We start from the raw sequence: 144,179 nt of genomic DNA, 5'->3' as shown, positions 1-144,179 counted from the left end.
TTTGAACCCCCAAGTGATTCACAGAAGTTTATAACATCCGGGCGTGAAAATAAAAAAATCATTTTTTTCCACAAAATGATATTTTTGCCCCCAATTTTTTATTTTCCTAAGGGTAACAAGAAAAATTGGACCCCAAAAGTTGTTTTGCAATTTGTCCTGAGTAGGCTGATACCCTATATGTGGGGGTAAAACACTGCTTGGGCGAATGGCAGAGCTTGGAAGGGAAGGAGCACCATTTGACTTTTTCAACGCAGAATTGGCCGGAATTGAGATCCGACGCCATGTTGCATTTGAAGAGCACCTGATGTGCCCAAACAGTGGAAACCCCCAATTCTAACTCCAACCCTAACCCCAACACACCCCTAAGGCTGGAGTCACACTGGCGAATAAAACGGACGAATGCAATGCGATACAATCGCAGCATGCTGCAATTGTCACCGATTTTCGGATCGGATTCGACAATGCATGTCTATGGGGGCGAGAAAAAATGGGAGTAAAAACGGACCCGATGTGTGAGTTGCGATAAAAATCGCACCAAAAGCCGGCAATTTTTTTTCCTAAAGACAGTAAAATCACAGTGTCCAGTTAAATAAAGCAACGAATTAATAGATATAATTATTAATTATATGAGGGCTTGTAGGTTAAATTTTGGGCTTGTAGGGGTTCATTTAAGGGGTTAATTTGTTGTATTAAATTACGGGGACTCCCTGCAGCCTCAGTGACGTAAAACCACAGTGTCCAGTTAAATAAAGCAACGAATTAATAGATATAGACACATTAAATAAATATATATATATATATTTTTATATATATATATTTTATACATGTTATAGAGACACATTAATATATATATTTCTAGTTCATACAGTTCTTAATTGCAGAATAGCCGCTGACACATTAGCTGGCTTTTGTATAACATTTTCCTGCCCGACATGAAATGACACATGGTTTACATATAGTTAACCATTTCATTTCATGTTTTTTATTTTATGTCTATCACTATTAATTATATGAGGGCTTGTAGGTTAAATTTTGGGCTTGTAGGGGTTCATTTAAGGGGTTAATTTGTTGTATTAAATTACGGGGACTCCCTGCAGCCTCAGTGACGTCAGCAGGAGTCCCTGCAATTTAATACAACGAATTAACCCCTTAAATGAACCCCTACAAGCCCAAAATTTAACCTACAAGCCCTCATATAATTAATAGTGATAGACATAAAATAAAAAACATGAAATGAAATGGTTAACTATATGTAAACCATGTGTCATTTCATGTCGGGAAGGAGAATGTCATACAAAAGCCGGCTAATGTGTCAGCGGCTATTCTGCAATTAAGAACTGTATGAACTAGAAATATATATACTAATGTGTCTCTATAACACGTATAAAATATATATATATATATTTATTTAATGTGTCTATATCTATTAATTAGTTTGTGTGGGGAAACCTGTCATTAGGCTCCATTATATGTCCATTTTGCTTTCCTGCGAGAAAATCTCACCAGACGGATGTCAAAAGGATGCTTACGTGCGATTAAAATCACATCAATGAAGATAAATCGCATCAAAAATGCATCACTGGTTAAGATACCTTTGTGCGATTTTGGACCGTTAAAAAGGGACCGATTTTTTATTAGTTGCGTGTGACTCCAGCCTAACCCTAATCTCAGCCCTAACCCTAGCCCTAGCCCTAACCCTAGCCCTAGCCCTAACCCTAATGGCAAAATGGAAATAAATAAATTCTTTTAATTTTATTATTTTTCCCTAACTAAGGGGGTGATAACGGGGGGTTTGATTTACTATTTATGGCGGGTTTTATATTTGGCAGCTGTCATAGGCTAAAAGACGCTTTTTATTGTAAAAATAGTTTTTGCATCACCACATATTGAGAGCTATAATTTTTCCGTATTTTGACCCACTGAGTCATGTGAGGTCTTATTTTTTGCGGGATGAGTTGACGTTTTTATTGGTATCATTTTCGGGCACGTGACATTTTTTGATCGCTTTTTATTCCGATTTTTGGGACGCAGAATGAACAAAAACCAGCGTTTCATGAATTTCTTTTGGGGGGTGCTTTTACACCGTTCCACGTGCGGTAAAATTGAAAAAGCGGTTTTATTCTTCGGGTCAGTTTGGTTACAGTGATACCTCATTTATGTCAAGTTTTTATGTTTTGGCGGTTTTATGCAATGAAAACTATTTTAAATAAAAAATAATTATTTTTGCATCACTTTATTCTGCGAGCTATAACTTTTTTACTTTTTCGCTGATGATGCTGTATGGTGGCTCGTTTCTTGCGGGTCAAGATGATGTTTTCAGCGGTACCATGGATATTTATACACTCACTGGCCACTTTATTAGGTACACCATGCTAGTAACGGGTTGGACCCCCTTTTGCCTTCAGAACTGCCTCAATTCTTCGTGGCAGAGATTCAACAAGGTGCTGGAAGCATTCCTCAGAGATTTTGGACCATATTGACATGATGGCATCACACAGTTGGCGCAGATTTGTCGGCTGCACATCCCTGATGCGAATCTCCCGTTCCACCACATCCCAAAGATGCTCTATTGGATTGAGATCTGGTGACTGAGGAGGCCATTTGAGTACAGTGAACTCATTGTCATGGTCAAGAAACCAATCTGAGATGATTCGAGCTTTATGACATGGCGCATTATCCTGCTGAAAGTAGCCATCAGATGTTGGGTACATTGTGGTCATAAAGGGATGGACATGGTCAGCAACAATACTCAGGTAGGCTGTGGCGTTGCAACGATGCTCAATTGGTACCAAGGGGCCCAAAGAGTGCCAAGAAAAAATTCCCCACACCATGACACCACCACCACCAGCCTGAACCGTTGATACAAGGCTGGATGGATCCATGCTTTCATGTTGTTTACGCCAAATTCTGACCCTACCATCCGAATGTCGCAGCAGAAATCGAGACTCATCAGACCAGGCAACGTTTTTCCAATCTTCTACTGTCCAATTTCGATGAGCTTGTGCAAATTGTAGCCTCAGTTTCCTGTTCTTAGCTGAGAGGAGTGGTACCCAGTGTGGTCTTCTGCTGCTGTAGCCCATCTGCCTCAAAGTTCGACGCACTGTGCGTTCAGAGATGCTCTTCTGCCTACCTTGGTTGTAACGGGTGGCAATTTGAGTCACTGTTGCCTTTCTATCAGCTCGAACCAGTATGCCCATTCTCCTCTGACCTCTGGCATCAACAAGGCATTTCCGCCCACAGAACTGCCGCTCACTGGATTTTTTTTCTTTTTCGGACCATTCTCTGTAAACCCTAGAGATGGTTGTGCGTGAAAATCCCAGTAGATCAGCAGTTTCTGAAATACTCAGACCAGCCCTTCTGGCACCAACAATCATGCCACGTTCAAAGGCACTCAAATCACCTTTCTTCCCCATACTGATGCTCGGTTTGAACTGCAGGAGATTGTCTTGACCATGTCTACATGCCTAAATGCACTGAGTTGCCGCCATGTGATTGGCTGATTAGAAATTAAGTCTAAACACACAGTTGGACAGGTGTACCTAATAAAGTGGCCAGTGAGTGTATGTGTCTTTTTGATCGCGCGTTATTGCACTTTTTGTTCGGCGGTATGATAATAAATCATTATTTTTTGCTTCATTTTTTATTTTTATTTTTTAAGGAGTTCGCTAAAGGGGTTAACTAATGGGACAGTTTTACAGGGCAGGTCGTTATGGACGCGCCGATATCAAATATGTGCACTTTTATTGTTTTGTTTTGTTTTTTTATTTCCAAAAAATGAATTTATTTGGGAATATTTTTTTTTCTAATTTATTTAGCGATTTTTTAAAAAATATTTTTACACTTTTTTTTAACTTTATTAGGTTGTCCCAGGGGGGACATCACTGTCCTGTGACAGATCGCTGATCTGTCACATCACAGATCACTGTGACAGATCAGCAATCTATCACAGGCACTGAGGAAGTCAGCTCCCTACAGGCCCCCGAAGGTCCCCGTCGCCATCTTGGATCCGGGGACCTGTAGGGAAAGAGACCCCTGCAGCAGCGCTGCACATTGAGCTGCTGTGGGGGGCTCAGGGAAGCACGGAGGGAGCCCCCTCCCTGCCGATGCTTCCCTTTAACCCTGGTACACCGCGATCGTGTTTGATCGCGGTGTGCAAGGGGTTAATGTGTCCGCCCCTGACACATTGTGCCGGGTGTCAGCTGTGATAATCAGCTGACACCCGGCTGCAATCAGCGGCGCTCACCGCTGATCTCACTAGATGTACTATTCCATCCTTGAGACTTAGGTCCCAGGTCACATGGATGGAATAGTATGTCCATTGTAGGTAAGGGGTTAAGCCTATGTCCCATCCCCTGGTGATGCTGCTAACATGGTGAAACATGTTGGGAGGACGCTGGTGCTAAAATTTGTTGTCTTATTCTGCCAATATGTATTAGTATATCAGGTGCTATACACTTTCTAAATATAAATTAGCAGGGACACTGCATAAAATAACTGCAGACTTCTGAAACAGATTAGGGACAAAACCTTTTATAACCTTTGTATGTTCTTTATTTCAATTAATAGAAATAAAAGTTAAATTTTGCGGTCTTCTAGTGAAGGTTCATTTGGGGTTCTGCCAATTTGTAAATTATATATATGTATATATCCCTCCAAAGACCATCTTAGTTCCTCCATTATTTTTGTTATATTAGCGGTAATAACCTCCTATTAAGATCAGCTGCACAAGTTGCAGGTATGAAAGAAACCTACAGAAATATGAAACTGCTGTTGAAAAAAATCTAGTATGAAAAATATAACTGGTAAATCTGTGGCGATTTGAAGGTTTGAAGGAGATTGCTTTATTGCTTGGATTGCACCTTCGGGACACTACATTCTGCTGTTTCTTTTGTTAATGGGATTACAGGGATTGGAAGTCTCACTATATTCCAAACAATGGCCTAAACTTGAATCTCTTGTTCCTGGACAAAGCAATGTGTCAAATGTACCTTTAGTGAATCCTGAAAAAGTATATTTACCTCCACTGCATATTTAACTAGGATTGATGAAACAATTCGTACTAGCACTTGAAAAAAAAACTTTTCCTGCATTTATACATTTGAAATCTAAATTTCCATGATATCAGTGACCGCTATGAGGAGCATTTTCATCAGCAGATTTCTATAATGGAATTGAAGTACCAAGGCAACTGGAGCCCCAGTATACTGGCGGAATATCGCTGAATGATAAAGAGACATTCCGAAAGCAAAATAGTCCTGTGAATTAACATAAAAGTTCTCTAGATAAGCTGAATTTCATATAATGTTGTCTATATAACCATTATTTTTTAATATTTTCATAAAACTTGAAATAAACTAAAAAAAATCTGAAAGCCTGTTCAAATTCACCACAAAAGATATTAATAGTTAATTTTGCTTTTCTGAAATACATTTCTTTTTGTCGACCAGTGTTACCTGATAATTACTGTATTTCTTCTTTATTAATGTTTCGGTTTATTATAATTATTTCCAGTTTATAGCCTTCGTGTTCAACCATATTACACCTAAAACACAAATGTGCGGAGAGGAGACACATTAGGGTATCAGTGAAATAGTTCAAAAGGAGAGCAAGTTTACATGGCCCCAGAGAATACTGGACACTGTTTTACAAATGCCAAAAACTTAGCTTTGAAAACAGAGATTCCCTGCTGAACAAGATGTGCCTGCATTATTCATGAACACTAAAAGAAGCATTTGGAGTGCAGTCAAAAGTAGAATAATTATTGCAACTCCAAAAGATTTCTAAAGCAAAACAAATTTTTCCTCATTTAAAAATCTGGAATCTAAAAACCTTGATTATTATCACAAATGGGCTTTACTCCAGCCTGTACATTTATTTGCTACATTTCCCCGTTTTCTTACTTTATAAAAATAACCATAAATGAAAGCAATTATTTTATTTTCTTTCAATCTAGAAGAATAGACTCTGATGACACCACTGGTTCCTTCAATGTCAGACTGACGTGGCCAGGGGCCACAAAGAGAATTGACTAGAGACAATGATATTTTTCCTAATTCGAATTTGCCAGGTTTGGTGAATTATTTTTCCCCAAAATTTTATTTGCAATGGATCTATTAGCAGAGAATCGCAAATGTCCAATTGCCATGAAACAATGTGCATAGCATTCAGCAGTCCCTCAGTGTCTTATCATAACCACCATCTTGTTACTGAAGAAAATCCATTATCCAACAACAAATAGTACCAATAATGCCACACACAAAGGAAAAATACCTACCAACAAGAGCAGAACACATATTATCAACACATAGTGACCAATTAATACTACCATACTGATCATTAACAAAAAAAAATACAGTACTAACACTAATATTATTATCAGTAGTTGTACCAACAGAAACTCTATTGTAATAAATGTAAAGGTAAATCCAGTGACTTACCTGTGATATGTGAAATATGTCTAATTGAAGTAATTCATTTTTAGATTTTCTTTTTCATCTAGTCTAAAAGGCTATGACTAGTGATGAGCGAGTATACTCGTTACTCGGGTTTTCCTGAGCATGCTCGGGTGGTCTCCGAGTATTTTGGTGTGCTCGGAGATTTAGTTTTCGTCGTCTCAGCTGCATGATTTGCGACTGCTAGACAGCTTGAATACATGTGAGAAATGCATGATTGTTAGGGAATTCCCACATATATTCAGCCTGTCTACAAGTCGCATATCATGCAGCTGAGACGATGAAATCTAAATCGCCAAGCACGCCGAAATACTCGGAGATCACCCGAGCAAGCTCGGAAAAACCAGAGCAACGAGTATACTCGCTCATCACTAGTTATGACTTCTTTAAGCCAGGAGTCATCTCTGCAGTCTGAAACATACATATTTTTCACTCCGATTGCTTCTAAAGTATCATTCTTACTTTTTCCTTCAATTTTACACTGCACTAGATAATGAACAAAAATGTCATTGTGCTGCCTTGGTGCCCAACACAGTAACAGTGCCTCTTTTGTACCCCCAGATTAACAGTATCCCTAAAAATAAAATACATTACAGTATTATTGTTCTTCTTTGTAACACCCTTATGGTAGAAATATCAACCTATGTGATAGTTATACGTACGTCCCCTTTTGTTGCCCCATACAGTAATAAAATTTTTCTTTGTGCAATAATCCAATGGTAATGTCCATAGTGTATTTGTGCTTAAATACAGAAGTAATGCTCCTTCCTCAGTGGCACACACAGTAATAACAAGATACAACTTCTCTGCTCCCATACAGTAACAGAGTCCACCTTTTATGTCTTGATTCAGTTGAAACAAGACATTCTTTAATTTAAGGGACCACAATGGGTACAGTACAAATTTATAGTAAAAAGGAAGTAACCAGCTCCCCACATTAGCCCTTTCCTTAAATCAGATCAACACCACTACTCAGGGCGAAAAGACAAATGGAGTAGAAATGGATCCATTGAAGTTTTATTCAATCATGTTTAAAATTTCATAAGGGATTCCATACAGTCCAGAAGTGAAAGACCGACATGTTTCTGATGCCATATAGCACTCTTACTGATGGTGACACTATTGAATAAAACTTTAGGAATTTTACCTGTGCAACTATTGTATATCCATGTCTGCTCCATACATTACTAATGTCCCGTATTCTGGCTCCATACATTGATTACCCATCCTGATGCCATACAAAAATAATGTCAGTGAATCTGGCCAAAATAAAGCAATAATAAAAACATTTGGTCTCATACAGTAATATTATCCTCCAGTGTGGTAAAATACAGTAATACTATTTCCAACCTCTGGTTCCTCATATAGTAATATTGTACTCCATTTTGGTCAATATAGTAATATTATACATCATTCTGACGCAAATTTAATAATAATGCCATCCCATTCTGACTACAATACAGTAAAATTGTCCCTCATTATGGCAATAAAACAGTAATAATGTTGTTATGACTGAACCCTAACAATAACACAGGGATTAACAATCCATGGGAGATGTGAAACACCACAGGTTCGCATTAAGAGTAGGCAAATCCCTAACCTGACCCTGATGTGTCCCTGACTGACCACGGAGGTTGGCACCCTAAAATTATGCAATGGCACCCCCACTCAATGTCAGCAGAGCCTGAGATTCCTTACCTGCACCCTCTACTATACACAGAGTGTAACCCAAAACCACAACAGCAGAACGGAGTGCACACAGACAGAGGGTGAGGCACAAGGCTATAGATGTGCCCACACAGTAATACATGAAAGACAGAAGGAAATGAAAGGAACCCAAAAAGACCTTCGGTATACATGAAAACCCCCAGAATATGAATTTAGCAAAATGGAAACAGTACTGAGAAGTGAAACACCCAAACAAACCACAGGAGAAGCAATAGAAAATCCCCAACAAGATAATCTTTCACTGGGGAACTGGGACTCAAAACATCCATCTAATTTGAAATATAGCCGGAAAAGACTACATGTGCCAGGAGAGTATGCAATAGTGAGCAAAAGGCTAACAATGTTTTGAACTTTTGACTTTCAGGCCCATATCTCACCATCCACTACTGCTTTGAATGTGACACTACCATCATTTTGTAGACAAGGTTAAAGATGTGCTCACACAGTCATACATGAAAAACAGAAGGAAAAGAAAGGAACCCAAAAGGACCTTTGGTGTACATGAAAACCCCCAGAATCTGAATATAACAAAATGGAAACAGCTGCTGAGAAGTGAAACACGGAAACAAACCACAGGAGAAGCAATAGAGAAACCTCAGCAAAGTAATCCTTCACTGGGAAGCTGGGACTCCAAACATCCCTCTAGCTTGTAATATAGCCATAAAAGACTGCATGGGCCTGGAGAGTATACATTCATGAGCAAAAGGGTAGCAATGTTTTGAACTTTTAACTTTCAGGTCCCATATTTCACTATCCACTACTGCTTTGAATGTGACATAAAAGGAGGTAGGAGAAAAGACAATCATACAGCCCAAAATATGTATAAAAATCGGAAACACTTTATTAAGCAAACACTATATCATTACAGATGAAAGACAGAGGAAGTGCATATGTGCAGTTAAAAAAGTGCAGGACACACGGTACGAGCTAATGCCAAGAGTACCAGATATAATAAAAAGCAATTTCTAATATGGGACCCACAACCCACAAGCAATACCAGTGTTTACTATTTTTATACATATTTTGGGCTGCATGATTGTCTTTTCTCCTCCCTCCTTTCATGTTTGTATTGTGACGATTAACCCAGTGTATTCCTATACATTGATAACACTAGAAATAGGCCCGATGCTATTGCATCGGGAATGCGGTGAAATGAACATCTGTGTATCGCTAACAGCTGATAGATCGGCAACCCGATGGTGGGTGACCAATCACATCAGCTGCTAGCGGTATTCAAATCTGGTGCTAATACCGATAGCAGCTGATTGGTTGCCAGCCTTGGTGGGGGATTCAAATCCCGCGTGGCACGCTCATTGGCTCGGCCGGCGGGTGGCTCAGCCAATGAGCGGTGCCGCCCTGGACTGAGGCTGTGTGCACACGTTGCGGATTCTGCCACGGATTTTTCCGCACAAAAACTGCAGCTCTTGGCAAAAAACGCAGGTGCGTTTTTGATGCGTTTTTGCCACGGATTTGATGCAGTTTTTCAGTGCAGTTTTGCCTGCGGATTTGTCTGCGTTTCTGTATGCTAAATAAAGATATGTTATTTAATAAAAAAAAAGATTTGTGATGTCATTTCTGTCCAAGCTCCTCTTTTACATTTGTCCAACCCACACTCCATTACACACACACATAGATAGATAGACAGATCTATAGATAGATGGATAGTGTAAGGTAGCGCTGTCATTCAAGGTTAGGGACACTCGCTTGGCAGCCAAATAATCACGTCCGGCACGGGTTTTCCATAAAACAATAACAATCCATGCGGTTTATTCCGGCATCATAAACCAACAGCAGCAACATAAAGTTCATATAATCAGCATAGCGTTCCTGACAGAGCTTCCCTCTGTTAAGCCTGTTGTCACACAGGTTACGCAATGTCCAGTACTCAGGCTCTTCAGCCTCACAGATATCTCACCCCGTCATGGTTACCTCATGGCTGCTTCAGCTCACTGCAGACATTCATTCCCTCTCCCTGGGAACTGTCAGGCAGGAAGCCCTATCTCCCAGCGGGACCTTCCACAATGGACTAACCGGGTCCAGCATTCATCCATGTGATCTACCCTGGCCTCCTTATATCGTCCGTAACCACGCCCACTAGGTCACATGGCTATGACCTCATCACAGGTCCTACAAGCATTCATATATTCTTTAGTATGGCGTTCTAGACACACCCCTGGGTGGATTTGTAGGTAGCTGGTTCCGCCCGTCTCTCCAGCTACCTGAAGACTTCTCCCTGACACATTGGAACGAAAGATCAGCTCTGCTGATCAGCACATAAGCAAGTCTTCATCTCAAGGCCACCCACCTTGAGATACATTACGATCATTCAGCATCCTACTCCTATCAGGACACTGGAAATGCTTATACGCCTGTCCTGAGACACCCACACAGCACCTCCTAGCGGAAACAGTGGTCACTACACCACAATAGATAGATAGAAAATTGATAGATATGGGATAGATAGATAGATGATGGATAGATAAATATGGGATAGATAGATAAATAATTTCCATATATATATACAGTTGTGGCCAAAAGTATTGACACCCCTGCAATTTTGTCAGATAATACTAAGTTTCTTCCTGAAAATGATTGCAAACACAAATTCTTTGGTATTATTATCTTCATTTAATTTGTCTTAAATGAAAAAACACAAAAGAGAATGAAGCAAAAAGCAAAACATTGATCATTTCACACAAAACTCCAAAAATGGGCCAGACAAAAGTATTGGCACCCTCAGCCTAATACTTGGTTGCACAACCTTTAGCCAAAATAACTGCGTCCAACCGCTTCCGGTAACCATCAATTAGTTTCTTACAATGGAATTTTAGACCATTCTTCTTTCGCACACTGCTCCAAGTCCCAGATATTAGAAGGGTGCCTTCTCCCAACTGCCATTTTTAGATCTCTCCACAGGTGTTCTATGGGAATCAGGTCTGGACTCATTGCTGGCCACCTTAGAAGTCTCCAGTGCTTTCTCTCAAACCATTTTCTAGTGCTTTTTGAAGTGTGTTTTGGGTCATTGTCCTGCTGGAAGACCCATGACTTCTGAGGGAGACCCAGCTTTCTCACACTGGGCCCTACATTATGCTGCAAAATTTGTTGATAGTCTTCAGACTTCATAATGCCATGCACATGGTCAAGCAGTCCAGTGCCAGAGGCAGCAAAGCAACCCCAAAACATCAGGGAACCTCCGCCATGTTTGACTGTAGGGACCGTGTTTTTTTCTTTGAATGCCTCTTTTTTTCTCCTGTAAACTCTATGTTGATGCCTTTGCCAAAAAAGCTCTACTTTTGTCTCATCTGACCAGAGAACATACTTCCAAAACGTTTTAGGCTTTTTCAGGTAACTCCAGCCTGGCTTTTTATGTCTCGGGGTAAGAAGTGGGGTCTTCCTCGGTCTCCTACCATACAGTCCCTTTTCATTCAGACGAAAATGGATAGTACGGGTTGACACTGTTGTACCCTCGGACTGCAGGGCAGCTTGAACTTGTTTGGATTTTAGTCGAGGTTCTTTATCCAACATCCGCACAATCTCGCGTTGAAATCTCTTGTCAATTTTTCTTTTCCATCCACATCTAGGGAGGTTAGCCACAGTGCCATGGGCTTTAAACTACTTGATGACGCTGCGCACGGTAGACACAGGAACATTCAGGTCTTTGGAGATGGACTTGTAGCCTTGAGATTGCTCATGCTTCCTCACAATTGGGTTTCTCAAGTCCTCAGACAGTTCTTTGGTATTCTTTCTTTTCTTCATGCTTAATGTGGTACACACAAGGACACAGGACAGAGGTTGAGTCAACTTTAATCCATGTCAACTGGCTGCAAGTGTGATTTAGTTATTGCCAACACCTGTTAGGTGCCACAGGTAAGTTACAGGTGCTGTTAATTACACAAATTAGAGAAGCATCACATGATTTTTTTTGAACAGTGCCAATACTTTTGTCCACCCTCTTTTGTATGTTTGGTGTGGAATTATATCCAATTTGGCTTTAGGACAATTCTTTTTGTTTTTTCATTTAAGACAAATTGAATGAAGATAATAATACCAAAGAATTTGTGTTTACAATCATTTTCAGGAAGAAACTGAGTATTATCTGACAAAATTGCAGGGGTGTCAATACTTTTGGCCACAACTGTAGATAGATAGATAGATATTTCATAGATATTTCCATAGATATATCTATAGATATTTCCATAGATACAGTGCTGTGCAAATTAATTGGGACAAAGCATTTTTTTAAGTAAAATCGTAAGTTGGTTACCAGTCAGTGATTCAAACCAGTTTTAACTTCTTTGAACAGGTGTGAGTGACTATTCAAAGCAGTTAAAACTGGTTTGAATCACTGACTGGTAACCAACTTATGATTTTACTTAAAAAAATGCTTTGTCCCAATTAATTTGCGCAGCACTGTATATCTATAGATATTTCCATAGATATATCTATAGATATTTCCATATATATATCCATAGATATTTACATATATATATATATATATATATATATATATAGATAGATATTTCCACAGATATATCTATAGATATTTCCATAGATAGCTCCATAGATATATCTATAGATATATAGCCATATATATTTAAAAAAACAGAAAAAAAAATGGCGTGGTCTCCCACGCTATTTTCTGTGCCAGAGGGGGAAAGTCGATGGCCGGGGGCCAAAATTTGTAGCCTGGGAAGGGGGTAATACCCATGGAGCTTCCCACGCTATGAATATCAACCCGCAGCTGTCTGCATAGCCTTTATTGGCTTTTAAAATAGGGGGACCCCCCAAAAAAATTACGTGGGGTCCCTCTATATTTTATTGCCAGAAAGGCTACGCAGACAACTGTGGGCTGATATTCAAAGCCTAGGAATGGGCCATGGATATTTCCCCCTCCCCCCGGCTACAAATACCAGCCCGAAGCCACCCCAGAAATGGCGCATCTATAAGATGCACCCATTCTGGCACTTAGCCCCTCTCTTCCCACTCCTGTGTAGCTGTGGGATATGGGGTAATAAGGGGTTAATGTCATCTTGCTATTGTAAGGTGACATTAAGCCTGGTTAATAATGGAGAGGCATCAATAATTGCACATACAGGGGATGGGGGGCTGGATGGATGCACATACAGCGGATGGGGGACTGGATGGATGCCCATACAGGGGATGGGGGGCCTGGGTGGATGCCCATATAGGAGATGGGGAGGCTGGATGGATGCCCATACAGGGGGGGCCTGGAAGGATGCCCATACAGGGGATGGGGGGCCTGGATGGATGCCCATACAGGGGATGGTGGGCCCTGGAAGGATGCACAAACAGGGGATGGGGGGCCCTGGAAGGATGCACATACAGGGGATAGGGGGCCCTGGAAGGATGCACATACAGGGGATGGGGGGGCCTGGAAGGATGCACATACAGGGGATGGGGGGGAGCTAGATGGATGCACATACTGGGGATGGGGGGCCCTGGAAGGATGCACATACAGGGGATGGGGGGCCCTGGAAGGATGCACATACAGGGGTTGGGGAGGTAGCTGGATGGATGCACATACAGGTGATGGGGGGCCTGGATGGATGCACATACAGGGGATGGGGGGCCCTGGATGGATGCACATACAGGGGATGGGGGACCCTGGAAAGATGCACATACAGGGGATGGGGGGCCCTGGAAGGATGCACATACAGGGGATGGGGGCCCTGGAAGGATGCACATACAGGGATTGGAGGGGGGCTGGAAGGATGCAGATACCGGGGATGGGGGCCTGGAAGGAAGCACATGAAGGGGATGGAGGGGGGCTGGAAGGATGCACATACAGGGGATGGGGGGCTGGATGGATGCACATACAGCGGATGGGGGGCTGGATGGATGCCCATACAGGGGATGGGGGGCTGGATGGATGCCCATATAGGAGATGGGGGGGATGGATGCCCATACAGGGGGGGCCTGGAATGATCCCCATACAGGGGATGGGGGGCCTGGATGGATGCCCATACAGGGGATGGTGGGCCCTGGAAGGATGCACAAACAGGGGGGGGCCCTGGAAGGATGCACATACAGGGGATGGGGGGCCCTGGAAGGATGCACATACAGGGGATGGGGGGGCCTGGAAAGATGCACATACAGGGGATGGGGGGGAGCTGGATGGATGCACATGCAGGGGATGGGGGGCCTGGATGGATGCACATACAGGGGATGGGGAGCTGGATGGATGCACATACAGGGGGTGGGGGGAGCTGGATGGATGCACCTACAGGGAATGGGGGGCCTGGATGGATGCACATACTGGGGATGGGGGGCCCTGGAAGGATGCACATACATGGGATGGGGGGCCCTGGAAGGATGCACATACAGGGGTTGGGGAGGTAGCTGGATGGATGCACATACAGGTGACGGGGGGCCTGGATGGATGCACATACAGGGGATGGGGGGCCCTGGATGGATGCACATAGAGGGGATGGGGGCCCTGGAAGGATGCACATACAGGGGATGGGGGGCCCTGGAAGGATGCACATACAGGGGATGGGGGCCCTGGAAGGATGCACATACAGGGGTTGGAGGGGGGCTGGAAGGATGCACATACCGGGGATGGGGGGGGCTGGAAGGATGCACATACAGGGGATGGGGGGGACCTGGAAGGATGCACATACAGGGGAGGGGTCTGGATGGATGCACATAGAGGGGAGGGGGCCTGGATGCAGGCACATATGGGGGAGGGGGAGCCCTGGATGGATGCACATACAGGGGGGCCCAGAATGGATGATCGTACGGGGGCAGGATGGATACACGTACGGGAGGGAGCTAGGATGGATACACATAGGGGCCAGGAGTAGGACAAGGGGCCAGAATGGATACACATATGGAGGGGAGGGGCAGGACAAGGGGCCTGGATGGATACCCATTCGGGGGGGCAGGATGAATACATGTGGGGGGCCCAGATGGATACATATGGGAGGCCAGGATAGGTACAGTATATGGGGGGAAGGATAAGAGACGATCATGGATATATGAGGGAGCCACGATGCATATATGTGGGGGGTCAGGATGGATTTATGGGGGACAGGACAAGGGACCAGGATGCATATATATGGTGGGTCAGAATGCATATATGGAGCGGCTAGGATGGATATATGGGGGAGGGGGCCAGGATGGATATATGGGTGAGGGGCAGGACAAGGGACCAGGATGCATATATATGGGGGGCCTGGATGCATATATATGAGGGGCCAGGATGTATATATGGGGGAGGGGGCCAGGATGGATATATGGGGGGAGGGCCAGAACAAGGGACCAGTATGCATATATATAGGGGGGCCTGGATGCATATAAATGGCAGGCCAGGATGCATTTATGGGGGAGCCAGGATGGATATATGGGGGGAGGTGGTGGTCAGGATGAATATATGGAGGGGGGGCAGGATGCATAAACAGTATATGAGTGGGCAAGAATTCATATATGGGGGGCCAGGATGGCTATATGGGGGGAAGGGATCAGGATGCAGATATATAGGGGTCCAAGATAGATTTATGGGTTAAGGGGGTAGGGCAAGGGAGCTGGATGGATGCACATACAGGGGGTGTGGGGAGCTGGATGGATGCACATACAGGGAATGGGGGGCCTGGATGGATGCACATACTGGGGATGGGGGGCCCTGGAAGGATGCACATACAGGGGTTGGGGAGGTAGCTGGATGGATGCACATACAGGTGATGGGGGGCCTGGATGGATGCACATACAGGGGATGGGGGGCCCTGGATGGATGCACATACAGGGGATGGGGGACCCTGGAAGGATGCACATACAGGGGATGGGGGCCCTGGAAGGATGTACATACAGGGGATGGGGGCCCTGGAAGGATGCACATACAGGGGTTGGAGGGGGGCTGGAAGGCTGCACATACCGGGGATGGGGGCCCTGGATGGATGCACATGAAGGGGATGGAGGGGGGCTGGAAGGATGCACATACAGGGGATGGGGGGCCCTGGAAGGATGCACATACAGGGGTTGGGGAGGTAGCTGGATGGATGCACATGCAGGTGATGGGGGGCCTGGAAGGATGCACATACAGTGGTTGTAGGGGGGCTGGAAGGATGCACATACAGGGGATGGGGGGGACCTGGAAGGATGCACATACAGGGGAGGGGGTCTGGATGGATGCACATACAGGGGAGGGGGCCTGGATGCAGGCACATATGGGGGAGGGGGAGCCCTGGATGGATGCACATACAGGGGGGCCCAGAATGGTTGATCGTACGGGGGCAGGATGGATACAAGTACGGGAGGGAGCTAGGATGGATACACATAGGGGCCAGGGGTAGGACAAGGGGCCAGAATGGATACACATATGGAGGGGAGGGTCAGGACAAGGGGCCTGGATGGATACCCATTCTGGGGGCAGGATGAATACATGTGGGGGGCCCAGATGGATACATATGGGAGGCCAGGATAGGTACAGTATATGGGGGGCAGGATAAGAGACGATCATGGATATATGAGGGAGCCACGATGCATATATGTGGGGGGTCAGGATGGATTTATGGGGGACAGGACAAGGGACCAGGATGCATATATATGGTGGGTCAGAATGCATATATGGAGCGGCTAGGATGGATATATGGGTGAGGGGCAGGACAAGGGACAAGGATGCATATATATATTGGGGGCCTGGATGCATATATATGAGGGGCCAGGATGTATATATGGGGGAGGGGGCCAGGATGGATATATGGGGGGAGGGCCAGAACAAGGGACCAGTATGCATATATATAGGGGGGCTTGGATGCATATAAATGGCAGGCCAGGATGCATTTATGGGGGAGCCAGGATGAATATATGGGGGGAGGTGGTGGTCAGGATGAATATATGGAGGGGGGGCAGGATGGATATACAGTATATGAGTGGGCAAGAATTCATATATGGGGGGCCAGGATGGCTCTATGGGGGGAAGGGATCAGGATGCAGATATATAGGGGTCCAAGATAGATTTATGGGTTAAGGGGGTAGGGCAAGGGAGCTGGATGGATGCACATACAGGGGGTGGGGGGAGCTGGATGGATGCACATACAGGGGGTGGGGGGCCTGGATGGATGCACATACTGGGGATGGGGGGCCCTGGAAGGATGCACATACAGGGGATGGGGGGCCCTGGAAGGATGCACATACAGGGGTAGGGGAGGTAGCTGGATGGATGCACATACAGGTGATGGGGGGCCCTGGAAGGATGCACATACAGGGGATGGGGGCCCTGGAAGGATGCACATACAGGGGTTGGAGGGGGGCTGGAAGGATGCACATACCGGGGATGGGGGGCCTGGATGGATGCACATGAAGGGGATGGAGGGGGGCTGGAAGGATGCACATACAGGGGATGGAGGGCTGGATGGATGCCCATACAAGGGATGGGGGGCCTGGATGGATGCACATGAAGGGGATGGAGGGGGGCTGGAAGGATGCACATACAGGGGATGGGGGGCTGGATGGATGCCCATACAGGGGATGGGGGGGCTGGATGGATGCCCATATAGGAGATGGGGGGGCTGGATGGATGCCCATACAGGGGGGGCCTGGAAGGATGCCCATACAGGGGATGGGGGGCCTGGATGGATGCCCATACAGGGGAGGGTGGGCCCTGGAAGGATGCACAAACAGGGGATGGGGGGCCCTGGAAGGATGCACATACAGGGGATGGGGGGCCCTGGAAGGATGCACATACAGGGGATGGGGGGGCCTGGAAGGATGCACATACAGGGGATGGGGGGGAGCTGGATGGATGCACATACAGGGGATGGGGGGCCTGGATGGATGCACATACAGGGGATGGGGGAGCTGGATGGATGCACATACAGGGGGTGGGGGGAGCTGGATGGATGTACCTACAGGGAATGGGGGGCCTGGATGGATGCACATACTGGGGATGGGGGGCCCTGGAAGGATGCACATACAGGGGATGAGGGGGCCCTGGAAGGATGCACATACAGGGGTTGGGGAGGTAGCTGGATGGATGCACATACAGGTGATGGGGGGCCTGGATGGATGCACATACAGGGGATGGGGGGCCCTGGATGGATGCACATAGAGGGGATGGGGGCCCTGGAAGGATGCACATACAGGGGATGGGGGGCCCTGGAAGGATGCACATACAGGGGATGGGGGCCCTGGAAGGATGCACATACAGGGGTTGGAGGGGGGCTGGAAGGATGCACATACCGGGGATGGGGGGCCTGGAAGGATGCACATAAAGGGGATGGAGGGGGGCTGGAAGGATGCACATACAGGGGATGGGGGGACCTGGAAGGATGCACATACAGGGGAGGGGGTCTGGATGGATGCACATAGAGGGGAGGGGGCCTGGATGCAGGCACATATGGGGGAGGGGGAGCCCTGGATGGATGCACATACAGGGGGGCCCAGAATGGATGATCGTACGGGGGCAGGATGGATACACGTACGGGAGGGAGCTAGGATGGATACACATAGGGGCCAGGGGTAGGACAAGGGGCCAGAATGGATACACATATGGAGGGGAGGGTCAGGACAAGGGGCCTGGATGGATACCCATTCTGGGGGCAGGATGAATACATGTGGGGGGCCCAGATGGATACATATGGGAGGCCAGGATAGGTACAGTATATGGGGGGTAGGATAAGAGACGATCATGGATATATGAGGGAGCCACGATGCATATATGTGGGGGGTCAGGATGGATTTATGGGGGACAGGACAAGGGACCAGGATGCATATATATGGTGGGTCAGAATGCATATATGGAGCGGCTAGGATGGATATATGGGGGAGGGGGCCAGGATGGATATATGGGTGAGGGGCAGGACAAGGGACCAGGATGCATATATATGGGGGGCCTGGATGCATATATATGAGGGGCCAGGATGTATATATGGGGGAGGGGGCCAGGATGGATATATGGGGGGAGGGCCAGAACAAGGGACCAGTATGCATATATATAGGGGGGCCTGGATGCATATAAATGGCAGGCCAGGATGTATTTATGGGGGAGCCAGGATGGATATATGGGGGGAGGTGGTGGTCAGGATGAATATATGGAGGGGGGGCAGGATGGATATACAGTATATGAGTGGGCAAGAATTCATATATGGGGGGCCAGGATGGCTATATGGGGGAAGGGATCAGGAAGCAGATATATGGGGGTCCAAGATAGATTTATGGGTTAAGGGGGTAGGGCAAGGGACCAAGATGCAGATATATGGGGAAGGGCCAGGGTGGATATATATGGGGGGCAGGTTGCTTATATGTAGGGCCAGGATGGCTATATGGGGGGGAAGGAGAAGGGACCAGGAAGGATATATGCGGTCCAGGAGAGATATATGGTGAGGCAGGACAAGGAGGACAAGGGACATATGAGGGCCAGTATGTATACCTGGGGAAGTGGGATGGATATCTGGGGGCCAAGTTATGAATGAGTCACCATAGGAGGCAAAAACAGAAATGCTAGCTAAGTCCAGAAATCCAGAGAAGTTGGCAGCTATCGGATTGCAGACCCCTGAACCTATCAGCAACAACTAGCAGTAGCCGTGGGGGGTTCCTACGATGCCCTAGACCCCTCGATCACAGCCGGAGAACTGCCTAGCCTAAAGACAGAAAGGGAAATCTAAACTGCCCCAGAGCAGACCCCAAAGCAATAGGCAGCCCCCAACATATAATGACAGTGAAGCAAGAAGAAAAAACACTAACACAGATAGAAAGATAGACTGAGCAAATGATGGGGCCCAAGCTAACTAGATAGGACAGGATAGGAAAGCTGCTGTCTGCAATCCGCGAAAAACCCTATGAAAATAAGAGCCAACAGACTGACAGGGAAAAAGGCCCTGAAGACGCTAGGCTTCAAAAAGACTATGTCAGTACTCAGGTATTTTCTGAAGACAGAGCAACCGACAAAAAAGGAATTCAGCTCACCCCAGCAGGGAATGGCAGAATCCAGAAAAGCAAGGCAAACTAAAGCCAAAGCACAAATGCAAAAAGGCAAAGCAGAAAACTTAGCTTTTGAGGAGCAGGAATCAGACTGGTCTCCTAGAATTCCACAGCGAAATCACCAGCGAGGAGGAAGGGCGTCCTTCCTTATATCCAGTCAGAGATCCCCATAGCCCAGTCATCCTCTCCCAGCTCAGGTGCTTGGTAATCAGCCTCACTACCTTCCTTCACCAGAAGAGGGAGTTCATCAGACCTCAATGGTGAAGGGGAAAATGAACTCAAAACAGGGCCAGTCTGGACAAGGGACATAGGGGGTCAGGCTGGGCGAGATTATTAAATAAAGGGGGCCAGGATGACGAACTTTAGTACTCTTTGGGGGCCAGAATGAGGAACATGCTATATTAGTTTATGGTGACAAGTGGGGAACATAATTTCGTTAGGGTCCAATTAGAGACATTATTACTACTGTAATATAATTTACTTTTTAGGTAACGGTTTTCAATGGAGGGAACAAAAGAGGATCCAGTTACTGTGCAGGATGGTACTACGTTGCTTTTCTTCTTCATCTGACATAGTGTAGAAGTCAGGGAAAAGTAAGGAAAATGCTCTGGAATCGATCAGCTATTGATGACTGTGTGTTATTTTTTGCAGAGACGAGTCCTGGCTGGAAGAAGTGATGGCGGTTTGTGCTGGTTGAAGAAAAGCAAAGATGAAGGCCTTCAACTACAGACGTCACTGGTGAGTCAGTGTATTACATGCACACACACTATACACTATATACTGTGTACAGAGCTCCTTTGTATAATGTCACTGGTGATCACTGTATTACCTGTACACTGACACTATATATAGAGTTCCTGTGTATAATGTCACCAGTGAGTACTGTATTACCTGTACACTGACACTATATACAGAGCTCCTGTGTATAATGTGACTGGTATTACCTGTACACTGATACTATATATAGAGTTCCTGTGTATAATGTCAGCAGTGATTACTGCATTACCTGTATACTGACACTATATACAGAGTTCCTGTGTATAATGTCACTGGCGATCCCTGTATTACCTGTACACTGATACTATATATAGAGTTCCTGTGTATAATGTCAGCAGTGATTACTGCATTACCTGTACACTGACACTATATACAGAGCTCCTGTGTATAATGTCACTGGTGATCACTGTATTACCTGTACGCTGACACTTTATACAGAGGTTCTGTGTATAATGTCACTGGTGGTAATAAGTGTTGTTAGTAGAGTTGAGCGACTTTTGTTTTTTTACGGTCGCGTTTCGTTTCGTGAAACCCGACTTTTCCAAAAGTCGGGTCGAGCAAGATCGTCCGATTATAGGGAAAAGTCGGGGTCGTACCGAAACACGAAACCCAATGTAAGTCAATGGGGAATAAAAGTCGGCAGTGAGAGGAGGACAGGAAACACACCAACAGTGCCCATTTGAATGCCAAAAGCATCAATTCTTCTTACTTAAGCTTGTCAACCTTAATTAACTTCATAATACAAGTTACGCACTGAAAAATGGGGGTTATTTGGCTACAGTTGTGGGGGGAGGGCTGGCTCCAGGTTTTCATGTGCCCTGGGCGAAAGAGCGCCCCTTTAAGACATACCACAACTCATCATGCTCCGATACGGCAGAGAAATAGCGGTATAGTACAATGAAAAATACTTCACTTTTTACATCTCATGACGAGGCCCATCTATTTCTCCATACAGAATCATTGGTCCCATATAATGTTTGAAACAGTATATGATGAGCTCCACATAATGCTACAGTATATGTTGGTCCCCATGCATGAAGTTCCACTGTCTTATGGGCCCAAATAATGCTCCAAACATAATGGGCCCCATTTCTAATGCTCTAGTGTATAATGGGCCCTGTAAATGCTGCTCCAGTGTCTGATGTCCACCTGGCCAGTGTATGGTGGGCCCTATCTATCATTCTCCAGAGTATAGTGCTCCCCAAAAATTGCTGTCCCAACATTGAAAACAATCAAATAAGTCTCCTCGCTAGGGAATCCCTGTACTTGTATGGACTCCTCGTCGTCCCCAACTTCCATCTCACTGCACAGTATTTCAACTTTGCAAGTGCTGTGATCCTGAGCAAGCAGGGGGGGCCCACTCGTTGGCGACGGCACTGGCACAGGGCCCCTGATAGTATGGTGGTGTGTCTGATGGCGGGTGGGCCGAACCTGCACTTTCATCTGCAGCTTCCTCTTTGTCACCGTGTAAGATGGAACTGTATATGGGAAGGGTAACCTGAGTTTCATCAGGGTCAGATTCAGGCCGTGTAGCGTGCGAGGGGAATGTAGTGGTCTGGGTCAATGTACCAGCAGATTCATCGAGCAGTGGCTGGGCATCAGTGCACTTGTGTCGCCCCCAGGAGTACGGTCGCCACAGTGGCATTACCTTCTTCCTAGGGAGTGTGATGTCATGCTTGGGAGCAATGAACGATCTATCTAGCAGGTTAACTGATTGGGCGGCGTTATTCCCACGAGTCATGACCCTCCAAACAGCGTTCACGAAGGCAAAGTGTTTGTTTTACGTGGGCAGTATGGTTGCAAAGCTGAACCTTAAAGGAATGTCCAGAAGGGCACCACCAGGATTGGAGCCTACGGTTAAATTCGACTCCACCTGGGAAACCTCAACCATGCCAGCTACAGAACAGATGCACACATTGCAAGCTTAATTCCGTTAACGAACGAGACTCCGTCATGCCCCGCGGTCCGAGTCCGGCTTACTAGAGGGACACGTGAGGCTCTGGCACATGAGATTGGCCAATAACTGGTGTATCATGCCCTTACATGTCCGTGGCTGCATGTGCGCTACACTGAAAAGGCCAGCGTTTGTCGCTTACAGGTGCAGATAACCCGCTGAACAACGTTAGTGATGGGATCACTGATTACAATTATTACCCGCGAACAATGATTTCCCAGTAAGTGCAGGTCAACCGCAGTTCCGGAATTAGGCCTAACCGTCATTCCTGAAAAAATGAAAAACTTACGTATGCAAACCACAGGTGCTGTGGCTTGCTTAACAGCTCGCCAGCCGTTCTCACGCCCAGTATGGATTACACGTGATTGCACAAAGGTGAGAAAGGGTACCGTATCCCCAGATAACATGTATGGATAGCGTACACATTCAAAATATATGTCTATACATCAGGAGGCAGGCTCAGACAGTGTTAGGCCCAGTATGGATTGCACGTGATTGCACAAAGGTTAGAAAGGGTACCGTATCCCCAGATAACATGTATGGATAGCGTACACATTCAAAATATATGTCTATACATCAGGAGGCAGGCTCAGACAGTATTAGGCCCAGTATGGATTGCACGTGATTGCACAAAGGTTAGAAAGGGTACCGTATCCCCAGATAACATGTATGGATAGCGTACACATTCAAAATATATGTCTATACATCAGGAGGCAGGCTCAGATGGTGTTAGGCCCAGTATGGATTGCACGTGATTGCACAAAGGTTAGAAAGGGTACCGTATCCCCAGATAACATGTATGGATAGCGTACACATTCAAAATATATGTCTATACATCAGGAGGCAGGCTCAGACGGTGTTAGGCCCAGTATGGATTGCACGTGATTGCACAAAGGTTAGAAAGGGTACCGTATCACCAGATAACATGTATGGATAGCGTACATATTCAAAATATATGTCTATACATCAGGAGGCAGGCTCAGACGGTGTTAGGCCCAGTATGGATTGCACGTGATTGCACAAAGGTTAGAAAGGGTACCGTATCCCCAGATAACATGTATGGATAGCGTACACATTCAAAATATATGTCTAGACATCAGGAGGCAGGCTCAGATGGTGTTAGGCCCAGTATGGATTGCAGGTGATTGCACAAAGGTGAGAAAGGGTACCGTATCCCCAGATAACATGTATGGATAGCGTACACATTCAAAATATATGTCTATACATCAGGAGGCAGGCTCAAATGGTGTCAGGCACAGTATGGATTTGACGGCCCAGACTACACAGCGAAGGAGCAGGGAGAGGTAAAGATTGCAAATGCTGGGGCCCTGCCCAAGCAAGGGGGGCCCACTCGTGGGCGTCGGTACTGGCACTGGGCCCCTCATAGTACGGCGGTGTGTCTGACGGCGGGTGTGCACCACCACCGTCAGAGACACTTGATTGCACTATGAGGGACCCTGTGCCAGTTCCCGCGCCCAAGAGTCGGCCTACCCACCTGTCCAGGGCAACGGCACTAGCACGGTGTCGTGCGCTAGGTGGTGACCCCGGCCATGGGGGGGAGGCAGCACAGTTAGGGAGTTTTAGAAAGTGGCATATGTTGATGTTGGACATTCAGCTGATGCAAAAGGTGAAATAGGTCAAGTCCCAGGAAGAGGTGGACCAAAGCAAGCCATTTTTCTGTCACCCTATGTGTCATCAGGGGAAGGTGGGACAAAATCCTTGGAAACCCATGCGTGGTTCATTTTAATGAAGGTTAGATCATCCACATTTTGGGTTGACAGACGGGTCCTTTTTTCTGTCAGGATTGATCCAGCTGCACTGAAGACTCTTTCCGATAACACACTTGCAGCTGGGCAAGCGAGCTCCTGTAAGGCATATTGTGCCAATTCAGGCCAGGTGTCCAGTTTAGCGGCCAAATAGTCAAAGGGGAATGACCTGTGTGGGAGAACATCGATATGGGAGGAAAAGTAGTTTTTAACCATAGTTGACAACTGCTGTCTCCTGTCACTTTCCATCGATGCAGTATTACCAGTTGTGTGAGCGGTACTTGAAAAATCAGTCCACAACATTGTCATGAAACCCCTGTCTCCAACGCCACTTCTGCTGTGTGCACCACGAACACCTCTGCCAAGCTGACCCCGGCCCGTACGGCTCGTGTGAGAACCATCACCGCTGCTGTGTGCTGGGAATGCCTCAAGCAACCGATTTACCAGAGTTGCTTGTTTATTAGCCAATATTAGGTCAAGGTTCTCCTGTGGCATGATGTTTTGTAATTTGCCTTTATAGCGTGGATCCAGGATGCTGGCCAACCAGTAGTCGTCATCGTTCATCATTTTGGCAATGCGGGGGTCCCTTTTTAGGATCTGCAAGGCATAATCTGACATGTGGGCCAATGTTCCCGGTGTCAATGATGCACTGCGAGTGCTGGTTGGAGGAGCACTTTCTGGCAAATCCACATCCCTCCAGTCACGCACAAACCCTGTGCCAGACCTTGCCACGCCAACATTTTCACTTGCCCCACGAGATGCATCCTCCTCCCCTAAGTAATCATCCTCATCATCCTCCTCCTCCTCCTCCTCTTCTTCCTCCACCTCGTCCAGGAGAGGTCCCTGAGCAGACAATGGCTGAATGTCATCAAGGATTCCCTCCTCCTCTTCCTCCTCATCAACATTGGCTGCAGAAGCCTGCTCCTTAAGGTGCGTCAAAGTTTGCATGAGCAGACGCATAAGTGGGATGCTCATGCTTAGGATGGCGTCGTCTGCGCTTACCAGCCGTGTGCATTCCTCAAAACACTGAAGGACTTTACAGAGGTCTTTCAGCTTCGACCACTGCACACCTGTCAACTCCATGTCTGCTCTCAAAGTGCCTGGCCGTGTATCCTCCCACAAATGCATTATGGCCTGCCTCTGCTCGCACAGCCGCTCCACCATGTGCAGGGTGGAGTTCCACCTTGTTGCAATGTCGATAATGAGGCGGTGGTTGGGAAGGTGGAGCAATCGCTGCAGCTTCTGCATACGAACGGAGTGTACAGGCGACCGGCGGATGTGCGCACACAGTCTTCGCACCTTCTGGAGCAGGGCTGTTAACTCCAGATAATTTTTGAGGAAGCACTGCACCACCAGGTTCAAGGTGTGAGCCAAGCAAGGTATGTGGCTGAGTTTTGAAAGGGCTATGGCTGCCACAAAATTACGGCCGTTATCACTAACTACCTTGCCTGCCTCAAGATGTACACTGCCCACCCATGACTCAGTTTGTCGCTTCAAGTACTCGGCCAGCACCTCGGCGGTGTGTCTGTCGCCCAAACACATCATCTGCAACACAGCCTGCTGACGCTTTCCACTAGCTGCTCGATAGGGGGACACATCGTGTGCAACAGTGGCAGCTGCAGATGGAGTGCTCGTACGACTGCGCTCTGTGGACGAGCTTTCGCTTCTGGAGGAGGAGGAGGAGGAGGGTCGAACGCCTACAGCCAACTGTTTCCTATACCGTGGGCTAGGCAGCACTGTCCCACCACCGCTGTCCCCTGTGGACCCTGCATCCACCACATTAACCCAGTGCGCAGTGATGGACACGTAACGGCCCTGGCCATGCCGACTGGACCATGCATCAGTTGTGAGGTGCACCTTTCCGCTCACTGACTGCTTGAGTGCATGGACAATGCGGTCTTTCACATGATGGTGGAGGGCTGGGATGGCTTTGCGAGAGAAGAAGTGGCGACTGGGTAGGTCATAGCGTGGTACTGCATAGGCCATGAGTTCGCGGAAAGCTGCGCTTTCCACCAACCGAAATGGCATCATCTCAAACGAGATTAGTTTGGCAATGTGGGCGTTCAAACCCAGTGTACGCGGAGGAGAGACTGAGTACTTTCTTGACCTACTCATAGTGTCTGGGAGGGTGAGCTGGACTTGAGAGCTGCATATGGTGGAAGTAGCGGTGGACAGGGCGGACTGAGAGAGGGTTGATGATGGTGATGGAGTTGGTGTTCTTTCTGATGGCCTAGAATCAGTCTTTCGTTGATATAACAGTGGGATTCCCTCACTGCTGTGGCCTTGCAACGACACCTCAACATTTGCTGCTGTGCTGACCGGTGGGCTTACAGTGGGGGAAACAATGTAGCGTTGCTGTCTACCTTCGTTGTGATCAGTTGCACATGTGGCACTTGAGGTTTGGTGTTGTGTCCACGCTTGCAAGTGCATGGTGTTTAAATGTCTAAGCATGCAACTGGTATTCAAATTTTTCAGATTTTTCCCTCGGCTAAACGTCTTTGCGCACTTGTTACAGATAACCTTGGCCTGATCATGAGGATTTTGTTCAAAAAAGTGCCACACTGCACTCTTCCTACTTTGGCAGACATTTTGCGGCCTAGCACGCTGTGATCTTTTGACCCTCTGGACAAGCTGTCCAGCAACTCTTTTGATTTTTGGAACCTGTCTTTGGAGTGCTCCGGGCCTGCCAGATAACAGCTGTTGCGATGTTGATGTCTGCTGTGGATGCTCCTCATCTGAGCTATTGGAAGCAGCACCCTCTTCCCCCAATGGATGCCAATCTGGGTCAACAACTGGGTCATCCATCACCTCCTCTTCAATGTCATGTGCACCTTCCTCTGTGTCACCGTGTATGGTGGTATAGTGTGCGGGAAGGGGCACCTGAGTCTCATCAGGGTCAGAATCTGGCTCTGTACACTGCGAGGACAATGTCGTGCTCTGAGTGAATGTACCAGCAGAATCATCCATCAGCGGCTGTGCATCAGTGCACTCCATGTCAGATTCATCTTGGCCTGGGTAATTCACCATTTGACTTGATAATCCAGGCATGGTATGTGAAAACAGCTCCATGGAGTAATCAGTAGTATGGCCTGCGTCATCCTTCAATCTTGGTTGGGGTGAAGGACACAAGGAAAGGTGTGGTTTATGAACATGAGCCTCCAATGACGACTCAGTGCTTTTACTTTTTACAGCTGAAGAAGAGGAGGCGATAGAGCTGGAGGCTGAGTCAGCAATGTAAGACAAAACTTTTTCCTGATGCTCTGGCTTTAAAAGCGGTTTGCCAACTCCTAGAAAACTAAGCCTTCGAAGCCTTATGGAGCCAGACGATGACGCAGGCTCAACACCTCCTGCATTCGGTCCTATTTTGCTCTTGCCACTACCATCAGATCCACCACCAACACCATCATTACCAGCTGCCAACCCCCGCCCAATTCCACGGCCTCTTCCACCAGCCTTCCTCATTTTTGGTAGAAATGTAGACAAAATCCAACAAACTATATAGTAATGTAAAACAAGGTACAAGGTGTCTATAGGACAGGGGAGATTTTGAATTTCTGCTCACACTAGTGGACACTGGACGCTTTTGGATGGTGTGAGGCCCACTGAATATCTGAGCGCTATGTCACAGGCTCGATGGCACAGCTGTGACCAAAGTGACTAGAGGATAAGTGAGATTTTGAATTTCTGCTCACACTAGTGGACACTGGACACTTTTGGATTGTGTGAGGCCCACTGAATATCTGAGCGCTATGTCACAGGCTCGATGGCACAGCTGTGACCAAAGTGACTAGAGGATAAGTGAGATTTTGAATTTCTGCAGACACTTGTGGACACTGGACACTTTTGGATTGTGTGAGGCCCACTGAATATCTGAGCGCTATGTCACAGGCTCGATGGCACAGCTGTGACCAAAGTGACTAGAGGATAAGTGAGATTTTGAATTTCTGCAGACACTTGTGGACACTGGACACTTTTGGATTGTGTGAGGCCCACTGAATATCTGAGCGCTATGTCACAGGCTCGATGGCACAGCTGTGACCAAAGTGACTAGAGGATAAGTGAGATTTTGAATTTCTGCAGACACTTGTGGACACTGGACACTTTTGGATTGTGTGAGGCCCACTGAATATCTGAGCACTATGTCACAGGCTCGATGGCACAGCTGTGACCAAAGTGACTAGAGGATAAGTGAGATTTTGAATTTCTGCTCACACTAGTGGACACTGGACACTTTTGGATTGTGTGAGGCCCACTGAATATCTGAGCGCTATGTCACAGGCTCGATGGCACAGCTGTGACCAAAGTGACTAGAGGATAAGTGAGATTTTGAATTTCTGCAGACACTTGTGGACACTGGACACTTTTGGATTGTGTGAGGCCCACTGAATATCTGAGCGCTATGTCACAGGCTCGATGGCACAGCTGTGACCAAAGTGACTAGAGGATAAGTGAGATTTTGAATTTCTGCAGACACTTGTGGACACTGGACACTTTTGGATTGTGTGAGGCCCACTGAATATCTGAGCGCTATGTCACAGGCTCGATGGCACAGCTGTGACCAAAGTGACTAGAGGATAAGTGAGATTTTGAATTTCTGCAGACACTTGTGGACACTGGACACTTTTGGATTGTGTGAGGCCCACTGAATATCTGAGCACTATGTCACAGGCTCGATGGCACAGCTGTGACCAAAGTGACTAGAGGATAAGTGAGATTTTGAATTTCTGCTCACACTAGTGGACACTGGACACTTTTGGATTGTGTGAGGCCCACTGAATATCTGAGCGCTATGTCACAGGCTCGATGGCACAGCTGTGACCAAAGTGACTAGAGGATAAGTGAGATTTTGAATTTCTGCAGACACTTGTGGACACTGGACACTTTTGGATTGTGTGAGGCCCACTGAATATCTGAGCGCTATGTCACAGGCTCGATGGCACAGCTGTGACCAAAGTGACTAGAGGATAAGTGAGATTTTAAATTTCTGCAGACACTTGTGGACACTGGACACTTTTGGATTGTGTGAGGCCCACTGAATATCTGAGTGCTATGTCACAGGCTCGATGGCACAGCTGTGACCAAAGTGACTAGAGGATAAGTGAGATTTTGAATTTCTGAAGACACTTGTGGACACTGGACACTTTTGGATTGTGTGAGGCCCACTGAATATCTGAGCGCTATGTCACAGGCTCGATGGCACAGCTGTGACCAAAGTGACTAGAGGATAAGTGAGATTTTGAATTTCTGCTCACACTAGTGGACACTGGACACTTTTGGATTGTGTGAGGCCCACTGAATATCTGAGCACTATGTCACAGGCTCGATGGCACAGCTGTGACCAAAGTGACTAGAGGATACATGAGATTTTGAATTTCTGCAGACACTTGTGGACACTGGACACTTTTGGATTGTGTGAGGCCCACTGAATATCTGAGCGCTATGTCACAGGCTCGATGGCACAGCTGTGACCAAAGTGACTAGAGGATAAGTGAGATTTTGAATTTCTGCAGACACTTGTGGACACTGGACACTTTTGGATTGTGTGAGGCCCACTGAATATCTGAGCGCTATGTCACAGGCTCGATGGCACAGCTGTGACCAAAGTGACTAGAGGATAAGTGAGATTTTGAATTTCTGCTCACACTAGTGGACACTGGACACTTTTGGATTGTGTGAGGCCCACTGAATATCTGAGCGCTATGTCACAGGCTCGATGGCACAGCTGTGACCAAAGTGACTAGAGGATAAGTGAGATTTTGAATTTCTGCAGACACTTGTGGACACTGGACACTTTTGGATTGTGTGAGGCCCACTGAATATCTGAGCGCTATGTCACAGGCTCGATGGCACAGCTGTGACCAAAGTGACTAGAGGATAAGTGAGATTTTGAATTTCTGCAGACACTGGACACTTTTGGATTGCGTGAGGCCCACTGAATATCTGAGCGCTATGTCACAGGCTCGATGGCAAAGCTGTGACCAAAGTGACTAGAGGATAAGTGAGATTTTGAATTTCTGCAGACACTTGTGGACACTGGACACTTTTGGATTGTGTAAGGCCCACTGAATATCACAGCGCTATGTCACAGGCAGAAATTGGCTAGTGTATCACAAACTACAAGGTGTATGTAGAATTGGGCAGAGTAGGAATCTCCCTAGAGTGCAGGTCTGTAAGAACGGAACATGTCCTCGACTTATTCTCACAGAGTGACACAGATAGCTTCACTGTGGCTGTGATAACAGCCATTACACGGTACTGTGTGAGGAGCGTTCACCGCTGTATGGTGTGAAAACATGCACGCTCAGTACCTCAGCAGGACAAAAAAAATTGGGATTGCTTTTAAAAAAGCAGTTTGCAGCTCAGTACCTCAGCAGGACAAAAAAAAAAAATTGGGATTGATTTTAAAAAAGCAGTTTGCAGAGCAGTGGGTAAACAGCAATGCAGCTGTCAGGAAGCCTTAGAAGGCAGCCCAACAACCAACACCACTGATACACCACAATATAGCCTCCCCTTGCACTGCACACACAGTGACTGGTGTGTTGTACAGGCACAATCGCTAGCAGCAGAAGCAGTTTTTTTTTCTTCTTCCCTGCCTAACACTCTCCCTACAGAATCAGCAGCAACCTCTCCCTATGCTAAGATCTGCAGAAGTAAGATGGCGGTCAGCGTGCACGCCCTTTTATACCCCCTGTGACGCCCACCAAAGCAAGCCAATCGCTTGCATGCCCTTCTGAAAGATGGTGGTGACCCATGCCTATGTCATCACGTTGCCCACAGTGTCCGTGGATCCTGATTGGCTGAAAAAGAGCGCAAAACAAACTTTTGAAACGCGACTTTGGCGCGTAAGTCGCCAACCTCGTGGCCGACCTCATCCTAGGGTCGGGTTTCGTTTCATGAAACCCGACTTTGCCAAAAGTCGGCGACTTTTGAAATTTTTCGCCCCGTTTCGCTCACCTCTAGTTGTTAGTATTGTGGTTTGTATTCATAATCAGTATTGTGGTATTCGGTCACTATGTGGAGGTAATTTGTGGTCTGATCACAGTGTGGCAGTATTTCTCCTTGTATGTGGTATTATTCGGTCCCTATATGCTGGTAATCTAATATATAAAGCTCAAAGTGTGTATGTATGTGTGTATGTATGTGTGTATGTGTGTGCGTATGTGTGTGTGTTTGTCCGGGATAGGCATCCGCACCGTCGCAGCTACAGCCACAAAATTTGGCACAGTCACACGTCTGGACCCCAAGAGCGTCCTAAGCTATGTTGTGAGGTGAAATTTTAACCCCGCGCGTTCCAATTCACCAAGCAATTTTGCCCCTATCTACATACTGGGGGAAAAAGTGTGTGTGTGTGTGTCAAGCCCCGCCCCTCATTATGATGTCATAATGCCCCTATTTGCACACTGGGGAAGCAGTGTGTGCGTATCAAGCCCCGCCCCTCATTATGATGTCACAACGGTTGCCATGGCGACGCTGATATTATAGGTCGCAAGCCCTGCCGCCGCTCATTATGATGTCATAATGGTTGACTATGAGATGGAGGATGTGTGATGGATATATGGGCACTGGACTGTGGGATGGAGGATATGTTTGACGGGCATATGGGCACGGGACTATGGGATGGCGGATATGTATATGGGCATGGGACTATGGCATGGAGGATGTGTGATGGGTATATGGGCACTGGACTATGGGATGGAGGATATGCATGATGGGTATATGGGCACGGGTCTATGGGATGGCGGATATGTATGATGGGTATATGGGCACTCGACTATGGGATGGCGAATATGTATGATGGGTGTATGGGCATGGGACTATGGGATGGAGGATGTGTGATGGGTATATGGGCATGGGACTATGGGATGGAGGATGTGTGATGGGTATATGGGCACGGGACTATGGGATGGAGGATAATTATAATTTGCTACAACTAACCACAGTTAGTTACTATGCCCAGGCAGCGCCGGGCTCTTCAGCTAGTTTAATATATAAAGCTCAAAGTGTGTATGTATGTGTGTATGTATGTGTGTATGTGTGTGTGTGTGTATGTCCGAGATAGGCATCCGCACCGTCACAGCTACAGCCACTAAATTTGGCACAGTCAAACGTCTGGACCCTGAGAGCGTCCTAAGCTATGCTGTGAGGTGAAATTTCAACCCCGCGGGTTCCAATTCCCAAACAATTTTGCCCCTATCTACATACTGGGGGAAAAAGTGTGTGTGTGTCAAGCCCCGCCCCTTATTGTGATGTCATAATGCCACTATTTGCATTCTGGGGAAGCAGCCCTGCCCCTCATTATGATGTCACAACGGTTGCCATGGCGACGCTGATGTCATCATAGGTTGCAAGCCCCGCCGCCGCCGCCGCTCATTATGATGTCATAATGGTTGACTATGGGATGGAGAATGTGTGATGGGTATATGGGCACTGGACTGTGGGATGGAGGATATGTATGACGGGTATATGGGCACGGGACTATGTGATGGTGGATATGTATATGGGCACGGGACTATGGGATGGAGGATGTGTGATGGGTATATGGGCACTTGACTATGGGATGGAGGATATGTTTGACAGGTATATGGGCACGGGACTATGGGATGGCGGATATGTATATGGGCACGGGACTATGGTATGGAGGATGTGTGAGGGGTATATGGGCATTGGACTATGGGATGGAGGATACGAATGCCGGGTATATGGGCACGGGACTATGAGATGGCGGATATGTATGATGGGTATATGGGCATGGGACTATGGGATGGAGGATATGTATGATGGGTATATGGGCACTCGACTATGGGATGGCGAATATGTATGATGGGTATATGGGCATGGGACTATGGGATCGAGAATATGTATGATGGGTATATGGGCACAGGCCTATGGGATCGTGGATATGTATGATGGGTATATGGGCACGGGACTATGGGATGGAGGATAATTATAATTTGTTATAGCTAACCACAGGAGACAGCAGTTGTCAACTATGGTTACAAACTACTTCTCCTCCCATATCGATGTTCTCCCTCACAGGTCATTCCCCTTTGACTATTGGGCCAGCAAACTGGACACCTGGCGTGAATTGGCACAATATGCCTTACAGGAGCTCGCTTGCCCTGCTGCTAGTCTGTTATCTGAAAGAGTCTTCAGTGCTGCTGGATCAATACTGACAGAAAAAAGGACCAGCCTGTCGACCCAAAATGTTGATGATCTAACATTTGCTAAAATGAACCATGCATGGGTTTCAAAGGATTTTGTCCCACCTTCCCCTGACGACACATAGGTGGCAATAAAAATGTCTCGCTTTTGTCCTCCTCTTCCTCGTACTTCTCCACTTCCTCCATTTGCAGCGGCTGAATGTACAGCCTACACATCAACATATGCCATTTTTTCAACCACCCTAACTGGGCTGCCCCCCCCATAGCCGGGGTCACCCCCTGGCGCACCCAGGCAAGTGACGTTGCCCTGAACAGGTGGGTGGGCCCACTCTTGGGTGACTTCACTGGCACAGGGCCCCTCGTAGTACAATAAAGTGTCTCTGACGGTGGGGGGGCCCACTCGCCATCAGACACACCGGCGTACTATGAGGGGCCCTGTACCAGTACCGCCGCCCACAAGTGTGCCCCCCTGCTTGCTCAGGGCCCAAGCACTTGCAAGACTTACCTCTCCCTGCTCCAATGCTGTGTAGTCTGGCCAGTTAAATCCTTCACAGGGACGGGCACTACAACTTTGCTGAATTGATCAATGGCTATCATTTAATAATAATAATAATCTTTATTTATATAGCACCAACATATTCCGCAGCGCTTTACAGTTGAACAGTTTCAAACACAACAGTCATAAGTAAAAACGTTAACAAAACAATAATTAAAGCGAAATAAGACGACCCTGCTCGTGGGAGCTTACAATCTACAATGAGGTGGGGGAGATACAAAGCACAGGTTTGTATTTACAATGATGTATTTACAATGATGGTCCAGCCATCTTCAGGGGGTGGGGGTTAGATGGAGATAGTGAATGGGCTACACACACACAAACATAAAATAACTTTGATTACTGAATGTGATAGGCCGCTCTGAACAAATGTGTTTTGAGGGAGTACCTAAAACTATGCAAATTGTGGATGGTCCTAATATCTTGGGGTAGAGCATTCCAGAGGATTGGCGCAGCACGGGAGAAGTCTTGGAGTCGGGAGTGGGAGGTGCGGATTAGGGCAGAGGTTAGTCAAAAGTCATTTGCAGAGCGCAGCGGTCGGTTAGGCCGATAGACAGAAATGAGGGAGGAGATGTAAGGGGGTACCGCACTGTGGAGAGCTTTGTGGGTGAGAACAAGTACTTTGAATTGTACCCTGTAATGAATTGGCAGCCAGTGTAACGACTGTCGAAGAGCGGACGCGTCTGAGTAACGATTAGCCAGATGGACAACCCTGGCTGCTGCATTAAGGATAGACTGGAGAGGGGAGAGTCGAGTGAGGGGGAGGCCAATTAATAGAGCATTACAGTAGTCCAGGCGGGAGTGGATCAGGGCGACAGTGAGGGTTTTTGTTGTTTACATGGTGAGAAAAGGGCAGATTCTAGAGATGTTCTTTAGGTGTAAGCGGCACGAGCGGGCAAGAGATTGTATATGGGAGGTGAAGGAGAGATCGGAGTCAAACATAACACCCAGACAGCGCGCCTGCTGTCGGGGTGTTATTATGGTGCCACCCACGGAGAGGGAAATGTCAGATTTAGGGAGGTTAGTAGATGGCGGGAGCAGAAGAAGTTAAGTTTTGGAGAGGTTGAGTTTCAGATAGAGAGCAGACTTGATGTTGGAGACTGCAGACAGACAGTCAGTGGCGTTCTGTAGTACAGCGGAAGTAAGGTCAGGGGATGATGTGTACAGTTGTGTGTCATCAGCATAAAGATGGTATTGAAAGCCAAATCTGCTGATGGTCTGTCCAATTGGGGCCGTGTAGAGAGAGAAGAGAAGGGGGCCAAGGACTGAGCCCTGAGGTACCCCAACAGTGAGAGGAAGAGGAGATGAAGTGGAGCCAGAAAACAGAACACTGAAGGAGCGGTCGGAAAGATAGGAGGAGAACCAGGAAAGAGCAGTGTCCTTAATGCCTAGTGACTGGAGCCTAGAGAGTAGGAGAGGATGGTCAACAGTGTCGAAAGCTGCAGAAAGGTCGAGAAGAATGAGCAGAGAGTGGTCACCATTACGTTTTGCTGTCAGAAGGTCATTGGTCACTTTGATGAGTGCAGTTTCTGTCGAATGTAGGGGGCGGAAACCGGACTGTGAAGGGTCTAGGAGGGAGTGAGTGGAGAGGTAACGGGTAAGGCGGGAGTATATCAGGCGCTCCAAGAGTTTAGAGATGAAGGGGAGATTGGAGACTGGTCTGTAGTTGTTTGTGCAGGATGGGTCGAGGGTGGGTTTCTTTAGTAATGGAGTAATGATAGAGTTATTGAAGGAGGAGGGGAAAATGCCAGAGGAGAGGGAGAGATTAAAGATTGTAGCTAGGTGAGTTGTGACGACTGGAGAGAGAGACTGGAGGAGATGTGAGGGAATGGGGTCGGTTGTGCATGTAGTCGGACGAGAAGAGGAGAGGAGCCTGGAGACTTCTTCTTCTGTGATGGGATCGAATGTGGAGAGTGAGCCAGGGGAAATGCAGGGAGGGATGGGAGTCACTGAACTTGGTGATTGGGAGCGGATTTCCTGACGGATATTGTCTATTTTCTCTATAAAGTGGGAGGCCAGGTCATCAGCGCAAATGTCTGTGATAGGGGCTTGTGCTTTTGGCCTGAGGAGGGAGTGAAAGGTGTCAAAAAGTTTCTTGGGGTTGTTGGATAGTGAGGAGATCAGGGTGGTGAAGTAGGTCTGTTTGGCGAGGTGAAGGGCAGAGTTATATGTCCTTAACATAAATTTGAAGTGTATGAAGTCTTCTGGTGTGCGTGTTTTCCTCCATAAGCGTTCAGCACACCTTGAGCATCGCTGGAGAAATCGGGTTTGCGATGTGAGCCAGGGCTGTTTCACTCTGTGTTTGGAGGTTCTGAGGGAGAGGGGAGCTACTTGGTCAAGGGTGCTTCTAAGAGTGTCGTTGAAGTGGTGTACAACCAGATCAGGACAGGACAAAGAAGAGATTGGGGACAATGATGAGTGTAGGGAGTCTGAAAGTGTATGAGGGTTAATGGCTTGTAGATTTCTGACTGAATGGTAGGTAGGAGGGTGCTGGGGTGAGCGAGGATTTGTGAGTGTAAAGGAGAGAATGTTGTGGTCAGAGAGGGGAAGCGGTGAGTTATCTAGGTAGGAGATTGAGCAGAGCCGGGGAAAAACCAGGTCCAGGGTGTTACCGTCTTTGTGTGTTTCAGAGGTTGAGAGCTGTGAGAGGCCTAGAGAAGTGGTTAGTGATAGAAGCTGGGATGCAGATATGGAAGTGGGGCTGTTAATGGGGATGTTGAAGTCTCCCAGGATAAGGGTTGGTAGTTCTGAGGACATGAAGTGCAGCAGCCAGGCAGAGAAATGGTCCAGGAAGTGGGTGGGTGAGCCTGGGGGCCGGTATATGACCGCTACTCTGAGGGAGAGGGGACGAAAGAGCCTGATGGTGTGGACTTCAAAAGAAGGGAATGAGAGTGATGGAACTGGGGGGATGACCTGAAAAGTGCATTGTGGGGACAGGAGTATGCCAACTCCACCACCAGGTCTGTTTGTCGGTCTCGGGGAATGGGAGAATTGTAAGCCACCATGGGAAAAGGCAGCAGGAGAGACAGTGTCAGAATCCTGAATCCAGGTTTCCGTGAGGGCCAACAGATTCAGAGAGTTTTTCAGAAAGTAATTGTGTAGGAAAGGAAGCTTGTTGCATACAGACCGTGCATTCCAAAGGGCACAATTGAAAGAGGGAGATGAAGGAGTGCAAATAATATTAGTAAGATTATTAAGGTTTCGATGTGAGGTAGGGTAGGGGTTGAGGTTGGGGGAGATGTCCCCTGAAATCAGTAGGAGCAGGAAGATAAAGAGCAAGTAGTTTTTGGAATTGTATGAAGATTTTTTGTGCAGTGTGTTTGGGCAAGATGAGCTGAGGTTTTTTAAGAAGGTGAGAAGTGCATGGGAGCTGTACATGGGAGAAGGAAAGAGAGAGGAGCTGATGTATACGAGTCGTGATGGAGGGGGGATTGGTCGGTGAAAGTTGATTGCAAGAGAACATAGGAGGATAGAAATAAAGCACATGGATAAAAGGGAGAGCAGAGTGTGGGTTACCTGACTCCAGCCCTGACTAACTGCCATGTAATAACTGCTGTATCCCGACACTTATCTTCGTGACGCTTTGCTTCTGTGATGCGTGCACCCCCACATGTGTGCACCCCTAAGGATGGTTCTAAATTTATAGTCCAGAATGCAGGGTCAGAAGAGATGGATTGTGGGAAATGGTTGAGGATAATTTGCCAGCTGGGTTCAGCACACCAGGGTTTTTTTTTTTTGGATGATCAAAGACATTCAGCCTGGCAACATCTATTTTAACACCTCCACCAGATAAGATCTACACTGATCCCAGTCATGGAAATGCAACAGTGAGTTTTAAGTACAATGCACCAAATGATTTATAACAATGAATTAGCAGACACATTAAAATATGTTTCTAGATGGTAAAGCAGCAGATGACACAGCAGACAGCAAGCAGAGGTGGGAATTTTTACCATTAGAGTCTATTGCAGCAGATGAGACAGCAATCAGAGGTGGGAAGTTGTACCATTTGAATATGTTGCAGAAGACAGCAAGCAGAGGGAATTTTTACCATTAGAGTCTATTGCAGCAGATGAGACAGCAATCAGAGGTGGGAAGTTGTACCATTTGAATATGTTGCAGAAGACAGCAAGCAGAGGGAATTTTTACCATTAGAGTCTATTGCAGCAGATGAGACAGCAATCAGAGGTGGGAAGTTGTACCATTTGAATATGTTGCAGAAGACAGACGTCCATTTGTAATAGACGTCGACTCACAATCGGATGCAGGGGTGCTTTATGATCAGGTTTCACAGTTTTCCTAGTCACAGACGTGTGACATTCCTGCCACTATTTTTCAACGTCTCCTCTCATACCAATCCAATAGAATTGCCTACGGCCTGTGGCTTCTGTCTTTTGCACTCCAAAGTGAACAGACAGATCATGATAGGCAGTGAGGACCATGTGTGCATCTCTCGCTGTCATCACAATTTGATGGAGATGAGTAACGGTGATGGGATCCACGCTACTGCTGTACAGCAACCCTTTATTCACAAAGAACCGTTTTCGCAGTCTCCACAGACAAATTCATTGAGGGTCAGCATCGAGATTTTCCCGTGATTAGTAATTTCCAAAATTTCAGCAATCACTCGACTTTGCATCTGGACTTTTATCCATCTAGTTTCCTGTAGTGGAGAGTCTGGACTGGCTTACTGACACTGAAAATACATGTGAATATTTAAAAGTACCACAACACTGTATACTGTTGTACGCTTCGAATACATTTCCGTTTTTCTAATTTTTAGATTCTGGTGTAATCCGCACTGAGCCTGTGACAGTTTGTGTCAGACTCTGCAAAACTATAAGGAAATATAAAATGACACCAACACTGTATGCAGCTGTACGCTTGTAATATATTACCCTTTTTGGACATTTTATATTCTTGTCTAATCCATACTGAGCCTGGGAGTGTAATTTTCTGACTCCAGCTGATACAGTACCTTTTTTCAACTTGTTTGAGTACGTTTAAATCCATACTGACTGAGTGAGCGGGTGTGGTTGACTCATGAAATCCGGTTGGAAACACATGGAAACATCAACCAAACTTAGGATAATATGGTGTAGGTCCACCTTTTGCGGCGATTACAGCCTCGATTATCCGAGGTATGGATTCATACAAGGTGTAAATTGTTTCCAAAGGAATTGTAGCCCATTCTTCAGTTAAAACACCAAACTGTTCTTTGAGCGACAATGGTTTCGGAAATCGACGTATAACTTGAATCTAAAAAATCTGCCATAAATGATCAATAATGTGGAGGTCTGGGGATTGTGGGGGACATATGAGATGCTCAACTTCATTACAGTGTTACTCGTGCCATGCTTTAACGATTCAAGCTGTATGAATTGGTGCATTATCATCCTGAAAGATGGTGTCCCCCTCTGGGAACAGTGCTTGATCCACAGGATGCACTTGGTTGCCCAAAATGCCTAAATAATCACGGCTGTTACTTCTTCAATTAAGGGATATCATTGGCCCGGCGTATGTCCACGAAATATCACCCCAGATCATCACTGAACATCCGCCATGTTTTACGGTTGCGAAAAGTCAGTCTGGATTGAATGTTTCTTTAGGCTATCTACAAACGTACACTCGGCCGGAGGTCGTAAATAGGGTAAACAATGATTCATCTGAGAATATAAAATGTTTTCACAGCTCAAGAGTCATTTTATGTAGGTTTCTATAACAATCTAAACGCATGGAAACATTTGTCATTGAGAGAAGCGTTTTTACAATTGCAGCGATTCCGTGGAATCCAGATTTGTGCAGCTCGCGACAAACTTTTTTTGTGGAAACTTTTTTTGTGTTCTGTAGGTGTTCATTGAGCTCTGCGTTGTTTTTCCGAGCAGTGGTCTTGCGATCCTCTATCCAAATAAGTAACTCTCTCAGTCAACTTCGACTTTCGGCCGGACCTGTGCTTTGCTACGGACGTTTTTACTTCTCTTTCAAATGCAGTCATTAATTTGGAGACAGTACCGCTGGACACGCCAAGCATACGGTCACTTTTTGTTACACTAGCGCCTGCCATACCAGCATCAACAATTTGGGCTCTTTGAAAATCAGAGAGGTCTGCAATTGGTATAAGTTTTTCCTCAATGTTCTTAGAATTATGCAAAAAACATTTAATTTACATACACATATCACAAGACACAAATAATCAACTACAAAACATTAACATATGGCATGGTTTTCATGTTTATAACATATTTGAAGATTATGATGACAACACGATAGGTGTTTGGTTGCATTATTTGGTCCAACTCCTGTATATATGGAGTGCGTATAAAAACCCTCACTGCCGACCGTCATTTTTCTTCTGCCCATCTTTACAGTAGGTAGAGGTTGCTGACGCTGTTTATGATTATGGAGACACTTAGGCCTGGAAACAGAAGTTATTATGTGCTTGTGCTGAACGCAATTGTTCTGTTCTGCTAGTGTGCAGTGACAGGGGAGGATTTCTGGTGTTCAGCAGCGCTCGTTATTAGGCTGCCTGACAGTGACAGGGACCATTTTCTTGTGTGCAGCAGCGATGATTATTAGCTTGCCTTATTGCAGCATTGCTGTGTGGACACTGCTGTGCAGACTGCTTTTACACAGCACTCCTACTTTTAGTCTGTTTTCCTGCAGTGAAAGAGCATTCATTATTTCACACGCCATATAGAGCTGTATGCTCCTCACACACTACCGTGTACCGGATGGTATCACGTATAAATACGTGCTGACTATCTTTATGAGACTACGGAAATATATAGGGAGATTAACATTTTCTATTACACTATATACACCTGGTATTTGATGATACAGTACCTTTGTTCTTAATTTTTGCTTACGGTATAATACATACTGAGTGAGCGTGTGTGGTTTACTCAGTCAATATATACGGAGAAAAACATTTTACCCTATACTCTATACGGCTCCTATCTTGTGATACAGTACCTTTGTTTGACATTTTGTATTACGGTCAAATTCATACTGGGTGACTGTCGGAGGGTGACTACGGAAATATATACGGAGATTTAAATTGTACCCTACAATTCGTATACTTGCTATTTTGTTATCCAGTACCTTTTTTAAACGTTTTGTATTATGGTTAAATCCAGACTGAGTGAGCGTCTGAGGGTGACTCTGGAAATATATACAGAGATTTACATTTAGCCAAACACTGTATCCAGCTGTATGCTTTTGATACAGTACCCTTTTTTGCAATTCACATTCTGTTGTAATCCATACCCAGCCGGTGATTGTCTGTCTATTACTCCGTAAATATATTTGTAGATTTACGATTAACACAACACTTTATACAGCTGTAAGCTTGTGATACATTACCATTTACTGCTGTTTATATTCCGGTCTAATGCATACAGAGCCAGTGAGAGTCTGTTTCTGACTATGGAAATATATATGGAGATTTACAATGACCCCTACACTGTATACAGCTTTACGCTTCTGACCCATTACCCTTTTATTGCTTTTAACTTGTTGTGGTGTAATCCATAATGAGCCTGAGAGCGTCTTTGTCTGGCTCCTGAAATATATACGTAGATTTAGAATGTTAAAACTATACCATATATATACCTGGTATCTGTTGCTACTGTACCCTTTCTCAACTTTCTATATCCTTGTCGAATCCATACTGGGCCTGAGAGCGTCTTTGTCTGCCTCCTGAAATGTATATGGAGATTTAAAATGTTTAAACTCTACTATATATACTTAGGATATGTTTATACTGTGCCTTTTTTTGAACTTTGTATATTATTACCTAATCCATACTGAGCCTGAGAGCGTCTGTGTTTGACTCGTGAAAGACATACGGAAATTTTTTCTATTTTTACTATACTATATATACCTGCTATATGTTGATACAGTACCCTTTGTGCCAGAAAGTCCCACCAGTCTAAGTGTCTCATTGACAACGTGAACATTGGCCCACATGTGTGATTATTTCTTGTGGATCTTCCTTTTATATTATGGGGTTATCCATACTGAGTGTGTGAGAGTCTGTGTGTTACTCCTGAAATATATATGTAGATTTAAAAATTATCCCAACACTGCCTACAGCTGTAAGCTTGTGATACATTACCCATTTACTGCTGTTTATATTCCAGTCTAATGCATACAGAGCCAGTGAGAGTCTGTTTGACTATGGAAATATATACAGAGATTTACAATGACCCCTACACTGTATACAGCTGTATGCTTCAGATCCATTACCCTCTTACTGCTTTTTACATTGTGGTGTAATTCTTAATGAGCCAGAGAGCGTCTGTGTCTGCCTCCTGAAATATATACGTACATTTATAATGTTTAAACTATACCATATATATACCTGGTATCTGGTGTTACTGTACCCTTTCTCAACTATTTATTACTGTGTAATCCATAATGAGACTGTGAGTGTCTGACTCATGTAATATATTCGTAGATTTACAATTATCCCTAGACTGTATACAGCTGTATGCTTCTCATACAGTACCATATATGTGGTGGTATTTTGCGGGTTTTTTAAACAAGAATTTGGAACTATGGTGGAAGAGGCCACGGACGTGGGCGTGGGGGGCCAGCTGGTACTGATGGTGGTGGTGGTGCATCTGCTGGTATGGCCAAAAGCACAATAGCAGCTAAGGCAGCAGGTGTTGAGACTGTGCAATGGTCTGGCTCAGGAAGACCTGGAAGGCTACCTTTTCAGGGATTCGGTAAACAGCTTTTATTTCCAAAATTTGTATTACATTAAAAAATTAAATTAAAAAATTTAAGAGGAAAGGAAAGGAAAGAAAGGGAAGGGTTAGGATTAGGAATGAAAACCCCCTGTGAAGACAGGGAGCCCCCCAGATGGTGGATAGACAGGTAGACATCCAAAGGAGTGACATAATTACATAAACGATAAAGTTACACTTTTTAAATTCAGTACATTAAGTTCCCTAAGAATGTTTTTGTCCACTGCTTAGTACCATCTTCTATAAATAAACAACCTGTCTCATGAGCGTGTTTGACATCCGAATACAAAGATCACAAAGCATAAAATTTCCGCTGTTTAAAACCATCAGCGATAAATAAAGAAACTGTCACCTAAGCTTTATATTGTGTATAGGACCTTAGAAAGCGTAGTAATATAAAAAATTGTGACATAGCGCACATACTGCTTACCTATCCCTAAAATAAAAAACAAAATATTCCCTACAAATGTATGATTCCCCGTCCCATCCGTGAACACCGTTGGTGGTTCTAGGACCGATGTGGAGGCAAAAGAAAAAATTGTGCATTCAAACACTACAAAAGCGAAATAATCTTCTTTATCTCTACATAAATATAATACTAATCAAGTGAATTATATAGTTTAGACACAAATAGTTAACTCCTGAAGAAAGAAAAAGAAATAAAGCCGCCATTAATGTCAGAATCCTTACAATCTTCAAGTGCTTTCAATTAGGGTGAAGATCCGATTTAGATAGTCTAGAGAGTCCAGGAGAAGCCATAGAAGATAATATTCCTGTGTTTTGCAAGAACTCAGCACCCTCCTCTGGTGAGGATATACCAGTCATTTTTTATGCAAATTGGACCTGCAGAATAGAGTGTTGAGTCCAATCGTAGGGAATGCCTGCACGACGGAGTTCTTTTGTTGCAGTTTGAAATGATTTCCTTTTTATCCAAGTGTCTTGCGAAAGAATAAGTGGCTATATGGAGATGATAGAAATGTTGGTTCCTTGGAGATTTTTAAAAGCGTGTTCCTGACCCAGTTGGGGTAGAATGAGACGCTAATGTCCATGGCTACATTAGGTGGAAGACAAGGGTGTCTACGAATGCTAAAAGCTTTCTCGATTAGATTACTCTCTTCAATGTTTGGAATAGTGGGGTGAATCATAGAAGAAATGGAGCTTTTCAAGTGGAAGGACGGGACTTTTTCTTCATATGCGGCCAAACTGTTTGTAAAGGAATCTATGTTCTTTTGAATTTTCAACCCGGATTCTGTAACTGTAGCTAAAATCTTAATTAGACCAGTTTCACATTTGCGCTTTATAGCGCAGCGACGGCCTGCGCACGGCCGCTGCTAAGCCCCGCCCCCTGCCGGCTCCCTGCCCGCCCCATCCGGTCATCGCCGCCTACTAGCGCACATGGGCGCTTGCGATCTGCGCACCCTATCTTTAGCATAGGGTGCGCAGATCGTGCGCTGGCCGTGCGCTAGCAGGATTTTTCCGTGCGCTGCGCACTTTTGAAAGTGCGCCCGTGTGCGCCGAACGCAGCATGCTGCATTTTGGCGCGCATGGCGCACCTTCAAAAGTGCGCAGCGCATGCCAAAATCCTGCTAGCGCACGGCCAGCGCACGATCTGCACACCTTATGCTAAAGATAGGGTGCGCAGATCGCAAGCGTCCATGTGCACTAGTAGGTGGCGATGACCGGATGGGGCGGGCAGGGAGTCGGCAGGGGGCGGGGCTTAGCGGCGGCTGTGCACAGGCCGTCGCTGCGCTATAAAGCACAAATGTGAAACCGGCCTTACCCCAGCACATAGAGACGCATATTCTGAATAAGGAGATTTAACCCTTTTGTAGTCATGAGAAGGACTGTCTGAAATTTCGATAGCATTCAAATGAAAATCTTCTAAAAATAGTAATAGTGTCTTTTGGAATAGCTTTTTTATTAAAGTTTCAGAGGCCTTAGGCTAGTTTCACACTAGCGTTTATTCGATGCAGCGCACGGAGCCGCTAAACCCCACCCCCTGCCGGCTCCCTGCCTGCCCCATCCGGTCATCGCCGCCTACTATCGCACATGTACGCTTGCGATCTGTGCACCCTATCATTAGCATAGGGTGCGCAGATCATGCACTGGCCGTGCGCTAGTAGGATTTTGGCGTGCGCTGCGCACTTCCTCCTCCTCCTGAAGCGAAAGCTCATCCACAGAGCGCAGTCGCATGAGCACTCCATCCGCGGCTGCCAGTATTGCACACGAGGTGTCCCACTATCAAACAGCTAGTGGTAAGCGGCAGCAGGCTGGTTTAAAGATGATGTCTTTGTGCGACAACAGACACACCGCGGAGGTACTGGCCGACTACTTGCAGCCACAAACTGAGTCATGACTGGGCAGTCTACATCTTGAGCCAGGCAAGGTAGCCAGTGATAACGGCCAGAATTTTGTGGCAGCCATAGCACTTGCAATACTTACCTCTCCCTGCTCCACCGATGTGTAGTCTGGGCAGTGAAATCCTTCACAGGGACGGCCACTACAAATTTGGTGAACTGATCGATGATGGTTAATACGCAGATATGGCTTGTCCTGCTGGTCTCTACCTTCAGATGATCAATGGCTATCATTCGTAATGGACGTCGACTCACAATCGGATGCAGTGGTGCTTTATGATCAGCTTGACAGTTTTCCTAGTCACAGACGTGTGACATTCCCACCACCATTTTACAATAAATCTCATAGTCCTTTTTTAGAAAGGCAAAGTCACTTCAATACTGAGCTCAACTTATTCCACAAGAAGGTATATCATGTGGAAAAAAAAGAGAAAATAAGAGAAAATATTGATTGTTAAAAAATGATCCTTTATTAAATATTATTAAAAAGAGAACTTAAAAAGACAGGGCAAAAGGCCTCCAAAAAAGGGGGATAGGCTGCGGCAAAACAGTATACAATGATGTAAAAAAATAATAATTCACACACAATAATAACCCTGGAGATTTAAATATAAATACAAAAATGCTTCTTGCATGCAAAAGTAATAATAATAATTCCTGCCAGAGTCAGTGCACCATAGTAGATGACAATGAACACATGGCTTGTTACTACTAGGTTTTGCAAAAAAGGCAATATTGCACGTTGCCCGTGTGGCTGTGGAAAAAGTAAATTAGATGTAAATATAAAAAGGTATTGACATGCAAATTAATCACTGCAGGATTCAACATGCCTCAGTAGACAAAAGCCATTGTTTGTTACTGCTGAGTATCTGCAAAGGAAACAGTATTGCACATTGCCCATGTGACTATAAAGGTACTGTCACACTTAGCGATGTACCAGCGATCCCGACCAGTGATATGATGTGGTCAGGATCGCTGGTACATCACTAAGTGGTTGCTAGTGAGCTGCCACACAGGCAGATCTCACCAGCGACATCGCTGGGGTCGGGGGTAGATACTTACCTGTCACACTAGGCGATCCTGACGTCCTCCCGCCCGGCTCCACGCTCGTCGCTCATCTCTCCACAGGAAGCGTCGCAGGAAGCTGACAACGAGAAACAGTCCTGGACGTTCTCGCGCGATCAGCGATAACCAGCGGGGGAGCGGGTCGGAGGCAAGTATCAGACACAGCGATGTCGCTAGCAATATCGCTATAACGTCACAAGTTATAGCGATATTGCTAGCGATATCGCTAAGTGTGACAGTACCTTTAGCGTCCTGAGTGTGCTAAAGGGTTAATGATTAAAGTGTGCCAGGGAGATGCACAGAGTATAATAGAAATAAAGTGCCTGGTATAAACCGGGGACTGGTTTTTAGTACCTGAGTAAGAAGAATGTGCCGGATTCGGTGCAGCATCCACCGGTAACAACTGAGGGAATGCCGCAGGAGTCTCCCCCCACCCAACGAGCGCCATTTCACTATGTAGCTGCTTATTTTCACTTTTTTCCACATGATATACCTTTGTGGAATATGTTCACCATTTTACAATGTCTCCTCTCATGCCAATCCAATAGAATCGCCAACGGCCTGTGGCTTCCTGTCTTTTGCACTCCAAAGTGACCAGACAGATCATGATAGGCAGTGAGGAACATGTCTACATCTCTCCCTGTGATCACAATTTGATGGAGACGAGTTATGGTGATGGGATCCACGCTACTGCGATACAGCAAACCTTTCTTCACAAAGAACTGTTTTCGCTGTCTCCAGAGACGAAGTAATTGCGGGTCAGCATCGCCTCTGCGAAATCTCCCGGGAGGTTTTCGCGTGATTAGTAATTCCCAAGTTTCAGCAATCACTCGACTTTACGTCTGTACTTGCAACCATCTAGTTTCCTGTAGCGGAGAGTCTGGACTGGCTTACTGGTACTGAAATATATACGAACATTTAAAAGTACCCCAACACTGTATACTGGTGTATGCTTCGAATACATTTCCCTTTTTCTTCTTTTTTATATTCTGGTGCAATCCATACTGAGCCTGTGAGTGTCTGTGTCTGACTCCAGAAATATAGACGGAGATTTACAATTAGCCCTAGACTCGATATGTCATGATCCAGCATGGATCTGACAGATTAAATGGATTAAGTGAACTTTTTTCCTTTGGCTAGGGAACGTTAGGAGTGCAGGGACACTGGCTCAGGGGAGCTCAGGAGGTCTCCACTTCCCTATTCCCTATCGCAGGGCCCACCATTGTTAATGTTCCCCAGGTTTCCCTTATTGCTTAAATTTGCCTTACTGGAGGCGGAGTTTCCAGACTTGTACATACGTATAATGTCTAAATTCGCCAGTTGGAGGCGGTGTATCCAGCTGCACGTGTTTATTATTTAAAATCGCCCCACTGGAGGCAGTGTATCCCGGGTATCCCGGGTCATGTGCGTCACGTGGGTTTGCCTTGCGGTACTTGCTGCATCCAGACACACGTGACCGTGACAGGATACACCTGGTATCTGCTGATACAATACCTTTTTTCAACATTTTGGATTACGGTTAAATCCATACTGACTGAGTGAGCGTCTGAGGGTGACACCTGAAATACTGTATATACGGAGTGTGTATAAAAGCCCTCACCGCCGACTGCCATTTTTCTTCTGACCATCACTACAGTAGGGAGAGGTTGGTGATGCTGTTTAAAATTAGGGAGACACTTAGGCCTGTAAAAAGAAGTTATTATGTGCTTTTGCAGAAGGCAATTGTTGTGTACAGTTACTGTGGTGTGACATTTATTCTTTTTTTTGGCACAGTGATCGAACTTTCATTATTTCCCACACCATATAGAGCTGTGCGCTCTTCACACACTACCATGTACCGGCTGGTATCACAGAGAAATACATGCTGACTATCTGTATGTGACTCAGGAAATTTATAGGGAGAATTACATTTTCACTTAGACAATATACACCTGTTGTCTGCTGATACAGTACCTTAGTTCAAATTTTTTTCTTACGGTATAATCCATACTGGGTGAGCATGTGTGGTTCACTCCTTCAGTATATACGTAGGTTAAAAATGTTACCCTATACTATATACACCTCCTATCTTGTGATACAGTACCTTTGTTAGACATTTTGTATTACGGTGAAATCCATACTGAGTGAGTGTCTGAGGGTGACTACGGAAATATATGAGACTTAGAATGTTTAAACTATGCTATATATACCTGGTATCTGGTGATACTGTACCCTTTCTCAACTTTCTACATTCTTGTTGAATCCATACTGGGCCTGAGAGCGTCTGTATCTGCCTCCTGAAATTCATAGGTAGAATTTTTCTATTTTCACTATACCATATATACCTGGTATCTGTTGATACAGTACCCTTTCTGCCAGAAAGTACTCCTCCACCCACCACTCTAAGTGCATCATTGACACCTGGATCATTGGCCCACATGTGTGATTATTTCTTGCGGATCTTCTTTTTAGATTAATTTGTGATCCAAAATGAGCATGTGAGAGTCTGTGTGTTACTACTGAAATATATATGTAGATTTAAAAATTACCCCAACAGTGTATACAGCTCTACAATTGTGATACATAACCCATTTACTGCTTTTTATATTCTGGTCTAATCCTTACTGAGGCAGTGAGAGTCTGTTTCTGACTCTGGAAATATATACGAATATACCTGGTATCAGGTGATACTGTACCCTTTCTCAACTTTCTATATTCTTGTCGAATCCATACTGGGCCTGAGAGCATCTGTGTCTGCCTCCTGAAATATATACGGAGATTTAGAATGTTTAAACTAGGCTAAATATGCCTGGTATCTGGTGTTACTGCATCCTTTTTCAACTTTTTCATAGTATTGTCCAATTCATACTGAGCCTGTAAGCGTCTGTGTCTGACTCATGAAATATATACGGAGATTTACAATGACCCCTACACTGGAGAAAACAAAAAGCAAAAAACACAAATATCCTGAACTACAAAGTAAAAAATAAACTGCAAATAATGCATAAAGGTAATAATAATAAGAGTATTTAGTAAATATAATTTTGATCAAAATAATGTGCAAGCCATCCCGCCACGTCACGGCAACCCTTGTGGAACAGTCCCTACTCTAGTATTTAAAATCTTTTCACTTGCCAAGTGACGTGAATGTGAACAAGGATCGAGCGGCTGAACCACTAGTAAAAGCTTAGGCCAGACAGGATGGATTTCCCAGCTCAGAAAGAGGGCGGTCACACCGATATATGCACTGAATGCACAATGAAATGAATAAAAACGAATCTGAGCTGAGAAAGAAAGTTAATGTGTATGCACAATGTAAGTGCATATTAACACATGACCATTAACCAGAGAAAACAAAAAGCAAAAAACACAAATATCCTGAACTAAAATGTAAAAAATAAACTGCAAATAATGCATAAAGGTAATAATAATAATAAGGTTATTTAGTAAACATAATTTTGATTAGAAATAATGTGCAAGCCATCCCGCCACATCATGGCAACCCTTGTGGGACAGTCCCTACTCTAGTATTTAAAAATTTTTCACTTGCCAAGTGACGTGAATGTGAACAAGGATCGAGCGGCTGAACCACTAGTGAAAGCTTAGGAGAGACAGGATGGTTTTCCCAGCTCAGAAAGAGGGTGGTCACACCCATATATGCACTGAATGCACAATGAAATGAATAAAAAACCAATATGAACTGAGAAAGTAAGTTAATGTGTATGCACAATGAAAGTGCATATTAACATATGACCATTAACCAGAGAAGACAAAAAGCAATAAACACAAATATCCTGAACTAAAAAGTAAAAAATAAACTGCAAATAATGCATAAAGGTAATAATAATAATAATAATAATAATAATAATAATAAGGGAATTTAGTAAACAGAATTTTGATCAAAATAATGTACAAGCCATCCCGCCATGTCACGGCAACCCTTGTGGGAGGGTCCCTACTCTAGTATTTAAAACCTTTTCACTTGCCAAGAGACGTGAATGTGAACAATGATCGAGCGGCTGAACAACTAGTAAAAGCTTAGGCCAGACAGGATGGTTTTCCCAGCTCAGAAAGAGGGCAGTCACACCCATATATGCACTGAATGCACAATGAAATGAATAAAAAACTAATCTGAACTGAGAAAGTAAGTTAATGTGTATGCACAATGTAAGTACATATTAACACATGACCATTGACCAGAGAAAACAAAAAGCAAAAAACACAAATATCCTGAACTAAAAAGTAAAAAATAAACTGCAAATAATGCATAAAGGTAATAATAATAATAAGGGTATTTAGTAAACATAATTTTGATCAAAATAATGTACAAGCCATCCCGCCATGTCACGGCAACCCTTGTGGGACAGTCCCTACTCTAGTATTTAAAACCTTTTCACTTGCCAAGTGACGTGAATGTGAACAAAGATCGAGCGGCTGAATCACTAGTAAAAGCTTAGGCCAGACAGGATGGTTTTCCCAGCTCAGAAAGAGGGCGGTCACACCCATATATGCACTGAATGCACAATGAAATGAATAAAAAAACTAATCTGAACTGAGAAAGTAAGATAATGTGTATGCACAATGTAAGTGCATATTAACACTAGTGTTCAGCATTCCGATACTGCAAATATCGGGTATCGGCCGATATTCGCTGTATCAAAGTTCCGATACTGAGTTCTGATATTTTTACAATATCGAATACCGGAATCGGAAGTTCCCATAATGCAATGAGCCAGTTGTGATAGCCATGTAAACTAATGGCATGGCTGTGATTGGCTGCTGAAATGATGTCATCATGATGCGCAGTCTGTGCGGGCCTGCCAGGGGTCTGTGTGGGCCTGCCGGGGGTCTGTGCGGGCTGCCGGGGGTCTGTGCGGGCCTGCCGGGGGTCTGTGCGGGCCTGCCGGGGGTCTGTACGGGCCTGCCGGGGGTCTGTGCGGGCCTGCCGGGGGTCTGTGCGGGCCTGCCGGGGGTCTGTGCGGGCCTGCCGGGGGTCTGTGCAGGCTGCCGGGGGTCTGTGCGGGCCTGCTGGGGGTCTGTGCGGGCTGCCAGAGGTCTGTGCGGACCTACCGGGGGTCTGTACGGGCCTGCCGGCGGTCTGTGCAGGCTGCCGGGGGTCTGTGTGGGCCTGCCGGGGGTCTGTGCGGGCTGCCGGGGGTCTGTGCGGGCCTGCCGGGGGTCTGTGCGGGCTGCCGGGGGTCTGTGCGGGCCTGCCGGTGGTCTGTGTGGGCTGCCGGGGGTCTCTACGGGCCTGCCGGGGGTCTGTGCAGGCTGCCGGGGGTCTGTGCGGGCCTGCTGGGGGTCTGTGCGGGCTGCCGGAGGTCTGTGCGGACCTACCGAGGGTCTGTACGGGCCTGCCGGCGGTCTGTGCAGGCTGCCGGGGGTCTGTGCGGGCCTGCCGGGGGTTGTGTGTGTGTGTGCAGGCATCGTCCGATGGGACTACAAGTCCCATCGGGCTATGCCTGCTACAATGACAGTGGTTGACACATTAGCCAATGATGGGACAGTAGTAGTCCCATCATCCGGCTAATGTGTTGAATGTAAAAAAAAGCATACACACATGCTACATGCATACTGCATATATACAACATTCATACAACATACATACATACTACATACTACATACATACTTCTTATATACTGTATTCATACAACATACATACATACTACATACAGTACATACTACATACATACTACATATATACTACATATATACTACATTCATAGAGCATACATACATACTACATAATGCATACATACTACATATATATTACATTCATACAACATACATACGTACTACATACTACATACATACCACATATATACTACATTCATACAACATACATGTTACATACTACATATATACTACATTCATACAACATACATACATACATACTACATACTTACTACATACAACATACATACAACATGATACATACATACATACAACATACATACTACATACATACTACATACAATACATTCAAACATTCATACAATACATACATATAGACATACAGTACATATAACATAGAGTACATACTTACCATCACTTGTCACTTTGATCCCCGAAGCAAGTGTCATCTCACTGTAAAAAATATTAAAATAACAAACAACCAATATACTCCCTGATCCGCAGAAATCCACGAGTGTCCCATGACGATCCCCTGCAGTGCATCACTGAGAGGTTACTATAGTTCACTGGTCTCACTTTATGGCAAAAGCTGCGTGGGAACTTTGTCACACAGCAATGCCAAAAGTGAGACTAGGGACTATTTTTTTACAGTGGCGGAGGAATACAGTGCGGAAGGATACCTACCTCCCGTCATTGTATTCCTGGGGCCCCTAGAGAGCGGTCGCATCAGCTGATGCTGCTGTTCTCCACGGAAGATCGTCGTGGGACACTCGTGGATTTCTGCGGATCAGGGAGTATATTGGTTGTTTGTTATTTTAATATTTATTACTGATGACACTGGCTTCGGGGATCAAAGTGACAAGTGATGGTGAGTATGTACTCTATGTTATATGTACTGTATGTCTATATGTATGTATTGTATGAATATATGAATGTATTGTATGTAGTATGTAGTATGTATGTAATATGTATGTAGTATGTATGTTGTATGTCTGTAGCATGTTTTATGTATGTTGTATGTATGTAGTATGTACTATGTATGTATGTTGTATGAATGTAGTATATATTTAGTATGTATGTAGTATGTATGTATGTATGTTGTATGAATGTAGTATATATGTAATATGTATGTAGTATGTATGTATGTTGTATGAATGTAATATATATGTAGTATGTATGTAGTATGTATGAATGTAGTGTATATGTAGTATGTATGTAGTATGTATGTATGTATGTTGTATGAATGTAGTATATATGAAGTATGTATGTAGCATGCATGTTGTATGAATGTAGTATATATGTAGTATGTATGTAGTATGTATATATGTACAGTTGTGGCCAAAAGTATAGACACTCCTGCAATTCTGTCAGATAATACTCAGTTTCTTCATGAAAATGATTGCAAACACAAATTCTTTGGTATTATTATCTTCATTTAATTTGTCTTAAATGAAAAAACACAAAAAGAATTATCCTAAAGCCAAATTGGATATAATTCCACACCAAACATAAAAAAGAGGGTGGACAAAAGTATTGGCACTGTTCGAAAAATCATGTGATGCTTCTCTAATTTGTGTAATTAACAGCACCTGTAACTTACCTGTGGCACCTAACAGGTGTTGGCTATAACTAAATCACACTTGCAGCCAGTTGACATGGATTAAAGTTGACTCAACCTCTGTCCTGTGTCCTTGTGTGTACCAAATTGAGCATGGAGAAAAGAAAGAAGACCAAAGAACTGTCTGAGGACTTGAGAAACCAAATTGTGAGGAAGCATGAGCAATCTCAAGGCTACAAGTCCATCTCCAAAGACCTGAATGTTCCTGTGTCTACCGTGCGCAGTGTCATCAAGAAGTTTAAAGCCCATGGCACTGTGACTAACCTCCCTAGATGTGGACGGAAAAGAAAAATTGACAAGAGATTTCAATGCAAGATTGTGCGGATGTTGGATAAAGAACCTCGACTAACATCCAAACAAGTTCAAGCTGCCCTGCAGTCTGAGGGTACAACAGTGTTAACCTTTACTATCCATCGGAGACTGAATGAAAAGGAACTGTATGGTAGGAAACCCAGGAAGACCCCACTTCTTATCCTGAGACATAAAAAAGCCAAAACTTACCTGAAAAAGCCTAAAATGTTTTGGAAGAATGTTCTCTGGTCAGATGAGAAAAAAGCAGCGCCTTTTTTGGCAAAGGCATCAACATAGAGTTTACAGGAGAAAAACAGAGGCATTCAAAGAAAAGAACATGGCCCCTACAGTCAAACATGGCGGAGGTTCCTTGATGTTTTGGGGTTGCTTTGCTGCCTCTGGCACTCCACTGCTTGACCGTGTGCATGGCATTACGAAGTCAGAAGACTACCAACAAATTTTGCAACATAATGTAGGGCCCAGTGTGAGAAAGCTGGGTCTCCCTCAGAGGTTATGGGTCTTCCAGCAGGACAATGACCCAAAACACACTTCAAAAAGCACTAGAAAATGGTTTGAGAGAAAGCACTGGAGACTTCTAAGGTGGCCAGCAATGAGTCCAGACCTGAATCCCATAGAACACCTGTGGAGAGATCTAAAAATGGCAGTTTGAAGAAGGCACCCTTCAAATATCAGGGACCTGGAGCAGTTTGCCAAAGAAGAATGGTCTAAAATTCCAGCAGAGCATTGTAAGAAACTCATTGATGGTTACCGGAAGCGGTTGGTTGCAGTTATTTTGGCTAAAGGTTGTGCAACCAAGTATTAGGCTGAGGGTGCCAATACTTTTTTCTGGCCCATTTTTGGAGTTTTGCGTGAAATGAGCAATGTTTAGCTTTTTGCTTCATTCTCTTTTGTGTTTTTTCATTTAAGACAAATTAAATGACGATAATAAAGAATTTGTGTTTGCAATCATTTTCAGGAAGAAACTGAGTATTATCTGACAGAATTGCAGGGGTGTCAATACTTTTGGCCACAACTGTATGTATGTTGTATGAATGTAGTATATATGTAGTATGTATGTAGTATGTATGTATGTAGTATGAATGTAGTATATATGTAGTATGTATGTATGGATTATGTAGTATGTTGCATGAATGTAGTATATATGTAGTATGTATGTATGTATGTTGTATGAATGATGTATATATGTAGTATGTATGTGGTATGTATGTTTTTTTTTTTACATTCAACACATTAGCCAGATGATGGGACTACTACTGTCCCATCATTGGCTAATGTGTCAATCACTGTCATTGTAGCAGGCATCGCCCGATGGGACTTGTAGTCCCATCAGACGATGCCTGCACACACACACAACCCCCGGCAGGCCCGCACAGACCCCCAGCAGCCCACACAGACCCCGGGCAGGCCCGCACAGACCCCCGGCAGCCCGCACAGACCCCCGGCAGCCCGCACAGACCCCTGGCAGGCCCGCAGAGACCCCAGGCAGCCCGCACAGACCCCCGGCAGGCCCGCACAGACCCCCGGCAGCCCTCATAGACCCTCGGCAGGCCCGCACAGACCCCCGGCAGCCCCGCACAGACCCTCGGCAGGCCCGCACAGACCCCCGAGAGGCCTGTACAGACCCCGTCCGCACACACACATGCAGAGTCTCCGCCCACGCACCACCCACACTCTTCCCCCCTCCCGAACTGGATGTTCATGGAAAGAAAGGGTTTATTTTCATTCCGATATTTGTGCCCCATTGACTTGCATGGGTTTCCGATATCGGAATCAGCGATAGCCGATATTTTTGGTGTATCGGTCCGATCCAATCCGATCCGATATTTCCCGATATTAGAAGGTATCGCTCAACACTAATTAACACATGACCATTAACCAGAGAAAACAAAAAGCAAAAAACACAAATATCCTGAACTAAAAAGTAAAAAATAAACTGCAAATAATGCATAAAGGTAATAATAATAATAAGGGTATTTAGTAAACATAATTTTGATCAAAATAATGTACAAGCCATCCCGCCACGTCACGGCAACCCTTGTGGGACAGTCCCTACTCTAGTATTTAAAACCTTTTCACTTGCCAAGTGACGTGAATGTGAACAAAGATCGAGCGGCTGAACCACTAGGAAAAGCTTAGGCCAGACAGAATGGTTTTCCCAGTTCAGAAAGAAGGCGGTCACACCCATATATGCACTGATTGCACAATGAAATGAATAAAAAATGAATCTGAACTGAGAAAGTAAGCTACTGTGTATGCACAACGTAAGTGCATATTAACACATGACCACTAACCAGAGAAAGCAAAAAGCAAAAAACACAAATATCCTGAACTAAAAAGTAAAAAATAAACTGCAAATAATGCATAAAGGTAATAATAATAATAAGGGTATTTAGTAAACATAATTTTGATCAAAATAATGTACAAGCCATCCCGCCACGTCACGGCAACCCTTGTGGGACAGTCCCTACTCTAGTATTTTAAACCTTTTCACTTGCCAAGTGACGTGAATGTGAACAAGGATCGAACGGATCTGACTCATGAAATATATACAGAGATTTACAATGACCCCTACACTGTATAAAGCTGAATGCTTCTGATACAGTACCATTAATCTGCTGGTATTTTGGGTACATTTTCACAAACATTAGGAAGTATGGTTTAAGAGGCCGCGGATGTGGGCGTGGGTGGCTAGCTGTTACTGATGGTGGTGGTGGTGCATCTGCTGGTAGTGCCCAAAGTACAATACCAGCTAAGGCAGGAGGTGTTGAGACTGCGGCTCCGGAAGGCCTGGAAGGCTCCCTTGTCTGGGAGTAGGTAAACTGCTTTTAAAGCCGGAACATCGTGAACTGGTTTTGGCTTATATTGCCGAAACAGCCTCCAGCTCTATCTACCCACAACACTACATTCCCCTCGCACTCTACAGAGCCAGAATCTGACTCTGATGAAACTAAGGTGCCCCTTCCCGCATACTATACCACCTTACACAGTGACACAGAGGAAGGTGCAGATGAAAGTGTCAGTTCCATGAGCAGGTGGGGGGCATACTCGTGGGTGACAGCACTGGCACAGGACCCCTCATAGTACGCAAAAGTGTCTCTGCTGGTGGGAGGGCCCACTCGCCGTCAGACACACCGGCGTACTATGAGGGGCCCTGTGCCAGTGCCGTCGCCCTTGCAATACTTACCTCTCCCTGCTCCACTGCCGTGACATCTTCCACATTTCCTGACAGTGACATTTAGGTCAGAGAGCGTGATGACATCACGTCTGTATGCCCTCTGCCTAAACAGTCCAAGTGCAGAGAGCTGGAAGATGTTGATGCTGAGGAGTCCAGAGTAGAGCAGTGCCCAGCAAGGAGAGGTATTTAACTTTTATAAAGGTTGGGAGCAATATTTGGGGAGCACTATACATTGGAGAATGAGATATGGGGCCCATCATACACTGGAGCATCATCCATTTGGCCCATCATATACTGGAGCATTCCAAATGGGGGACATCAGACACTGGAGCAGCATTTACGGGGCACATTATACACTAGAGCATTAGAAATGGGGCCCATTAGATATGGAGCATTATTTGGGCCCATAAGACACTGGAGCATCATCCATGGGGCCCATCATATACTGGAACATTCTAAATGGGGCAGATTACATATGGAGCATTATTTGAGCCCATCATACACTGGAGCATCATCCATGAGGCCCATCATATACTGGAGCATTCCAAATGGGGGACATCATACACTGGAGCAGCATTTACGGGGCACATTATACACTGGAGCATTAGAAATGGGGCCCATTATTTGGGCCCATAAGACAGTGGAGCAACATCCATGGGGACCAACATATACTGTAGCATTATGTGGAGCTCGTCATATACCGAATGGAACATTATATCGGACCAATTATTCTGTATGGAGAAATATATGGGGCTCATTATTCTGTATGGTGCGCTATGTGGTGGCCATAATACTGTATGAAGTAATATACTGTCCATTTTTTAAGCTAGTGGAGAATTTAAAATGGATATCAGTCATGTCATGTAAGAAGTGAAGTATTTTACATTGTACTATACCAATATTTCTCTGCCGTATTGGAGCATCATGAATTGTGGTATATGTTAAAGGGGCCCACTGACACTCTTTGGCCCAGGCCACACGAAAACCTGGAGCCAGCCCTACCCCCCCACAAATTTAGCCAAATAACCTCCAGTTTTCAATGCGTAACTATTATTATAGAGTAAATTAAGGTTGACAAGCTTAAGTAATAAGAATTGATGTTGTTGGCATTGAAATGGGCACTGTAGGTGTGTTTACTGTCCTCCATTCCCTGACGACTTTGCTTCCCCAATGACTTGCATTGGGTTTTGTGTTTCAGTCTGACCCCAACTTTTCCCTATTGTCGGCCGATTTCGTTCGACTCGACTTTTGAGAAAGTCGGGTTTCATGAAACCCGACTCCACCCTAAAAAAGGCAAAGTCGCTCATCTCTACAAATGACACATAGTTTACATATAGTAAACTATTTCATTTCATTTAGATTTATATATTGCTTTGACTAATAATTAGATTAGTGTGTGTAAAATTGGGACATGTAGGTGTTAAATTAACGGGTACATTCGTTGAAAAAAATTGCGTGGGCTCCAGCGCAATTTTCTCCATCAGAGAGGGAAAGCCAGTGACTGAGGGCAGATATTAATAGCCTAGGAAGGAACCATGGTTATTGGCCCTCCTGGCTACAAACATCTGCCCCCAGCAACCCCTGAAAAAGGCACATCTGTAAGATGCGCCTTTCCTGGCACTTAGCCTATCTATTCCCACTGCCTTTAGCGGTCACATATGGGTTAATAAGGGGTTAATGTCACCTTGCGATTGAAAGGTGACAATAAGTCGGGTTAATAATGGAGAGGTGTCAATAAGACACCTCTCCATTAATAATCCAATATATGAAAGGGTTAAAAAATACACACAGACATTTTCTTGCACCCATAGACTTGCACTAGTGAGTCTGGGCTGAGAAACGCTGACAATCACAACATGCTGCAATTTCACTTGCACGTTTTATACAGATTATGCGAGCTGACCCATAGATTAACATTAGGATGAGTGCTATGTGATTTTTCCTTGCATAGCATTCGTCCGTATTTCTCGCTAGTGTGACTCCGGCCTGAGTGTGAATGTGAGAGTGTGAATTCTGACTCTGGGGGGTGCTAAACACTTATTTCTCAGAGCCATTAAAAAGCGGCGCTGAGGCATAAGTACCCTTAACTGCCACTGTTAAAAGGCATATTGGCGGTTGTTAAGGGGTTAAAAACATTCAAGATGGTAGAGGTGAGGAGCCTAGACACAGATGGGTATACCAATCTTTTTTGGAAAAACCTTGTTAGAACAGTTATCCTCAATGTTAACTAAACTAAAAAGGTAACTAGTAAGTACCAAAAAATGTTTAATATATTCTAGGAATTGTTATATTCTGCTGATCAGTGGAGTCCTGAGACCACCACTGATTGTCAAAACACCATTCTGAAATACACAGTCGTCACATGACTTGCACGCATAAAGAGGTATATGGGCTTGTAAGTAATCCTATGACTGCATACACCACTTTCACCAGGTTCAAACCAATAAACTTACAATTGAGCACTACTGAGCCCATTCACTGTTCTGTGTGTGCAGCTAAAGTAGAAACTGCACACTTTAGTATAATGTTTTGAATGATCAGTGGGGTAGGTTTCATGACCCATGCCCCAACAATAAACAGCACATAGCATTCCCTATAATAAATATATATATAAAAATATTACATTATATTAGTTCTTTATCTCAATCATTGATGCTTCTTGACAACTCTTCCTTTTCCAGAAGCTCACATCACTGTTATTTCGAAGCAAGGTGAAGATATTTCTCTAAGTTCCATCTTTTGCCAGTATTTACCTAAGCAATGTACACTAATAAGGAATCATTAAAAAAAGAAAAATTAATAACACAGCATTCTAATGTGATTACAAGCCCAATAGTAGTTGTAACGTTGTATCTGACTGTAATGATACTGTACGATATGACATAAGGTGAGTATTACACTGCAGATGAGATTTTTGCCTGTCAGTAGCTGCGACCCCCCTTCTGCCCCCACAGCTCACTCACATTGCAGCTCTGTGCCTGCATCTGTAACAGGACACCAGACACTTCCTGTGCCAACCTTTCCCCTCCCCAGCTAAGGAATGTTAATTAGCAGTGGAAAGCAGTGGTTCTTGCTAAGTTCTAGCACCGACAGAATCTGAGAAATGGATTTCCCCTGAACCGTGTAAAATAATTAGTCCGTGTTTGGTCCTGAATTAGTGCCAGCGACGAGCTGGAAAAGATGATACTATGTGCGTGTTTATAGGAGGTAACTTCTGCTAATTATGGCTATTGGAAGTTTTCAGAACCAGATTCTAATCCCTAGAGCAGGGGGAGGACCATAACCAGATGACACCTTTTGTGAAGTCACTAGCCCAAAACTATAAGGCATTGTCCCCTAAACCTTCAGCATTCCAGCTGGAGATTCCAAGCCAAAAGGAACTCAGATGAGTGGAGACGTTTGGTTCCGCCTTCTCCCCAAATGGTTAGCCTAAGATCATCTAAGCACATGTAAGTGTTAATTTCAGTTTCTAAACCTGTTTATTTTATATTTGCATTGTACATATCTAATCTCTCAACTTTGTAAAATCTTTTATCTCTGTAACCACTGCTCGTCTATTGGGAATAAATTATAACTTAATTAGTCTGTCTCCATGGTCTAAGACGAATTTACGTGCCTTTAAGATAATTACGCTACTGAATTGGGTTGGATTCGAACCCCTCTATTAAGTTTATAAATTAATAAGAGAAATCTGGAGCTGGTGGTGGCGAAGTGTGGTCTGGGTCCCAGGTATTGCTGACTGTGAAGATAAGAGATTTTATAAGCTAATTGGGTGGCTGCTGCCAGAGCATTTTATAATTCCCTCACTGCAGCGTGCTGGGTGGCCAGACCTCTTTGAAGCAGCCGGCTGGCGACCAATTATCCCAGGTGTAGTTCCCTGACTGACCTGAGGGTAAGGGGAGTGCTGGAGAGCTGCAAGTTCCAAGTTTCATGAAGTATTGTTGGCAGTGGTGGGACACCCAAAATAACCCCCCCAAGACTAGCTTGTTGTTTTTTATCACATGATGCCAGCGGTGGGATAACTAAGATAAGCCCCCCTGTGCATGTGATAGCCGTGTGTTGGCAGTACGTCACGTCCCTCTGTCCGTGACATACCGGTGTCTGCAGCGGGATCGTGACACAGACGAAAGTCGTTGGTATTTTTAATGCTATTTCTAGAGCACATAGCTTATGCCACATTCACATGTTCAGTATCTGATCAGTATTTCACATCAGTATTTGTAAGTCAAAACCAGGAGTGGGTGATAAATACAGAAGTGGTGATGTGTCTCTATTAGGCTATGGCCACATTATCAGTATTAGTTCAGTATTTTTCTCAGCATTTGTAAGCCAAAACAAGGTGAGGAACAATCAGAGGACAAGGTATAATAGAAACAAGTGCACCATTTTTGCATGTTTTACCCACTCTGGGTTTTGGCTTACAAATACTGATGTGAAATACTGACTAAATACTGATAGACAGTGTACCCGTTGCCTTATACTTTTCTTCTGATTGTTCAACTCCTGACTTTGGCTTACAAATACTGATGTAAAATACTTACAGTCATATGTTAAAGTTTGAGCACCCCTATTAATGTTAACCTTTTTTCTTTATAACAATTTTGGCTTTTGCAACAGCTATTTCAGTTTCATATATCTAATAACTGATGGACTCAGTTATATTTTTGGATTCAAATGAGGTTTATTGTACTAACAGAAAATGTGCAATCTGCATTTTAACAAAATTTGACCGGTGCAAAAGTATGGGCACCTCAACATAAAAGTGACATTAATATTTCGTAGATCCTCCTTTTGCAAAAATAACAGCCTCTAGTTGCTTCCTGTAGCTATTAAAGTTCCTGGATCCTGGATGAAGGTATTTGTGACCATTCCTGTTTACAAAACAATTCCACTTCAGTTAAGTTTGATGGTCGCCGAGCATGGACAGCCCTCTTCAAATAATCCCACAGATGTTCAATGATATTCAGGAATGGGGACTGGGATGGCCATTCCAGAACGTTGTAATTGTTCCTCTGCATGAATGCCTGAGTAGATTTGGAGCGGTGTTTTGGATCATTGTCTTGCTGAAATATCCATCCCCTGCGTAACTTCAACTTCGTCACTGATTCTTGAACATTATTGTCAAGAATCTGCTGATACTGAGTTGAATCCATGCGACCCTCAACTTTAACAAGATTCCCAGTGCCGGCATTGGCCACACAGCCCCAAAGCATGATGGAACCTCCACCAAATTTTGCTGTGGGCAGCAAGTATTTTTCTTGGAATGCTGTGTTTTTTAGCCTCCATGCATAACGCCTTTTTGTATGACCAAACAACTCAATCTTTGTTTCATCAGTCCACAGGACCTTCTTCCAAAATGTAACTGGCTTGTCCAAATGTGCTTTTGCATACCTCAAGCGACTCTGTTTGTGGCGTGCTTGCAGAAACGGCTTCTTTCGCATCACTCTCCCATACAGCTTCTCCTTGTGCAAAGTGCGCTGTATTGTTGACCGATGCACAGTGACACCATCTGCAGCAAGATGATGCTGCAGGTCTTTGGAGGTGGTCTGTGGATTGTCCTTGACTGTTCTCACCATTCTTCTTCTCTGCCTTTCTGATATTTTTCTTGGCCTGCCACTTCTTGGCTAAACAAGAACTGTACCTGTGTTCTTCCATTTCCTTACTATGTTCCTCACAGTGGAAACTGACAGGTTATATCTCTGAGACAACTTTTTGTATCCTTCCCCTGAAAAGCTATGTTGAATAATCTTTGTTTTCAGATCATTTGAGAGTTGTTTTGAGGAGCCCATGATGCCACTCTTCATAGGAGAATCAAATAGGAGAACTACTTGCAAGTGGAAACCTTAAATACCTTTTCTCATGATTTGATACACCTGGCTATAAAGTTCAAAGCTCAATGAGGTTACAAAACCAATTTAGTGCTTCAGGAAGTCAGTAAAAAGTAGTTAGGAGTGTTCAAATCAAGAAAATGATAAGGGTGCCCATACTTTTGCACCGGTCAAATTTTGTTTAAATGCAGATTGCACATTTTCCGTTAGTACAATAAACCTCATTTGAATCCAGAAATATAACTGAGTCCATCAGTTATTAGATATATGAAACTGAAATAGCTGTTGCAAAAACTAAAATTGTTATAAAGAAAAAAGGTTAACATTAATAGGGGTGCCCAAACTTTTGCATATGACTGTAAATACTGAACATGTGATCATGAGCTAAGAGTAATTCTATTTCTATTTGCTTCTTGAATGTGGATGTAAAATTGTATTTCACTCTCTTAGCCAACAGTCAGGCTCTCCCTTGTCTCTGTTATTATTAATAATGATGAAGTGGGATTTTTTCCTAAGGTTAGAGATAATACTGATAAAAACACTTTACTTACATTTCAGGCCAAGAAATTATTGATTGAAATGTGCCTTTTCTTATTCTACGTGGAAAATATTATTGACCAAAATATGCCTACTCTTGTTCTTCAAAATGCTTTTGATCTTTAAAAAAGTCATTGAATCTCTGTGAAGGTCTCAATAGCACAAATAGGGGTAAGACTTAATTGCTTTTTCAGAAATTTAGCCTTATACAATATCCATCAGCAAAAGAAAGGACACATGTGCATTCTAATGCACTTTTGATATGCATAATGGCACTTGACAGAGGTCAAAGTTCTCACTCCCCATTCAAATTGTGATTGTGATGCAGCTTTGGGGGTCACTATTAGAATAATGTACAGTAAATAACAACCATGAGACAAATTCTACAAAGCAGCAATGTATGCTGGTAACCTAACATTTTGCTTATACCAATGAAAATTGTATATTCTTTTAATTTTAAAGAATTCACAGCAATTTGGCATCTAAGTAACTTCAGAGTCAACTATGAAATCAGAGGCTCATAAAAGTGAACCTGTCAGCAGGTTTTCGCACTATGCACTAAAGCTACCATCTTTAAAATCTCTTGTATTGCTGTCTAGCAATCTGTACCTAAATCCCCAACTCTTCCAGCATATCCCAAAAATTCCTTTTATAATTCTCCCTCACCATACAGTTTGCAAAATGGCACAGTCTGGTCCAGTAGGTGTTGCTGGTCTTTGCCCAGTGCCTCCTCTATCCGCACAATTACAACCACCTGCCTTGATTGATGGGGATGATGCATCCTACACCATCCACACAGAGCTGCCAATCTCAGGCCTGCGAAGTTGCAGCACAGGCAAAGAGGAGGCGCCGTGCAAAAACTAACAATGCCCATGGGACCAGATAGTGCCAATTAGCATACAGTGTTGGAGAATTGTAAAATATATTTTTGGGATATGCAGGGGAATTGAGCACATATGTTCAGATTACTGTGTTAGGCTCACCAGGTGAGCTGGATCCTCTAAACCTTAGTTCAGGGTGAAACCTTAGTTCAGGGTGGGTACAGAGACCCCAGGTTTTGATGCAGGAAGCAGGAAGGCATTTGGAGAGTGAGGACTAGTCACTCAGAAATCTCAATAACAGCACAAGGGATGAACCAGAACCCAGCAGGGAAGGAAGCAAGTTTTTGTACAATATGTACATAAGATGAAGAACACAAAATGAAGAAGTCTAGAGTCTCAATCTCAAAACACAGATGTGTGTCTTCAGATGATGTAATTGATCCACTCCAGGCAATTTGCAAAACACACTGTGGAACACAACAGAGGGCAAAGGACCCAGGGGAAGGAAACAGAGCTTAAGATGTAACAGACAGGTGTGTAGCAACCGGACTGTGGGACATAAGGAGATGAAGGTAGTGGCTTTAGTTTATTTTGGGAAACCCTGCTGACATGTTCCCTTCCCTATAATATTTTATTGCCCCCTTTGTAATAGTGCAATTCCAGCAGTTTCTATCCATTTCATTGGCAGAGATCACCTCTCAAATTTTCAGGTAAACTATCTAATCACATTTAAACTCATTGTATTCATTAAATTACCTTCTCTATCTCAAACATAATGAAAGTCATAATGAAAAAAAGCAGTTTTCAGGTGATTCACATTTTGAAAATGATTGTTCCCTTCAGATGTCCATTTTTGCTACAGATGAAAACGATATTTTTTTTTCTTAAGGCTACTTTCACACATCAGTTTTTTGCCATCAGGCATGATCCGGCTTTTTTTTAGAAAAAACGGATCCGGCATAAATTTTGGAGAACTGTAGAAACGGATCCGTTTTTTTGCCTTTATCCGTCTCTGTTCCTGGAGGCTGGCCAATTGGATCTGAGCATGCGCAGACTTAAAAAAACCGGATCCGGTGGCTGGATCCGTCTTTTTCTGGATCCGGCGCATTCCGGCGCCCATAGACTTTCATTGTAGCAAAAAGCTGGAAGCGCCGGATCCGGCGCTTCCGGCTTTTTCGCCGGAGACAAAAAACATTACAGTAGACGTTTTTTCAAGACGCCGGAATGAGACAAGTTGCCGGATCCGGCAAAAAACGGATGAAACGCAATGCCATCCGGCACGATCCGGTGCTAATGCAAGTCAATGGGGAAAAACCGGATCCGGCATTGCATTTTGCCGGATCCGTTTTTTCCAAAAAAAGCCGGATCGCGCCTGAAGGCAAAAAACTGATGTGTGAAAGAGGCCTAACTCAGACAAGCTAAAACTTGTGGAAGGGGCATCACAGTTTCAAATTGCTACAGATTTTTATTCAAGGCCAAACTTCTTGGTGGCACAAATCTGCCAGACCAAAACATTAATAAGTTGGAAATGTTTTTTTTTGTGCTTTGATATTTTTCTCTCCTGCCAATGGTCACAATCTTGTTTTTCAAATATATAGAGGCTAATTTTTTTGCTGTAAAAATTGTAGTTTGGAATGATACATGAACCGAGCAAATAGTAATGCTCTTGTGCTCGTCCAGAGTAGCAAATATAATGAAAGTCAATGGGAAACTCAAGCATTTTTCCCGTTGCCCTCCCCCGGGAGGTGTGGAGTAGAGATGAGCAAACTCAGTTCAACTGACTGACATTAGCACGAGCGCCGTGGGAAAAGTTGCAACGGTGCTCGCACTGACTTCAGTGATAAAACCAAGAAAAGGCCAATATGATGAAAGCTCATCCACCACAGCAATACATGAATCCAAACAAAAGGTGGAGCCAAGAGCAAAAAATAAAATATATAATTTTATTGTATATCTCAAAAATTGATAAAATACAGGTATAATAAGTCAATCAAAAGTTCAAGTACAAAAGGGAGTTAGCGACACTTAGTATCACCACATGAGCAAGGGAAGCTGAACAGTTGGCAATGTAAACATAATTGCATGTATAAATGAATAAGTAGACCTGGTATAATACACAAGAAATATTTAAACAAAAATAATAATGTTACCCACCAAAGGAATGGGGAAAGAGAAATGTGCAAAAAATGCAAAAGTGACTACCATGTGTAAAGAAGCACAGATATCTCTTTATATAAAGTGCATAATGCAAAATTACCAATGTATAACAAGATTACCACTATATAGCGAAAAGTGCATATTCCTCTCAAAAAGGTGCAAAAGTGCAAAATTCAGTGATCCTAAATAAGGACCTTCGAAACAGAGAGAAAAAAATGTATCTATTGGTGGTAGCCTAATATAGAGAATTGCCGCTATTACATATCTGTAAAGGATAAGGCAATCAGAATGTAGATCTATAGAATAGACCTCAAGTGAGCCTAAAGTAGAAAGCCTTAGTCCAATATAAAATATGGCTACTGCCCGTGATAGCACAAATAGATGAAAACATGCAATAATAACAATCATGAAATGGAGCCAAAGACCAACCTTGCTATCATGTGGAGAACGGGACCCCAACACGCGTTTCGCTACTTTGCTTCTTTGGGGTTCAGTGAGTTGAACGGGTTGTGAACTACTAGGACCTTTCATTAACAATTATAATGAAAGTCAATGGGAAACCCAAGCATTTTTCCGGTTGCCCTCCACCTGGGAGGTGTGGAGTAGAAATGAGCAAACTTAGTTCAACTCACTGACATCAGCACGAGCGCTGTGGGAAAATTTGCAATGGTGCTCACGCTGACATCAGTAAGTTGAACTTAACTCACTGGCTGTGAACTACCAGTACCTGTCTGATGGCAACAAGAGCATGAGTACTTTCTCAAGCTCGAGGTGACTTCAGTCAGGTCATAGGAGTTCACCTTGAGACACTAAGCAGCAGTAGCACATGCTGCTCAGTGTCTCTGCTGGATGGCAATCTGTATAGTCGCATCATGCAACAATGCAGCCTGCCATCTAAATACAGCACAGCTAGATCTGTCGCCAGACAATTGGATTATCTTCTCTGTAGACAGGTGAGGAATATTGTTGTTTATTATTTTAATTATGTTACAGGAGACCATGACTTCTGTGGACTGGGTGATGATGTAAGTATAGTTTAATTTAGATTACTTAACCCCATTACCCCAAGGGTGGTTTGCACGTTAATGACCAGGCCAATTTTTACTATTCTGACCACTGTCCCTTTATGAGGTAATAACTTGGAATGCATCCATGGATCACGGTGATTCTGACATTGTTTTTCTCGCGACATATTGTACTTCATATTAGTAGTAAAATTTAATTACTATAACTTGCATTTATTTGTGAAAACAACGGAAATTTGGCGAAAATTTTGAAAATGTCGCAATTTTCCAAATTTGAATTTTTATGCCCTTAAATCACAAAGATATGGCACACAAAAAACTTAATAAGTAACATTTTCCACATGTTTACTTTACATCAGCTCAATTTTAGAAAGTTATAAGGGTTAAAAGTTGACCAGCGATTTCTCATTTTTACAGCACCATTTTTTTAAGGGACCACATCATATTTGAAGTCACTTTGAGGGGTCTATATGATAGAAAATTCCCAAAAGTAACACCATTGTAAAAACTGCACCCCTCAAAGGACTCAAAACCACATTCAAGAAGCTTATTAACCCTTCAGGTGCTTCACAGGAATTTTTTGAATATTTGAAAAAATGAACATTGAAATTTTTTTTGACAAAAAAATTACTTCAGGTCCAATTTTTTTTTATTTTACCAAGGGTAAGAGGAGAAATTGGACCATAAAAGTTATTGTGCAATTTGTCCTGAGTACGCTGATACCTGATATGTGGGGGGACCACTGTTTCGGCGCATGGCAGAGCTCAGAAGGGAAGGAGCGCCGTTTTACTTTTTCAATGTTAAATTGGCTGGAATTGAGATCGGACGCCATGTCACATTTGGAGAGCCCCTAATGTGCCTAAGCAGTGGAAATTCCCCACAATTGACACCATTTTGGAAACTAGAACCCCAAGGAACTTATCTAGATGTGTGGTGAGAATTTGAACCCCCAAGGGCTTCACAGAAATTTATAGCGTACAGCCGTTAAATTAAAAAATCATATATTTTCCACAAATATGATCTTTTCACTCCAATTTTTATTTTCCCAAGGAAAACAGGGCCCCAAAAGTTATTGAGTTATTGTGCAATTTGTCCTGAGTATGCTGATACCCCATATGTGGGGGTAAAACACTGTTTGGGCACATGGCAAAGCTCAGAAGGGAAGGAGCGCCGTTTGATGCAAAATTAGCTGGAATTGAGGTCGGACGCCATGTCACGTATGGAGAGCCCCTGATGTACCTGAACAGTGGAAAACCCCCACAAGTGACCCCATTTTGCAAACTAGACCCCCTAACGAACTTATCTAGATGTGTGGTGAGAACTTTGAACCCCCAAGTACTTCACAGACGTTTATAACGCCCGGGCGTGAAAATATGACAATCTTATTTTTTCCACAAACATGATCTTTTAGTACCCATTTTTTTATTTTCCCAATGGTAACAGGAGAAACTGAACCCCAAATGTTGTTGTCAGATTTGTCCTGAGTATGCTAATACCCCATATGTGGGAGAAAACTACTGTATGGGCACATGTCAGGGCTCAGAAGGGAAGAAGTGACGTTTTGGAATGCAGACTTTGATGGAATGGTCTGCGTGTGTCATGCCCCTGATATGCCTAAACTGTGGAAACCCATGACAAGTGACCCCATTTTGGAAACTAGACCCCCAAGGAACTCATCTAAATGTGTGGTGAGCACTTTGATCCCCCAGGTGCTTTACAGAAGTTTATAATGTAGAGCTATAAAAATAGAAAAATCATATTTTTTTCCACAAAAATGATATTTTTGCCCCCAATTTTTTATTTTCCCAAGGGTAACAGGAGAAATTGGACACCACAAGTTGTTGTGCAATTTGTCCTGAGTAGGCTGATACCCCATTTTTGTTGTTAAACCACTGTTTGGGTGCATGGCAGAGCTTGGAAGGGCAGGAGCACCACTTGACTATTTCAATGCAGAATTGGCTGGAATTGAGATCAGACGCTATTTTGCATTTGGAGAGCCTCTGATGTACCTAAAGAGCAGAAATCCCCCAATTCTAACTCCAACCCTAACCCCATCACACCCCTAACCCTAATCTCAGTCCTAACCCTAGCCCTAACCTTAACCCTAGCCCTAACCTTAACTCTAGCCCTAACCCTAACCGTAGCCCTGACCCTCATGGGAAAATGGAAATAAATACATTTTTATTTAATTTTATTATTTTTCCCTAACTAAGGGGGGCTTGATTTACTATCTGTGGCGGGTTTCAATGATATGTGACACAGAGTTGAATATTTTTTCTGAATTCAGTTACTCATCCACAGAATATAACTTGTTTTGTAGTACATTCTGATGGTATATAACACTGAAAAAAATTGAAAAAATTGTCTGGATTTATTACTCATCCATACACAATTAAGCTCTCATTTTGTTGGTGTATAACACTTCAAAAAAGCATTGAAAAATATTTTTGAATTCAATTACACATCTATAGAGTATTACATGCTTTGTAGTAGGTTTTGGTGGCATAAAACACTCCTCCAAAAAAGTGTTGAAAAATTGTTCTATATTTAATTACTCATCCATAGAGTATTATATGCTTTGTGGTACATTTCTGTGGTATATAACACTCCAAAAAAGTATTGAATTTTTTTATTTAAATTTAACTACTCACCCATAGAGTGATAAGTGCTCTGTGGCACATTTTGGTGCTATATGACACGTTAAAAAAACTGAAACATTTTTCTGCATTCAAACACTCATCCATACAGTATTACATATTAGGTGTTTTGTAGTACATTTCTGCAAAAAAAGCATTTAATCAAAATGGCGGCACCTGCGCACTTTCTCTAATCAGTTAGTGTCTATTATCTTCCTGTGTTTCAAAGAAAAAATGTCACCATCAATATTGCGCCGTCGGGTGCTCCTGCGCATTAGCATCTATTGTGTTCTGATAGATGCCACTGCGCAAGTGCCACCACTGGCTCCTTGTTTCTACAGCCAAAAAATGGTGCCGGGGCTGGCACTTGCACTGTAACATCTCTCGGTACGCGATAGATGCTACTGCACATGCACCGCCTCTGGCGCCATTTTGTTGGAGTGTAAATATTTTTGACTGCAGAAACAAGTAGCCGGTGGTGGCGCTTGTGCAGTAGAATCTATCGGAACACAATAGATGCTAAAGTGCAGGTGCACCCAAGGTGCCGTATTGATGGTGATTTTTTTTTATTTGAAACACAGGAAGATAATAGGCACTAACCGATAAGAGAAAGTGCAAAGGTGCCACCATTTTGACTAAGTGACATGCTTTTTTTCAAATACATAAATTAGTATATTCATTATGCATACTAGTGGGCAGGTCACTGAGGGATCAGTGACCTGTAAGCAGTATGCATTATGAATAGCAAATCAGAGCACCACAAACACCAATCCCACCTTAAGGCATGAGAATCTCATTAACACAACCTGAAAATAAAGATTAAGAATCAACCACAAGATGGATTTCATCAACCAAGGTATCATTTTAATCAGTATAATGGCACGGACCTGGCACTGCCGGTAGATTACTATGCACAATCCTGCTGACAGGTTCCATTTAAAGGTTCCCTTACGGTTACCTGGCCTCACAGTCACTGAGTCACACAGAAAAATCACAGCTGTCATCAACCCCAGATGCCATTACCCCGACTGACAAGTCATCAGGGAAATCGGGAAGAACAGATACATGGCGCCAGATTTGGCTCATCTAATGTCATGCACCAGTTTTGAGGCAACTGCTGGCTGTTAATTTTTTGCTGGGAAGTGGGCAATAACCATGGATTTTACTAACCTCATATATCTGCCCGCAGCTGTCTGCTTTGCCTTAGTTGGTTATGAAAAATAGATGTGACCCCACGTCATTTTTCAAAATTTTCTATTTATTGCTAAAAATGACAGGGAAATACTATGAGAGATGGTGGGGTTTTTTTTTCTTCTCTTTTTTTATTGTGCCTTACAGTCAAATCATTATACCGGAAAAATGTTTCCTAACATTTATTCTTATAAAATCCATTATATCTTTGGTTTTGATTTTATTGTCAGCGACCTGGGGAGTCAGAGATTCATCCAGGGGTCTTCCTTCATGCTGTTTCCACCCATCTATTTTAGTGATTTTCCAACCCCAGACTTCCTGGCAGGGTCTGTTGGAAAAATGCTACAGTTTCCCATTGATTTCTATTATGCTCGTTACTCGAAACGAGCACCCGAGCATTACAATTTGCTCAAATTGAATAACAAGCACCCGAGCACTTTATTGTTCACTAAAGTGATCCTTAATGCAAGCAAAAAAATTATATTTTCAAATTTTTGATGGGCAACCTTTGATATGACTCATTTGGGTAAAAATCTAAATAAACAACATTTAAAAAAATCTTTTCAATTTTACAGGATCATACCAATCAAGATATGTATTCTTTTGAACATATCTTGGTAAAAATTAACAATAAGGATCAGCAATTAAAATCATGTTTAATTCTCAACAAAACAGTTACATTTGTTGCCTGACAGTTAAATACTTGTTTGATAGCATCAGTTATTTGCAGTCAATGAGTGCATTTTTTTTTTCCTATCTCCACATTGTTCTTGATACTTCTTGACATTCAGAGACAGAAATTGTTTCTTTTCTTCATTTGTTGTGTGCAACTTGTTATATTTTTCTATTAGTGCCACTCCTTGCTTTACCATATACATGTAATTAATCACTCTCAAACCACTGCTTTCTTGGCAACCTGGTAGCCATCATCTGCAGACCATAGATCTACATCTTTGGACAGGAACACTGATGACATTCTGGTGATGCTAAAGAGCCTTTAGATTTTCTGAGTGACAACTGATGCTGAATCAACAATTATTTTCTTGGGAGGAAGTTCTGTGGCTGGTGTTTGTAGGGCTGTCACCATCAGACATTTTCTGTTATTTGACACAACATCATCAAACAAGGACAGGGCGATCAGTTCTTTGAACAAGTACAATATGTGTCTTTTCAACTTCTTCATCATGACTTCCGACACTCAATTGTTCTGTTGCTTGTACTGATAGATGTCCTTGAGCAGCTGGAGATCAATGAGTGGAACTGATGGTGCTGACGGCGCCAGTAACTACACCTTCACATAGATCAAATCATTGAACTGACAGATGTCTGTGGATAGCATTTTCTTTGTCATTTGTCAGCGCAATCTGACTCCTGAACATCCACATTTTTAGTGCATACATGGACTTTGTCATCCATCTGGCTCGGTGCATTCCAGCTGGAGCTCTGAATGAAATTCCTCTAGATGGAACATGACCAAAGAAAAAAATTGTTAACTCATAATTCTCAGTAGTCTTTGTGGGGTTGGTACTGAAGTAATTGCATCTCCACAAAGGCTAAGATTTCAGCTGCAATGTGAGTACCTGCTATTGAAATGACCTGGTCTGATAATGCTGTTTGCAAGACAGTCAAGTCAATGATATTCCTGTTGCTAATGAATCTGCTGAAAATAACTTTTTCTGGACATTTTGATGGACCAAGGCAATGAACAGCCACTGCTTTCAGCACTATTTCCAGAATATGATGGCAGCATGCAAACCACAGCATGTTTTGCCAAACTTCTGCTCTAGAAGTTTGTAGGCGCCATACTGAAATCCATTGACAGATGTGGTATCAAAACACATGCACTTCACATTCTCAGTAACATTCCAGGTCACTGCTGCACCATAAAACGCATTAACACAAGCTTCACCTGTTCCTTTGGTAAGCTTTGGAACACCAAGCAACTGATCAATGCCAACTACTGATACTAGAATGGGAGTATGGTCTATGGTTTTTCTACCAATGAGGACTTCTAAGAGCTTTTCATCCCAGTGAATTGTTAAACGTTTAGTTGGCTGAAACTTCTGTTTCAGGCTTAGAGTCATTGTCTGAGAGTGTTTTAGTCTTTCTCTATGAACTGATGATTGATTTACATTGAAATCTGCAGGATCATGGCCAAGGTGCTGAATGGCTTGTGTGAGAATTAATGCTGCATTTCTCTCACTAGCTTTGGCCATGTCAAGGCTTGCTGACAATTTGTCATCTAATACACTGACTCTTCCTCTTTTGGCTTGCTTTGCTGGTGGCAGTACCTCTAATGCTTCATATGTTTCATAATCTTCCGTATCTATATCTACTTAATCAGATGGCCACTGCTACACCACCTTTTCCTCTATAGCATTTCTTTCTTGTCTCTCTTTCTCATTTCTTTTTTTGCAATTTGCCTCTGTTTCTTCCAAATTTCATTGCTTTTTATTAAACTATTTGTTAACACCTCCCATTTTTCCATGACGTCCAGGTTGTCTCTGAGCTAACAAAAACTCCTTGTGTTCCAGTATTTTTGTCATATCCATAGCCCCTGCATGTGTAATATCAAACAAGTTGTCTAAACCTATGGTAAATTCTTCCTCCTTCTTCTTCAGACTATCAGAACTTTTAATTTTGTTTTCTTGTTTTTTCTTCAGCTTGTCATATTTTTTGAAGAGACCTTCCACTTTTTCAACCATGTTTTTTCAGTCTTGTGGGGATACCTGCCTTGACCATACAGTTGTGGCCAAAAGTATTGACACCCCTGCAATTTTGTCAGATAATACTCAGTTTCTTCCTGAAAATGATTGCAAACACAAATTCTTTGTTATTATTATCTTCATTTAATTTGTCTTAAATGAAAAAGCACAAAAAGAATTGTCCTAAAGCCAAATTGAATATAATTCCACACCAAACATAAAAAAGCGGGTGGACAAAAGTATTGGCACTGTTCGAAAAATCATGTGATGCTTCTCTAATTTGTGTAATTAACAGCACCTGTAACTTACCTGTGGCACCTAACAGGTGTTGGCAATAACTAAATCACACTTGCAGCCAGTTGACATGGATTAAAGTTGACTCAACCTCTGTCCTGTGTCCTTGTGTGTACCACATTGAGCATGGAAAAAAGAAAGAAGACCAAAGAACTGTCTGAGGGCTTGAGAAACCAAATTGTGAGGAAGCATGAGCAATCTCAAGGCTACAAGTCCATCTCCAAAGACCTGAATGTTCCTGTGTCTACCGTGCGCAGTGTCATCAAGAAGTTTAAAACCCATGGCACTGTGGCTAACCTTCCTAGATGTGGACGGAAAAGAAAAATTGACGAGAGATTTCAACGCAAGATTGTGCGGATGTTGGATAAAGAACCTTGACTAACATCCAAACAAGTTCAAGCTGCCCTGCAGTCGGAGGGTACGACAGTGTCAACCCGTACTATCCGTTGGTGTCTGAATGAAAAGGGACTGTATGGTAGGAGACCCAGAAAAACCCCACTTCTTACCCCGAGACATAAAAAAGCCAGGCTGGAGTTTGCCAAAATTTACCTGAAAAAGCCTAAAACATTTTGGAAGAATGTTCTCTGGTCAGATGAGACAGAGCTTTTTGGGCAAAGGCATCAACATAGAGTTTACAGGAGAGGCATTCAAAGAAAAAAGCACGGTCCTTACAGTCAAACATGGCGGAGGTTCCTTGATGTTTTGGGGTTACTTTGCTGCCTCTGGCACTCCACTGCTTGACCGTGTGCATGGCATTATGAAGTCTGAAGACTACCAACAAATTTTGCAGCATAATGTAGGGCCCAGTGTGAGAAAGCTGAGTCTCCCTCAGAGGTCATGGGTCTTCCAGCAGGACAATGACCCAAAACACACTTCAAAAAGCGCTAGAAAATGGTTTGAGAGAAAGCACTGGAGACTTCTAAGGTGGCAGCAATGAGTCCAGACCTGAATCCGATAGAACACCTGTGGAGTGATCTAAAAATGGCAGTTTGGAGAAAGCACCCTTCAAATATCAGGGACCTGGAGCAGTTTGCCAAAGAAGAATGGTCTAAAATTCCAGCAGAGCATTGTAATAAACTCATTGATGGTTACCGGAAGCGGTTGGTCGCAGTTATTTTAGCTAAAGGTTGTGCAACCAAGCATTAGGCTGAGGGTGCCAATACTTTTGTCTGGCCCATTTTTGAAGTTTTGTGTGAAATGATCAATGTTTTGCTTTTTGCTTCATTCTCTTTTGTGTTTTTTCATTTAAAACAAATTAAATGAAGATAATAGCAATCATTTTCAGGAAGAAACTGAGTATTATCTGACAGAATTGCAGGGGTGTCAATACTTTTGGCCACAACTGTACATCACGAACATCTTTAGCTGTTAAATGAGCTGCATCACAAACTGTCTGCTTAGTTATTTTCTGGTAGCAGTAGAACAGTAATATAATCTCTGTCTTGGATGGCAGTTTAGTTGAAGAAAAACTACTATTAGACATTTGTCCAATAAGCCACAAGTCTGTTTCATTTCTGATTGACGGCCTTGATGTACTGCAGTGATAGCTGTTATGTTTGATGTTTTATTTGTGTAACCCCTGTATAGGGAGCCTGGTGTACAGGATTTGATGCAAACTGAAACAGACAATTCTTCTCAGTAAGAGACATTAATCCTTTCACAGCTGTATTGCTGGGGCAAACTGGGTGAGTAGTAGCAGCCCCAGAGGACAGGACTGATGAGCTGAGCAAGCTGGAGAAGGAGGGTGTTATTAATGTCAGGCTATATTCAACAAAATTCATGCCAACCTACCATAACTAGATCTTTTAGACAAGGTACAAAAGAGACTAAGCCATAGCATACAGGAAAGATGTATATCTTTGTACCGTGTTAGCCAGTAGATAGAAAAATATTCAGGATTGAGAGTCCTCAGTAGTTGATACCTTTTAATGGCTAACTGAAAAGATGGTAACACATTGCAAGCTTTCGAGACTACTCAGGTCTCTTCATCAGGCCTGATGAAGAGACCTGAGTAGTCTCGAAAGCTTGCAATGTGTTACCATCTTTTCAGTTAGCCATTAAAAGGTATCAACTACTGAGGACTCTCAATCCTGAATATTTTTCTAAGCCATAGCAAAAATTCAGAAAGTTTGATGGTAGGCAGAAACCCCTAAATCTGTGTGCACCTAATAATGTATGAATGACTAAATTAATCATAACAGTTTTTTAAATTGAATTTTTTTGGAGTCTTATATACCTCCAAAATGTCACAGAAAGCACCAAATACTATATGGGTGAGTACAGTCATATGTTAAAGTTTGGGCACCCCTATTAATGTTAACCTTTTTTCTTTATAACAATTTTGTTTTTTGCAACAGCTATTTCAGTTTCATATATCTAATAACTGATGGACTCAGTTATATTTCTGGATTCAATTGAGGTTTATTATACTAACAGAAAATGTGCAATCTGCATTTTAACAAAATTTGACCGGTGCAAAAGTATGGGCACCTCAACATAAAAGTGACATTAATATTTCGTAGATCCTCGTTTTGCAAAAATAACAGCCTCTAGTCGCTTCCTGTAGCTATTAATGAGTTCCTGGATCCTGGATGAAGGTATTTGTGACCATTCCTGGTTACAAAACAATTCCAGTTCAGTTAAGTTTGATGGTCACCGAGCATGGACAGCCCGATTCAAATCATCCCACAGATGTTCAATGATATTCAGGCCTGGGGACTGGGATGGCCATTCCAGAAAATTGTAATTGTTCCTCTGCATGAATGCCTGAGTAGATTTGGAGCGGTGTTTTGGATCATTGTCTTGCTGAAATATCCATCCCCTGCATAACTTCAGCTTCGTCACTGATTCTTGCACATTATTGTCAAGAATCTGCTGATACTGAGTTGAATCCATGCGACCCTCAACTTTAACAAGATTCCCGCGGCATTGACCACACAGCCCCAAAGCATGATGGAACCTCCACCAAATTTTACTGTGGGTAGCAAGTGTTTTTCTTGGAATGCTGTGTTTTTTAGCCTCCATGCATAACGCCTTTTTGTATGACCAAACAACTCAATCTTTGTTTCATCAGTCCACAGGACCTTCTTCCAAAATGTAACTGGCTTGTCCAAATGTGCTTTTGCATACCTCAGGCGACTCTGTTTGTGGCGTGCTTGCAGAAACGGCTTCTTTTGCATCACTCTCCCATACAGCTTCTCCTTGTGCAAAGTGCGCTTTATTGTTGACCGATGCACACTGACACCATCTGCAGCAAGATGATGCTGCAGGTCTTTGGAGGTGGTCTGTGGACTGTCCTTGACTGTTCTCACCATTCTTCTCTGCCTTTCTGATATTTTTCTTGGCTTGCCACTTCTGGGCTTAACAAGTTTAAAATTTGATTGAACAAATATATCCTCTCTAATGGACACAGTATTGTGATGTTTATATTACTGTTAGTGTATTATTGCATCTCATTGGATGTCAATATATATATAAATATATTACTGTTAATAAGTTTAAATACTTAATTTTTTAAGATAGCCCTACTGGTTATTTTGAAACAATATTTTACTGTTATATTGTAACCTACATTGTAATATGATGATGACATAATATTACTGCTAATATTTAAAAATTCAATAAAGTTTATTGAAAATGGGCTTAACAAGTATACAAGTATATAGAGCTCTGGCAAAAATTAAGAAACCACAGTAAAATTTTAAGTTTGTCTGATTTTTCTCTTTGTAGATATATTTGAGTAAAATGTAATTGCTTATATTCTATAAAATACTGACAATATGTCATTGAATTTCAAAGCACTGCATTTTTTGTATATATTTTCAGAAAATGAGAAATGGTCAAAATAAAAAAAAAATTCAGTGCTTGCAGACCACAAATAATGCTAAGAAAACAAGTTCATAATCATTTAGAAACAAAAATACTAATGTTTTAACTCAGGAAGAGTTCAGAAATCAATATTTTGTGGAATAACCATGATTTTTAATCACAGCTTTCATGCCTCTTGGGATGCTTTCTACCAGTCTTTCACACTGCTATTGGGTGACCTTATGCCACTCCTGATACAAAAATGTAAGCAGTTCTTCTTTGTTTAATGGCTTGTTACTATCCATCTTACTCTTGGTTACATTCCAGAGGTTTTCAATGGGGTTCCGGTCTGGAGATTGGGCTGGCCATGACAGGGATTTGATGTGGTTGTCCTTCATCCACACATTGATTGACCTAGCTGTGTGTCATGGCACCTTGTACTGCTGGAAAAACCAGTTCTTAGAGTTGGGGAACATTGCCTGAGCAGAAGGAATCAACTGTTTTTTCCAGGATAACCTTGTTTGCGGCTTGATTCATATGCGTCCTTCACAAAGATTAACCTGCCCAATTCCAACCTTGCTGAAGCATCCCCAGATCATCGCCGATCTTCCACCAAATTTCACACTGGGTGCAAGACACTGTGGCTTGTACACCTCTCCAGGTCTTCGTCTAACCATTTGACAGCCTGGTGTTGGGCAAAGTTGATAATTAGACTCATCAGAGAAGATTACCTTACCCCATTCCTCTTTGGTCCAATCCTTATGGTCTTTGGCAAACTTCAGCCTGGCACTCCTTTGCTTCTCATTGATGAAAGGCTTTTTTCTAGCTTTACATGACTTGAGCCCTACCTCTAGGAGCCTGTTACGAACTGTTCTTGCCGTGCACATCACCCCAGCTGCCATTTGCCATTCCTTTTGTAGGTCATTGATGTCATCCTGCGGTTGATGAGTGACATTCAAATAAGATGACAGTCATCCCAGTCAGTGGAGAGTCGCTTTTGCCCTCTGCTGGACTGTAGCTTTGTTGCCCCCAATGTCTGCTGCTTGATCTTGTTGTAATGGACTTAGAAATTTTAAGGATGGAGGCAACATGACGCTCACTGTATCCCTCTGCTAGTAAAGCCAGAATTGAGCCCTTCTTTTCCAAACTCAAGACTTTTCTTTTCAATTCCTTTGGCATGGTTCAAAGTTATTTTTTCATTTCTATTACTTATGGGATATTACTAGCACTTGCTTTGCCATCCAGCTTGTTCTAATGCAAGAGGATTGTGAACACCATAGCAGGGTTTTTTATCCTTTTTTTTGTTAAATAAGATTTGGTTCAGGTGATCACCTAATCAGAAGCACATTGAGTAGAATGAGGTGTACTCTGGTTGGAATTCAACTGACACTGGAATGGAATGGCTGTCAGATGTCAGACAAGTAGAGAAGCTAATTTTTATAAAACTGTGTAGTGGTCTCTTAATTTTGGCCAGAGCTAATGTTAGGATGGCGGAACGCACCAAATATAAAATAACAAGAGGTGCATTCGCCGCCCGGAGTCCACCGTGCGGTAGGTGACAAGACCGCTGCTGAACAATGGCAGATGCACCTAATCAATGAGGTACTGCGCTCGGGTTAACATCACCCGAACGCTAAGGACGGCTCTGTTCTGGCACAGAGTTGCAAGAGGCAATGTGATGCCAAGATGCGGCTCTCTTAATGTCACAGAGGCCTGCGTGTGGCGTCGCAACAGAGACCAAGAGTAGCTGCGGTTAGTGCAGCGCAGCGGCAGGTAAAGCCGCAGACGTCGGCGCTGAGACACGGGCGCCGACGGACGCTAGTGTAGGCGAGGACCACGTGGCGTGTAGCTTGCCACAAGCTGAGACTGACTATACAACTCTCTGTCACCATTCGTAATATCCGAGGGAAGGGGTTTCATAATGTGTCAGTCACCAGTCCACACATCCGTCGCCATACACACACAGCATATTATGCTACACTAGCGCATCGCCGAGCCGCCATCGGGCTTTTTATACCGATGCGCTTCCGGGACCTTCCATTAGCTTGGGAAGGACTAATCAGATCCGACGTAGGACCTGAGCATGTGACCCCTGCTCTCCAGTGAGAGGTCAAGTTGCGGGCATGCCCAGTAGCACGGCATGGGCACTTAGCCTCAGGATCAGTTCCCTGCAGAGCAGGTTGCGCTGATATTGCTGCACCACAGGTGGCAGCAACATCCAGGCTGTCAGAGCGAGTCTGAGCAGCAAGCCTGGCTTGCCGTGTTTGCTGAGCAACACCCGGAGCGGTTGAGGAAGAATGGGACACCGCAGGATGTCTGGCTCTGGACTCCTGCTGTGCAGTGCCAGGAATCTGACGCCTAACATTACCCCCCTTAGGGTCCCCTCCCCTCTGAGCTTCACAGCGCTCAAAAGCCGCGACCAGGAACGGTGCATGAATATTCTCCACCAGGTCCGAGCCTCGGGACCATGACCCTTCCAGTCCACCCAATAGAACTTTTTGCCACTGACAAACCTGCGCCCCACGATGGCGTTAACCTCATACTTGTCAGACGATAAGTCTGATGACCCGGTGGATGGCTCAGAAAACCGGACCATGTGAACTGGTTTGAGGAGGGACACATGAAACACGTCCGATATGGCCAAATGTGGAGGAAGAGCCTGGCGGTAGACCACTGAGCTAAGTCGCTCGAGGACCTTGAACGGTCCAATGTATCGTGGTGCGAACTTGGGAGACTGGACCCGCAATTTAATGTTCCGGGTGGAGAGCCACACCATGTCACCAGGGGAGAAGCTTGGCGCGGGTCGCCGGTGCGTGTCGGCGGACGCCCTCATCCTTTCTTTAGATGCCCGGATAGCATCCTGAGTGTGATCCCAAATGTCCCGGGCCTCCACTGCCCAGTCTGCCACCCTGGAGTCAGTGGAGGACACCGGCATTGGGACAGGGACGCGTGGGTGTTGACCATAATTTAGGAGAAAAGGCGTCTGACAAGTGGAATCTGCCACCGCATTGTTTAGGGCAAATTCAGCCCAAGGCAGCAAGGATGCCCAGTCATCCTGCCTGGCAGAGACAAAATGTCGTAGATAGGTGACCAAGGTCTGATTGGCCCTTTCGACCAAGCCATTCATCTCGGGATGGTAGGCGGAGGACAGATTTAGCTCGATGCTGAGTAAGCTGCAGAGCTCCCTCCAAAAACGAGAAGCAAACTGGGGACCTCGGTCACTTACGATTTTGTCCGGCATACCATGTAAACGGAATACATGCTTAATGAACAGGACGGCCAGACCTCGGGCGGAAGGTAGGCGTGCGAGTGACACCAGATGTACCATTTTGAAAAAATGGTCGGTAACCACCCAGATGACCGTACTGCCACTGGACTTGGGCAGGCCAACTATAAAGTTCATGCCCACCATTTCCCATGGTCTATCCGCTACTGGTAGGGGAAACAAGAGCCCCGCCGGCCTCTGTCTAGATGCATGCTTTCACGTATGCCTTGACGTCTCGAGCCATATGTGGCCACCAATATGACCTTGCCATGAGTTCGGTGGTCCGTTTATTACCAAAATGGCCACCTAGCCTGGAGGCATGTGCCCAGGCAAGAACCTCCGGCCGTAGCCGAGGGGGCACCAAGGTCTTGCCTGGCGGTACCGACTCGAGAGTGATAGGAGCCACGGTCGTAAAACTCTCCGGAGGGAGAATTAACCGGGGCTCAGCTTCTCCTTCTTCCGCTGAGACCACCGAGCGCGAGAGGGCATCTGCTCGGTTGTTCTTCTCCCCGGAGAGGTAGTGCAGGGTGAAGCGAGAGAAGAAGAGCGACCACCTGGCCTGACGAGAATTCAGGCGTTGGGCCGTCTGAAGATAGACCAGGTTTTTGTGGTCCGTGAACACCTGAAAGGGGAACCGGGCTCCCTCCAGGAGATGTCTCCACTCGGAGAAAGCCAATTTCATGGCCAGCAGCTCCCTGTCGCCGATGGAGTAATTTTTCTCCGCCGGTGAAAAGGTCTTAGAATAGAAGAAGCAGAGATGCTTCCGACCTTGAGCATCCTTTTGGTAAAGGACTGCTCCTGCACCGACGGAAGAAGCGTCTACCTCAAGGATAAACGGCTTATCCACATCGGGACGGTGTAAAATGGGAGCGCCTGCAAAGTGGGACTTTATGGAGGAAAAAGCCTTAGAAACCTGTTCGGTCCACGCCTTAGGATTATCTCCTTTTTTCGTGAGAGCAACCAACGAAGCCACCAGAGTGGAGAAGTGGGGTATAAACTGACGGTACTAATTAACGAACCCCAAAAAGCGCTGCACCACTTTAAGAGAATGGGGTATGGGAGCATTTCTGTTGGTCTGCATTTTTCTGTGCTATCTACTTGCTGCCTTCCTCCCCACCTTTGGAGGCTCCACTTTGCCCAGTCTTTTTAAACTGGTTTTATAATTGATAAATAAATAAAGATATATTTTTACCCTAACCCTTTTCTTATCACTTCTTATCTTTATGGCACCACACCATAATAGATCATGTTGGTTATAGTATTTGAAGTGTCCTCAACCATTATAACTCAGGACTATGGGAAAAATATATACTCACCAATATAGTATTTGGTGCTTTCTGTGACATTTTGGAGGTATATAAGACTCAAAAAAATATTAAAAAATTGTCATGATTAAATTATTCATTCATACAGTATTAGGTGTTTTCTGTTAAATTTTGGTGGTATACAAGACTTCAAAAAAGCATTTAAAAATATGTCTGGATTCAATTAGTCAGCCGTGTAGTATTTGGTGATTTCTTTGACATTCGGTGGTATATAAGACTCCAAGAAAGAGTTGTAACATTAGTCTGGATTCGAGTAGTCATCCATACAGTATTAATTGCTCTCTGTTAAATTTTGTTGGTATATTAGACTCCAAAAACATGTTGAAAATTTGTCTGGATTCAATTAGTCATCCATACAGTATTGGGTGCTTTCTGCTAACTTTCGGTGGTATGTGAGACTCCAAAAAAGCATTTAAAAATATGTCTGGATTCAATTAGTCAGCCGTGTAGTATTTGGTGATTTCTTTGACATTCAGTGGTATATAAGACTCCAAGAAAGAGTTGAAACATTAGTCTGGATTCGAGTAGTCATCCATACAGTATTAATTGCTCTCTGTTAAATTTTGTTGGTATATTAGGGTGGTTTCACATTAGCGCTTTTTAAGCGCACGCACGGCCGGGGGTAGCTCCGCCCCCGAGCCGGCTCTCTGCCTGGCGTGCCCGCCCCTTGCTTGTAGCGCCGCCTCCTAGCGCACAGCGGCGCCTGCGATCGGCGCACCCTATCTTTAGCATAGGGTGCGCAGATCGTGCGCAGGCCGTGCGCTAGTTGCGCTTTGACCTGCGCTGCGCACTTTTGACAGTGCGCCGTGTGCACCAAAATCCGAAAAGTTTGATTTTGGCGCGCACGGCGCACCGTCAAAAGTGCGCAACGCAGGTCAAAGCGCAACTAGCGCACGGCCTGCGCACGATCTGTGCACCCTATGCTAAAGATAGGGTGTGCCGATCGCAGGCGCCGCTGTGCGCTAGGAGGCGGCGCTACAAGCAAGGGGCGGGCACGCCGGGCAGAGAGCCGGCTCGGGGGCGGAGCTACCCCCGGCCGTGCGTGCGCTTAAAAAGCGCTAATGTGAAACCACCCTAAGACTCCAAAAACATGTTGAAAATTTGTCTGGATTCAATTAGTCATCCATACAGTATTGGGTGCTTTCTGCTAACACTCCAAAAAAGGGTTGAATTTTTTGGTATTTATTTACTCATTTATGGATTATTACTAGAGATGAGCGACTTTGCCTTTTTTAGGGTCGAGTCGGGTTTCATGAAACCCAACTTTTTCAAAAGTCGAGTTTAACGAAATCGGCTGACAATTGGGAAAAGTTGAAGGTCCGACTGAAACACTAAACCCAATGCAAGTCAATGGGGAAGAAAAGTCAGCAGGGAGTGGAGGACAATAAACACACCTACATGCCGGACCGCTTTTTTAAAGTGTGCAAAATCTCTCTCTCTCTCCCCGGACGCTGCACATGTCATCTTGTTGCCCACAGTGTACGTCCTTGCTCAGTGGCTGAAAAAAGTCATGTGCAAGCATTCTGGGAATTCTGTAGTCGGGTTTCGGTCTGCAAAACCCAACTTTGCCATAAGTCGGCGACTTATGAATCTGGCCGACCTGTTTCGCTCAACTCTAATTATTACATGCTCTGGGGTACTATTCAGTGGTATATATCGCTCAAAAATATCTTACTTTTTCTATATTCAATTACTCATCCATAGAGTATTATGTGCTCTGGGTACAATTCACTGGTACATAACACTTCAAAAGGGGTGTAAATTTGTTTCTGTATTCCTCATCCATAGACTATTACGTGCTCTGGGGTACATTTATGTGGTATATAATACTACAAAAAAGCATTTAAAAACTTTTCTGGATTGAATTAGTAATCCATGCAGTGTAACGTGCTTAGTGGACGATAAGGCGACAAAGAAGGCAGACTCCTACGAGACTCTTGATGGAGTGACCGGAGGAATATTAGAGCCAGACCAAGCTGGCATGATAGCAGAGGTGGCAGTAGCCTGTGGTCCATAACCTGATACTTTCCCAGGCAAGCTCAGGCCACTCTTACATTTTTGAAGACCAAAATGTAGAAGGGTCCAACCCCCCTGATATCATTGATGTTGAGCTCCAGACACCATCACCATCACCATCACCTTCACCATCCTCTCCAGTCATTCACGAAGTGTCAGACTTGTACCCTGTTCTGCTGATGCGTAAAAAATGTGCTTAATGACTCACAGAAATTGCTTATGCCACTAACACTGCTGCTACTGCTAATGTTTTGGCGATAACACAGTGACGTTCCTGGGGTTGGATGTCTACAACTGGGATGCACACTGTGTGCCTCATTGCTGTCTTAGGGAAAACCAGCCTTAAGATCGTCTACAAGCTTATTTCAATACTCCAGTATGTGCGCATCCCTTTATGGTGTGAAGCATTTGACTAAATTTACTTTTGTACCATGGATCTAAAAAAGTGGCACTATTTCTAATCTTAAGAATACGGTCATTGTGTTGAAGATAGAGTAGCAAGAAGACGCTTCCATGGTGTTGAAATTCATGCTGTGTTGATGGCACGGTAACACTGAAAGTTGCATCTTCCATCCCCTCCTGCCAACCATGGACAATAGAGAGCCAATCATTATCCTCTTCATCTCCTGACTCTTGCATGTACATCACCTCGTCCTTTATCAATATCCTCTTCATCTTATTACTCTTGCACGTCCATAACTTAGTCCTCCTCAATTTGTTCCTTGGCTTCATCTCCACTAACAGTTTGTCTCTTACCGTAAGCCCACCTTGAGCGCTGTAAGCCACCCTCCCATGTAACCCTCTGTGCAACAACAGTCTGGAAATTTGAGGTTTTGCTATCCCTTCTGCATCCTCCTCTGCTTATGTTTTTACCTCTCCCTCTGGGACCATCAACTCCACACGCAGATTATTCAAAGTGTGCTCCAGCATGCAGATGCCTGGATTAGTGATGCTGTGCAGAAGGATGCAGAGGTCCTTCATCAGTGCCCATTCCGCAAGCGTGATATGCACCATGTCTGGACTGCATTGGACATACTGCTCAAGACACAGGACTTACTGCACCAAGGCTCATACTGCTGCCAAACTCAGAACATTGCAAATTAAAAGGTTAGCCAGTAGGCCAAAAGACCTCTGTAGCGATGCAACTTGATTACCTGCAGGGTGCAATCATTGAAAGTGAGCAGACAGCGACCGTGCTTTTTGCAGCAGCTCATCCAGGCTGGGATAGTGGTGTAGAAATTGCTGTACCACCAGGTTGTGGACGTGAGCCATTCAAGGCACGTATGTGAGGAGGTTGCCACTGTGTAGGGCTGCCATCAGGTTTGCACCATTATCATACATGGCCTTCTCTGGCTCCAAGTTTAGTGGAGACAGCCTCTAACTTGGCCTGGATATCTGTCCACATCTCTTGAGCTGTGTGACTGCCATCTCCAAGGCATATTAATTTAAACACTTCCTGATTGCGGTGAGCGATGGCTGCGCAGTATGGAGGTAGGCACAATATACTCCACCAACAGACACACATGATAATGCAAACATGGAATCCTTACCATAAATATGAATATACTAAATTATGGCCCGATGCTATCGCATTGGAAGGATGCCATAGCATCACACCTCTTGCCATGTTAACCCTCTACACACACACTCCTCAACACACACTCCTCTCACCATCTCCACTCAGTCTTTCACTCCACATACGACCCCTTCTCTCACTCCGTCTCTCATACTCACGCCGTCATCGCCGCTGCTCCACGATCCCCGACATCTTCTTCCGCCGGCGCCATCCTGGATCCAGACGTTGTCCACGCCAGCGACATGTTCTTGCAGCGACGCCATCTTGAGTATCGTGAAATCCCGCGATAGTCAAGATGGCATCGCCGGAAGAACATGTCACCGGCGTGGACGACGTCGGGATCCAAAATGGCGTCGGCGAAATCTCGCGAGTTTTCGCCGATGCCATTTTGGATCCCGACGTCATCCTCGCCGGCGACATGTTCTTGCGGCGATGCCATCTTGACTATCGCGGGATTTCGCCGATCCAAAATGGCGTCGCTGCAAGAACATGTCGCCGGCGTGGAGGACGTCTGGATCCAGGATGGCGCCGACGGAAGAAGATGTCGGGGATCGTGGATCAGCGGCGATGACGGCGTGAGTATGAGAGACGGAGTGAGAGAAGGGGTCGTATGTGGAGTGAAAGAGTGAGTGGACGTGAGTGGAGATGGTGAAAGGTGAGTGGAGTGTGTGTGTTGAGGGTTAACATGGAAAGAGGTGTGCGGTGACGTCACCGGTTACAACTGGACGAAGTTGTTACAACCGGAAGTTGCTTAGGGCATTTATTATTATAGATACCACATGTGCAATGATCTATTTAGCTGGACTGCTAGCTGCTGTGCTGAGAGGGGGCGGAGTACGGAGAACAGGACAAACTGCTGGACTGTGAGTGAGGTGCATGCAGAGATGTTATGGTGGATGAAGAAAGATGTTTTGTGCTGTGTAACACAAAAGCAGGAGTTATGTCTACTTTTGCAACAGCTGACAAGCTCTAACTCACCCCGACTGCAGTGGATAAACAATTGCAGTTGCTGCGACCGGAGACCTGTGTGAGAAGACTTGGAATGGTGATGGAGGAGGAAGAAGCAGCAGATGTAGTTAATGGGATGGCTGGTGGTTGGCGAGGCCCGTTAGTCCGCATTTTAGCGCAGTGAGATTCCCACACTAAGGAATGTTGATCATGTTGATAGAGCAGCTAATTGGGCCTCGTAGCTATACCACTATATTAGGCCCAACAGTTTTTCAGTGGAAATATGGCCTTCTGACTTGCCACTGAAACACAGTTTCAGCACAAATGATTTGGAGTAGCTAATTGGGCCTCATGGCTGCAACACTATATTAGGCCTAACAATTTTTAAATGGAAATCTGGCTTTCTGATTTGCTACTGAAACACAGTTTTAGCACAAACAAATTGGACTAGCAAATGGGACTTCCAGAGACTTTCACACAGTTTTTGCACAATCTCCTTCGATGCTGGAAAATTAATTTCACACAGGAAAGGATCCTATTTTTTTCCACTGACAAGTTCACTTTCAGCACTTGCGCAGGAGGGCAACCTCTCTGCACTGTGACACTGAGCAAATGGTGCCAGCAATAAAAAACGCATTTTATATGACCAGGGACATTTGACCTCGGAAACCAATCACAGAAGACCTTGTGTATTGACATTGTGGATAGTTTCTGTGCCCTGATTGGTTGTCGGAATCAACACACATAACATTAAGTGACAAAAAAGCGCGTGCAGCTCCTGTTATCTCTTCAGACGCTCCTCTAACCTCTCCATATCCCCACCCCTCATCAAACATGTCCCCTCGATCATCACAGCACCACTATCCTAGCCAAAGTCATGCAAAAGCATTAGTGGATACACAATGATTTACCGAAGTGTGACCGACTTTTGCCGACTTTAAAATGCTCTTAAAAGCGAATACAAATTCAAATATGCTACCTTTGTGCCAAATTTGAGATTGGTGAATGTTTTCTGAACAGGTTCACTCATCTCTAGTCATATATACTATAGAATCTGCTTTGTGTGAAATTGAGATGGTTTGAAATAAAACCAAAAATTGTCCTTCTACAGGTGTAGAAATGTGGTTGTTCCAAAATTGACTATTGTCACATACACCCTAGAACTTGGATTGTGTGAAACTTCATTGGGTTGCAATAAAAACCTAAATTGGCCTGCTACAGGTGTAGAAATTTGGTTGTTCAAAAACTAACTATTGTCATAGACAGATCTGGCAAAAATTAAGAGACCACCACATCAAAACACTGTCATGGGCAGCTCAATCTCCAGACCTGAACCCCATTGAAAACCTCTGGAATGTAAATAAGAGGATGATGGATAGTCACAAGCCATCAAACAAAAAAGAACTGCTTAAATATTTGTGCCAGGAGCATTGTGAATGAATAGTCTGAAAGCATGCCAAGACGCATGAAAGCCGTAATAAAAAATCATGGTTATTCCACAAAATATTGATTTCTGAACTCTTCCTGAGTTAAAACATTAGTATTGTTGATTCTAAATGATTATGAACTTGCTTTCTTTGCATTATTTGAGGTCTGAAAGCACTGTTTTCTTGTAATTTTGACCATTTCTCCTTTTCAGAAAAAAAATACAAAATGGATTGCTTGGAAATTCGGAGACAAGTTAGTAGTTTATAGAATAAGTGAAAAAATAACATTTTACTTAAAAATATACCTATAAAGCAAAAAATCAGACACACTGAACATTTGAAAGTGGTCTCTTAATTTTTGGCAGAGCTGTATACCATTGAACATGGTTTGTGTGAAATTTTGTTTGCTTTGAAATAAAAAACAAAAAATGTCTAGCTACAGGTGAATAAATTTGGTTGTTCTAAAATTAACTATTGTCATATATACTGTAGAACTTGGCTTGTGTAAAATTTTTCTGGTTTGAAATAAAATACTAAAATTGTCTTGTTAAAGGTGCACAAATGTGGTCCCTCGGTACTCAGTCTTGAGCCGCCACTATTTCTCTGGTTTCTCCCCGCCTTGTATCAGCACTTGTCCAGTAACAGCACCTGTGCCCTTACAATGCAGTTACTGGGATTGTCCACTTAATGACCAACACATGGACAAGTGCTTATGGCAAGAGATGCTACAGTTCCCTGACAGCACACTGGGTGAACATTATTTTGGCCAGCGCTACCTTGGCACGGCTTATGAGCTACCGACACCAAGGTTTGCTGACCCTACTTCTATAAGGATTTCCTCCACCTCCTACTCCAGTTCCTTCACCCCCTCCTGCTCCTTCTCATGCTCCATCTCCAATGTGCTATCTCAGAACACATTGTCCACATCAGCTGGAAGCTCTGCAGCACTGCCTCAGCAAAGCAGCAACAGGCTCTGCTGAAGTTAATATGTCTAGAAGACAAACCGTACACAAAGTGCGGCAGAGTTATTGAAAGGAATAACAGACCAGACAGATCTGTGCTCACTCATCTTTATTCTCTACTAGCTGAAGAGCCAGGCGCTGCCCGGGCATAGTAACTAACTATGGTTAGCTATAACAAATTATAATGATTATATCTATATATAAAGCTGAGTGTAGAGCCCCACCCACTCTGCATAGCCACATTCACTATAACATCCCACATCATCCCGTCAGCCAGAGCCACCGGACTACTACCCCTAATATCCCACATCATCCTGTCAGCCAGAGCCACCGGACTACTACCCCTAATATTCCATATCATCCCATCAGAGCCACCGGACTACTACCCATAATATCCCACATCATCCTGTCAGCCAGGGCCACCAGACAACAACCACTAATATCCCACATCATCCCATCACAGATGCCGGACTACTCCCCCTAATATCCCACATTATCCCATCAGCCAGAGCCACCGAAATACTACCACTAATATCCCACATCATCCCGTCAGCCAGAGCCACCGGACTACTCCCCCTAATATCCCACATCATCCCGTCAGCCAAAGCTACCAGACTACTAGCACTAATATCCCACAACCCTTTAATAGAAGCCTAGGGTGAGAATCAGAGCACTGAGGGATTTACCCTAACTTCCATACCAGAGATCCCTTTAAGAGAGGCCTGGGGTCAGTACCAGAGCACTGAGTGGATTTGCCCTCACTCCCATATCGGGGATCCCTTTAAGAGAGACTGGGATCAGAACCAGAGCACTGAGTGGATTTGCCGTGACTTGCACACCAATGATCCCTTTAATAGAACCCTGGGGTCAGAATCAGAGCGTGGAGGGAGTTGCCCTAACTTCCATACAGGAGATCCCTTTAAGATAGCCTGGGGTGAGAACCAAAGCGCTGGATGGATTTGCCCTGACTTCCTTACCAGAGATCCCTTTAAGAGAGGTCTGGGGTCAAAACCAAAGCCCTGGATGAATTTTCTCTGACTTCCATACCAATGATCCCTTTAAGAGGGAAGATGTGCCTTCACGATGGAGGATGTGTGATGGGGATATGGTCAGGGAGGGGGGATTCACTTCTGTCATGTGCTCTGTGCTCCTTTCTGGGGGGCAGAAAATGGCTGGGAGCTTAAGTTCCCAGGGATGCTAGATTTCTCCCACCATGTCAGTGTCTGCTGAGGTGTTGTCAAGTGTGAAAACTTGCTCATAGCAACCAATCACAGCTCAGCTACTTTTAACCAGCTCTGGTGAAATGAGAGATGCATAGTGATTGGTTGCAAGGAAAACTGTTGGTCATAGCAACCAATCACAGCTCAGCTTCTTTTGAACAGCTCTGGTAAAATGAAAGGTGCTTCGTGATTAGTTGGTGATACACACATACATACAGGTTTATATATATAGATATATCAATGTATGCAGCTAGTATTAAAGGGAATCTGTCAGTAGGATCAACCCTCCTAAGCCATCATGAAGGTCATAGTAGGTTGAATAAAATTTTACTTTCATTTCTGTGATCCGATGTCTTATTCCCCAAAAAATCCATGCTTCACTTACTGTTAAAAGCTATGGTCAGTATAATGATACCCCTGAGAATTTGCCATCAGTGCCTGGTTTAAATTAAAGGTATATTACCAAGGTGAGACATATAGTTCAGGAGAGTAGACTGTCAGTCATTATGTCTCACTCTGGTAATGCCTCCTTTCATTTAAAAAAGGTCTAGTGGCAGATTGTCTGCAAGTTCGATCTCACAGTTTTTAACAGCTCATACACATATTAAGAAAAACGTAACTTTCTCTAGAATAAGACATCAGATCACAGATATCATGTTATCATTTTAATTCAGCTTCCTATGATCTGCATGTCCATATATACGGCTTAGGAGGGTTAATCCTTCTGCCAGATTCCCTTTAACCCTAGAACGCATACCTGGGGCCTCGCAGGCCCGCCCTGTTAATTGTTTTCTATTTTCTGCAAGATTACTTTAGTTAGAATTTTGAAACTCTAGGTATTCCTCAGGTATATAGTTGTTTGTCATTTCCAGTTGTTCATTTATTTTTATGTTACAGGCATTTCTGTATAACAACTCTTTTCTGTGAATACCCCATATTCACATACCTGGGACCTTTTAGGCCCGTACTAGGTTTCCATGTGATCCTAAGTCTTTTTGTCTTCACTGTTGCTGGGGAAGACTTTGACTCAGTCTTTATGACTCTGCTGTTGCTATGAAGAGTGTGAATTCTGCCTGACTACATGGTCATGTGATCTTGGGAAGGAGGCTCCCTCACAACGTCATGCGTCTCTGACATCATCATAGGTCCTGAACACTGTTCATTGTATGCTACTTGCTGAAGAGACTTTGGAGGAAGGAGTCAGCTTTCTTGTTTCTTGAAAAATAAACTTTCTGAGTTCCAAAAATCCAAAAGCTTCTACTGCACCTAAAAGAAAGTGTTGACCTGCTGAAGGTGAGAGGAGGGGTCTGCACTTTACCCTTAGCACACACACTAACAAAGAGTGTACAACCCTGATTGTAATCTTTTTTTTTTCATTTTAGTTTACTGACTTCTAAGGTTACAATGGCACGGTCTACATCCAGGGGTTTGACTGACCAAGAAATAGAAGCAATCATTTTTGATAGTGATGAAGACAGTGAACTTTCTTTGTCTGATGAAGAGTACATGCCACCAGCTAATGTCTCTACTTCATCGTCCAATGATTCTTCAGATGATGAAGAAGTAATGGATCCAGCAGAACGTACAAATAGAACATCCAAAACTAATGTTTTTTGGAACAATACTGCTGAGGTTCTTGGACGAACCCCATCACATAATATTGTAAGAGTTGCTCAAGGAACTGTAGGAATTCCACAATTCTTGTCCAAAAGAGATATGTTCTGTAAATTTTTTTCAGATGATATTGTAGATGAGGTAGTTTTGTGTACTAACTTAGAAAGAAAACGTATCGCTTCAGGAAGAAAAAAACATGGAAAAATATAACAAAAGAGGAACTGTATGCTTATATTGGCTTTACTCTTCTGGCAGGGAGTACAAAATCATACGATGTTCCTATAAGAGAGCTCTTTATGAAGCCTTTTTCAGATCCACATTACAAAGCTACAATGTCAGTCAATAGATTTGAGGATATTCGGAGAAGCCTTCGTTTTGATGACAAGGGAACTCGTCCTGTCAGTTCTTGCGGTCATTAGTAAAGTAGAAAAGGAACCTTTGACAAGAGATATTCCTGCAGCTTGTTTACTGCAACTTTTAAATAAAAAACTTTTAGACAAAAAAACATTATTATAAAAAGTTATATCGAATGCGTATATTGGGTGTTTTAAGCCCGTTCAGTTACTCTTTCGGTTTTTTTTGCACATAGTAATGTTTTGAATTATTCACATCTTAGGCTGTGTTCCCACTGGCGCTGGGGTCTGCCAGGAGGTGATCCGTAATGGATCAGATCTCTTGGTAACTCCAGTTAAGGCTGCTGGAATGCCAGGATTCCGCCAGCCTTAGCTGGGGTCACCAGGAGGTCAGATCCATTACAGATCTCCTCCTGGCAGACACCAGCGCTAGTGGGAATGCATCCTTACTTTGCAATTTTCAAATAAACTTTGAAAATTATTTTTGCTTGAGTTATTCCATGTTATTTGCACACGGGCCTAAAAGGCCCCAGGGTATGTGAAAGTTCCAGAACACATGACACATGCACAAAAACTGAACGGGTCAATAAGACCCTGTTCACACCACCCAAGAACTAAAACACAGAAACAGAACACAGTATGACAAACATGCATAAATACTCTGTTGTAAAATATATGTAACTGTAAGTAGCAAGTGCTAGTAAAAGATGTTAACAAAACCAGGGTATTTTGTTGATACTTTTTTTTGCAAAAAAATGTACGCTAAGCCACTCCGCTGCGTCAAGGCATACCCTTCTCGGAGCAGTCCTATCTAATATATTTAAAAACCTGAACATGTGAATAATACCTTCATGAGCAGGGTTCAGAAAGGTGCTGCCCGGTATGGGCTCGCTGGGCAAAATGGCTTTTTATGCATGTCCCAAAAGAGAGAGGCGGGGAACTCCCAAAGCTTGCATAAGCAAGAAATCAATAGATTCAGAACACATGACACATGCACAAAAACTGAACGGGTCAATAAGAACCTGTTCACACCACCCAAGAACTAAAACACAGAAACAGAACACAGTATGACAAACGTGCATAAATACTCTGTTGTAAAATATATGTAACTGTAAGTAGCAAGTGCTAGTAAAAGATGTTAACAAAACCAGGGTATTTTGTTGATACGTTTTTTTTTGCAAAAAAATGTACGCTAAGCCACTCCGCTGTGTCAAGGCATACCCTTCTCGGAGCAGTCCTATCTAATATATTTAAAAACCTGAACATGTGAATAATACCTTCATGAGCAGGGTTCAGAAAGGTGCTCACTGGGCAAAATGGCTTTTTATGCATGTCCCAAAAGAGAGAGGCGGGGAACTCACAAAGCCATTTTGCCCAGCGAGCCCATACCGGGCAGCACCTTTCTGAACCCTGCTCATGAAGGTATTATTCACATGTTCAGGTTTTTAAATATATTAGATAGGACTGCTCCGAGAAGGGTATGCCTTGACGCGGTAGAGTGGCTTAGCGTACATTTTTTTGCAAAAAAAAAACGTATCAACAAAATACCCTGGTTTTGTTAACATCTTTTACTAGCACTTGCTACTTACAGTTACATATATTTTACAACAGAGTATTTATGCACGTTTGTCATACTGTGTTCTGTTTCTGTGTTTTAGTTCTTGGGTGGTGTGAACAGGGTCTTATTGACCCGTTCAGTTTTTGTGCATGTGTCATGTGTTCTGAATCTATTGATTTCTTGCTTATGCAAGCTTTGGGAGTTCCCCGCCTCTCTCTTTTGGGACATGCATAAAAAGCCATTTTGCCCAGCGAGCCCATACCGGGCAGCACCTTTCTGAACCCTGCTCATGAAGGTATTATTCACATGTTCAGGTTTTTAAATATATTAGATAGGACTGCTCCGAGAAGGGTATGCCTTGACGCGGCGGAGTGGCTTAGGCTGGTTTCACATTTGCGTTTTTTAGCGCTGGAAAAAAACGCACACCTGCGCATGCGTTTTTTCCCCTATATTTAACATGGGTGCGCATACCTGCGCGCTGGTAAGCGCATGTATGCGATTTTCATGCGCTGCGTTTTTTTGGGGTGTGCGTTGGGATTTTCCAGACGCAGCATGTTGCATTTTTTGGCCCTGCAAAAAAGCGCATGCGCACATATGCGCACGTTTTGCGCTAAAAATGGCCATTATAGCCTATGGATGCGCATATGTGCGCACTGGCATGCTCATGTATGCGTTTTTTTGCATATGCGTTTTTTTTTTTAAACCATGGAATTTAGGGGTTTGGGTTAGAGTTAGGGTTAGTTAAGGGGGTTTAGGGTTAGGGTTATGGTCAGGGTCAGGGTTAGGGTTGGGGTTTGGGTCAGGGTTAGGGTTAAGTATGGTTTTGTTAAGGATTAGGGTCATGGTTAGGGTCAGGATTAGGGTTAAGTATGGTTTTGTTAAGGGTTAGGGTCAGGGTTAGGGTTAGGGTTAGGGTTAGGGTCAGGGTTAGGGTTAGGGTTAGGGTTAGGGTCAGGGTTAGGGTCAGGATTAGGGTTAAGTATGGTTTTGTTAAGGATTAGGGTCATGGTTAGGGTCAGGATTAGGGTTAAGTATGGTTTTGTTAAGGGTTAGGGTCAGGGTTAGGGTTAGGGTTAGGGTCAGGGTTAGGGTCAGGATTAGGGTTAAGTATGGTTTTGTTAAGGATTAGGGTCAGGGTTAGGGTCAGGATTAGGGTTAGTATGGTTTTGTTAAGGGTTAGGGTCAGGGTTAGGGTTAGGGTTAGGGTTAGGGTCAGGGTTAGGGTCAGGATTAGGGTTAAGTATGGTTTGGTTAAGGGTTAGGGTCAGGGTCAGGGTTAGGGTTAGGGTTAGGGTTAGGGTCAGGGTTAGGGTTAAGTATGGTTTTGTTAAGGGTTAGGGTCAGGGTTAGGGTTAGGGTCAGGGTTAGGGTTAGGGTTAGGGTTAGGGTCAGGGTTAGGGTTAGGGTTAGGGTTAGTTAGGGTTTAGGGTTTGGGTTAGGGTTAAGTATGATTTGGTTAAGGGTTAGGGTCAGGGTTAGGGTTAGGGTTAGGGTCAGGATTAGGGTTAGGGTTAGGGTCAGGGTTAGGGTTAGTAAAGTCATGGTTTGGGTAGTGTGAGGGGCCACCTAAAAATGTTGGAAAAAAACGCAAACGCGGTAAAAACGCGCTAAAAACGCATACAAACGCATAAAAACGCTGCGTTTTTTTCATGCATGCTCATAAAAATGCTTGAAAAAAACGCAGCAGTTGTATGCTTATGTATGCGTTTTTTCAATGCGTTTTTTTGCGGGAAAAACGCGCTGCAAAAAAAAGCAAGTGTGAAACTAGCCTTAGCGTACATTTTTTTGCAAAAAAAAACGTATCAACAAAATACCCTGGTTTTGTTAACATCTTTTACTAGCACTTGCTACTTACAGTTACATATATTTTACAACAGAGTATTTATGCACGTTTGTCATACTGTGTTCTGTTTCTGTGTTTTAGTTCTTGGGTGGTGTGAACAGGGTCTTATTGACCCGTTCAGTTTTTGTGCATGTGTCATGTGTTCTGAATCTATTGATTTCTTGCTTATGCAAGCTTTGGGAGTTCCCCGCCTCTCTCTTTTGGGACATGCATAAAAAGCCATTTTGCCCAGCGAGCCCATACCGGGCAGCACCTTTCTGAACCCTGCTCATGAAGGTATTATTCACATATTCAGGTTTTTAAATATATTAGATAGGACTGCTCCGAGAAGGGTATGCCTTGACGCGGCGGAGTGGCTTAGCGTATATTTTTTTGGAAAAAAAAACGAATCAACAAAATACCCTGGTTTTGTTAACATCTTTTACTAGCACTTGCTACTTACAGTTACATGTATTTTACAACAGAGTATTTATGCACGTTTGTCATACTGTGTTCTGTTTCTGTGTTTTAGGTATGTGAAAGTGTAGATTTTTATGGTCATGCGTTCTAGGGTTAAGGAGGTACTTACAGAAGCAAAACTATCATCTATTGACAAATTAGGTGATATCTGTTTAATCACTGGGAGTAGAGATCAGTGCAGTATCAATATGTGACAAAACAAAATGAATGCTAGATCACACTGTTATAGTCCCAGATCCATGTACTTGTATTTCAACACTGCAGACTGTTTTAGAAAATCTTGGAAATCTTACAGCACTCATCACAAGACTAAAGTAGGCTTTAAAACTCAGAGGCGATTTTAATTTAGTCACTAAGTCTTTTGTTTCTTCTGCTTTTTAATCTGTTCAGAGTCATGATTGTGATAACTAGTCCACTAATGGATTTTATTCAGAAGGCTTGACAATAACTAATGAAGACAGTTTGGATTTCTGTCGGTAGATTGAAGATAAGATGTGTCTGAAGACTGCGTCTGCTTTCATTAATATAATCAGATATGGCAGGCTTCCAGGATGTATTATTTTTTGTGTTGCTCTTCAGTATACTATATTTTTATTTCATCTAGTGTATTATTTGTAAGGATAAATTATTTATTTAGTTTCAATATTTCATGAACTCTTAATGCAGCTGGAGAAATGGGAATTATGTGCTTGTATATATAGTATGTCATTTTCACTGTTAAAATATGTTTAGCTGAAATATTAATATTATTGGCATGCAGCCTTGTTTTATTTCTTTTACTTACATAATGCCATCATGCTCCACATTGATTTACAGACATCACTGTTCCCCTGGGGCTCACAATCTAAATTCTCTAGAAGTGTGTCTTTGGGCTAAAGCTGTGCTGCCTGGATAAAACCCACAAAAACTTGGGGAGAAATTGTAAACTAATTGCAGATATTGTCCTTGGTGAGATTTAAGCCCTGGGCCCCAATGCTACACGGCAACTATGCTAACCAACCACAAAGCTCAATGTTATAGATAGTGAATAAAGGCCATTTTAGGCTTTTGTAGCTTAGGGAAATGAAGTCTGGGAACACAGCTCATTCCGTAAAGGGATAGAAAAAAGCCAAATTTTATTGCAGCGCTGAAGAACATTGAAAATCAGAGTGGTTAACTCGGTTTGTGAGTAATTATTCAGAAATCCAAGTGATTCAGATCTGGCATAGCCAGTGTGACTGTGAACTGATTAATATGTGATATACTGCAGTAACAGTATTCCTCTTTTCTACTTTTGCTCTTCAAAAAAGTGTCTCAGAATAAAAAAAATACACCAGAAATCTCAATAAATAAAAAGATTTTGCTGACAATATTTCCACAAATCTATCTATCTATCTATCTATCTATACCCTATCTATCGATCTATATGAACACAGCGGCATGTAAAAGTTTGGGCACCACTGATCAAAATTACTGCTATTGTGAACAGTTAAGCAAGTTGAAGATGAAATGATCTCTAAAAGACCTAAAGTTAAAATTGAAAAATTTCATTTTTATTTTAGGCAATATACTGTATATACAGTCTGCATTGTGATTGCTATAAGTGTGTGCTAGAAGTGTGAAGATTAATTTAAGAATTAAAACCAGAAGGATGAATACAGACTGTGCCCTGCTACCTGCCACCATCGCACTCTAACAAGCATCTCTATTCTTCCGACAGGTATGTCCATCCACCCAGCTCTCCTGCTCTCCTGCTGTCTGTCTATGAAGGACACACAGTGCGTCACCCAGCTTTGCACATAGACTTGCCTCTGCACCTAGCATTCACATGGTATGTCCATCCACCCAGCTCTCCTGCTCTCCTGCTGTCTGTCTATGAAGGACACACAGTGCGTCACCCAGCTTTGCACATAGACTTGCCTCTGCACCTAGCATTCACATGGTATGTCCATCCACCCAGCTCTCCTACTCTCCTGCTGTCTGTCTATGAAGGACACACAGTGCGTCACCCAGCTTTGCACATAGACTTGCCTCTGCACCTAGCATTCACATGGTATGCCTTTCAGCTAACCCCAGCTTACCCCAGTGTTATTTATGACCTTGTTTACTCTGGCTTGATCATATACATCTGGTCCACTCTTAATTGTCTGGCCAAGATGAGCAGAGACCACTCCCCTCTGCTTCACACCTGACTGCACTTAGTTGTACATATATTGCAGAGTACAAGTCTGCATAGACTTCAGTCTGCATTGTGATTGCTATAAGTGTGTGCTAGAAGTGTGAAGATTAATTTAAGAATTAAAACCAGAATTGAACCAGAAGGGAACTGAAGGTAACTGGACACAGTCACTGTAAACAATGTTTCTGTTTGTTTTCACTTTCACCCCAATAATCCTTCACTTTCTGCTAATTCCCCTAATCCCTACTCCTAGTAAGGAACTGTTCATCTCTTCTTCAATCCTCCCCATCCACCTCACCTCCGCCTCAAAACTGTTCCTTAACATACAATCCTCTGTCTCCAAACACAGACAGCCCCCTCATGCCCTCTCCTGCTCCCACCTGCTAACACTTTCTCTGCTCCTTCTCACTGCTGGTGATATCTCTCCAAATCCTGGTCCTCCTCACCACATTCCCACAGTCATTTCTACCTCCCATCCACGCTCTATCACAACCTTCCGTAACCTCTCCAACCTTATACCCATTCACCCAGCCCCCGCTTCCCCAGTCCCACTAACAGGAGCTCTGTGGAACGCTCGCTCTGTCTGCAACAAGCTTTCCTACATCCATGATCTTTTTGTTACTACCAAACTCTCCTTCCTCGCCATCACCGAAACCTGGCTCACCCCTTCTGACACAGCCTCTCCTGCTGCACTTTCGTATGGCGGCTTCCACCTTTCTCACACCCCCCGCCCCAGCAGCAAACATGGTGGAGGAGTTGGTTTTCTCCTGTCAGATACCTGCTCCTTCACCCCAATCCCACTGCCACCCTCTGTTACCCTCCCTTCCTTTGAGGTGCACTCTGTGCGCATCTACTCCCCCTCCAACCTCCAACTGGCTGTCATCTACCGCCCCCCAGGGCCAGCCACCACCTTCTTTGACCACTTCACCACCTGGTTACTTCATTTCCTTTCCGCGGACATCCCTACTATCATCATGGGCGACTTCAACATCCCCATTGACACTTCCCTCTCAGCTGCCACTAAACTTCTATCTCTCACTTCCTCCTTCGGCCTCACTCAATGGTCTTCTACAGCCACCCACAAAGATGGCCACACACTGGACCTCATCTTCACCCGCCTCTGCTCCCTATCTAACCTCTCTAACTCACCTCTTCCTCTCTCTGACCACAACCTGCTCACATTCTCTTCCCTCTTCAATCCATGTCTACAATCCCCACCCCACAAACTTTCACACCCTCGCAGGAATCTTAAACACCTTGACCTACACTCATTCTCCGAATCCCTCCTCCCTCTTACAGATATAAGTTCCTTACACAATGCGGATGACGCTGCCGCTCTATATAACACCACAATAGCTGTAGCTTTGGAATCCGCTGCCCCACTTACACATACCAAAACTCGCAAAATCAACAGACAGCCCTGGCACACCAGCCTGACCAAAGAGCTGAGGCGAGCTTCCAGGGCTGCTGAGCGCAGATGGAAAAGATCCCACTCCAACGAGCATTTCATCGCATTCAAACAGTCCCTCACTACTTTCAAGACCACACTCGCCACAGCTAAACAAACCTACTTCTCATCTCTCATATCCTCCCTGTCTCACAACCCTAAACAGTTATTCAACACCTTCAATTCTCTCCTCCGCCCCCCAGCACCTCCTCCCTCCCCACTCATCTCAGCTGAAGACTTTGCCTCATTTTTCAAGCAGAAAATTGATAACATCAGGGACAGTTTTGGTCAACAACCCCCAGAGCCCTTCCTCCCGACTTCCCAGCCCTCCACCTTCAAAACCAACTTCTCCACCATTACAGAAGATCGACTCTCCACTCTACTCTCAAGATCACATCTCACCACCTGTGCACTCGACCCGATCCCATCCCACTTCATCCCAAACCTCACCACAGTCTTCATCCCAACCCTAACCCATCTCTTCAACCTATCACTAACAACTGGTGTTTTCCCCTCAAGCTTTAAACATGCCTCCATCACACCTATCCTCAAAAAGCCCTCTCTTGACCCATCCTCTGCATCTAGCTATCGCCCTATATCACTTCTCCCATACGCCTCCAAGCTACTGGAACAACACGTCTACCTTGAACTGTCCTCCCATCTCTCTTCTTGCTCCCTCTTCGACCGCTTACAATCTGGCTTCCGGTCACACCACTCCACTGAAACTGCCCTTACTAAGGTCACCAATGACCTCTTAACTGCCAAGAGCAAGCGACACTACTCTGTCCTCCTCCTCCTGGACCTGTCGGCTGCCTTTGACACAGTGGACCATTCCCTATTATTACAGACCCTCTCATCCCTCGGCATCACAGACTTGGCCCTCTCCTGGATCTCATCATACCTAACAGACCGGACATTCAGCGTCTCCCACTCACACACCACCTCCTCACCTCGCCCCCTATCTGTCGGAGTCCCACAAGGTTCAGTCCTAGGGCCCCTGCTGTTCTCTATTTACACCTTTGGCCTGGGACAGCTCATAGAATCTCATGGCTTTCAATATCATCTTTATGCTGATGACACACAGATCTACATCTCTGGACCAGATATCACCTCCCTACTAACCAGAATCCCTCAATGTCTGTCCACTATTTCATCCTTCTTCTCCACTAGATATCTGAAACTCAACATGGACAAAACAGAATTCAACATCTTTCCCCCATCTCACGTGACCCCCCCTACGAACCTATCAATTACAGTAAATGACTGCCCACTCTCCCCAGTCCCACAAGCTCGCTGCCTCGGAGTAATCCTTGATGCTGATCTCTCCTTCAAACCACATATCCAAACCCTTTCCACTTCCTGCCGACTTCAACTCAAAAATATTTCACGCATCCGTTCATTCCTCACCCAAGAATCTGCAAAAACCCTAGTCCATGCCCTCATCATCTCTCGCCTTGACTACTGCAACCTCATGCTCTGCGGCCTCCCCTCAAACACTCTCGCACCCCTCCAATCTATTCTAAACTCTGCTGCCCGGCTAATCCACCTGTCCCCCCGCTATTCCCCAGCTTCTCCCCTCTGTCAATCCCTTCACTGGCTCCCAATTGCCCAAAGACTCCATTACAAAACCCTAACCATGACATACAAAGCCATCCACAACTTGTCTCCTCCATACATCTGTGACCTCGTCTCCCGGTACTTTCCTGCACGCAACCTCCGATCCTCACAAGATCTCCTTCTCTACTCCCCTCTTATCTCCTCTTCCCACAATCGCATACAAGATTTCTCTTGCGCATCACCCCTACTCTGGAACTCTCTACCACAACATATCAGACTCTCACCTACCATCGAAACCTTCAAAAAGAGCCTGAAGACCCACCTCTTCCGACAAGCCTATAACCTGCAGTAACCACCGATCGACCAAACCGCTGCACGACCAGCTCTACCCTCGCCTACTGTATTATCACCCATCCCTTGAAGATTGTGAGCCCTCGCGGGCAGGGTCCTCTCTCCTCCTGTACCAGTTATGACTTGTATTGTTTAAGATTATTGTACTTGTTTTTATGTATACCCCCCTCACATGTAAAGCGCCATGGAATAAATGGCGCTATAACAATAAATAATAATAATAATAATAATAATAATACAGCTCTGGCAAAAATTAAGAGACCACCACATCATAACCCTGTCATGGGCCCAATCTCCAGACTTGAACCCCATTGAAAACCTCTGGAATGTAAATAAGAGGATGATGGATAGTCACAAGCCATCAAACAAAGAAGAAATGCTTAAATATTTGTGCCAGGAGCATTGTGAACGAATAGTCTGAAAGCATGCCAAGACGCATGAAAGCCGCGATAAAAAATCATGGTTATTCCACAAAATATTGATTTCTGAACTCTTCCTGAGTTAAAACATTAGTATTGTTGTTTCTAAATGATTATGAACTTGTTTTCTTTGCATTATTTGAGGTCTGAAAGCACTGTTTTTTTTGTAATTTTGACCATTTCTCCAGTGTATACAACTTTGGCAAAAACTAAGAGACCACTGCAAAATGTTCAGTTTGTCTGATTTTTCTCTTTATAGGTATATTTGTGAGTAAAATGTAAATTTTTCATTTATTCTTTAAACTACTGACAACATGTCTCCGAATTTCCAAGCAATAAATTTTGCATTTTTTTTTCTGAAAATGAGAAATGGTCAAAATTACAATAAAAAGTGCTGTTTATAAATAAACACAAAACATATCAACCTAAATTTACCATTATCATAAATTATAATGAGCCACGAAAAAACAATCTCAAAATCAATGGGATTTGTTGAAGTGTTCCAGAGTTATCACGACACAAAGTGACATTGGTCAGAATTTAAAAAATTGGCCCAGTCACTAAGGGGTTAAAATTAGCTTCTCTACATGTCTGACAGCCATTCCATTCCAGTGTCAGCTGAATTCCAACCAGAGTACACCTCATTCTACTTAATGTGCTTCTGATTAGGTGATCACCTGGACCAAATCTTAATTAACGACAGCAGTCCATTACAACAAGGTCAAGCAGCAGACATTGGGGACAACAAAGCTACAGACCAGCAGAGGGCGAAAACGACACTCTACAGATCGGGATGACATCATCTTATTCGAATATCACTCAGGAACTGCAGGATGACATCAAGTGACCTACAAAAGGAATGGCAAATGGCAGCTGGGGTGAAGTGCATGGCAAGAACAGTTCATAGCAGGCTCCGAGAGGCAGGGCTCAAGTTATTTAAAGCTAGAAAAAAGCCTTTCATTAATGAGAAGCAAAGGAGAGCCAGGTTGAAGTTTGCCAAAGACCATAAGAATTGGACCATAGAGGACTGGAGTAAGGTAATATTCTTTGAGTCTAATTTTCAGGTTTGCCCAACATCTGGTCATCTAATGGTTAGATGGAGACCTGGAGAGGTGTACAAGCCACAGTGTCTTGCACCCACTGTGAAATTTGGTGGAGGATCGATGATGATCTGGGGATGCTTCAGCAAGGCTGGAATTGGGCAGGTTAATCTTTGCAAAGGACGTATGAAATAAAGCCGCATACAAGGTTATCCTGGAAAAACAGTTGATTTCTTTTGCTAAGGCAATGTTCTCCTACTCTGAGGACTGGTTTTTCCAGTAGGGCAATGCGCCATGCCACACAGCTAGGTCAGTCATTGTGTGGATGAAGGACCACCACATCAAATCTCTGTCATGGCCAGCCAAATCTCCAGATCTGACCCATTGAAAACCTCTGGAATGTAATCAAGAGGAAGATGGATAGTCACAAGCCATCAAACAAAGAACGCTTAAATTTTTGTACCAGGAGTGGCATAAGGTCATCCAAAAGCAGTGTGAAAGACTGGTGGAAAGCATGCTAAGACACATGAAAGCTGTGATTAAAAATCATGGTTATTCCACAAAATATTGATTTCTGAACTCCGCCTGAGTTAAAACATGTTGTTTCTAAATGATTATGAACTTGTTTTCTTAGCATTATTTGAGGTCTGCAAGCACTGGGTTTTTTGTTCTTTTGACCATTTCTCATTTTCTGAAAATAAATACAAAATTTAGTGCTTAGAAATTCGAAGACATAATGTCAGTAGTTTATAGAATAAAAGAGCAATTTACATTTTACTCAAAAATATACCTATAAAGAGAAAAATCAGACAAACTAAACATTTTGCAGTGGTCTCTTAATTTTTGTCATTCCAACTTTGTAAGAAGCATCTGTATGTGTATATATACAGTATATACTATATATATATATATATATATAATGAATATACTGCATATATACATACAGAAGCTTCTTACAAACTTAAAATATCAGCAAAAAGCTATTTTATTTCAGTTCTTCAATATACAGTATATATCTATATATACAGTCATGGCCAAAAGTATTGACACCCCTGCAATTCTGTCAGATAATACTCAGTTTCTTCCTGAAAATGATTGCAAACACAAATTCTTTAGTATTATTATCTTCATTTAATTTGTCTTAAATGAAAAAAACACAAAAAGAATTGTCCTAAAGCCAAATTGGATATAATTCCACACCAAACATAACAAAGAGGGTGGACAAAAGTATTGGCACTGTTCGAAAAATCATGTGATGCTTCTCTAATTTGTGTAATTAACAGCACCTATAACTTACCTGTGGCACCTAACAGGTGTTGGCAATAACTAAATCACACTTGCAGCCAGGTGACATGGATTAAAGTTGGCTCAACCTCTGTCCTGTGTCCTTGTGTGTACCACATTGAGCATGGAGAAAAGAAAGAAGACCAAAGAACTGTCTGAGGAGTTGAGAAACCAAATTGTGAGGAAGCATGAGCAATCTCAAGGCTGCAAGTCCATCTCCAAAGACCTGAATGTTCCTGTGTCTACCGTGCGCAGTGTCATCAAGAAGTTTAAAGCCCATGGCACTGTGGCTAACCTCCCTAGATGTGGCCGGAAAAGAAAAATTGACAAGAGATTTCAACGCAAGATTGTGCGGATGTTGGATAAAGAACCTCCACTAACATCCAAACAAGTTCAAGCTGCCCTGCAGTCCGAGGGTACAACGGTGTCAACCCGTACTATCCGTCGGCATCTGAATGAAAAGGGACTGTATGGTAGGAGACCCAGGAAGACTCCACTTCTTACCCCGAGACATAAAAAAGCCAGGCTGGAGTTTGCCAAAACTTACCTGAAAAAGCCTAAAACATTTTGGAAGAATGTTCTTTGGTCAGATGAGACAAAAGTAGAGCTTTTAGGGCAAAAGCATCAACATAGAGTTTACAGGAGAAAAAAAGAGGCATTCAAAGAAAAGTACATGGTCCCTACAGTCAAACATGACGGAGGTTCCCTGATGTTTTGGGGTTGCTTTGCTGCCTCTGGCACTGGACTGCTTGACCATGTGCATGGCATTATGAAGTCAGAAGACTACCAACAAATTTTGCAGCATAATTTAGGGCCCAGTGTGAGAAAGCTGGGTCTACCTCAGAGGTCATGGGTCTTCCAGCAGGACAATAACCCAAAACACACTTCAAAAAGCACTAGAAAATGGTTTGAGAGAAAGCACTGGAGACTTCTAAGGTGGCCAGCAATGAGTCCAGACCTGAATCCCATAGAACACCTGTGGAGAGATCTAAAAATGGCAGTTTGGAGAAGGCACCCTTCAAATATCAGGGACCTGGAGTAGTTTGCCAAAAAAGAATGGTCTAAAATTCCAGCAGAGTATTGTAAGAAACTCATTGATGGTTACCGGAAGCGGTTGGTCACAGTTATTTTGGCTAAAGGTTGTGCAACCAAGTATTAGGCTGAGGGTGCCAATACTTTTGTCCGGCCCATTTTTGGAGTTTTGTGTGAAATGATCAATGTTTTGCTTTTTGCTTCATTCTCTTTTGCGTTTTTTCATTTAAGACAAATTAAATGAAGATAATAATACCAAAGAATTTGTGTTTGCAATCATTTTCAGGAAGAAACTGAATATTATCCGAGAGAATTGCAGGGGTGTCAATACTTTTGGCCATGACTGTATATATATATATATATATATATATATAGTGAGGTGCCAAGAGGAGAGGTACTAGAAGACATATTTCCCCCCGTTTCATTTCGTATGTCTCCCTGTACTGATAGTGAAGCCGGTTTATTTCACTGTAATCTGGTCCTGGTTTCTTTAGTGATCAGCGTGGAAAAGACTGGTGGATCCCCGTCCACACGTTCAATCCAGGTTTTGATTCCTGACAGGTCCAGCTGATATAATCAGGAGGAGCTGGGCTCTCTCTCTCTCGTCTGCTGGGCTGGGACCTGACACAGTAAGAGTACATGGACTTCTTTGTTATTGTATAGGTTTATTTTGTAGTTAGCCTTCTATTGTTAGTTAGAGGCCAGACGGCTTTAGACATTTTATTTCATGTTTGGCATGTGTAACATTGAATGACCAATGTGCACAATAAAATATGCCATACTCATATCCATGTGGAACTCGCTAGACTGCTGTTGTGACTCCATAGCCACTCGCTTGTGCCAAAGCAAAGATCCCAGCTGAGCTTTAGATATATATATTCCTCACAATATATATATACACACACATGCAATGTCGTTTTTACATTTTCAAAACTGAAAAAAGGAAAATAAGCTTAAGTTTTGGGCACCCTTGGAGGCTCACCCTTGTGCTTACTTAACTTTGACCAAAGTTTAAGACCTTAAAGGGGTTTTCCACTACTTTTTCATCCCCATTATAGATCATATTTTTTCAAAACAATACATCTTGTAATATATACTTACAAGATATATACTTACAAGAGACTTAGCTAACCTAAATGAATTCAAGTCTCCAGGTCCAGATGAATTACACCCCAGAGTACTGAAGGAGATAGCAGAAGAAATTTTTGAACCCCTCTCCATAATCTTTGAAAATTGTTGGAGAACAGGAGAAGTGCCAGAAGACTGGAGAAGAGCAAATGTTGTTCCTATCTTCAAAAAGGGGAAGAAGGTGGACCCAGGCAACTATAGGCCGGTGAGTCTGACTTCTATACCAGGAAAGATCTTTGAACAAATTATTAAACAACATGTATGTCAATACCTGGATAAGAATGAAGTGATTAAACAGAGTCAGCATGGGTTTGTAACTAATAAGTCTTGTCAGACTAACTTAATTTCCTTCTACGACGGTATCATTGATTGGGTGGATCAAGGAAATGCTGTAGATATAGTATATCTTGACTTCAGCAAAGCATTTGACAAAGTCTCTCATACAATCCTTATTGAAAAAATGACTAAGTATGGAATGGACAAGGCAACTGTTAGGTGGATTCATAACTGGCTTAGTGATCGGACCCAAAGAGTGGTCGTAAATGGCTGCACATCCAGTTGGAAGAATGTCTCAAGTGGGGTACCACAGGGCTCTGTCCTGGGCCCTGTATTGTTCAAAATCTTTATCAACGATCTAGATGAAGGAATTGAGGGTAAACTGATTAAATTTGCTGATGACACAAAGCTAGGAGGGATAGCTAATACTAGAGAAGAGAGAGAGAGGATTCAAAAAGATTTAAATAAACTGGAGAAGTGGGCAGCAACTAACAGAATGGTTTTTAACAGGGAGAAATGCAAAGTACTACATCTGGGCAATAAAAATGAAAAAAGCATATACAGAATGGGAGGAATAGGGCTTAGTGACAGCACATGTGAAAAAGACTTGGGTATACTAATAGATCACAGACTGAATATGAGTCAACAATGTGATGCAGCAGCAAAAAAGGCAAATGCAATTCTAGGATGTATTAACAGAAGCATACAGTCTAGATCACGTGAAGTCATTATTTCCCTCTACTCCTCTTTGGTCAGACCTCATCTGGAATATTGTGTCCAGTTTTGGGCACCACATTTTAAAAAAGACATCAACAAACTGGAGCAAGTTCAGAAAAGAGCGACCAGAATGGTGACCGGTCTGCAAACCCTGTCTTATGAGGAAAGGTTGCAGGATTTGGGATTGTTTAGTTTGCAAAAGAGAAGACTGAGAGGAGACTTAATAGCTGTCTACAAATATCTAAAGGGCTGTCACATTGTAGAAGGATCAACTTTATTCTCATTTGCAAAAGGAAAGACTAGAAGCAATGGGATGAAACTGAACGGGAGGAGACACAGATTAGATATTAGAAAAAACTTTTTGACAGTTAGATCAATGAGTGGAACAGGCTGCCACGAGAAGTGGTGTGTTCTCCTTCCATGGAAGTCTTCAAACAGAGGCTGGACAGGCATCTGACTGGGATGATTTAGCGAATCCTGCTTTGAGCAGGGGGTTGGACCAGATGGCCCAGGAGGTCCCTTCCAACTCTACGATTCTATGATTCTAATATACTTGTATTAGATATATATCTTCTATGAACACATCTCAGCAGGGATCATATGGTACTGGATTATTATGGAGCTTCCTCTTCCTCCTCTGTTTTGTCTGATACTTACCTTTTCTAGCACAGGAATCATACAAAATGCAAGGAAGTTGTCACTGTGCTCCTGGTGGTGAATGTAGAGGTTTTGGATTGAATGACAGTTTGCCTATGCATGTGCCCTGAAGACACAATTAGTCTGCCTCACTCAAGCTGAGCAGACAGTTTGATTTAGCAGTAGAGCAGTGCTGACACATTTCCTAGTGAAGTGCTGAGTAGAGATGAGCGACTTTGCCTTTTTTCGGGTCGAGTCGGGTTTCATGAAACCCGACTTTCTTAAAAGTCGGGTCGAATGAAATCGGCCGACTATAGGGAAAAGTCGGGGTCCGACTGAAACACGAAACACAATGCAAATCAATGGGGAAGCAAAGTCGGCAGGGAGTGGAGGACAGTAAGCACACCTACAGTACCCATTTCAATGCCAACGACATCAATTCTTATTACTTAAGCTTGTCAACCTTAATTTACTTTATAATAATAGTTACGCATTGAAAACTGGGGGTTATATGGCTAAAGTTGTGGGGGGGTGGGGCTGGCCCCAGGTTTCCGTGTGCCCTGGGCCAAAGAGTGTCAGTGCGCCCTTTTAACACATACCACAATTCATAATGCTCCGATACGGCACAGAAATATAGGTATAGTACAATGAAAAATACTTCACTGCTTAAATGACATGACTGATATCTATTTTAACTTCTACAATAGCTCAAAAAACGGACAGTATATTACTCCATACAGTATTATGGCCACCACCTAGTGTGCGCCATACAGAATAATGAGCTCCATACAGAATAATTGGTCCCATATAATGTTCCATACAGAATATGATGAGCTCCACATAATGCTACAGTATTTGTTGGTCCCCATGGATTATGCTCCATTGTCTTATGGGCCCAAATAATGCTCCATAGAGTCCATATATAATGGGCCCCATTTCTAATGCTCCAGCTTATAATGGGCCCCGTAAATGCTGCTCCAGTGTCTGATGTCCCCCATTTGGAATGCTCCAGTATATGTTGATCCCCATGGATGATGCTCCAGTGTGTTTTGGGCCCAAATTATGCTCCATATATAATGGGCCCCATTTCTAATCCTCCAGTGTATAATGGGCCCCGCAAATGCTGCTCCAGTGTCTGATATCCCCCATTTTGAATGCTCCAGTATATGATGGGCCAAATGGATGATGCTCCAGTGTATGATGGGCCCCATATATCATTCCCCAGTGTATATTGCTTCCCAAAAAATCCTCCCAACATTTAAAAAAATTAAATAGCTCTCCTCGCTGGGCACTGCTCTACTCTGGACTCCTCAGCATTGCCATCTTCAAGCTCTCTGCACTTGTACTTTTTCGGTAAAGGGCATACAGACGTGATGTTATCGCGCTCTCTAACCTGAATGTCACTGTCAGGAAAGGCAGAAGACGTCACGGCGGTGGAGCAGGGAGAGGTAAGTATTGCAAGTGCTGTGGCCCTGAGCAAGCATGGGGGGCCCACGCGTGGGTGACGGCACTGGCGCAGGGCCCCTCATAGTACGACAGTATGTCTGATGGCGAGTGGGCCCTCCCACCGGCAGAGACACTTTATTGTACTATGAGAGGGCCCTGTGCCACTGCCGTCGCACACGAGTAGGACCCCCCACCTGCTCAGGGAACCAGCTCTTTCATCTGAACCTTCCTCTGTGTCACCGTGTAAGGTGGTATAGTATGCGGGAAGGGGCACCTGAGTTTCATCAGTGTCACATTCTGGCTCTGTAGAGTGCGAGGGGAATGTAGTGCTGTGGGTCAATGTACTAGCAGAATCATCTAGCAGTGGTTGTACATCAGTGCACTCCATCTCCGATTCATATTGGACTGGGGAATTCAGAATTTCACTTGATAACACAGGCATGGCATGTGGAAAGAGCTCCATAGAGTAATCTGAAGTGTGGGCTGCCGCATCCTTCACTTTTAGTGGGGGTGAAGGAGACAAGGAGAGGGGGGTTCCTGACCAGAAGCCTGCACTGATGACTCAGTGCTTGCATCATTTTTTAAACTTACATTTTTTTTGCCTCTTCCACCATACTTAATAATTTTTGTGAAAATGGACTCAAAATACCAGCAGATATGTGGTACTGTTTGAGAATCGGACAGCTCAATACGGTGTATGGAGAAATGGAAATGTCCGTATATGTATTTACGGAATGTCACACACACACGCTGACTCTGTGTAGATGTGACCGTAATAAGAACAGCAGATATCCAATACTGTTTGAGAATCGGACACCTCTATGCGGTATATGTATGGAAAAATGGAAAAATGTTAATCTCCGTGTATTTTTTTATGGAGTCACACACATATAGCATGTATTTGTCCGTAATACCAGCCGGTACACGGTAGTGTGTGAGGAGCGTACACCTCTATACGGTGTGTGCAAAAATTTACGCTCAGTAACTACTGTGCAGAGAAAAGGAATAAAAGTTTTTTTGTGGTGAAGTAGTGAGAAACAGTGGATACAGAGAACAAGTAGAGAGATTAAAGCAGAAAGTTGAATATAAAGAAAATAAGGAAGGAAACTGTGTGAAAAATGCTTTGAAATGTAAAATAAACATTCATAAGATTGTGTACCTGCTATATCTTATACACAGCTCTGGCAAAAATTAAGAGACCACCACATCAAAGCCCTGTCATGGGCAGCCAAATCTCCAGACCTGAACCCCATTGAAAACCTCTGGAATGTAATCAAGAGGAGGATGGATAGTCACAAGCCATCAAACAAAGAACTGCTTACATTTTTGCACCATGAGCAGTGTGAAAGACTGGTGGAAAGCATGCCAAGACACATGAAAGCTGTGATTAAAAATCATGGTTATTCCACAAAATATTGATTTCTGAACTCTTCCTGAGTTAAAACATTAGTATTGTTGTTTCTAAATGATTATGAACTTGTTTTCTTTGCATTATTTGAGGTCTGAAAGCACTGTTTTTTTTTGTAATTTTGACCAATTCTCCTTTTCAGAAAAAAAATACAAAATGTATTGCTTGGAAATTCAGAGACATGTTGTCAGTAGTTTACAGAATAAATGAAAAATTTACATTGAACTCAAAAATATACCTATAAAGAGAAAAATCAGACAAACTGAAAATTTTGCAGTGGTCTCTTAATTTTTGCCAGAGCTGTATATCCTCACCAAGTTCTCGCTAAGTAACAAGTTTATTTTTGATTAGTAGTCTTCCTGATTGACCTATAAAACACCTGGTCCTGGCAAACCAGCAACATCGGTTATATGCGGCCTGCACAAGCGTAGCGCCTTCACAGCAGAAATCCACACATTCAGCCAGGACTCCCACTTTCATGAAATCTGGTAGGGCATAACAGATGGGTACTTTGAGCCTATAATGAAAGAAGAAAGAATTTATTCTAATGGAAGATTATTGTTATAAATCTTTGAATTTGTGAAATAGCTAACTTACAAAAGTATAAAAAGTTCTACATATAGCTAATATTACAAAAACAATTACTAATTCCCTACCAAAACATCAGAATCCCCCTTATAAGTGACCTTATTTTACAAATTGCACCATTTCATTGAATTCATCCAGGTATGCTTTGAGTATATTGACACCAGAGGTACATCACAGATTTTTATACCATTGGGCAAGAAAGAAATAAATAATAACATTTTTGCAACAAAAGTGTTGTTAGATGCATATTTTACATTCACACAAGGGGAAATAGGTAAAAGTTGCCCCATAATTTGTTACACAATTTTTCCTGAATATGGCAATACCTCACAAGTGACTGTACTATTTAGCAGAGGTTTAGGATGGAAAAAGTGCAATTTCACTTTTGAAGTGCAGCTTTTGATAGAATGCAGTAGTTTTCAGGCTACAGTAATGACAAACATGTGGACATCAACTGTAATTTAGGAACACACTGTGGGGCTGGGTGAGGGGAGGCTTGCTTTTGTTGTTTGAAATGAAGCTCTTAGTGGTACCATTTTAGAGTACATAAAATTTTGTATGAATTTTAAGGCTTGAGTAAAATTTTTTCAATGCTCTACACTGAATACTTACATCAAGGTTTCCATATAAATCTCTAAAATACATTATTCAGACAAACCCCATGACAAATTCATTCAGTATAATAAGGCAGGCAGAGTTACTCTGGACTATGGATGTATGTATGTACAGCTGTGGGTGTTTCTTCAAAGGTGTACAAAACTGTGGTTGACGACCTTTTTGTACATGCCTATCAAGATGGACACCACTGGAGCATAGGCCTGAGTCCCAAGTGACTCCATCTGTCTAATTATAGTGAACTAGCTGAAGAGCCCAGCGTTGCCTGGGCATAGTAAACAACTGTGGTTAGTAATAACAAATTATAATGATTATATTGCACATAAAAACATTTCACATCATATATTCAACACTACAGATTTGCAACACAAATTAACTAAACGATTACCCAAGTATTGATAGTATTTTATTTTCAAATCATTCAAGAGCCTTTTGATATCTAACCCTATCCTGTGTGATAATGTCTGCTGTGTGATAATGTCTGCTGAGCTGTGTTCCTAATCCTCTCCTGTGTGATACTTTCTGCTGAGTTGTGTATCTAATCCTATCATGTGTTACTGACTGCTCAGCAGTATATCTAATCCTATCCTGTGTGATACCGTCTGCTGAGCCGTGTATCTAACCCTATCCTGTGTGTTACTGACTGCTCAGCCGTGTATCTAATCCTATCCTGTGTGATACTGACTGCTGAGCCATGTATCTAATCCTATCCTGTGTGATACTGTCTGCTGAGCCGTGTATCTAATACTATTCTGCGTGATACTGTGTGCTGAGTTGTGTATCTAATCATATCCTGTGTGATACTGTCTGCTGAGCTGTGTATCTAATCCTATCCTGTGTGATACTGACTACTGAGCTGTGTATCTAATCCTATCCTGTGTGATATTGACTGCTGAGCCATGTGTCTAATTCTCTCCTGTGTGATACTGACTGCTGAGCTGTGTATCTAATCCTATCCTGTGTGATACTGACTGCTGAGCCGTGTATCTAATCCTATCCTGTGTGATACTGACTGCTGAGCAGTGTATCTAATCCTATCCTGTGTGATATCATATGCTGAGCTGTGTATCTAACCCTGTCCTGTGTGATACTGACTGCTGAGTTGTGTACCTAATCCTATCATGTGTGTTACTGACTGCTCAGCCGTGTATCTAATCCTATCCTGTGTGATACTGACTGCTGTGTCGTGTATCCAGTCCTATCCTGTGTGATACTCACTGCTGAGCCATGTATCTAATCCTATTCTGTGTGATACTGTCGGCTGAGCCATGTATCCAATACTATTCTGTGTGGTACTGTGTGCTGAGCTGTGTATCTAATCCTATCCTGTGTGATACTGTCTGCTGAGCCATGTATCTATTCCTATCCTGTGTGATACTGACTGCTGAGCTGTGTATCTAATCCTCTCCTGTGTGATACTGATTGCTGAGCTGTGTATCTAATCCTATCCTGTGTGATACTGATTGCCGAGCCGTGTATCTAATCCTATCCTGTGTGATACTGGGCTCCCCCTGCAGTCTGTGTCAGAGGGTGGTCTGTGTTGGCACGGTAATAAATTGTGTTATTTCCAGCTTTACAGAAGGACGATAACACCATAGAAATGATAAGAATAGAAGGCAAAATTGTTTGGTGAATTGGAATGCGCGGGGTTAAAATTTTGCCTCACAACATAGCCTATGATGCTCTCGGGGTCCAGACGTGTGACTGTGCAAAATCTTGTGGCTGTAGCTGCGACGGTGCAGATGCCAATCCCGGACATACAGTCATGGCCAAAAGTATTGACACCCCTGCAATTCTGTCAGATAATACTCAGTTTCTTCCAGAAAATGATTGCAAGCACAAATTCTTTGGTATTATTATCTTCATTTAATTTGTCTTAAATGAAAAAACACAAAAATAATTGTCTTAAAGCCAAATTGGATATAATTCCACACCAAACATAAAAAAGAGGGTGGACAAAAGTATTTGCACTGTGCGAAAAATCATGTGATGCGTCTCTAATTTGTGTAATTAACAGCACCTGTAACTTACCTGTGGCACCTAACAGGTGTTGGCAATAACTAAATCACACTTGCAGCCAGTTGACATGGATTAAAGTTGACTCAACCTCTGTCCTGTGTCCTTGTGTGTACCACATTGAGCATGGAGAAAAGAAAGAAGACCAAAGAACTGTCTGAGGACTTGAGAAACCAAATTGTGAGGAAGCATGAGCAATCTCAAGGCTACAAGTCCATCTCCAAAGACCTGAATGTTCCTGTGTCTACCGTGCGCAGTGTCATCAAGAAGTTTAAAGCCCATGGCACTGTGGCTAACCTCCCTAGATGTGGCCAGAAAAGAAAAATTGACAATAGATTTCAACGCAAGATTGTGCGGATGTTGGATAAAGAACCTCCACTAACATCCAAACAAGTTCAAGCTGCCCTGCAGTCCGAGGGTACAACAGTGTCAACCCGTACTATCCGTCGGCATCTGAATGAAAAGGGACTGTATGGTAGGAGACCCAGGAAGACTCCACTTCTTACCCCGAGACATAAAAAAGCCAGGCTGGAATTTGCCAAAACTTACCTGAAAAAGCCTAAAACATTTTGGAAGAATGTTCTTTGGTCAGATGAGACAAAAGTAGAGCTTTTAGGGCAAAAGCATCAACATAGAGTTTACAGGAGAAAAAAGAGGCATTCAAAGAAAAGTACACGGTCCATACAGTCAAACATGGCGGAGGTTCCTTGATGTTTTGGGGTTGCTTTGTTGCCTCTGGCACTGGACTGCTTGACCGTGTGCATGGCATTATGAAGTCAGAAGACTACCAACAAATTTTGCAGCATAATTTAGAGCCCAGTGTGAGAAAGCTGGGTCTACCTCAGAGGTCATGGGTCTTCCAGCAGGACAATAACCCAAAACACACTTCAAAAAGCACTAGAAAATGGTTTGAGAGAAAGCACTGGAGACTTCTAAGGTGGCCAGCAATGAGTCCAGACCTGAATCCCATAGAACACCTGTGGAGAGATCTAAAAATGGCAGTTTGGAGAAGGCACCCTTCAAATATCAGGGACCTGGAGTAGTTTGCCAAAAAAGAATGGTCTAAAATTCCAGCAGAGCATTGTAAGAAACTCATTGATGGTTACCGGAAGCGGTTGGTCGCAGTTATTTTGGCTAAAGGTTGTGCAACCAAGTATTAGGCTGAGGGTGCCAATACTTTTGTCCAGCCCATTTTTGGAGTTTTGTGTGAAATGATCAATGTTTTGCTTTTTGCTTCATTCTCTTTTGTGTTTTTTCATTTAAGACAAATTAAATGAAGATAATAATACCAAAGAATTTGTGTTTGCAATCATTTTCAGGAAGAAACTGAATATTATCTGACAGAATTGCAGGGGTGTCAATACTTTTGGCCATGACTGTACACACATACATACACACACACATTGAGCTTTATATATTAGATTTCTCATTGGGGGTTTTTAAATGAGCTATTTCAGAGATTTTGATGGAAACCCTAGCAGAAGCGCTCAGCGTAGAACATAAGACAAATGCAAACCGAGCCTTACGCTGGAGTCACACTAACGATTTTAAAACCGGTCCAATTTTGATGCAGGAAAGTCAGATGAGTGTAATTCAAGTGTCATGCAAGTGTCATACATTTTTTTTATGCGAATACAATCCGATTTTTCACACCTAGCATCCGATTTACGTCCGAATGCAGTGTGATTGCTCTCCGACTGCAATGCGATTTTAACATGAGCTTTTGCATAGAGAAATTCTCTAAGTCATTTACATATCAATTTTAAAGGAAAAATTGTTCCAAATATATTATATATATATTTTATAATAGAATAAAAGCCGGCAATTCATGTGCTGCGTACAGTTAAATCACAGTGTGACAAGTTAGAATAGAATAGATAGAATAGTTATATACACATAGAATAAATAGAATAATTATATATAGAGATGCCTGTGACAAATACAATTAGTACAATGTGTGTGCAGCTTACTGTACATGTATTTAATTAATAAAAGATTTTTTTTTCAGAAAAAAAATGGTGTGGGCTCTCACGCAATTTTCATAACCAGCAGAGGGAAAGCCGACGGTTGGGGGCTGATTTTTATAGCCTGGGGAGGGGGAAATACTCATGGAGCTTCCCAGGCTATTAATATCAGCTCACAACTGTATACTTAGACTTTACTGGCTATTAAAATGAGGGACCACCCAAAACAATCATGTGGATCCCCCTATAATTAATAACCAGCAAAAGGCTATGCAGACAGCTACAGTTTGATATTACTGTAATATTCTAGGAAGGAACCATGGATACTGGCCCCCCAGGCTAAAAACATCAGCTCTCAACAGCCCCAGAAAAGGCGCATCTCTAAAATGCACCAGTTCTGGCACTTAGCTTTGCTCTTCCTACTTGCTCTTGCCCTGTATCAGTCGCAAGTGGGGTTCATATTTATGGGGTTGATGTCACCTTTCTATTGTCAGCTGACATCAAGCCCCAAGCTTAGTAATGAATAGGCGTCGATAAGACACCCCCATTACTGACCCCATAGTCACATTGTATAAAAACACACACACACCAAGATTAAAGTCCTTTAATTGAAAAAAACAACACAGACTGCTTTAATAATCTTAATCAAACCATACTTACAACTTTGCCTAATTCCACCGAAGCCCTCGTTCTCCTGTAATAAAACTAAAATAATAAAACATCAACATACCATACCTGTCCATTGTTCTGTCCAACGCCATAATCCATGTCTGGGGGAGAAATAGTTTTAAACCTGGACGGTGCCGAGATGCGACCGTCCAGGCTGAGAACCACTGGTGACTGAACTGCTGCGAGCGTAGCCTCAGTGACTAGCTGTGACGTCACTGAGGCTGTGTTCCCAGGCTGGTTGAACTGCGGTGACCTCGGTGAGATCCGCTAGCACCGTAAGAAAGCCGCATGGTGCAGAGGCGATTTCACCAATGTTGAAATTCACTGCAGGGAAATTTTCCCAGTGAAATTTTTTTTTCAATTTTTCTGCTCTAAGAGTCATGTGAGTACTTGTTATATGAGACAAATCAAAGCATTTATTAGTACAATTTTGGGGTACATAACCTTTTTTTAACACTTTCTTTTAACTGTTTTGAGAGAAATACACCAATAATTATCCTGTATATTCAGACCGTAAAGCAAACATATTAAACCACCCAAAAAAGAGCTTTACAAGAATGCCAATTAAATTTATTAGAAATTATCGTTTTATTTTAAACACAATATAAAAATATATATTTAAAAAGTAGAAAAAAATAACCACAAGCACAAAATAGGTGGGTACACCCGGGAAACTGTACACAGTAATTAATATTACAAATCTATGACGATGTGGAAGGTAGAAAAAGAATCAAACCTAGATACTGTTGTGCACTTATATTATTTGACAAGGTCATTAACTAATGTACACATATGATATACAACAAGCACCATGGATTTGTAATATTCATTACTGTATACAGTTTCCGGGGTGTACCCACCTATTTTGTACTTGTGATTGTTATTTTGCTACTTTTTAAATATATATTTTTATATTGTGTGTAAAATAAAATTATAATTTTTAATCAATTTAATTGGCATTCTTGTAAAGCTCTTTTTTTGGGTGGTTTAATTTTTAGCATTTTTGAGAGGCAAAACAAACAAAAGACAACAATCTGAGAATATTTTTGCTGTTGTTTTTTAACGCAGTTCGCCATTTTGTTTTTACATTAAAATGTGCATTTATTGTCTTAAAAATTTTATATGAACTATTTGTTCTTTAATTTTGTGGGGTATTTATATTTCTACAATTTTTTTAATTGTTTGATCACTGGTCTAATACTCTGCAATAGTTTGGAATTGCAGTGTGAAAAACCTGTCAGTTTTAGGCTGGAAACAGACTACAGTATGGCATCCGATGCAAAATGCCTATGACCCTCAGTTCCAGTACTGGTGTGAACGTGAGCCGAGTGACATGGTAATGTGCTCCATTTCTCTTGCATGAGAGAATCCCAGAAAAGGTGTGGACCAAGTAATTTCTCCATCTCCTCCATGGCCATGACATTCAAGTGCAGTCTCATGTTTCATTTGCACCCATACAGTTGTATGGGTGTAATGGAGCTGAGTCTGTGATTGTTCCAAATTGGCATGAGAAAATAATCACAGATCTCAGCTGTCCCATAGAATAACACTGGGCCGAGTGCTAAGCAATGTTTTATCACGTAGCACTCAGCCGTGTTATATGGTAGTGCGACCTTACACTAATAGAATGCATGTTATGTCCTGTCATTAGCAGGTTCTAACATGCTACCTTAAATGGCATAATTTGACCTCCAGTTGTCATGACAGCCATCAGTAATATGCAATTGCTTTGTGGGACTGCCAATTGGTTGAGCGAGGGAGCCCTCTCCCTCTCACAACATTCCAAATGCTGCATTCACTAATGATTACAGCATTTAAAGGGTTAAAAAAGCCAATTAAAACAGAAATCACTGACGGCAGCTCAGTTTAAAAGCATAGCTGCCAGTGGTGATTGTGCGGGCACAAGTCTTGTGCCCACGTTATCAACATAACATACCAGTTTATTTATGTAAGTGCTCAGAGTAGAGCGCAGGATAAATATGATCCTAAATGAAAGTAAAATGTTCCAACAAAAGCTTCAACTCAATCCACAAAAATAGTAAGTCCTCATTGAGGTCAGACATCTGCCATGGAAATTTAGGGGGCTTCCACGATAGTACAAAGGCTCTGAAAAAGCGCTATGGCTCCTATCCCCCCCAAAAGAAATCCAGCTAATTCTGTACTCTCAAATCTAATTGCCCCCTCCCTTCTGAGCCCCACGGTGTACCTAAACTGAAGTTAGCATCCACATTTGGCATTTTTGTAGTGAACTTGTGATGAGAGCCCGCTTAATTTATAGGTGCATGTCTCCAGAAGCACGAGCTGGGCACAATGTACGGGCACCACAATGTACATGCAATACACTGGCAGATTTGCAATTTTCACTCAGCAACAATCACTCCAGCTTGTTTCTTGGAAACATCCATAGAGTCAAAATCATTACTACCTGTGTAGATAAATTGCCTTTCCAGATGGGTGTAGTTTCCAAATTGGGATCACATGAGGGAGGCACTAAGGGTCTCTATATATGGAGCCCACAAACTATTATCAATAATTTGTTCTTCAATAGTCAAATAGCGCTCCTCACCAAAACCTCGCCATGTGGCTAATCAGTACTGTACAGCCACATATGGAGTATTGCCACATTTTGATGTCATTTTTACCCATTTTAACTTCTGACAAAATAAAAAAAATAAAATCTAGGGCTAAACAAAGGTTTGGTGTTAAAAATCTAATTATTATTTCTTTACCGCCCAATGGTGTAAAGTTTTGTGGCACAACCATGGTGTCAGTTTGATCACTGCACCCCTAGATTAAATCATTGAGAGGGGTAACTTGTAAAATTGGGTCACTTATTGAAGTTTCTGCTGTTTTGGCACTTTAGGGACTCTGCCAATGTGACTTGTCAAGCTCAAATCATTCCAGTTAAATGTGCAGCAGCAAAAAAGGCAAATGCATTTCTGGGATGTATTAACAGAAGCATACAGTCTAGATCACGTGAAGTCATTATTGCCCTCTACTCCTCTTTGGTCAGACCTCATCTGAAATACTGTGTCCAGTTTTAGGCGCCACATTTTTAAAAAAGACATGAACAAACTGGAGCAAGTTCAGAAAAGAGCGACCAGAATGGTGACCGGTCTGCAAACCCTGTCTTATGAGGAAAGGTTGCAGGATTTGGGAATGTTTAGCTTGCAGAAGAGAAGACTGAGAGGAGACTTAATAGCTGTTTACAAATATCTCAAGGGCTGTCACATTGTAGAAGGATCATCTTTATTCTCATTTGCACAAGGAAAGACTAGAAGCAATGGGATGAAACTGAATGGGAGGAGACACAGAGAAGATATTAGAAAAAACTTTTTGACAGTCAGAGTGATCAATGAGTGGAACAGGCTGCCACGAGAAGTGGTGAGTTCTAATTCAATAGAAGTCTTCAAACAGAGGCTGGACAGACATCTGTCTGGGATGATTTAGTGAATCCTGCTTTGAGCAGGGTGTTGGACTAGATGGCCCAGGAGGTCCCTTCCAACAGTACCATTCTATGATTCTGTTTCTATGCACTAAAATATGGTACTCCTTCGGAGCTTTGCACTGTCCGTTAAAAGTAGTTTTCTACCACACATGAATAAAGTACTCAGGAGAAATTGTGTAATATATTGTTGTCCAATTTCTCCTAATTTCCTTTTTGAAAATTGAAAACTTGAGGCCAGATTAACATTTTAGTGGAAAAAAGGTTAATTTTCCATTGACTCAGCCCAATATTATACAATTCTGTGAAATGCTTGAAGGTTAAAACTACTCACTGCACCACTACATGAATTCTCCAATACAGTCATATGTTAAAGTTTGGGAAACCCTATTAATGTTAACCTTTTTTCTTTATAACAATTTTGGTTTTTGCAACAGCTATTTCAGTTTCATATATCTAATAACTGACGGACTCAGTTATATTTCTGGATTCAAATGAGGTTTATTGTACTAACAGAAAATGTGCACTCTGCATTTAAATAAAATTTGACCGGTGCAAAAGTATGGGCACCCTTAACATTTTCTTGATTTGATTCCTAACAACTTTTTACTGACTTCCTGAAGCACCAAATTGGTTTTGTAACCTCATTGAGCTTTGAACTTCATAGCCAGGTGTATCAAATCATGAGAAAAGGTATTTAAGGTGGCCACTTGCAAGTAGTTCTCCTATTTGATTCTCCTATGAAGAGTGGCATCATGGGATCCTCAAAACAACTTTCAAATGATCTGAAAACAAAGATTATTCAACATAGCTTTTCAGGGGAAGGATACAAAAAGTTGTCTCAGAGATTTAACCTGTCAGTTTCCACTGTGAGGAACATAGTAAGGAAATGGAAGAACACAGGTACAGTTCTTGTTAAGCCCAGAAGTGGCAGGCCAAAAAAAATATCAGAAAAGCAGAGAAGAAGAATGGTGAGAACAGTCAAGGACAATCCACAGACCACCTCCAAAGACCTGCAGCATCATCTTGCTGCAGATGGTGTCACTGTGCAACGGTCAACAATACAGCGCACTTTGCACAAGGACAAGCTGTATGGGAGAGTGATGCGAAAGAAGCCGTTTCTGCAAGCACGCCACAAACAGAGTCGCCTGAAGTATGCAAAAGCACATTTGGACAAACCAGTTACATTTTGGAAGAAGGTCCTGTGGACTGATGAAACAAAGATTGAGTTGTTTGGTCATACAAAAAGGCGTTATGCATGGAGGCTAAAAAACACAGCATTCCAAGAAAAACACTTGCTACCCACAGTAAAATTTGGTGGAGGTTCCATCATGCTTTGGGGCTGTGTGGCCAATGGCGGCATCGGGAATCTTGTTAAAGTTGAGGGTCGCATGGATTCAACTCAGTATCAGCAGATTCTTGACAATAATGTGCAAGAATCAGTGCCGAAGTTGAAGTTACGCAGGGGATGGATATTTCAGTAAGACAATGATCCAAAACACCGCTCCAAATCTACTCAGGCATTCATGCAGAGGAACAATTACAATGTTCTGGAATGGCCATCCCAGTCCCCAGACCTGAATATCATTGAACATCTGTGGGATGATTTGAAGCGGGCTGTCCATGCTCGGCGACCATCAAACTTAACTGAACTGGAATTGTTTTGTAAACAGGAATGGTCACAAATACCTTCATCCAGGATCCAGGAACTCATTAATAGCTACAGGAAGTGACTAGAGGCTATTATTTTTGCAAAAGGAGGATCTACAAAATATTAATGTCACTTTTATGTTGAGGTGCCCATACTTTTGCACCGGTCAAATTTTGTTTAAATGCAGATTGCACATTTTCTGTTAGTACAATAAACCTCATTTGAATCCAGAAATATAACTGAGTCCATCAGTTATTAGATATATGACACAGAAATAGCTGTTGCAAAAACCAAAATTGTTATAAAGAAAAAAGGTTAACATTAATAGGGGTGCCCAAACTTTAACATATGACTGTATGTGTAGTTTCCAAAATGGGGTCACTTGTGGGATTTTGTGCTGTTTTGGCATGTCATGGGCATTCACAATCTCTTCCAATCAAAATTGCACTCCAAAATTCAATTGGCACTCATTCCCTTCCAAGCCCTGCCTTTTGCCAAAAAGCAGTTTGCCATCACATATGGCATATTCTTGTACTCAGGAGAAATTGCACAACAAGTTGTAATGTTCATTTTCTCCAAATGCCCTTGTGAAAATGAAAAATGTGGGGCTAAAGCAACATTTTTGTGGGAAAAATATTTTTTTTTATTTTTACAACTCAATGATGTAAAATTCTGTGAAGCACCTGGCAGTTCAAGGTGCTCAACACATCTCTAGGTAAGCTCCTTGAGGGGTGTAGTTTCCAACTGGCATCACATATGGGGGTCTTGCACTGTTTAGGCACATCAGGGGCTCTGCACACACTGATTGGCATCCGCTATCTACGTCAGCTAATTTTGTGTTCCAAACATTTGGCATTCTCACCATTCTGAGCTCTGCTGCGAGCTGTAGTTTTTCCCCACATATGGGGTATCAATGTACTCAGGAGAAATTGCACAACAAATTTTGGTAACATTTTCTGATACCCTTGTGAAAAGAAAACAAATTGTGGCTAAAGTAACATTTTTCTGATAAAAAGTAAAATGTTAATTTTTTCCTTCAACATTGAATTAGTTCTTCTGAAGCAACTGAATGGTTACTAAACTTCTTGACTGGTTTGAAGATTACTTTGAAGGGTGCATTTTTAGATTGGTGTCACTTTTGGGAATTTTCTTTCATATAGCCCCCAAAGTCCATTCAAATGTGATGTGGTCCACTAAAAAATGATTTTGTAAATTGTTGTTGGAAAAATGAGAAATTGCTGATAAACTTTTAACACCTTGAACTTCCTAACAAAACAAAGTAAACTTCAAAAATTGTGCTGATGTAAAGAAGACGTGTGGTAAATGTTGTTTATTAACTACTAGCTGAAGAGCCTGGCATTTCCGCTGTATGTAGCATATTCCTGTATGTCATCTCCTTTTGTATGTAGTATATACACCTGTATGTCATCTCCTCCTGTATATAGTATATACCTCTATGTCATCTCCTCCTGTATATAGTATATACCTGTACGTCATCTCTCCCTGTATATAGTATATACCCATATGTCATCTCCCCCCTGTATAAAGTATACAGAAAAAGAAATCTGGCACTCCCAAATGCAGAAAAAATAGTTTTGTTTTATTCACAGCTTAATAATGCACACGGTGTACATTCTATTTGTTACGTTTCGGTCACTATCATGGACCTTCTTCAGACAATGGCAAAACCTGTTAATACTCCAAAAAAAATGAAAATGACACTGTGAATTCAGAATCGCGTGTAGCAATGTAGGTAAGCTGCTCATGTGGAGCTGTGAGGAGAGCAGGAGGAGGAACAAAGCGCTGACAGAGATATGCTGTATCGCTATGGTGCAGTACGGCATATCTCTGTCAGCGCTTTGTTCCTCCTCCTGCTCTCCTCACAGCTCCACATGAGCAGCTTGCCTACGTTGCTACTTGCTATTCTTAACCAACCGTGTCATTTTTTTGGAATATTAACAGGTTTTGCCATTGTCTGAAGAAGGTCCATGATAGTGACCGAAACGTAACAAATAGAATGTACACCCTGTGCATTATTAAGCTGTGAATAAAACAAAACTATTTTACTGCATTTGGCAGTGCCAGATTTCTTTTTCTGTATTGAATTGGAACTGGTATCCTTTTCTGCACACCCCACATCTGAATTCTCGGAGTGATGTGTCTTTTTTGTCATCCTGTATAAATTATACACCTGTATGTTATCTCTCCTGTATATAGTATATACCTGTATGTTATATCACCTATATATAGTATATACCTGTATGTCATCTCTCCTGCCTGTATATCATCTCCCTCTGTATATAGTATATACCTGTATGTTTTCTCCCCTGTATATAGTATATACCTGTATGTCATCTCCCCCTGTATATAGTATATACCTGTATGTCATCTCTCCTGTGTAAAGTATATACCTGCATGTTATCTCTCCTGTATATAGTATATACATGTATGTCATCTCTCGTGTATATAGTACATACTTGTATGTCATCTCTCCTGTATATAGTATATACCTGTATGTCATCTCCCCTGTATATAGTATATACCTTTATGTCATCTCCCCTGTATATAGTATATACCTGCATGTCCCGCAGGTTCCCTCCCGACTGTACACGGTGGAAAATAGAAATCAACAAGGCACTCAACAAAAAAATAAGACTTGTGGATGGTGCTCAAGTAGGGTATCTAACCTGCAATCTAAGGAAAAATTAAACTTGGCACTCAAATTGATGAAAGATGAGGAAATTTCCTCATCTTTCAACAATTTGAGTGCCAAGTTTATTTTTGCTTTGTACAAGGTGGAGGTGCAGTCTCTTTGCTGAGACATTTCAGTGGCCCTTGAGGAAGCAGCTCTTTTCTCCCTTTCTTTTATTTCTGTACTCCTTTCTGTAAGTCTTGCCCATTGAGGCGTAATACAGCTTTTCTCTTAGAGAAAGCAGATTTCAACCTTGTGGGAGTGTAATACCATTTAGTTAGAAATTGTAAAGAAGGAATAATTTAGAGTGGCATTAGTTCTAGCTGTATAAATAAGTTTAAAGCAAACCTGGCATTGTCAGGTTTGCGCTGTTTCACCAATTAAAATGAATACCTGTGTTGGAGAAATCTGTCTTGTGTTTCTTTTTTTAATCTGTGTTTGAATTTTTAAGTTAATGAGATGCTTCATGCCAGACAGAGAATTTCTTGATTCTGGACTCCCCCTACAGTCTGTGTCAGAGGGTGATCAATGACACCACAGTAATAAAGTGTGTTATTCAGCTGTAGAGGGATGATAACACCATAGAAATTATTAGAATCATAGACCTCAGTTACCACAACTCTCTACAAGGAAAATTGTTGCTCATAACAAGCAATCACAGCTCAGTTATCATCTTTTAAAAGGAATCTGTCACCTACTTTTTTGTATATAAGATGCAGCCACTGCCATCAGGGGCTTATCTACAGCATTCAGTAATGCTGTAGATAAGCCCTTGATGTGACCTGAAAAATAAGAAAAAACAAGTTACATTATACTCACCCGGGGGTCTGGTACGGGTCCGGTGCCTCCCATCTTCAAGCGATGATGTCCTCCTCCTTGCTTCTGTCACGATACTGCGCAGGTGTACTTTATCTGCCCTGTTGAGGGCAGAGCAAAGTACTGCAGTGTGCAGGCGCTGAGCCTCTCTGACTTTTCCCGGCACCTGCGCACTGCAGTACTTTGCTCTGCCCTCAACAGGGCAAATAAAGTATGCCTGCGCAGGAGTGCGATAGAAGCAAGGAGAAGGACGTCATCGCTAGAAGATGGGAGGCACCGGACCTGGACCGCGACACCCATCGAACCGGACCGGACCCCCGGGTGAGTATCATCTAACTCATTTTTCTTATCTTTCAGGTTACATTGGGGGCTTATCTACAGCATTACAGAATGCTATAGATAAGCCCCTGATGGCGGTGGCTGCAGCTTATATATGAAAAAATAGGTGACAGATTCCCTTTAAACAGCTCTGGTGAAATGAAAGATGCTTAGTGATTGGTTGCTATGGGCAACACAGGCAGTGTAACCTGTTGTGGTGAATACAGTATATGTGTTAGATTAGATATTTATTATATACAGTATATATGTATATATTAGATGTTTATCATATGGGACTTTGCATGTGGAGTGAAAGAGGCTATGTGGAGTGGGCATGGTTTGATACACACACACATATACTCATTTTTATATACAGTATATAGTTTTTTGTGACATATCTCTCTGCTTCAAGGGCAAAAAACCAAAAAAATTTAAATTTCAAAATTTTCTCAAAATTTCGGATATTTTCACAAATAAACGCAAGTCGTATAGAGCCAATTTTGCAGTCTTCAAGAAGCACAATATGTCATGAGGAAACATACCCAGAAGACGTTGGATCTGTTGAAGTGTTCCATAGTTATTATCTTATAACCTGACACTGGTCAGAATTGAGAAATTTGGCCTGGTCATGAAGGTGAAAATAGGCTTTGTGGTGAAGGTGTTAATATGCAAAAATGTGCCAACTGGTTCTTTGTAAAATTACTGTACATAAACATGTTACTGAATTTTTCCGCAGTTCCATATTATACTGAAACAGTTTTACTTAATTTTGTTATGAAATTAATGCAGAAAAGTAGAATCTTTCCTGATAAGACCACATGACCATATAGTTATAGGAAAGTCGTTCAGATGGCCGATGGTTCTTTGGGTACGATGCACATTTTCAGAGATGGCTTCTCACTTTCTGCCAGAGAAAGTGCTGGGTTATTTTTTTGGATCGTATCAGACGTAATCAGCTGTGAGTATGTTATGTAATGGCTTTCTCTGCTAAAGATTTTCTTGCCATGCTTTTTACCAGTGTCAAAAATTCACTGAGACAGCATCTGTAACGACACAGTACATATGCTTGACTGCAAGATTGTTCCATCGCTGTAATTTAACATCCATAAACGAATAAACAGGACACATTTCTAAAAATGAATAATTGAAGCATTAATCTGAATCACATGTTAATGCATATATGAGTAAACAAATATTTTACAAACAACCATTACATTATTTCATACATTATTTTTCATAACTAAAACTACAGTAATTTACGAGTCAGGAGCTGTGCACATTATAGGAGCATGTATCTTTAATCTCTATATATAAAACTGAATGTATGTGTGTGTGTATCACCAACCAATCACAAAGCATCTTTCATTTCACCAGAGCTGTGTAAAAGAAGATAAACTGTGACTGGTTGCTATGATCAACAGTTTTCCTTGCAACCAATCACTAAGCATCTCTCATTTCACCAGAGCTGGTTAAAAGAAGCTGAGCTGTGATTGGTTGCTATGACCAACAGTTTTCCCACTTGACAACACCTCAGCAGACACTGGCATGGTAGGAGAAATATAGCATCTTCAGGAACATAAGCTCCCAGCCATTGTCTGCCCCCCTGAAAGGAGCAGAGAGCACATGACAGAAATGAATCACCCCTTTTGTGCCCATATACACATCACACATCCTCCATCCTATAGGCATATCTTCCCTCTTAAAGGGATCATTGGTATGGAAGTCAGGGCAAATCCATCCAGCACTTTGGTACTGACTCCAGGCCTCTCTTAAAGGGATCTCCAGTATGGAAGTTAGGGCAAATCCCTCAGTGCTCTGATTCTGACAGCAGGCTTCTATTAAAGGGATCATTGGTATGGAAGTTAGGGCAATTTCACTCAGCATTCTGGTTCTAACCCCAGGCCTCTCTTAAAGGGATCCCCAGTATGAATGTGAGGGCAAATCCACTCTGCGCTTTGGCACTGACCCCAGACCTCTCTTAAAGGGATCTCTGGTATGGAAGTTAGGGTAAATCCCTCTGCGCTCTGATTCTCACCCCAGGCTTCTATTAAAGGGATCTCTGGTATGGAAGTTAGGGTAAATCCCTCTGCGCTCTGATTCTCACCCCAGGCTTCTATTAACCCCTTCATGACCCAGCCTATTTTGACCTTAATGACCAGGCCATTTTTTGCAATTCTGACCAGTGTCCCTTTATGAGGTAATAACTCTGGAACGCTTCAACGCATCCTAGCGATTCTGTGACTGTTTTTTCGTGACATATTGGGCTTCATGTTAGTGGTAAATTTAGTTAGATAATTTTTGCGTTTATTTGTGAAAAAATCAGAAATTTGGTGAAAATTTTGAAAATTTCGCAATTTTCAAATTTTGAATTTTTATTCTGTTAAACTAGAGAGTTATGTGACACAAAATAGTTACTAAATAACATTTCCCACATGTCTACTTTACATCAGCACAATTTTGGAAGCAAAATTTTTTTTGTTAGGAAGTTATAAGGGTTAAAAGTTGGCCAGTGATTTCTCATTTTTACAACAAAATTTACAAAACCATTTTTTTTAGGGACCACCTCACATTTGAAGTCACTTTGAGGGGTCTATATGGCAGAAAATACCCAAAAGTGACACCATTCTAAAAACTGAACCCCTCAAGCTACTCAAAACCACACTCAAGAAGATTATTAACCCTTCAGGTGTTTCACAGCAGCTAAAGCAATGTGGAAGGAAAAAATTGACATTTTAAATTTTCCAACACAAATTTTCATTCAGCATCAATTTTTTCATTTTCACATGGGCAACAGGATAAAATGGATCCTAAAATTTGTTGGGCAATTTCCCCTGAGTACACCGATACCTCATATGTGGTCATAAACCACTGTTTGGGCGCATGGCAGGGCTCAGAAGGGAAGGAGCGCCATTTGACTTTTTGAATGGAAAATATGCTGGAATATTTAGTGCTTGCCATGTCGTGTTTGGAGAGCCTCTGTGTGCATAAACATTGGAGCTACTCCACAAGTGACCCCATTTTGGAAACGAGACCCCCCAAGGAACTTATCTAGATGCATAGTGATCACTTTGAACCCCCAGGTGCTTCTCAAATTGATCCGTAAAAAAAAAAAAGGACTTTTTTTTTCACAAAAATTATATTTTAGCCTCAGTTTTTTCATTTTCACAAGGACAACAGGATAAAATGGATCCTAAAATTTGTTGGCCAATTTCTCCTGAGTACAACAATACCTCATATGTGGTCATAAACCACTGTTTGGGTGCACCGCAGGGCCCGGAAGGGAAGGAGCGCCATTTAACTTTTTGAATGGAAAATTAGCTCCAATCGTTATCGGACACCATGTCGCGTTTGGAGAGCCCCTGTGTGCCTAAACATTGGAGCTCCCCCACAAGTGATACCATTTTGGAAACTAGACCCCTTAAGGAACTTATCTAGATGCATAGTGAGCACTTTGAACCCCCAAGTGATTCACAGAAGTTTATAATGCAGAGCAGTGAAAATAAAAAAATCTTTTTTTTCCTAAAAAAAAATTTTTTAGTTGGCAATTTTTTATTTTCACAAGGCTACTAGGATAAAATGGACCCCAAAAGTTGTTGTCCAGTTTGTCCTGAGTACGCTGGTACCCCATATGTTGGGCGGAACCACTGTTTGGGCACACGTTGGGGCTCAGCAGGGAAGTAGTGACATTTTCAAATGCTGACTTTGATGGAATGGTCTGCGGGCGTCATGTTACATTTGCTGATCCCCTGTGTGCCTAAACAGTAGAAACCCCCCCACAAGTGACCCCATTTTGGAAACTAGACCCCATAAGGAACTTGCCTAGATGTGTGGTGAGCACCTTGAACCCCGAAGTGCTTCACAGAAGTTTATAACGCAGAGCCGTGAAAATAAAAAATCATTTTTTTCCCTCAAAAAAAATGATTTTTAGCACGCAATTTTTTTTTTCACAAGGGTAACAGGATAAATTGGACCCCAAAAGTTGTTGTCCAGTTTGTCCTGAGTACGCTGATACCCCATATGTGGGGGATGACCACTGTATGGGCACACGTCGGGGCTCGGAAGGGAAGTAGTGACATTTTGAAATACCGACTTGATCGAATGGTCTGCGGGCATCATGTTACGTTTGCCGAGCCCCTGATGTGCCTATACAGTGGAAACCCCCCACAAGTGACCCCATTTTGGAAACTAGACCACCCAAGGAATTTATCTAGATGTGTGGTGAGCAGCACTTTGAACCCCCAAGTGCTTCACAGAAGTTTATAACACAGAACCGTGAAAATAAAAAATCTTTTTTTCCTCAAAAAAATGATTTTTTAGGCCGCAATTTTTTATTTTCACAATGGTAACAGGAGAAATTGGACCCCAAAAGTTGTTGTCCAGTTTGTCCTGAGTACGCTGGTACCCAATATGTGGGGAGGGACCATTGTTTGGGCACACGTCAGGGCTCGGAATGGAAGTAGTGACGTTTTGAAATGCAGACTTTGATGGAATAGTCTGCGGTCGTCATTACGTTTGCAGAGCCCCTGATGTGCCTAAACAGTGGAAACTTCCCACAAGTGACCCCATTTTGGAAACTAGACCTTCCAAGGAACTTATGTAGATGTATGGTGAGCACTTTCAACCCCCAAGTGCTTCACAGAAGTTTATAATGCAGAGACGTGAAAATGAGAAAAACATTTTTTTTCCACAAAAATAATTTTTTAGCCCCCAATTTTTTTATTTTCCCAAGGGTAATAGGAGAAATTAGTCCCCAAAAGTTGTTGTGCAATTTTTCTTGAGTACACTGATACCCCATATGTGGGGGTAAACCACTGTTTGGGCACACGTCGGGGCTTGGAAGGGAGGGATCACCGTTTGACTTTTTGAACGCAAAATTGGCTGGAATCAATGGTTGCACCATATCGCGTTTGGAGACCCCCTGATGTGCCTAAACAGTGGAAACCCCACAAATCTAATCCCAACCCTAAACCCAACACACCCCTATCCGTAATCCTAACCAAACACAACCCTAACCCCAACACATCCCTAACCACAGTCCTAACCCCAACACATCCCTGACCCCAATCCCAACCATATCCATATCCCTAACCCCAACAAACCCCTAACCCCAACACTAACCATAACACTAAGCCTAACCCTAATTCTAACCCTAACCCTAATTCCAACCTTAACCCTAATTCTAACCCTAATTCCAACCCTAACCCTAATTCCAACCCTAACCCTCTTTCCAACCCTAACCCTCTTTCCAACCCTAACCCTCTTTCCAACCCTAACCCTCTTTCCAACCCTAACCCTCTTTCCAACCCTAACCCTAATGGAAAAAAAAAATAAAAATATTTTCTTTATTTTATTAGTTATGCCTACCTATGGGGGTGATAATCGGGGGGTTCATTTACGTTTTATTTCATTTTGATCACTGTGAGAGTGATCAAAATGAAATAATGGAATCTGCAGCCGGCAGATTCGGGAAGGGCGCACTGCGCATGCGTCCGCCATTTTCTAAGATGGCGGCGCCCATGAACCGGACCCACCGGTCACCGGGAGCGACGGGGGGACTTAGAAGGTGCCGGGGGCGGTGAGAGTGGGTGAGGGGGTTATCGGATGCTGGCGGGGAGCTGAGGGAATGGGGGCAGATGATGACAGCGGCGGCAGATCGCCGCTGTCATTCTGTTGCGGGGGGGCGATCTCCGGTGGGGGGGTCGAATCGGTGTCTCCAGCCATGTCCGATGCTACTGCAGCATCGGCCATGGCTGGATTGTAGTATTTCATCAATTTTCATTGATGAAATATTACTATCGCTCTGATTGGCTGTTTCACGTTTAACAGCCAATCAGAGTGATCGTAACCACGTGGGGGCGAAGCCACGCCCCCTGTGGTGAATTACAAAGCCCCCTGTATCTGCGGGTCAGGTGACCTTTCATTGACCCCGACCACCCAACCCGCAGGGGGGCTTTGAATTCATGACACAGGGTATGCGTCATAGGTCGGATTGGCACCGACTTTCATGACGCATACGCTGTGTCACAGGTCGGGAACCGGTTAAAGGGATCCCTGGTATGGAAGTTAGGGTAAATCCCTCAGCGCTCTGATTCTCACCCCAGGCTTCGATTAAAGGGATCATTGGTAAGGAAGTTAGGGCATTTCCACTCAGCGCTCTGGTTCTGACCCCAGGCTGATGGGATGATGTGGTATATTAAGGGTAGTAGTCCGGTGGCTCTGGCTGACAGGATGATGTGGGATATTAGGGGTAGTAGTCCAGTGGCTCTGGCTGACAGGATGATGTGGGATATTAGTAGTCCGGTGGCTCTGGCTGACGGGACGATGTGGGATATTAGGGGGAGTAGTCCAGTAGCTCTGGATGATGGAATGATGTGGGATATTATAGTGAATGTGGCTATGCGGAGTGGGTGGGGCTATACACTCAGCTTTATATATATATATAAATATAATCATTATAATATGTTATAACTAACTGTAGTTAGTTACTATGCCCGGGCAGCGCCGGGCTCTTCAGCTAGTGTATCTATATATATAAGAGGCATCGTGATTACTCGCTAATCCCACCCCCTGCACAGTAGCTCCGCCTCCACCCCATCACCACACATAATCCCGCTCCCCACCCCATTACCACACACAATCCCGCCCCCACCACATTACCACACACAATCCCATCCCCCACCACGTTACCACACACAATCACGCCCCCACCAAATTACCACACACAATCCGGCCCCCACACCACATCACCACACACAATCCCGCCCCCCCACCACATCACCACACATAATCCCGCCCCCACCACATCACCACACATAGCCCCGCCCCCACCACATCACCACACATAGCCCCGCCCCCACCACATCACCACACATAGCCCAGCCCCCCACCACATCACCACACATAATCCCGGCCCCCCACCACTTTACCACACATAATCCTTCCCCCTCACCACATCACCACACATAATCCCACCCCCTCACCACATCACCACACATAATCCCGCCCCCACCACATCACCACACATAATCCTGCCCCCCACCACATCACCACACATAATCCCGCCCCCACCACATCACCACACATAATCCCCCCCACATCACCACACATATTCCCACCCCCCACCACATCACCACACATAATCCCGCCCCCCCACCACATCACCACACAAAATCCCGCCCCCACCACATCACCACGCATAATCCCGCCTCCCCAACACATGAACAAGTGTTGAATATGCTTAGAGGTCAGACTAAATCATACTTCAGTGTCGACAATATTTCATCCTGTGAGACAGAAGAAAAAATAGCTCAGTACCCCATCAAATTTGTACATTCCCTAACTCCTATGGGCCTCCCTCCACATATGCTGAACCTTAAGAAAGGCTGCTGTGTCATGCTACTCCGCAATCTAAATCCAAAGAAAGGACTGTGCAATGGTACTCGATTAATTGTAGAAACTCTTGGCACAAATCTCATCGACTGCAGTATTTTTTCTGGGGAGCGTCATGGTCAAAAGGTTCTCATTCCAAGAATACCATTGGACACAAGCGAAAACTGCGATATCCCATTTAAGTTAACAAGAAAACAATTCCCACTTCATCTGGCTTATTCCATTACAATTAAAAAATCGCAAGGGCAAAAATTCGATAAGATTGGCGTTCTCCTACCTGATCCTGTATTCACACATGGTCAATTATACACTGCATTCTCTAGAGTAACAAGTTGTAAAGATCTTTCAGTTCAAATTGTACCTGGTAGAAGTCAAGGAAAGATCTTTGAAAATGACAAAATGACTATACATTTAATTGTGTTTACAGAGAAATTTTAACTTAATTTATGTTTCATTATGAAATTTGTTTAGATGCTGGAATGAATAAAAAACGCACATCTTCCTGAATCCAGTTTGTTTTTGATTTTACACTGTGAATAAAATGTATCATAAGTAGAGTTGAGCGAAACGGGTCGGTCAATTTCAAAAGTCGCCGACTTTCGCAAAAGTCGGGTTTCATGAAACGTAACCCGACCATAGCATGAGGTTGGCCACGAGGTCGGCGACCATGGCGCCAAAGTCGCGTTTCAAATGATGCTTCAGCGCCCTTTTTCAGCCAATGATGGAGGACGCACCCTGTGGGCAATGCCATGACATAGGCAGCGGTCACCACCATCTTTGAGAAGGGCATGCAAGTGATTGGCTTGCATTGTGTGGCCTCACAGGGGCTATAAAAGGGCGTGCATGCTGACCGCCATCTTACTTCTGCTGATCTCAGAATAGGGAGAGGTTGCTGCTGCTGATTCTGTAGGGAGAGCGTTAGGCAGGGAAGAAGATACAAAAAAACTGCCTCTGCTGCTAGCGATTTTGCCTGTACAACACACCAGTTAGTGTGCAGTGCAAGGGGAGGCTATATTTTGGTGCATCAGCTCTGTTGGTTATTAGGCTGCCTTTTAAGGCTCCCTGATACTGCATTGCTGTTTGCACACTGCTGTGCAAACTGTTTTTTTAAAAGCAAAAATACTTTTCATCCTCTTTTTTGCCCAGTTACCAAACGTTCATTTTTCCACACTTTTGTGTGCAGCAGTCCTGCTTATTAGGCTGCCTGCTGCCATACTTGGGACTGAGAGCATCATTGTCAGCCTCCTAAAATCTCTAGTGAGATTCAAATTCTCCCCAGTCCTATATAGACATTTTATACACCATCCAATTTCAGCCTGTTATATTGAGGTGTAATCTACACTGGGCCTGAGATAATAGTTCAGTGTCCTCAAGTCTGTAGGGAGATTCAAATTCTCCCCAATACTATACACCTTGTACCTTGTTATACAGTAAAATATACCATATTGCTGGTGGTATTTTGGGTACATTTTCCCAAAAATGAGGAAGTGTGTTGGAAGAGGCAGTGGAAGTGGGCGGGGGTTGCCAGCTGGTAATGATGGTGTTGGTGGTGGTGGTGGATCTGCTGGTAGTGGCAAAAGCACAATAGTACCTAATACAGGAGGTGTTGAGCCTGTGTCATTGTCTGGCTCCACAAGGCCTCGAAGGCTCCCTTTTCTGGGAGTAGGTAAACCGCTTTTAAAGCCAGAGCTTCAGGAACAAGTTTTGGCTTACATTGCTGACACAGCCTCCAGCGCTATCGCCTCCTCTTCTGAACTTTCAAAAAATAAAAGCACTGAGTCGTCATTGGAGGCTCATGGTCAGGAACCACACCTTTCCTTGTGTCCTTCACCCCTACCAAAAGTAAAGGATGCGGCAGGCCACACTACAGATTACTCCCTGGAGCACTTTTCACATACCATGCCTGGGTTATCAAGTCAAATCATGAGTTACCCAGTCCAAGAAGAATCTGACATGGAGTGCACTGATGCACAACCACTGCTAGATTTATCTGCTGGTACATGCAGTCAGGGCACTACATTGTCCTTGCAGTGTACTGAGCCAGAATCTGACCCTGATGAAACTTAGGTGCCCCTTCCCGCATACTATACCACCTTACATGGTGACACAGAGGAAGGTGCACATGACATTGAAGAGGAGGTGATGGATGACCCAGTTGTTGACCCAGATTGGCATCCATTGGGGGAGAAGGTGACGCTGCCAATAGCTCAGAAGAGGAGGAGGAGCATCCGCAGCAGGCATCAACATCGCAACAGCTGGTATCTGGCAGGCCCGGAGCAGTCCAAAAATGGGTTACAAAAACCAAAAGAGTTGCAGGACAGCTAGGCCAGATGGTCAAATTAACACAGCGTGCAAGGCCTCAAAATGTCTTTCATAGTAGGAAGTGTGGCACTTTTTTGAACAAAATCCTAATGATCAGGCAAAGGTTATCTGTAAGAAGTGCGCAAAGACCTTTAGCCGAGGGAAAAATCTGATAAATTTGAATACCAGTTGCATGCTTAGTAGTGTTGAGCATTCCGATACCGCAAGTATCGGGTATCGGCCGATATTCACTGTATCGGAATTCCGATACTGAGTTCTGATACTTTTTGCATATCGAATACTGGAATCGGAAGTTCCCATAATGCTATGAGCCAGTTTGATTTGATTCAGCCAATGACAATCCTCAGAAGTGTGGGCACATCCTGTTAGGCATGTAGGCATGTTAACTAATGGCATGGCTGTGATTGGCTGCTGAGCCGCCGCAGCCGCCATTTCTGGTTCACTCTGCTGTGAATTCAGTTAGGGACAGGCTGCTGTTCAAGACTGTGAGGGACAGTTAGAGATAGCGATTTTCACAATCATAGTGTGCTTTACCCAGGCTACATAATCCACCACTGTAGCTTTCTTTTGCCTTGCAGCAGTGTTCACAGCTGTCTGCAAGGACTGTGTGAGTGCAGCTCACGCTGAGTAGTGTGTCCTGCTGCCACGTCTGGTTGTAGGACACTCAGCGTGTCACTGCCTCATACATATTTTTCTTTTTTTGCTGCTCATTTTTCATTCTCCGATTAGTGTGCACTGTGCATCCATCTGTATCCATATACGTTGGTTGCAAACACTATAGGAGTAGACAGCGGAGCCTCTCTGCAGCCTCTCAGTGCTAGTGCCCAGCTTGCTGCACTGTTCACAGCTGTCTGAGAGGTCTCTGACTGTGTGTGAGTGCAGCTCACGCTGAGTAGTGTGTCCTTCAGCTACGTCTGGTTGTAGGCCGCTCAGCGTGCGTCACTGCCTCACACATATTTTTCTTTTATTGCAGCTCATTTTTTATTCTCCTATTAGTGTGCATCCATCCGTATCCATATACGGTGGTTGCAAACACTATAGGAGTAGACAGCGGAGCCTCTCTGCAGCCTTTCAGTGCTAGTGCACACTTATCTGCACTGTTCACGGCTCTCTGAGAGGTCTCTGACTGTGTGTGAGTGCAGCTCACGCTGTAGTGGGTCCTACAGCTACGTCTGGTTGTAGGCCGCTCAGCGTGCGTCACTGCCTCACACATATTTTTCTTTTATTGCAGCTCATTTTTTTATTCTCCTATTAGTGTGCATCCATCCGTATCCATCTACATTGGTTGGTTGCAAACACTATATAGGAGTAGATAGAGGAGCCTTTTTTCTGGCTTGTGCCCTTCAGCTGCAGCCAGATTAGTATTACCCTATTTTTTGGACCCTCATCTTTTGCATTGTATGTTACCTTCCTGCATTGTAATAGCTCCAAAAAGTTAGTGATACTATCGCTTTCAAATGTTTGGTCACATCCATTTAGTTTTTTTTTCAAAAAAAAAAAATAAATAAAGTTCACCAAACACTCCATTTCAGAGTTGTGTAGGCCACATTAGCTCCTATTAAAGTGTAGTCCACACACAAACTTCATAAAATTAGTGTTTCTTATACCTGTTACCAGCTGTTCAGGAATAAGCACACTAAGCCCCCCCTTTGTACTTTTCTGCCTATCTTTATCAGTCTACCAAGATGAAGAAGGCAGGGAGTAATGCACGTGGGCGTGGAGTTTCAGCAGGGAGAGGACGTGGGGATTCTGCAGGGAGAGAACGTGGGGATACTGTGCCTGCTGCGGGCACTAGTGAGTCAGCATCCCCCAGTTTTAGCAGGCAACAGTCCTTTATGCGCAGCTTTGTAGGACCTCGTCGTACCCCAATGCTGCGGGAGGAACAAATTGAAGCCATTGTCGGATGGAAGGCAGCTAACGCATCGACTTCAATGACTTCCACGTCCTCTCCGGGCCAGAGCACTGAAGAGCAACCATCTGTCTCTTCACCACCTGCCAAAGTGCCCAGGCAGTCAGAGAGCCCTGGACAGGAGCCATCACAGTCTCTACTTCTGTTCTCTGAATCTATTGGCTTGGAAAGAGGGGGCCAGCCAAGCAGCATTCAAGAATGTGAAGAAGAGGGAGTATGCAGTGATGCGCAACTTCTTTGTCCCTCTGAATCTGAAGAGGCGGGTGGGCCAGTGCCTATGGTCAGCACACCTCAGTACGCATCAGATGATGACGAGACTCAGTTACCACTTTCTGGTGCGTACGGTGCTGGCGAGACAACCGAGGAGAAGCAGGTGTTTGAAGAGGGGAGTGTAGATGATGAGGTCCTTGACCCATCATGGCGAGAGGAACAGGAAGGTGGTGGGAGCATCTCTGAGGAAGAGATTCCCCGAACGGCCAAAACAGGAGGGAGTGGGAGGGGGCAGACTTGGTTGCCTGTAGCCTCCACTTCGGCACCCGTTAGGAGCATTCCTCTTTCAAAAGCCAAAACGGGCGCTCCCAAGACTTGCAGTGCGTGGTCCTTTTTTGACACAGTTGCAGATGACATTTGCTTTGTCAAATGCAAACTGTGTCATCAGAAAGTCAAAAGAGGGAAAAATGTCAGCAACCTCAATACCACAAATATGTGGAAACATGTGCGGACCAAGCACGAAGTGGAGTTACACAGACACACTGAAGACGTAGGCCAACGTACAGCACCACCTACCACCTCTTCTGCTCGTGTTGGGGCCTCTTCCTCCAGCTCACACACAGCTGGTTCGGCTTCCTCACAGGATCGCCAAGGAAGAACCTCTGGCACTGTTGTCTGGAGACCCAGTGACATTCCACCCACAGCACCACGTTCCCAGTCATCCTCACACTCCCAGGCCACTCTACAGCCATCAGTAGCACAGGCATGGGATAAAAGGTGGCCATACTCGGCAAACCATCCCCGAGCACAGACTCTGAATGTTGGCATTGCCAAACTACTGGCCCTTGAAATGCTATTATTCAGGCTTGTGGAGACTGACACCTTCCGGAACTTCATGGCATTGGCAGTCCCACAATACACCGTGCCCAGCTGCTTTTATTTCAGCAGGCAAGCAGTCCCTGCCCTGCAAAGACATGTGGAGGGAAAAATAAAACATGCGCTACTAAACGCCGTCAGTAGCAAGGTCCACCTGACCACCGATGCGTGGACCAGTAACCATGGACAGGGACGATACCTTTCCCTCACTGCCCATTGGGTCAATGTTGAGGAGCTGGGTACAGATCTGGAGAGTGGCGCTGTACGTGTTCTGCCAACTACACGGATTGCTGGAATCCAGTCTGTACACACTGACTCCTCCTCCTACTCAAGTTCCTCAGAAACAGCGCAGCAGGAGCCTGTTATGAGCACAGCCGTGGCCAAACGTCAACAGGCCATACTCTAATTAATTTCTTTGGGGAATCGAAGCCACACAGTGCAGGAGCTCTGGAATGCCATCAAGCAGGAGAGCGACGTGTGGTTTGTGCCAGCGACTCTCCAGCCGGGCTTGGTAGTGTGTGACAATGGCCGAAATCTGGTGGCAGCTCTGGGCCTAGGCAACCTCACTCACATCCCATGTCTGGCACATGTGCTGAACTTGGCCGTGCAGAGCTTTCTGAGGGACTATCCAGATCTTGATGCACTGCTGCACAAGGTCCGCATAGAGTGCACTCACTTGCAGCATTCCAGCACGGCAAGATCTCGCCTTGCTGCTCTGCAGCGCCGATTATGCCTTCTGGAACATCGCATCATATGTGACCTACCCACCAGGTTGAATTCAACGTTACATATGTTGGAGCGGTTGTGTGAGCAGCAGGCAGCAGTCATGGAGTACCAGCTGCATCAGGCGCAAACAAGTCGCACTGTGCACCGGTCACACTTCAGCACCACTGAGTGGGCCTCAATAAAGGACATCTGCCTCGTTTTGCGTGCCTTCGATGATTCCACGCGGATGGCGAGTGCAGATGATGCACTAGTCAGCATGACTGTCCCCCTTATCGGCCTGCTTCAAAAAACACTGCAAGCACTAAGGGACGGGGTTTTGGAAGAGGTGGAGGATGAGGAGTCACAAATGCCATCTGCTTCTGGACAGTCTGCGCTACGTGGTTCCTCACAAAGGCCTAGGCAGGGGACACTTTGTGAGGAGGATGAGGAGGAGTCAATGGAAGAGGAAGACATCTCTCCAGAGGAGGGAGGTACACAATGCTCTAGTCAGTATGTACAGCGAGGGTGAGGTGATGCAGAGCAGGCAGAGATGACGACTCAAGCAGGGGACAGCATTTCTTTGGCAGTTGGGAGTCTGCAGCACATGGTTGATTTCATGCTGCAGTGCCTGAGAAACGACCGCCGCATCGCCCACATTCTCAAAACGACTGATTATTGGGTGTACACCCCCCTACATCCTCGCTTCCGGGACAACTTACAAAGCCTCATACCACCTTTGAACCGGGAGCGTAAACTGCGGGAGTACCAAGACACACTGGTGCAGTCCATCATGTTCTCCATTCCACCCGACAGCAGTGCTGCTAGTGCCTTACAAAGCAGCTCTGTGCGTGGAGGCAGTGGAGGAAGCTCAGCACAAAGAGGGAGCAGAGGCAGTGCCTCAGCTCAAGGCAAGACCACTATGGCCCAAATGTGGTAAAGTTTTGTGTGTCCGCCACAAATGTCTACACCATCACAGATGGCTCCAGTCAGCAGGAGGCAACGTTTCCGTCAGATGGTGACAGACTACATGTCTTGCCCTGTCAGTGTACTCCCAGATGGCTCTTCCCCCTTCAAGTTTTGGGTCTCAAAGCTGGATACATGGCCAGAGCTAAGTCAGTATGCATTGGAGGTGCTGGCTTGCCCTGCTGCCAGTGTATTATCGGAACGCGTCTTTAGTGCCGAAGGTGGTGTACTAACAGACCGTCGCACGCGACTATCCTCCGATAACGTTGATCGGCTTACTTTTCTGAAAATGAACAAGGCCTGGATCTCGCCAGAATTTGCCAGTCCTCTTCCAGAATAAATAATTGGTTGGCAACAGTATCCAGGTCTCCTGTTGTGTTCATGTTTCTACCACCTGAACTGTAATCCCTGGGCTTCAACACAGCCAGTTGTCGCTCAGAAGTGCCGTTTGCACAGAGAAAAACACTAGCTCCTGTGTTAGTGGGGTTCAGTAACGCCATCTGTTCCCCTGCTGTGTGGACGGTAAAGTCTCCTGCTCCCTCCACAATCGAACTACTACTGATTTTTAACCGTGCTCCACTATGGCCTCTGGCTCCACTGTCTCTAGTATTTCCCCTGGCCTCCAACCTCGCCAGTTGCTGCTCTGAAGTGGCGTCTGCACAATCCACACTCGTTCCTGTGTTACTGGGGCTCAGTCACGTCAGTTGATCCCCTGATGTGTGTCCGGCAATGTCTCCTGCTCTGTCCACATTCCCATAACTAGTAGTGGAAATGTGGACAGAGCAGGAGACATTGCCGGACACACATCAGGGGATCAACTGACGTGACTGAGCCCCTGTAACCCAGGAACAAGTGTGGATTTTGCAGACGCCACTTCAGAGCAGCAACTGGCGGGGTTGGAGGCCAGGGGAAATACTAGAGACAGTAGAGCCAGAGGCCTAAGTGGAGCACGGTTACAATCAGTAGTAGTGTACAACCGATATAAAACTTGCTTCAAGTAGGCCTCAGCCTGCTCCATGATTGATCCTGGGCTTCAACACAGCCAGTTGTTGCTCGGAAGTGCCATCTGCACAGAGAAAAACACATGCTCCAGTGTTAGTGGGGTTCAGTAATGCCAGCTGCTCCCCTGCTGTGTGGACGACAAAGTCTCCTGCTGCCTCCAAAATCACACTACATCTTATTTACTACTCGCTCCAAGTAGGCCTCAGCCTGCTCCTTGATTGACCCTGGGCTCCAACATCGCCAGTTGCTGCTCAGAAGTGTCTTTGGCATGGGTACTCCCTCATGCCCAGCCTAGTTCCAGCACGCCTGCTGTTTCCGGGGATTGTCAACGTCACTTTGCCACCAATACATAGTCCTGTCGTGTTGCGGTGGGGTTTGCCGAGTCTATGGTGCCTGCAGTTTAGGTGCTTCCTATGTGGGCTGCGGGTTCTGGTAATAAAGGCTGGTTCCGTAGTGCCTATAGGACAAGCACCCCCTGTAGGACTGTGGGTTTCGGTACCTGCGGCCGGCTCGCGGCCTTACAAAATTGTTTTTCAGGGTTAGCTTCTGGTACCCATCCGGGTTCCAGCACCGTCAGCTGGTTCTCGGCAGTGCCTTTGGACTAGGTGCCTCCTTCTCGGTATCCGAGTTCCAGCAACGTCTGCTGGTCCTTGGTAGTGCTTTGTAGCACAGGTACCTCCTGCTTAGTAACCGTGTTCCAGCACTGTCAGCTGGTCCACGGTTGTGCCTTTGGCTCTTGTTCCTGCTGCTGCCACTCTGGGTACCAGCACCGTCAGCTGGTTCTCGGTAGTTCCATTGACTCTTGTAGCTTCTGCTACCCATCCGGGTTCCAGCACCGTCAGCTGGTTCTCTGCAGAGTCTTTGGCATAGGTGCCTCCTTCTCTGTATCTGAGTTCCAGCAACGTCTGCTGGTCCTTGGTAGTGCTTTGTAGCACAGGTACCTCCTGCTTAGTAACCATGTTCCAGCACCGTCAGCTGGTCCATGGTTGTGCCATTGGCTCTTGCTCCTTCTGCTGCCACTCTGGGTACCAGCACCGTCAGCTGGTTCTCGGTAGTTCCATTGACTCTTGTAGCTTCTGCTACCCATCCGGGTTCCCGCACTGTCAGCTGGTTCTCTGCAGTGTCTTTGGCCTAGGTGCCTCCTTCTCAGTATCCGAGTTCCAGCAATGTCTGCTGGTCCTTGGTAGTGCTTTATAGCACAGGTACCTCCTGCTTAGTAACCGGGTTCCAGCACCATCAGCTGGTCCACGTTTGTGCCATTGGCTCTTGTTCCTTCTGCTGCCCATCTGGGTTCCAGTACCATCAGCTGGTTCTCACAGTTCCTCAGCCTTCTTGTACCTTCTGCTACTTTTCAAAGTTCACGCTTGTGGAAATGGTTTTTGGTTCTCACTCTGGATCTCCCTGACGACGACCCTGAAGACCACACCGAAGAAGACCAAAAAGATGACCCTGAAGAAGATGACCAAGAGGACAAAAAACATGAAGATGCAGAACAACAAGAGACAGAAGACAAAGAGGCAGAAGAACAAAAAGCAGAAGGACCAAAAGCAGAAGAACATTAAGCATAAGACTAAAAATCAGAGCAAAAGATATTATCTAAATTCTAAGCAGAAGACGACTAAGCAGTGTATGAGGTGAGTCCGTTCCTCCTCGTGGTGCCCCTGGAAAATGCCTGCTGCTGCAGGCCAAACTCAACGCGGATAAATCTTGTTGTAAATCTTTTGTGACAGGCAGAGCGGAAGGTGTAATCTTCAAACTTTTATAGATAACAACTACAGGAATGCCTGTCACAAATAAGAATATCATGATGAAGAAGAAGAATAGGAAGAAGATGAAGAAGTAGAATATGAAGAAGAATAATAGTTGAATAAGAAGAATATGAAGAATGTAAATGAAAGGAATAATAGGAAGAAGGTGAAGAAGAAGAAGATGAATAAGGTGAAGAAGAAGAAGTTGATGAAAAAGATGCTGCTGCTGAGGATGATGAAGGAGAAAGTGTTGGAGAAGTAAAAAAGAAGGTGAAGAGCATGGAAGTAGTGAAACATACATATTTAACAAAATATACAAACGTTAACATAGTCAATATCTTTGTAACTCCGAACATCTTTAAAAAAAAAAAATTATTCCTGCTATTCCATTTGATTGGGCTAAACCTCTATGCCTTTAATGTTTCCTCCACCTCCCCCAATACATTCTACATTATTCTTAGTTGTTTTTCTTCATGCAGAATTAAATTACAAGAAAGAAAGGGTTTTTTTTTTAATTCCGATATTTCTGTTCCATTGACTTGAATGGGACTTCCGGGATCGGAATCGGCGTTACCCGATACTTTTTTGATATT

Source organism: Dendrobates tinctorius, unplaced genomic scaffold (genome assembly GCF_039654945.1).
Source record: "Dendrobates tinctorius isolate UK_male_01 unplaced genomic scaffold, ASM3965494v1 ptg000011l, whole genome shotgun sequence".
In the NCBI taxonomy this organism is placed as follows: domain Eukaryota; kingdom Metazoa; phylum Chordata; class Amphibia; order Anura; family Dendrobatidae; genus Dendrobates; species Dendrobates tinctorius.
This window is presented reverse-complemented; position numbering follows the sequence as displayed.